This window comes from Myotis daubentonii, chromosome 7 (genome assembly GCF_963259705.1).
Source record: "Myotis daubentonii chromosome 7, mMyoDau2.1, whole genome shotgun sequence".
Taxonomy (NCBI): Eukaryota; Metazoa; Chordata; class Mammalia; order Chiroptera; family Vespertilionidae; genus Myotis; species Myotis daubentonii.
In genome coordinates this window covers 11,002,496-11,124,391 of record NC_081846.1, presented here as the reverse complement: position 1 = coordinate 11,124,391, position 121,896 = coordinate 11,002,496, and the positions used below count along the sequence as shown (strand labels likewise).

At 36.0% G+C, this 121,896-nt stretch overlaps 1 protein-coding gene across 7 annotated transcripts; it reads right to left on the bottom strand.

Moving 5' to 3' along the window:
* Positions 1 to 539: 539 nt before the first annotated feature.
* Positions 540 to 110,971, bottom strand: NBEAL1 (neurobeachin like 1). Of its 7 annotated transcripts, XM_059702874.1 has the most exons (56): positions 110,834 to 110,849; positions 92,202 to 92,293; positions 90,757 to 90,866; positions 87,634 to 87,795; positions 86,170 to 86,251; positions 85,465 to 85,592; positions 83,381 to 83,463; positions 82,947 to 83,032; positions 80,140 to 80,446; positions 79,868 to 79,974; positions 78,826 to 78,912; positions 76,761 to 76,844; positions 74,283 to 74,381; positions 73,615 to 74,195; positions 72,572 to 72,704; positions 71,263 to 71,382; positions 70,007 to 70,310; positions 66,913 to 66,998; positions 65,600 to 65,689; positions 63,959 to 64,127; positions 63,400 to 63,533; positions 62,811 to 62,970; positions 62,601 to 62,703; positions 61,508 to 61,664; positions 59,574 to 59,732; positions 57,991 to 58,150; positions 55,238 to 55,326; positions 52,398 to 52,973; positions 51,868 to 52,043; positions 50,499 to 50,652; positions 50,075 to 50,203; positions 47,734 to 48,039; positions 47,495 to 47,644; positions 44,943 to 45,100; positions 42,995 to 43,119; positions 41,936 to 42,062; positions 40,099 to 40,247; positions 39,364 to 39,497; positions 38,291 to 38,392; positions 36,669 to 36,764; positions 35,660 to 35,784; positions 32,104 to 32,244; positions 28,791 to 28,921; positions 26,033 to 26,142; positions 24,769 to 24,886; positions 23,130 to 23,227; positions 20,238 to 20,354; positions 19,248 to 19,337; positions 17,955 to 18,064; positions 16,538 to 16,710; positions 15,444 to 15,538; positions 13,658 to 13,774; positions 11,456 to 11,617; positions 10,436 to 10,584; positions 9,094 to 9,229; positions 540 to 8,542 (listed from the first exon to the last, which is right to left on the bottom strand). In XM_059702874.1, the coding sequence occupies exons 4-56, from the start codon at positions 87,705 to 87,707 to the stop codon at positions 8,441 to 8,443; spliced, it is 7,938 nt and encodes a 2,645-aa protein (XP_059558857.1). In that variant the 5' UTR covers positions 87,708 to 87,795; positions 90,757 to 90,866; positions 92,202 to 92,293; positions 110,834 to 110,849; the 3' UTR covers positions 540 to 8,440. The 7 variants fall into 7 exon arrangements, with proteins under 7 accessions (XP_059558857.1, XP_059558851.1, XP_059558853.1 ...); XM_059702868.1 differs by lacking the exon at positions 90,757 to 90,866 and having other exon boundaries at positions 110,834 to 110,971; XM_059702870.1 differs by lacking the exon at positions 90,757 to 90,866 and having other exon boundaries at positions 39,364 to 39,491; positions 110,834 to 110,971.
* Between the last annotated feature and the right edge of the window lie 10,925 nt (positions 110,972 to 121,896).

The following is a 121,896-nucleotide window of genomic DNA, read 5'->3' as shown; positions in this document are numbered from 1 at the left end:
GAACCAAACTGGCCATGGCCAACATGGTCACATTTAAATGCAATGATGTACCTTAAAGGGAGACAAGGCAAGGTATCTAATGTTATAATCAATACCACCTACCAATTAAATACTTTATAACAGAGGTAATTAGATTTAGGATATAAGCTATTCACTTCAATTGCCTCTCTTATTAAAAGATTACCCCATTTCCAGGAAAGTATAGGTTTCACTTTTGTAAGAGATAATCTAACCACTGAGTTTTTTAAAAATATATATTTCTATTGATTTCAGGGAGGAAGGGAGAGGGAGAGAGAGATAGAAACATCAATGAAGAGAGAGAACCATTGATTGGCTGCCTCCTGCACACCCTCCACTGGGGATCCAGCCCACAACCAAGATACATGCCCTTGACCAGAATAGAACTTGGGACCCCTCAGTCCACAGGCTGACACTCCATCCACGGAGCCAAACCGGTCAGGGCTGTATTCAATTCCTTCCCTACTCAAATAACTTAACCAAGGTTAAGATCAGACTATGAATTGAGAATTACAAATCAATCAAAGAAAGTAACATCGTCTTTTAATTTGATTCAAATCCATTTTCACGTACAAAGCTAACTATATACAAAATAAATGTACATTCTTAAAAACTTTTAGAATACAAATTTCCAAAGGACTACAAAAAAGTGCAAAATTTTCAATTATCTTCAATCATGCTATACAGAAACAAATAAAACATTAGCTCATATACACACTGAAAAATTTTAAAACAGCATTGATATAACAAAACAAAACATACATCTTATATATTTAAATTTAAAAGGATGAGGAAGGGAAGAATGTATTGCACCAAATTAACAGTAACTTCATTATAATGAGACTATTAATCAAAATTATTTACACATCTTTATTATGTTTAAAACTTTCTCAACTTTAAAACCTTTTTTTGGCATACAAATATTCATTGAGTCACAGTTTGCACAGTCAATAATTAGATATAAATAAGGCTTAATATTCTTTTCCATGGTCCATTCCAGTAGAAAAAATGAGAAGGAACTTTTATGCTAACTATATAACTTTTTGAATTAAATATTTAAATAGCAGCACAAATTCCAAGTTTTTTTAAAATGTAATTTCAGATTTTCAGTTATCCTCCTCTGAAATGACGGTGTGCATGATGTATATACACACACATATTCAAGTCACTGTCACCATGTATGAAAACACTGAAATGCTTCCATTTAATCTGGGTCCCAAAAAACTGACATGAAAGACAAATAGTTTTCTGTCTTAATGGATGCACTTCTACAACAATTTTCCTCCAAGTCTTGAAAAGCAAACAGTTGGGGGAAGAAAAGCCACACCTGTTGGGAGTTCTGAAGAGAACAGACCAACCCTATAATTTACTAACAATTTTTCTTATGTAAAGCTAACTATAAAACAAACAGTAGCCACACAAAATTTTGGTTATGGTATATATGAATCACAGAAAGCAGTAATAAAGCAGAATAAGAAAAGAAGTCTAAAATAGAAAAGATTTTAAACAGTAAGATCTATAATATGCCAGAAATTTTTGGAAAAGTATAGAAACTATTATAATTAAATAATTTAAAAGTTATCCAAGAAAAGCAATCAAAATCCCAAAGGAAGAAATAGTGAATTCTCTGTAATCCCTAAATAAGAAACTAAGAGGTTAAAATTCTTTTCAGTTAAGTCTGAAACTGGTATTTCCTTACCAGAACCAGTTTCTAAAGTGTTCATTAATATAATTTTAACAATCTGAAGAGCAAAATAATGTCTATCTCAGATAAATTTTTCCCTTCAAAATGCAAAATATCTGTTGAATTTGTAGGTGAGCCCACTAAGTCTTCAAACACATTGCTAATAGAATATTGCAAAATATTTCCAAGAGAAGGAACATCAAAAATAGCATTTTAACAATAATTAATATACTGGCTACCAGAGAACCTCTAGTTTTAATACAAATTAAATTGAAATATGTTATTACCAAAATAAAATTTTAAAAGGTTCAATTTGATTAAGACTTTTTAAAAAAAGTTAGATTTTAATCAAAATATAATTTTATTTTCCAATTTCACCTAACTCCTAACCTCTTCTATTCTCAAATTACAACATGACATTGAAAAATATTACTAATAGTTAATCACTTTCTATACTCAAAAATAGTTATAAATAAAAATAATGCGACAGCTATATTTTAAGTGAAAATACACACACACACACACACACACACACACATAAAACTTCACTAACAGTCAAAGGTGAAAAATGAGAAATGGGTAATTCTTTCAGTGACAAATTTTTGGTTATTATCATAATGATAATATTTGCAAAATAAGTTTTCAAGGAAACATATTAAAACTATACCATGGAAAACAAATTAGTGACTTTCTACTTGTTCTATTCCTTTGTACTTTCAGTTCATAAGATTATAGACATTAAGACAAAAGTAAATACAGTTATATCTCTTTTTTCAATAAAACCATTAATTTCATAGATCAAAATCCTGCAATGTATTTAGAAATCACCCACATATGACAAATGTGAGATAATCCAAGATGTGTCTTGAAGAATTACTATAACGTACCAGAAAAATATTTGATAACGTAGCCACTTTTATACAAGGTTCTTTAATTGAAGAAAATAACTTAAATCCCATAATCAAGCATGGCTTTATATTATTAATGTAGAAAATTGAATCATTTCCACTATAGGTCAAAATATCTTAAATGTTAATGCTTTATTTTCTGTAATACTAGGACTTTTATATGAAAAATTAAAAATTACTTCCATATAGAAGCTATACTTGCCAAAGTCATCAGATGTGGAAGGACTTTATCAATGCTTTTTAATTAGGAAAATTCTATTGATTACTAGAGCTTCAAGGTTATAGAGGTCTAATTCTATTTTGTCACTCACGCTTTTTATTAAAACTTTGAAATGTTACCTAATTCAAATATGCAAGTATTCACTGACAGCCACTAGGAATACTTTTGAGGGCAACTATTAGTTACAAGCTTCAAATATGAAAGATATGAAGAGGGCTTATAATAATAATGCAACTAAAAAGGAAATTTAGTTGTTTCTATAGCACGCAATACAAAGAACCCATTCCAAGCAAATTCTAGATAAAATGTCTCATTTAAGGATAATGAGTAAAACTATTCTCAAATAAGCCTGTGAATATTAGATCTGATTTATAAAAATGAATTTCTATAGAATAAAGTATTTTAAGATTTAATATAATCCTGAGACATTATTTTATATCAAGATCAAGTAAAGTCATTCAGAAAGTCCAGAGTAGTGCCAAGATTTCTGTACATTTATAAAACCTCAATAAGTCTGATTTGCAATCTCAATTAAGAAACAGTGGCCTAATCAGGCCAGTGTGGCTAAGTGGTTGAGCGTTGACCCATGAACCAAGAGGTCACAGGCTGGACTCTGGGTCAGGGCACATGGCCAGGTTGTGGCTTGATCCCTAGTAGTGGGTGTGCAGAAGACAGCCAATCGATGTTTTTTTCTCTATCCCTTTTACTCCCTCTCTAAAAATCAATACAAACATATTTAAAAAAAAAAAAAAAAAAAAAAAAAAGCTTAGTTGATTGGAATGTCATCCTGTACACCAAAAGGTTGCAGGTTCTATTTCCAGTCAGGGCACATATCTAGGTTGTAAGTTTGATCCCCAGCTAAGGCATGTACAGGAAGCAACCGATCAATGTTTTTCTCTCTAAAAATCAATAAAAGTATATCCTTGGGTGAGAACTAAAGAAAAAGAGCCCTAACAGGTGTTTCTCAGTGGTTAGAGGATTGGCCCGTGCACCAGAGGGTCCCAGGTCTGGTTCCCAGGTATAATTTCCTGGGTTGCAGGTTTGATTCCCTTGCAGGAGGCAACCAATTGATGTGCCTCTCATCTCTCTCTCTCTCTCTCTCTCTCTCTCTCTCTCTCTCTCTCTTTCCACTCCCCTCCACTCTCTCTGAAAATCAATGGAAAAAATATCCTTGGTGAGGATTAACAAGAAAAAGAGAAAAGACACAGTGGCCTAGAAAATGCTAGATTCAAATTAAAGAAGAAGGTTGTGGCCAACATTTTAATCATTGAAATGATGACTGATAACAATAAACTGCCACTGCCTAATGTCATCAGAAAAAGTACCACCAGGACTCTGATGAAGGAAAACTCTCTAAAACACTGTTATACATGTGGTCAAGTTTAAAACAAATCAAATGTTGAATATATATGATAAATGAATTAGGCAAAAGAATAACGAGAATTGGTATTGGTTGAGAGAGTGATAAAAATGCTTAAGACTGGTCACTTACTTGGAATGAACAGTTTCAGTTGATGACAGAAAAAGTAATTAGGACAAGCTATGTGTCTGGCCGATAAAAGAAAACAGATTAGATTCAGAAGAGAAAAAGAATCTATTTCATTTCTTATGTCAAAAACTCTATCCTAAAGACAGGTTTAAGAACTTATTTATGGAAGACAAGTTTAATGATGTATTTGAAGAGATCAACCTTCACCCCATTCATACTATTACATAAGATAGTATTTAATTTTTATATAATATATCCCATAAACGTACATCTTTCCTTGGAAAGGTGATATAGATAATGCTACTCATTTTTAAAATATATAAAAGGAGTTTACCTCTTTAAATTCAATTAAAAGATTTCCATTAGTGATTTCTTCAGTGGTAACAATATAAAATATACTTAAGGGCAAATAAATAAAAATCTGGCATTCAAGTTAAAATTTTCTTTGCCTATCTTACTCAAGTAGTATCTAAAAAAAAATCTTAGGTTAAGATTCAACTTTCAATTCTAAATTCTAATTAAGTATGAGGACACACTTATTCCTGCAGAAGCATAAAACTGATTTTTAGTAACAGCTCTTTAAGAATATTTATATGCTTTACATAGGGGGGAAAAAACTTTACTAATGATCCTTCCTAATGACAAGTGAATGATTGGCATTTTATCTCTTAGAAAAGCATGTATCCTACAAAAAAGCACTGTGACCTCAAGAAAATTGAGCTTCAAATGCTTACAATATTTTTAATTATTTCTTAGAGAAGAGAGAGCGAGAGCGAGAGCGAGAGAGAGAGAGAGATAGATAGATAGAGAGAGAGAGAGAGAGAGAAATTTGGTGTTCCATTTATTTATGCACTCATTGGTTGATTCTCGTATGTGCCCTCATCAGGCATCAAACCCACAACCTTGGCATACCAGGACAACACTCTAACGAACTAAACAACCAGCCATGGTCCACACTTAAAATATTTTAAACCAACTGGCCAAGCTTCATTTTCATATACTTTCCTAATTTTCATGTAATGGTCTATTTTATCCTCTCTCCTCTAATTTTAACTAAGCAAATGACAAAATACTAACTGGGACTAGTTGAAAAGGGGCGTATTATTTTATCTTCTCACCTCCAATTTTAAGAAAATGACAGTACAAATTGAGGAGAATTGGAAAAAGGCTTATAAAGCTTTTTTATTCTCTAAGTGAGCACAGGTATTGTTTTATACCCAACTTCACTTTCTAAAAGTAAAATCATCATCTTACTATAAATCTCTCATCAATAGATGCTGAGAATTTTATTTCCATCATTACCATTGTCAAGTGTCAAGAAACAAAAGCAAATGAAAACTTCTGTAGACTTTATAACAGCCAAGTTAAAATATATTCATTAACTGAAATGTCCACCTGTTAGTCCATTCTAATGGTATTGTAAATATCTCCCACTATACAATATAGAAATAATTTATATAGATAGCATCTAAATACACCAGAATCTCCCAAAGTATGTCTTTCCAGTGATTATCTAGTGATTTTTATTTTTAAAATATATTTTTATTGATTTCAGAGAGGAAGGCAGAGGGAGAGATAAACATCAATGATGAGAATCATTGATTGGCCGCCTCCTGCAAGCCCCCTACTGGGGATTGAGCCCAAAACCTGGGCATGTGCCCTTGACCAGAATTGAACCTGGGACCCTTCAGTCCTCAGACCAATGCTCTATCCTCTGAGCCAAACCAGCTAGTGTTATCTAGTGATTTTTAATTCACTGGACTGAACTGTTTAAAGGAGAAATATATTATTCAACTAATGGTTCTACTATATTTGCTTATTTTAATAGATTCACTTTAAGTTCTGTTCCTCCAGACTGTTGCTAGTATTCTCAAAGATTTACTTCAAAATTCTACATTTTGGGTTTTTACTTTTTGGACAGAGTAATATAAAGTATAATTCCACTGCTCTGCACATTTGTCAGTGTAGATAGGATATCTATTTTACTGTGAACAAAGTTGCCTACTTGTGCTATAAAATGAGTACTCCTTGTTCAGTTCCTCCATCTAAAAAGCAGCAAAGTAAAAAAACATAAATTTAGGAATTTTCCCTTGGTAATCTAAATTAAACTTTTTGTAACTTATAAGCATCTAAAGTAATTTTCAAAACCACTTTCAAGACCTTAAAAGTAAAGAAGACATCCTTATACCAAAATATTTGGATAAGTAAGTAGAACAACAATTTTAAAGTGTTAATTTCGAAAGTTTTTTTACAGATCAGCATTTAAAGTACCAAAAAGCAATCACGTTAGTTCTGCTAACCTGAAAACGCATAAAAATGTAAGATAAAAATTAAAATAGATTCTAAGTATCAAAAAAAATCGTAATTCTCTATTGACTTATTTTGAGACATTTTCACCAAAATTCCTCAAAAAGGAAACCTTTACATTCATGTGTTCTATTTTACAGTTGCTGCACCAATTTATTTCAGTGTTATTTACCTAAAACAGAACTTTTTTTTACTGAATAAAACAGGAATTAAAATAGGAAGAAATTATCCGAGTACACAACCTTTTATTAGTCGAGACTAAGATCAAATCTATTCAAAAAGCTTCCCTACACAGAATCCTTTGCTTCTTACAAATTTTTACGCACTCAAAGAGTTATAAAGAAAAGGGTAGTAGATACTGTGGGCACCAGGAGAGAAGAATTGCTAAGGGAAAACTTTTTAAAGATTCAAATGAGATGACAATTGGATATAAGGAAATTATGATTTGTGGAATGAAAAAGAACATTCTTATTTTAAGAAGCTATTAGTGTAGAAATTATTTGTTTTTTCTCCTGACCACAGACCTCTTTAAGAGAGCATGCAACCATTCATTCCTGAAAAAAATACAATTAACACAAAAAATTTTCGTACAATCTCATTCATAAGTGCCCCCAAACCCATAGAATCTCAAATTAAGGACACTCAGAGTTGTAAAAGCTCTCTGATCTAACTCAAGAGATGACCTTATAAAAACACTAGGTTTAACATTCTTTTTGAATTCCAAAATAAATCTATCAACCGTTTACTATAAAATCTTAAATAAAGCATAATGTAACATTTAGCTATGCATAACAAAAATAATTGTAATTCTAAAAGTCACACACCACATGAAATAGAAATGTATATCTTGAAAAATTACTATTATCTAAATGACTAGTTTAAGTTATACATGTCTTTTTCATTCATTCATCTATCATGTGGAAGACCTACTGAGAAACGTAATATATTTGGTTATTGCTAACTCTTCTAATTATCAGAGGAAAAAGGAGTATTCACTTAGTAAAGAAAAAGTCAAGAAATTTTGAACTTTGAAGATATAAATTGTGCTGCAAATGTTTCTACAGTAAGGATCCAACTGTCAAAATCACGATCAGCATTTTGTATCTCTAGTTTCTCTTATTCCTACTCAACCTTTATTATTTAATAATAATAATAATAATATTATTTAAGAAGAATAATAAAATATTACTAGTAATGTGCTTAGTAGTAGTGGAATGAACCAATGTACCAGTTTCAATAGACCTATCTTCAACTTATCAGGAAAATCTGGAATTTATACTGAGTTTTGAAAATACAAGTATGAAACAAATACCTTTAAAATATTACTTCCAATCAGGAGATCCAAGTAAATTGACTTTTTAAAAAATATGGTGGACAGTAAATAGGAAAATTATTAAAGAATATATTAAAAGCCATTTCTTTCAACCGTCTTATTTGTACTTTTATTAGATATACCTTAAATATTGCTGTTTAGAATAAGCATATTAAATATAACTTCTTAACATTTTAGAAGTTTGTTTTTCCAAATGGACTAATGATCATTAGAATGGACCATTAAATATAATAAAGTAAATTTTCTAAAATCTACCATAGTGCAGGCCAAGAATGAAAAAGAATAATGTTAACCAGAAATTTTTAACGTGAATAATAATACAACAGACATCTTTATACACATACCATACCAAATTTTGGTAATCCCTAAGTGATTTTCAGGGTAAAACCCTGAAACATTTCCGATAGTTGGTAGATGTGGTTAAAGTGACAAAGCAGTATATCGAGTTCCAGTTACCCATGAGAGAAGATGGAAATAACAATCAGTTGGAATCTTGAGTATTATATTCAGTTTCTCCAGATGAAATCTGGCTGAGTCGCTTGCTAGATCCCCACAGTTTTCGAGAAAGCTGACCTGAACGCATCTGTTTAAAATAATCCAGAGAAATAAAGAATAACCATTATTAAGGAAGGAAAGACAGGGAATAAAATAACTTTCTTATTCATACAGAGTGACAGATAAAAATTGCCAAATGTGTGCTTCCAATCATATCATAATATAAGCAAAACTCGTGAATACTACTAATTTTAACCCCTTTTTTATTGCCCTTTGAAAAATCACATTTTTAAAATTTGTTTATCTATATATACTAGTATATATGTGTATGTGTGTGTGTGTGTGTGTGATTTGAGAGAGGAAGGGAAAAGGAGAGAGAGAGAGAGAGGAACATCAATAATGACAGAGAATCATTGATCAGCTGCCTCCTGCATGCCCCCAACTAAGAATCGAGCCCACAACTGAGCACGTGTCCTTGACCGAAATCGAACCTGGGACACTTCAGTCCGCCGGCTGACGTTCTATGCACTGAGCCAAACCAGTTAGGGCTATAACAGATATTTCTGATTCAGTTGGAATGAAGAACCACCAAAGAAATCCCCCACATTACAAAAAATGAAATTCTTGACTAGGTTTTACCTCAGCTGGCTTGCCAACACCCACTATAATCAATTTGCCATCTTCTAATCCTACCAGAATATGGCTGTATTCTTTGGTTACAGAAACACAATGGATAGGCATTCTCATGGATAATGGGGTGACACTCGGATTTAAACTAGAAGAGAAATAAAACACACACACATAATTACATGGAAATATAAATAGATCCTTAGAATTTTATTCCTAGAAGTTAACTTAATGATAATCTAGTTCTGTATTTTAATTTTACAGATGTGGGATTTAGGTTCAGAAAGTCTGAGTGCCTCACACAAGGGTCCACATTTATAGCATAACTTAAAATATTTAAGAAATCTTTTATTTTCAACATGTTTTTCTTCTAATCATATATATGAGCTCTTATTAAATGACGTTTTTCTTGCTGATTAACAAGTTAAAGTTGAATAAGAAGGGTAAAAAAAAAAAGCTCAAAAAATATATGTGGGGGGAGAAGGTCAATAAAATTGGTCTATTTACTTTATCTTAAAAGATATAATATGTAAAACATATACATATAGTATGATAAAATAATACATATGTAAAATTTCATATGAAACATAATACACCATTAGGAAAAATACCCACAACTTTTATAATTAGAGAATAAAGAACTTTATGATGTTATGAATATGTTCTATACTAATATGCTAAAATAGCCCATTGATTTTTCTAACTTGGGATTTTCTTAAAATGCCCTGAAAGTAAGGTTGTAAAACAAAATGTTGGAACAATATTATTGGAATGCTCTACCACGGAAGAAAAATAAAAATGAGAAGGGAAATACGAAAACAGAAAGAGATGTTGGTTATAGAAGTAATTCTGATTGAATGCAGTAAGATAGAACATCTTGGATCATGAAATAATTTAGATAAAAAGGTTTTTGGAAAGGCCAAAACAGTTTGAGGAATATAAATAAGCCACAATAAGCTGTTTTAACTAATAAGATTCTCCACCAATTTCATCCACACACACACTTAATCATAAAGACACATCAGCCTTTAAAATACTTTAGCTTTACCACAATTTAAAAAATATTTTTTAAAACCCTAATTTTAGTTTGCAAAAATTCAAACTGTAATTGGACAAATTTCTAAATCTATAATCCAGGGTTGGCACTTCCTGGCTATTAAAATCTTTTTTTAAAAAATTGTGGTAAAATTTTTACATTTAAAAAAATGCACATCTGTAATTTACTAATCCAGGAATAAATTAGCTTCCCCATTTTTTCATAGTTACTAAAAAAAAGACATGTTCATAATAAATTATAAACCAAAATATTAGAAACCTTAGAGTGATTTTCACTTCAATAATTCTTATTATTTACCTGTGGAGATCTCTTATGGACAGGAACCCTTGTAAACTACCCATGACGATGTGTTCTCCAATTATGCATATATCTGATACTTGTTCCTTCAGGACTTGAGACCCTAGACACTTTCCATTTACAGAAAACAGATGCAATGCATTCTTATCCTGCAAAGATTAGATGAAGAAAATCTAATTATCTCAATTTAAAACTGAGGGGTTTTTTTTGTTTTAAATATATTTTATTGATTTTTTACAGAGAGGAAGGGAGAGAGATAGAGAGTTAGAAACATCGATGAGAGAGAAACATCAATCAGCTGCCTCCTGCACATCTCCTACTGGGGATATGCTCGCAACCCAGGTACATGCCCTTGACCGGAATCGAACCTGGGACCTTTCAGTCCGCAGGCCGACGGTCTATCCACTGAGCCAAACCAGTTCCGGCTAAAACTGAGTTTTAATACTGTTAATTAAAACTATATAACAGAACGATTATTAGGTTTAAAATATTGGAATAAATACATGGTTATATTTAAAGAGAAAGTGTGTAAACAATATTATTCAAGTGATTTCAAATCAGACTGCCAAGTAAATAAATACTAAATAAGAACTCTTACTCCTTCAAAAGAATTAAAACCTCATCCAGTAAAAAACACACAAAAAAACCCCTCTACATTCTTAAAACAAAACAAATAGATTCTCTTAATTTTTTAAAAGCTTTATAATAGAAAGGAAAGTAAACATATAAAATTCATGGTTTGTATATTTATACCCTGCCTTGGCAAAAAGAAATTATTACATAAACAAATTATTTTTGAAATAATATATTATGTAGACCAATAGAAATCCCTAAAACAAAATACAAACATGAGGCCAAGATTGTGATAGGGTAAGGTAATTGTAAGGAATGAACAAACTGAATGATGAAAGGAAAACACATTCTTTTTAAAATATGTTTTCTTTCCTTCCTCAAAATGTTTTATATATACAATGTGGGAAGGAAAAAAAACAAGCCCTATTGCATGAAACTGGTAGATACCTTGAGGGTGGTCTTTTCTTCAGTGCTGGAGTAGATGACAATATGTCCTTCCCAAGATATGGCCAAATTGGGAATGGTCAGGAGCAGAGAACTCTCACAAGGTGGTCGTAAAGTCCTCAAGTACTGACCTTTCTGAATTGTATGTATAAGCACAGTGCCATCCTACACACAGAACATTTTAGAAAATGAAAAACAAAAAGAAAAAAGACACCAAAATTGAAAAAAGAAAAGAAAAAAGAAAGTGGACTGGATAAGGAAATAGGGAAAGGAACTGAGAAAGTGATTATTCCTCTACTTAGTACTTAATTGAGGGAAAATTCCAATCCTGAAATTTCAAATAGTCTTTTATTTCATAAAATGCCCTATTATTATTAAACAATAAGACCAGTAAATTCCCAAAATAAAATTGTCTCTTTAAGTTTGTCCTTTTTGCAGTTTTCTACTTTTGCAAAGTCCTACACATAATAAAAAAGTTCTATACTTTTATCAATTCCCCTACAAAAAATTTAAATATAAATATTGCTCTACCCCTGGACAGGCTGCTCAGTTGTTTGGAACATCATCCTGTATACCAAAAGGGTGAGGTTCAATTCCTGGACAGGGCACATACCCAGATAATAGGTTCAATCTCCTGTGAGGATGTATATGGGAGGCAACAGATCAATGTTTCTCTCTCACATCGACGACTCTCTCTCTCTCTCTCTCTCCCCCTTCCTCTCTAAAATCAATTAAAAAAACATATCCATGGACAAGAAGTAAACAAATATTATATACTAGAGGCCCGGTGCACAAAAATTTGTGCACTCGGGGAGGAGGGGGGGTCCCTCAGCCCGGCCTGTGCCCTCTCGCAGTCTGGGACCCCTCGGGAGATAACGACCTGCTGGCTTAGGCCTGCTCCCAGGTGGCAAGAGGGCAGGCCCAATCCCTAGGTGCAGCCCCTGGTCGGGCTCAGAGCAGGGCCAACTGGGGAGTTGGGGCGCCGCCCCTGTCATGCACAGAGCAGGGCGGATCGGGAGGTTGTGATGCCACCCTCAGTCACGCTCAGGGTAGGGCCAATTGGGGGGTTGGGGCACTGCCCCCTGTCACACTCAAGGCAGGGTCGATGGGGAGGTTGCGGCGCCACCCCCTGTCACGCACAGAGAAGGGCCCATCAGGGTGTTGGGGCGCCGCCCTCTATCACCCACAGAGCAGGGCTGATCAGGGGGTTGGGGCGCCGCCACTCTCACACTCAAGGCAGGGCCGATGGGGAGGTTATGGCTCTACCCTGTCACATACAGAGCAGGGCCCATGGGGGGGGGGGTTTGGGGTGCCGTACCCTGTCACACACAGAGCAGGTCCGATCAGGGGGTTGGGGCGCCTTCCCCTGTCACAAACAGAGCAGGGCAGATAGGGAGGTTGTGGCCCCGCCCCCTGTCACACACAGAGCCTCAGGGCGATCAGGGGGTTTGGGTGCTGCCCCCCGTCACACTGATCCCGGTGCCGGGAGACCTCTCAGCTCTGCTGATCCTGGTGCTGGGAGGCATATTACCCTTTTACTATATAGGATAGAGGCCTGGTGCACAGGTGGGGGCCGGCTGGTTTGACCTGAAGGGTGTCCTGGATCAGGGTGGGGGTCCCCAATGGGGTGCCTAGCCAGCCTGGGTGAGGGGATGATGGCTGTTTGCAGCTGGTCACACCCCCTTCAGGGTGGGGGTGCCCACTGGGGTGCCTGGCCAGTCTGGGTGAGGGGCTGAGGGCTGTTTTCAGGCTGGTGGGTGACTGAAGCTCCCAACTGCTCCTTTTTTTTTTTTTTTTTTTTTTATTCTGGGCCAGTTTTAGCTCTGAGGCTGCTGAAAGCAGGTATCTGGTTTGTTTGGGTTCTATAATCGAAACACTGTATCAACACCAGCTCTGAGATCCCGGCAGGCTGAAAGCAGGTTTCTGGGGTTTTGTTTAGCTTCTATATTTGTAACAATGTTTCAAACTGCAAGCTCAGAGGCCGGCAAGGCAGGCGGGGAACGTTGATTTCCTCCGTCACTGAAGCAAGCAAGCCTCATGTTAGCTTCAAGCTGCCTGGCTGCTGGCCGCCATCTTGGCTGGCAGTTAATTTGCATATCTCACTGATTAGCCAATGGGAAGGGTAGCGGATGTATGTGAATTATCATGTTTCTCTTTTATTAGATAGGATAGAAAAATTAGCATTTCTTAAAGGTGGAATCTTACCCTTGATCCTGACACTGCCATGTCAAGCTCAGTGCTGATGCCGACACTCAATACCTCATCAGTGTGTCCATAAAGAATCTGAAAGGGTTTAGATGCTAAACCCACAGGAACACCTCCCTAATATTAAAACAGAAAAGCAAAGGTAATTGCCTTGTAGACTATTTCCTATTAAAAGATTTTATGTTGTATTTAAATTGTCTAATTACAAACTAACATTGCAACTAGTTCTTACCACTGATTCTGTTCACAGTACTCATTCTTGTTTCTCCTTGGGTTCTAAAATTACTCTCAATATTTGGTAACTCAAAAATTGAAATCTGAATAGTTTCAAAGTTGATTATTTTGGATTAATTTCAACAGGTATATTGTTTTCCCTTTTCTATAAATTTATTCTCCCTTCACTTCAAAGAAATGTTTTCTATTATATTTCTCAACACTTTCTCTTTTTCATTTATTTGAGTACCTATTTCAGGAACATCAATTATCTTTACGTTGACTTCGCTGATTTCTATAGTAATCACACTTTATCTAATAGCTTTAATTATTTTGTTTTTTACATTAATTCTATCTTCCATGCTAATATTATTTTTAGTCACATCAAATCTGATCCTTACTATTTCTGCTTTGGATTTAATATATTTGTAATGGCACTGGCTTTGATCTCAGTTTGATTTTTCTGCAATTTCCCTTTTTATCTTAAAATGCTATTTTGTAATTTAATTTCTGAGGTTTCATTTTATTGAATCAATATTCTTTTTTTATTGTTGACACTATTACAGATGTCCCCCATTTTTCCCCCTTTGTGACCTCTACCCAGACCTCGCCCTACCCTCCCTCAGGTCCTCACCACATTGTGTGTGTGTCCATGGGCTATGCATATATGTTCTTTGGCTATTCTCTTCACATTCTTTCATCCAGTCTATCCCACCCACCCACCCTCTCACATCTGTCAGTCTGTACCATGTATCCATGTCTCTGGCTCTGTTTTGTTCATCAGTTTATTTTGTTCATTAGAATCCACATGTGACATCATATGGTATTTGTCTTTCTCTGAGTGACTTATTTTGCTTAATAATCTCCAGGCCAATCCATGCTGTTGCAAAAGGTTAAGAGTTCCTTCCTTTTGACAGCCATGTAGTATTCCATTGTATAAATGTACCACAGCTTTTTTATCCACTCATCTATTAATGGACACTTGGGCTGTTTCCAGATCTTGGCTATTGTGAATAATGCTGCTATGCACATAGAGGTGCATATATTCTTTCTCATTGGTATTTTGGAATTCTTAGGATATATTCCAAAAGTGGGATCACTGGGTCAAAAGGCAGTTCAATTTTTAATTTTTAAAGGAAACTCCATACTGTTTTCCCCCCAACAGTGCACTAGGGTTCCCTTTTCTCCATATCCTCGCCAGCACCTGTTTGTTGATTTATTAATGGTAGGTAGCCATTTTTGCAGGTGTTGAGGTTATGTCTCATTGTGGTTTTAGTTTGCATCTCTCTTATGATTAGTGACTCAGAGCATTTTTTCATATGTCTATTGGCCATCTGTATGTCCTCTTTGGGAGTATTTGGGAAATAATAGGGGATAACAGGTAAAGAATCAGACAATAAATCCAAGAGAAAATGTGGTGATTTAGGACAAGACAGAATGAGGGTAAAAGAATACAAAGGGGCTCAAATAATCCTTCAATGCCAGAGAACAATTCACTATTCTATTAGAACATTTCAACAGCATTCCCAGGGTGAATCTCTGACCTAAAGAGAGTATTCAAATGTGTAACTACCTGTTGTGTTATTTGCCATATCATACATGTAGTATCTCTGGAGCCAGAAATCAAATGTATTCCACAGTAATCTGTAGCTAAACAAGTCACAATATCTGCAAGAAAAAATAAAAATAAAAAAATTAAATTAAATTGCTTGGTTTTGCTGGAATGAAACAGGCAATTTTAGTTTATGCGCAAACTATTACTAAATAAGTTGTTCTAATGGAGAAATATAAAACTGGCATTGGAAAAGCATTGGGAAAGAGTGACACAGAAAGGCAGCAGTATGAAAAGCACATTCGAGAGCTTTCTTTGGGGCCACCCTTCTTTGAGGGTGAAGTGTAGACATAGGGCAGGGAAATGCCTGTCAGAATCAGGGCAGCAGTTCTGGTAGCTTGAAATGAAGCCCCAGTAAATTTTAATGTTTCTCTGCTCTCTCATTCCCACTAACCTTCTATTCTCATTTGGAACTGTAATCCTATACAATATGTGGCCTTAACCAACATAGTACATATTATACTATAGGTTCTCAATATAAAATACATTCTTTCCTAAATTGTAAAAATCTGAGCTCAGTGACATCTTAGAGGTCACTGGTACAGAATTATTAGCAGACTCTATTCCCCTTCCTATTAGGTTTATTAGGGAAAAATCTACTCATTTTATTCTTATATTGAACACTAAGACACTAAGAAGTACCAGGTTAAAGAACATTCAACAATTTTACCTCTTTCATGTTTTATTATTAACAAAGTAATAGGGCAGTTGATGTACTGTTCAACTATGACAGATTTTTTTCTTACCAAATTTATCTTAAACTTCTTATTTCTATCAACAAATTTTAAAGAAAAGACTTTAGCCTAACATATTTAAGATACTATAAAGCTGTATTTAATTTATATGGTGGTAATATATTTATACCCAAAATATATTAGACACTCTTAAAGCATACAATATTCATAACACTGCTCTATCAAAAAATACACTCAGCTTCAGAGGTAAAATGTAATGTTTTTTTCTAAGAAGTATGTACTACTTTATTTTTTTACTTTTATAGTTAGAAAAAAATAGAGACATTTCTGTGTTTGGGGGAGAAAAACGTTAATGCTTACCCATATGTCTGATATTGTGTGAAATAATTTTGCCTTTTGTAAGTGACATCACTTGAATGCTATTATCCCAGTGTCCAGCACTGAAAAGCAACTTCGCATCATGTGACACTATAAATAGCTTAGAAGTGATCTCCAGCCCCGGAGCAAAAGGACCATTCAGACTACGCTGAGTTCTGTAAACACAATTAAATATTAGACTTTTCCTTTAAAGATCACTTAGACTTAACTATTTTTTTAACATCTCTTAAAAAGAAATAAAAAAATGTCTGTTCAACCTTCAATTTGAAATGTCTATTAATAAATGATTAAGACTTTCAGAAAATACATTAATCTTACTTTATTTATACTTTTCATAAAATAAAATTTTATATAACAAATCCTCAAGGGTTAAGCATAAAGAAACTGAGATTGGTAAAGGTGTCAAAAAAGATTTAAATCTTGCTTTTCAAAGCCAATTAATAAGATGTCAGAATAGTAGCCTCAAAGTACAGGTTTGATAAAAGTAGGTTTACAGTTATAATACATAAATAATATAATAACTAAAAAATAATAATACAAGAATAAACGCTGCCTGTGTTTCATGTACTCACAACAGTAAACCTACTTTGTCCACCCCTGTATAAAGAATAAGATCAGGAAAGTCATAAATAAACTGAAACTAGGATCTACCAACACAGGGAGATAAATGTGTATCCAACAATACCCATGAAGATCATTTTCTATCCCAACCAAAGAAAGCATATAGTTTTTATCTGCTTCCCACTGAAATGCCTGTGCCCTTAGCCAATCTAAATTCTGCAGAAAGACACAAAAAAAGTGATTATATTTTATGTGTGTTATGGATAATGAGGGCCAATTCTGACCCTTCATTCAGCTCCAAACCTTTATTATTCAGTATTAATTTACTGAAGGTATACTTTGCACAAAGCAAAACAGTACTAAGTTCTAAGTGGGATAAGAAGGAAAAGACATTGACCCTAACAAACATATAGCTAAAACAACTCAAAAGTAAGGGAGAATTCAACTGAACTTAGAATGTAACCTTTGGATATTTTAAAAGACAACTAAGGTAAATAATAAAGTCTTATTACACAAAACATATTGAGATAAAATTGAACAATAAAAATAATTACAATTAAGCCTAAAAACTAATCCCAATAATTTGTGCTTCCATAATGGTATGATAGAAATTATTTTTTCTTTAAGCTGGTGTAAAGTCAGGGGAAGGGAAGAAGGAAAGATAGAAAGGAGGGAAGGAAGAGAGGAAGAAATAAATGGTAGAGGAGGGAAGGAGAGAGGAAAGAAAATCTGGATGTATACATTATTACTTTAAAAATAAAACCAATCAATCAATCTAGTTGTTTTTCTAGACAATAAGGTATTATATCTGATTTACTTTAAATGTTCATTTACTTACTTTGGATTTGTCACAGTTTGATCCTTGAAAAATGTAAAGTAATTAGAAATGTTCCTGTCATAAGGCAGCCATCCATGGGTTCCAATAACATAATTCATGCTCACTGTTATCTAGAAAAAGAACATATGAAGATGAAAATTAAATGAAAGATTAAAGAAAGCAATTAAGAATAACCAAATGCTCACATGATATAATCAGAAATAGAACTTATGATGAATTGTTAAGATCTCACAGTCAAAGTGAATATTTTCTTTTAAAAATGAAAAGCTTTTTTTGCCATAGCTGGTTTGGCTCAGTGGATAGAGCATCGGCCTGTGGACTGAAGAGTCCCAGGTTCGATTCCACTCAAGGGCACATGCCCGGGTTGCGGGCTCGGGCCCCAGTTGGGGGCGTGCAGGAGGCAGCCAATCAATGATTCTCTCTCATCATTGATGTTTCTCTCTCTCTCTCCCTCTCTGAAATCAATAACAATATATTTAAAAAAAAAGAAAAGTTTTCCCCCCCTATGATTATAAAAGTAGGAGATTGCCAAAAAGGAAAATCAAATACCTTTAAAAAAATACAGGTATTAAATCTGAAAAATCATAAGAATTCTACCACTCAAAAAGTACTATTATTATTTTTGTATCTTTTACAAACTTTTTTTTTCTGAGTAAATATATAATATGCATAATTAGAAAAACAGGTCTAATTTTGGAATCTCTACTATTCACTCTGCTGTACTCCATTTTTATAATTCCTAAGTGACAAAACTGGAGTAAGCCAGACCTAGATTTGGTTCACATGCCAGGGTCCCAGATCCCTTACTTGCTAACTCTGTGACTTTGAGCAAGTTACTTCTGAGTTTTAATTTCTCATCTGTAGAAGAAAAGTAATAATACTGCTCATCCTACAGGATATTTAGGTAGACTAGTTGACAAAATTCATTTAAAGCACTCACTAGCATGTGCTGCAAGTAAACTGTAATCAATTCTGTATTACTTCTCATTTTCATAATTACTGCTGAATGATAAATTTTAATACCTAAGATGCTATACCCTATTTTTCTTTTACAAAATTTTCTCATATTTTCACATATTTATTATTCCAGATAAACTTTAAAATTATAGAAACTACTTAAAATAAAAGCTATATAAAAAATGAAAAATACATTTTTATACTTGGTCAAATTCTATAAAAATTTTCTCTTATTTTTTTTAAAAGGCTTTAAAATTTTTTTATTTTCTCATTTTTTTGGTAAATTGTAATGGATATATATATATATGACAATGTGCAAAAGGTATATCAACTTACCAGTAACTCAGGACTGCCTTGAGACATAAAAGAACGAGACTGATTTTTGGGGACAATGGCCTTTATTAGTGGAATACCATCACTAATTCCCTAAAAAATATAGGAGAGAGGTTTAGTGGCTGATTCTGTTTATCTTTATTAGGCACAAACTATTGAAAACTGTTTCTGTAAATAAGAATGAACCCTGTGATACAGTATTTTACTCTATTAAAACATATTTAATTTAAAATGTAGGAAAGATATTATATACCATGTTTGAATGGCATACTTGTAACTTCTGAAAACTATCACCTTCTTGTATTCCACTACTCTGCTGTTCCTTTAAATGTAAATTTCAAAGAACATAGCCAGAGTCTATTATGTGGCCCTTTAAGAAAGTTTACCAACCTCTGCTGTACTGCATGAGAGTTACTGCTTTTCTATATACATGTCTTAAACGATTCTTACTAACTTTTTTGCCAAAAGAGTTACTATTATCTGTCCTATCCAAATTCATTTCATAACCATGTTCTGAATTATTCAAAGTAATTTAGTATGTATATTTAAACATTTAAATTTGAAGGAAATCTTTCAATTACATCATTAACTATCTTGTTTTACCCGACTACTCCTGATATTAGCAATTAAAAATCTGACTTATTAAGCCATATTTTATACATGAGCAGACATTATAATTAAGAGTTATTTTACACTCCCTCTATCATCATCTCAATTGTCAGAAAGAGCAATTTAAATAAAAGTATTTATTCTTCCTTGCCAGGAAAATGTGAACTAGAAGAAACAAGCCAAGAGGAACAGTTCAGACTACCATTCAGTAGCAAGCAAAGCTTTCAGTAAGATTGTTTTAAAATTCCAAGAACAGGTAATTCAGAATTATTTACTACTTTGGATTAAATATTATAATCCACTCCCTACATTGAAGAGTAAAAGGAACACTGAGGTGTATAGAATTCACAGAGAAAACTCTGACATTACCAAGTTGGATATTACCTCTATAAAAAATGACTTGAGTTCAGGAAGGTGCTGAAATAGGTTTAGGGTTGAAGTCTCGGTTTTGGTCTGCCTCTGCATTGCTTCTTCGGCTGATAATCTAGGAGGGTGTGGTTCCTTTAAAATAATTTTAAGGAAAAATAATTTTATAACTATATTAAAACATCTCTCACTGTATTCTTGCAGACAGACTGGGCTCAAGCTACAATAGATTTCATACCATGCACTATTGCCAATTCCAGGTCATTGCTCAGACTGCTCCCTCAGTAGAGTTCTTAACCATCTTCGTTTCTAAAAAACTCTGCTTCTACTTTAAAGTGTTTCTTATAGGTATCTTCCTAGATATCTAAGTCAGAATTAATGATTCTCATGCTATTTTCCTGAGCACAATACTTTATTTGGTATTTTATTTAGCACTTATTTCTATGTTGGATTACATATAATTGTTTTTGATCTCTGTCTTCCTAAATTTTGGTAAAATTAAATGCATTATTCAAAAATAAAAAATTATAATATGGGTGAATCTTTAATTCCTGAAATAAGATAAAAATGTCAATACTATCAGAATAAATTTATAGATATTACTGCATTTCTTTTCAAATAAAATATTCTTTCTTAAGGTTAATGTAAGAGACACAGAACAGTATCTTTATAAATAAAAGAAAATGACAAATCAAGTTAACATTCCAAAGACACAGTTAAAATGCAGAATAGAATTTTATCTGAAAGGGATTCTTCTATCTCCATCACAAAATATTAGGTCATAGGTAATAGATGTGACAGCTATAAGTACTTCAATACTTAACTCTCAATTATCCATGTAATTATTATTCACTTTATTTTTTTTTTAAAAAAAGGCTGATTTTTGTGTCATTTTTGTAAGGTAATAAAGACAAATTAGCACTACTCTTATTAGAAAAAAAATTAATGGTTCAATACATTAAAGAATCTATTTCAAATCCCAATGAAGTGTTCTGTTTTATTGTTACTTTTGCCTTCTGTTCCAATTAGCAGGTAAGGAATAAAGCACTGACTTTAAATGACTATTGTACAAAAATCAATGTTGGCAGCTTTAAATAACTGTTGTTAAGGAATAATAGCCATTATAAAATTTAGTCTGATAACTGAAAAAACAAAAGTACATCTATCAGCCAGAGTTTAGACTATTATTGCTGTAATAACTGGAGACTTCAATTCAATGAACATTTACTGCACACATACCATATACCAGAAAGATACAGAATAATGAAGAGAGGGTTGCTGCTTTTATATGTTTACAATATAGTGAGGCAAAATATATATATATACAACTAAGGCAGAAAGTGTCAAAATTAGGATATTAAAATAACAGCCCAAAGAACATAAAAACGTGATTTTGTTCAACAAGGGAGCTTCCAGCTATAAATTCAGGATATGCCATGGTAGAGTCACATTCTAGTTGTGTAAATTTGGAAAAACTAGTATCTGATTTCTCTAAGGTGTTGTAAGCTAGGTATTATTTTATCTGAGACTTGGCTTCACCGTCAGAAAAATGAGGATAATTAGATATTTATTGTGAAAGTTGGGTAAACCACATAGCACTGTGCTTGCATTAAAAAAAAGAAAAGACATAATCAATAGTATATTATTGTACCCTGGCCCGTGTGGCTCAGTTGGTTGGAGCATCGTCCTGTACACCAAAAGGTGGTAGGTTTGATTCCAGGTCAGGGCACATACCCAGGACTCAATTCCTGGTCAGGGTGCATATGGGAGGGAACGGATCAATGTTTCTCTTTCACATTAATGTTTCTCTCTCTCTCCCTCTTCCTCTAAAATTAAATTTAAAAAATTAAGTGTATTATTGTGTATTCCTCATTTCTAAATTCATATATTAACAAAGAACAAAACATCTTTGAAAACTAACACTGGATTAACTTCTATGAATCCAAAGCTGTATGCAACCAGAAAGACAATTTAACTTCAGATACTAGTATGGGGAAAGAGATATAGTAATATTTATAATGTAATTCTATATGTTTTATATTCTATAATTTGAGTTTCAGGACTGGGTTTGGGCTCGGGTTGGTAAGTGCCCCTTTTGGGCAGATGTCAGCTATTAAAAAATTCTTACACAGGGGACTCTTTCTCCCTCCCCACGTGGCAGTCTGTGCTGTGAAATTCTTTCCCTTTCCCCACATGGGAGTATGTACTTGTTCTTTAATAAATCTCCACCTTTGCTATACCAAAAAAAAAAAAGTCTTACACATAGAACGAGTCCCAATATAAGGACTGTTTTAATGACATAACCTAACTGGTATTCAATTAAAATAAAGGAGGGCCCTAGCTGATTTGGCTCAGTGGATAGAGTGTTGGTCTGCGGACTGAAGGGTCGCGGGTTTGATTCCAGTCAAGGGCATATGCCTGGGTTGCGGGCTTGATCCCCAGTAGGGGTTGTGTAGGAGGCAGCTGATCAATGATTCTCTCTCATCACTGATGTTTCTATTTCTTTCTCCTTCTCCCTTCCTCTCTGAAATCAATAAAAATATATTTTAAAAAAGTAAAATAAAATAAAGGAGAGAGTAATATCCCATCTGACAGGGAGCCTTCAACCTCATCATTTTCTTTCTCAGAAATAACAAAATAAAGTGATTGGCTTTCTGAATAAACATAAGCCCTCTGAAGATTTAAGAGTAATTGACTGTATATGTGGATTGACTTCAATATTTTGTTATTTCAAAATTGAAACAATCATTTAAATCTATTTTTTATTAAGGGACAGTATATTTTTCTCTAATTCTAAATAATTTTGATATAGGGTTTTAAATCATCAAAATCCTTGAAAATGCTGGTAGAAATACTCCTTAGCAACTAAATTCTAGACTTTTTATATAATCAATAACTTTTATGACTTACTTTTAACAGTTGACTAGGTGTTTGCCCAAAATTATTAATCATCCCTTCTAAGGCTTTTCTTTCCTTCTCATCTGTTAAGGCATCTAAATCCACAGCTCCTAAAACCAGGAAAAGTAATCAACTCTCTACTGAGTGAAAATAAATTGGTAAGCCACACAACTGAATAATATATCAGAGAATGATTAGCAAATTATCATCAAATATCAAAATTAAATATGTAAAAGAATACATTTTATCCACTGTTTAGAACTAAAATATTTTAAACAAATTTAAGATATCCATAAAAGTTTCTCTAAGAAAAATGCAAACTATACTCATAATATACCGAATTGTTTTCCTCATCATAGTCAAGATGAAACAAATGTAATAATCACACAAAAATATTGGTATAGCCCTATATGGCCTGCATTGCTCAGTGGTTAGAGCATCTGCCTGCGCACCGAAGGGTCTTGGGTTCGATTCCTGGTCAAAGGCATGCTGGGTTGCAAGCTTGACCCATGGCCTCAGTCAGAGTGCGTGTGGGAGGCAAACAATCGATGTGTTGCTCGCACTGATGTTTCTCTCTCTCCCTCCCTTCTACTCTCTAAAAAAAATGGGGGGAAAATAGCCTTGAGGGTTAACAAAAATGCTGCTATAAATTACTGCTTATCTAGTAAATGCTGGGGAAGGTGACATTATGGTTAACTGATTATTCCCAGCCATACCTAATATGAATTGTTAATGGCTAGTAATTGGCCAAACTAGGTCGGTCTGATTTCTATGCTCCTAACTATCATGCTATACTGCCTCCCTACAAATTTTTATAGAAGGAAAACATGCTTGTCTAGTTATAGGAAGTCATGTGGGCTCTGCTATAATTCATATAACTTCATACTATTCACAATCTTTAGAACTATTAGTTCTACTGAATGATTAGGAAAGGACTGCTTAGTATGCATACATACAAGTCCTTTGGTTGATCTCTTGATCCTGAGCTAATAAACATTAGAATGTCATCATTATCATTTAAAGAATTATTATTTATAATTCTAAAGGTCTTTTTTTTCAAAGTCTGCTAAAAACTTAATACTAAATATTTAATGTAAGACCTGACTAAATAGGAAATATCTGCCAGAGATCAAAAACTTTTATGCTGCAGAAACCAGTTTGGCTCAGTGGATAGAGCGTCGGCCTGTGGACTGAAAGGTCCCAGGTTTGATTCTGGTCAAGGGCATGTACCTGGGTTGCGGGCACATCCCCAGTAGGAGATGTGCAGGAGGCAGCTGATCGATGTTTCTCTCTCACCGATGTTTCTAACTCTCTATCTCTCTCCCTTCCTCTCTGTAAAAAATCAATAAAATATATTAAAAAAAAAAAAGAGAGAAAACCTTATTAAAAAAAAACACAAAAAAAACAAAAAACAAACAAACAAACAAAAATTTTATGCCACCAATAACTGACACATAATTTGATTTGCATATATACTTTTAATTACTATTTTTTACAAAAGAATATTTCTTATCTTTCAAATAGTTTTAAAATTATTTTTTAAAATGTAGTTTTATCATGTTAAATGGTTATGTCCAAAATATGTTATAAGCACATATTAAATTACACTTTCTAGCAATATAATACAAGAGAAAAAGTGCACAGGTTTTACCTTCATAACTACAGTAATAGAAAACATTGAGCGCCTCCACTGCAGCTGGCCCCCTCTGTTTATAGCCAAAAATCAGATCTATCCATTCATGAAGATGAGCAGAAACATATTCAGACTCCTAGGAAAAGAACAAAGAAGTAATTAATATAAAATACCTTCCAAGTACAATGTAAAGATGGGTCCTTTAAAAAAGTAAGAGTAAATTAAGCATTTCCACACAAAATCTTACCACTGTAAATAAAATTATCTCAAAATCAAGTTAAATAATTATTCATCATCTATTATATATATGGACTATATCCTGTACAACATAGACAATGTATTTATTACTATTTACTACATATGCATCTCTTAACTAATGGTGAAAAAATAATACATCTAATAGCCCAAATATTAATGACAAAAAATTAATGATGGCTCTGGAATGCATCTTTATTATAAAGTTTCCATTGAAATAGTTGTCTAAAATTCAATTCAAGGAAATAATAAAACTACAATGGGGAAGATGAAAGATTCTGCAAATCACTCCCTCCATCCCATTCCACTAAGAGGAGGACTGGGTGGCAGGCAGAGGCTTGAAGGATCTCCTGGAGCCTCCGAGATGGCTTAAAAGACAGTAAGGAAATTGTTATTGCAGACAGGAGAAAAAGGACTCAATGTTTTAGTTACATGAAAAACATAAAGGGTAAATAATCAACTCCTGGATCTGGATATGAAGATTTCCAGGCAGAATATTTAAAAAAAATTTTTTTTATATTTTATTGGTCTTTTACAGAGAGGAAGGGAGAGGGATAGAGTTAGAAACATTGATCAGCTGCCTCCTGCACACTCCCCACTGGGGATGTGCCCACAACCAAGGTACATGCCCTTGACTGGAATCGAACATGGGACCCTTCAGTCCGCAGGTCGACACTCTATCTACTGAGCCAAACCAGTTAGTGTTCCAGGCAGAATATTTTAAAGTGATGATTGGTTTCTTTTTAGCTGCCTGTGATAAAGTGTGGGAAGAATAAGATGACTTGGTGTTGGGAAAGGGGGGGGGGAGGGGAAGGACTGTTCAGGTTTTAGCATAATTTTAAAAATATATAAAGCCAGGTCTTGCTGGGTTCTCAGAATAAATTATTATATTATGTAAACATCATATATCCTAGATTACAAATTAATGTAGAAAAATAATAGTCAGATACACTTAATTCCATCCTCTGGAAAACACATACATCTTTATCTTATTAATCTCTCTAATAACTAAACACAAGAATCTTACCAGAGCTTTCCTATGTTTATAGATGAAATCTTCAGCTGACTTAGCCCATTTGGGGAGAATGACATCATTTACTAGTTCTTTGGAAACTTGTAGACGACCCAGGTTAAATTCTAAGACATATAAAATAAAAATGTATCAAGTCATTTTATATTTAAGTAAATCAAGTAGAACAAATATGAGGGAACATTTCTTAGCAAAACTGAAGGTTTTTTCCTTCTTTCATTAAAAGTAAAAGGTGAGAATCAAGTTCCCTTCTTAATCTAAATTTACGGAATAGGTAAAAATAATTCTTATCTATTAAAATGTGTTTATCAGTTAATTAAAAAGGTATATAAAAATAAAATCACTTCAAATTAGTTAATACAAGGTAAATCAGATTAATAATTGATTTTTAAAAATAATACATTTTATTGATTTTTTATAGAAAGGGAGAGGGATAGAGAGTTAGAAACATCGGTGAGAGAGAAACATCGATCAGCTGCCTCCTGCACACCCCCTACTGGGGATGTGCCTGCAACCAAGGTATATGCCCTTGACCGGAATCGAACCTGGGACCCTTCAGTCTACAGGCCGACGCTCTATCCACTGAGCCAAACCGGTTAAGGCAATTTTTTATTGAAGGAAACTTATAGCTATGAACAAAAACTTAATCTGAACAAAAATGCAAGATTAAGTGTTCTTAAATTTAAAAATAATATAGTCACTCTAATGGTTAATTTACAAAACATAACTCCTTAGAGCTTTTTTAACTCATACATTAAACTCACTTTAAGATTTATACTTGCCTTATGGAGGAAAAATATTTATATACCAATATTCTAAGTAGATACTGACATCATAAAGATTTGCTCATATAGTTAGAACCCAAAAATGAGATTTTCTCATTTATACAGTATGGGAAGGGAACAATGTTAACACAAAAGACTTTCATAAAAGAAGTTGCCTTAAAATATCAGTGTGTCTCAAAGTATAAGAGAGGTTTAATGTCATAGAATGACAGGACACACAGGGTCTATAGCTTTGTCAACCCAACCACTGTATAGCAGATAGTGTCGGCCACCTGACAGCCATTCCTCATTTTGTAGCAGAACCTGGATTTTATTCAAGTTGTCCATCCCTGTCCTATAATTCATGCCTGCTGCAGGTGACTGGTATAGGGGTTGGTATATGACCCAGCTCTGAAGAATGAGGGGAAGTTATAAGAGGGTTTCTCGCTCTTAAGAAATGACACAATTAACAATCTCACTTCTAAGACACCATTATGTCTGCCTATGATACCTATATCTGCTTTAGTCATTTGTAACCATGAGAGGAACTAGCCAAGGACAAAGCCAAAACACAGAATAGCAGAGTGAAATACAGAAAGAACTTTGCTTGGATGATATTGTTAAGCCACTTGAAACTACCATATCTAAGGGTTTTTATGAGGGAAAACACTAAAATGTTCTGAATCACACAATTATGAGTTGTTTTTTACCAATATTTGTTTTACTAATGTAATGCTAATATAAACTAATGGTTGTTGGCATTCTAACTAATATACTTTGCTTTCTCCCAACTAGCTCATTTCAAACAAAGAGGCAATGTATAGTTAGAAATGGCTCTGGTGAATGTTAGAAATTGTCAAACTAAGAAAACTTTAAATTCTGCATTCAGATTTAATCTGCTCATCCCACCTATCCCAGATACTCTGCTTTAGGAGACTCCAGTCCTATGACTGACTAAGAATTTATAGGATCAGACTCACTCAATAGATTCACTTGATTTTCTTAAAGTGACCAATTCTAATTGCTTTACTGAGAATCAGATGCCCTGCCTCCAAACACCTGTTGCAATGTGCATGACCAAGGACATGAGGCCCTGAGTATGTTCTCCCTGGCCTGACAGATAATTCCACTGTGCAAGCAAAGGGTCAAACATTAACATTGCATGCTAGGAAAAAGAAGTTGGTGATGGTTCTTTGACACTGTGAAATTTCCTGAAAGAACAACAGTAGTAACAATCTTGCTCATTTCCTTATTTGTGCTTAAACTAAATCTAAAACTACCTCATAGAATAAATATTTGGATATTTTAAACGACTGTATTTAGCCCCGTGATTCTCTCCTTCAAAAACATACTGATTTTTCAAATATTGTGACAACTAATGCCATCATTCTTTTCAGTTTGCCTCCTGTCTTCTGCTCTAAATCAGGAATCAGAAAACCTTTTAAATTAAGGGTCAAATAATAAATGTTTTTGGCTTTGTGATCCCTATGGCCTCTGTTGCAACTACTCAAATCTGCTCTTTTACTGTGAAAGCAGCCACAGTCTGTATATATAAATGAATTGGCTGGCTGTATTCCAACAAAATTTTATTTATAAACACATACATTTGCCCATGGATTTGGCCTATGGGCTATAGTTTGCTGATCCCTGGTCTAAATCCTCATTTTATCTAACTCAAACATGTTTAACCAAATTGCTGTATGGCTGAAATAGCATATGATCATTTTTGCTTCTCTAATAAACACTGTACTCTGACAAAAATCTCTTATTAATTCAAATTTTACTCATTTATCTTACTTTACTGTAGCCCTTCCCTGGAAGGTAAGCCAAGTACCCTGGCATCAGTAAGCCCTGTCACTGAATAATACACAGGCAGAATGCATCTTAACTAATCAATAGAACATCACAAAGATATTCTGAAAAATATTTTTCAGGATCCTCCATTGGGACCTAAAATATTATAGTCAAATTTTTAATCTCCTATTTCTTACGATTTTGATTTTCCAAGAACTCTGGGAAATAGAAGAATTCAGGAATCAGTTCCTTCACATCATTTGGATTGTCCATGAGAGCCTGCCAGGTAGCAGGGATGGAATGGAACTGTCGATCTGCACAATCAAACCTGCACGCGGAGAGTGAAAGAGAAAGGTCAATGCTGAATGAGAACAACAGGCATGAAACAAACCTTTAATCTCCCTTTAAACGTTTCCTAATGATTAGCTTCTCTTTTCTTAACATTTCTCCGTTAAGTCTAAAAACACAATTTGCTCTCCTTTTTATGACTGTCATACTCTGTTGTCAGGAACTAAATACTACCATAGTCATCACTAGTATCATCTTAGTTAAAACAGATGAAAACCCAATCACAATGGGAAATTTTTAAAATTAGATTAAATATAAACCTAAGACACCTTAAAAATGGCACTTTTTTAAAATTACAGTTTACATTCAATACAACTTTGTACCAGTTTCATGTATACAGCTTAGTGGTCAGACAATCATATATTGAAAATGCTCCCTGTTATCCCAGCACCTGGCTGGCACCATACATAGTCACCACAAGCATCACTGACTATATTTGCTGTGCTTCATGTCCCCATGTCTATTATATAACTACCCATTTGTACTTCTTAATCCCTTTGAAAAAGGCATAATTTTTGCTGAGTAAAACCTATTACAGAAAGTGAATAAATGTTATTTGGATATTTTTAAGTTACAGTTTAAATATCAAAGTATTATAGTATTAATATATGTGGTTAATAGATCTATCAGAATGCTGCTGACTTAGCCCTTGATACATAAATAGCTTTACAAGCTCTTCTACTAAAAACCAGAGGGTGAGTTAGGAAAACAGCTCTTATATATACTATTATCTAATATTAACATTATTTTTAAGTTCCATCATGGCTCTATGGTAGTTGAAAGAAACCCAAGTGGCCATGCTACTATTATGCTTTCTCTAATTACAAAAAGTGTAACCTCCTTCTGTTTCATCAACTTTAATATTGTTTTCCTGGATTTATTAAATAATGACTTAATAAGTGACACTGATGACTAATTTGACTCTTTTTATGCTTAACAATCTTGGATTGAGGCTAAGCTAAACTTAGCAGAACTCTGAATTTAATTACTGGATCATTAATAAGTCTAATGATGGTATATCCAAACTCAAGGAGAGGTACAGTTTTAATGGTAGAATCTTTTTGTTTGTGTGGGAGAGAACAGCTTTATTGAGATGTAATTAACATATAATGCACTCTTCTTAAGTAGAAAATTCAATGGTTTATGGTTTTTAGTATATTCACAGAGTTGTGCGTCCACCACCACAATCACTCCAAAAAGAAACCTGTATCTACTAGCAGTCACTCTTCAATCACTCTACATCTACCCACTAATCTACTCTCTGTCTCTATGAATTTGCCTATTTTAGACATCTCATATAAACCATACAAGATGTGCCTGTGTCTGGCTTATTTCATTTAGCATACTGTTTTCATGGTTCAACCATGTCATAGTACGCATCAAGCTTTCATTCCTTTTATTCACTCATGGCCAAATAATATTCCATTTATGGATATACCACATTTTATATATTCCTTTACCAGTTGATCGACATTTGGATGTTTCCATTTTGGGCTATTATAAGTAATGTTGCTATGTACATTTGTCTACAAGTTTTTGCATAAACATATGTTTTCAATTATCTTGAGATAATTAGGAGTAGAACTGCTAGGTCATATAGCAATTCTATGTTTAACCCTTTAAAGACCGTTTTCCACAGGTACCGCATAATTTTACATTCCCACCAGTAGTACATAAGAGTTCCAATTTCTCAGCATGCTAATTGACACTAGGTATTCTCTGTCTTGATTACAGCCATCCTTGTGATATCTCAATTTGGTTTTGATTTAAATTTCCCTGATGACTGATGATGTTTCATCATGATGATGTATCTTTTCATGTTTATTATTCATTTGCATATCTTCCTTGGAAAAATGTCTATTCAGATCATTTGTGTCCAGTAGTTAATTGGGTTGTCTTTTTATTATTGTGTTGTATGGGTTTTCTATACTAGTATATTCTAGTTACAAGTTCCTTATCAGATATACAGTTTGCAAATATTTTCTCCCACTAAATGGCCTATCTTTTCACTTTCTTAATGGTGTCCTTTGAAGCAAAAACAGAATCTATTTTCGAAGCTTTGTAAAAAATCATTTATTCATAAAATTAAAAGCTAAAAAAAAATAACAGTTTACTGGATGGGAAATTACTTGCTTATCATTATAAATGTAACATTTGGAGGTTTGTAGTGATCTTGAGAACAGAGTTCTCATCCTAAAAACTAAGGCTTAATGTACTAAAATTGGAAATAAGGGACTAGGGTTAATTTTGAGAAATAAAAGTTACATGTAAAGACAGTAGAATAGGCAATGGTTACATAGTTCTTAATTGGGTAGGAAAGGCCAACGGTAATGTTTAAGAATAGGCGACATGGAATCAGGAGAGATGTGAATCAGGAGAGAACTAACTGGGGGATACACTGAGGAACTGAAGACTCATGAAGAAGTTTGTTTCTTCAGGATCATTAGGAAAATGTGTAACATAGATACATTTTAAAACTAACGGGTAATATAAGACAATGGCATTCAGACCCGTTTGAGCTGCTACTGATAATGTAGGAGCGCTTTAGTCCTCCTTCTTTTTATTTCTCTTGATTAATTAATAATTTTAGGAGGACTATGTGGGCATTGGTTAGGTTTTAATCTCTGGTAGATGATTTGGATCTAGCTCTAAATCAGTTCTAACTCTAAATCTTTAGTAAATCTATGGTAAGAATCACAAAGGTGCCCTGGGTAATAGTAAAAAAAAAGAAATTCTCCTTAAAAGTCATTTGCGTAAGTCACCTGGAGCTACCCATTCTCAAACTACTTTGGCTATTTACCTAGAGCAGGTGTGGGCAAACTTTTTGACTCGAGGGCCACAATGGGTTCTTAAACTGGACCGGAGGGCCGGAACAAAAGCATGGATGGAGTGTTTGTGTGAACTAATATAAATTCAAAGTAAACATCATTACATAAAAGGGTACGGTCTTTTTTTTCAATAGTTTTATTCATTTCAAACGGGCCGAATCCGGCCCGCGGGCCGTAGTTTGTCCACGGCTGATCTAGAAGTTACATTAATCAAAACCTAATAGAGGAGAATGAAAAAGACATGGCCCTATTATACAGTACGTGACAGGAAGGCAAAGAGCTTTTAACAATAACGTGTAGTCTTAAGGAAATAGTGTATTTACCCAAAACATACCTTCCACTTTGAAGCTGGATGTGGAGGGTAGTGAATGGTTCTGTACGAATAAGATAGTGCATAACCCCGGCAGAATTTGAATAGTGAGTACCATAATGAAATTTATCAATAGTTCCCATAGGATCCTCAAAATTTTCATATCTAAAAAAAAAAGAAACTAAAGTTTTGTGGCCACAACAATAAAATTAAATTAGGACATAAGGTTGTATTGCATTGTTGAAAACAGTTTTTAAGAAATTCTTATTAATGTTTCATGATGTATGTACTCATATCATCACACCATTTAAGAAACAGAAAAAAAATTTATTCAGTAATACTTTCTTCTGAACAATGAAATATCACTAATACTGGATTCTGGAACAGTTCTGTATTATGCAATAATACATGTTCACTGTAGTTAAATGAGAAAACACAGAGATTAAAAAAAAAACCCCAAGCTTAAAGTCAGCTATTATATGAACATTTTTGTGAGTATCAGTCAATCCTTAATGTATAAGTTAATACACAACTATACATTAACATAAAAGTCCTATACATAATATATTGTTTATAACTTATCATTTAACAGTTTTCTATTAACATCTTTCCAAATGACTAAATAGTCTATCTTTCATAGGTACGTGGTATTTATAAGAGGTACATGTATAGATATATGATAATTTATAACTATTTCTTACTTTTAGATATTTAGGTTGTTTGTTTGTTTGTTTGCTATTGTAAGCAATGTGATAATTAGACATTCTATTGTGGCCAAGGTAATAGAAGAAACATATGGAAAATCAGTCAAGAATTATAAAAATGAATGCCTAAAAGTCTAAAAGAAAAAAATGAAGGAAATAGTGGATGGTAGGAAGGCCTCAACCAGATCATTATAGAAGGACATATAGTGATTCTGCAAGCACTATCACTGATACTTATAGGTGTAATTGTTTTTGAATAGTTTGAATGGTGATATCTGAATAGTGGATATAAAATTTAAATATGAGTGAACAGTTTTTTTTTGAAGCAACAGACACAAATTTTTCAACCAAAATACTAATAAGTTCCTCAAGCTGAAGCCAATTTCTTTTATATTGAAATCATTATTATTCAGGGGAATAAAAAAAAAAGTTTTCAGGTCAAAGTCATTTGTAACTATGCAAAAAAATATACTATTGAAATTTAAAATAACTTGTACCTTCAATTATCAATAAGTTATTTATATGCTAAGTATTTCCTGTGGCATAGTGTTAAAAATAAACCTTGTATTTTATTATTGTCAGAAAAAAATGTTTGACTAATAGCAGTAAATCAAATCAAATATTAAACACGACAAAAAGCCTTAAGATTTGCAAATAAAATGAATAAAGAAAGAAATCTGTACCCAAATAAATCTACAAGTAAGTTTGTTGGCATTAGAAGTCATAACTGACAAGTCATCCACAAGTTCACATGGAGAAAAAGGGAATGAAAATAATTACTTTTACTTGTCTGCAGGTGGCTTTGAAAAAAAAAACCTGACACATTTATAGGGTAGATCATCTACATAATCTATATAAACAAAAGCCTAAGCGACCGTACGGCAGAATGACTGGTTGCTCTGATATGCACTGACCACCAGGGGCAGATGCTCAATGCAGGAGCTTCCCCCTGGTGGTCAGTGCATCCCACAGGGGAGCAGCCGCTCAGCCAGAAGCTGGGCTCATGGCTGGCAAGCGCAGTGGCAGTGGCAGGAGCCTCTCCGCCGCAGCACTAAGGAGCAGTGAGCCGAGCGGTAAGGAGCGAGGGATCCCGGATTGCAAGCTGGCAGTTGGACATCTACTGAGCAGTCCCGGACTGCAAGAAAGCACAGCCCAGGCTGAGGGATTCCCACACCCCGCAACCCGAGTGCATGAATTTTGTGCACCACGTCTCTAGTCCTATCTAATAAAAGAGAAACATGGTAATTAGCGTACGACCGCTACCCTTCCCATTGGCTAATCAGGACAATATGCAAATTAACTGCCAGCCAAGATGGCAGCCAGCAGCCAGGCAGCTTGAAACTAACATGAGGCTTGCTTGCTTCAGTGACGGAGGACTCCAACGTTCCCCGCCTGCAGCTGCCGGCCTCTGAGCTGCAACTCTAAGCAACTATGTTACAAATATAGAAGCTAAACAAAACCCCAGAAACCTGCTTTAGTCCCCGGGCTTTAGCCAGCAGGATCGCAACATTGTTTCAAATACAGAAGGTAAACAAAGGCCAGAAACCTGCTTTCAACAGCGGAGGCCTAAGAGCTGGAGCCTCAGAGCTAAAGCTGGCCCAGAATAAAAAGAAAAAAGAAAAAAAGGAGCAGTTGGGAGCTTCAGTCACCCGCCAGCCTGAAAACAGCCCTCAGCCCCTCACCCAGACTGGCCAGGCACCCCAGTGGGCACCCCCACCCTGAAGGGGGTGTGACCAGCTGCAAACAGCCATCATCCCCTCATCCAGGCTGGCCAGGCACCCCAGTGGGGACCCCCACCCTGATCCAGGACACCCTTCAGGGCAAACCAGCTGGCCCCCACCCGTGCACCAGGCCTCTATCTGTGTAGTAAAAGGGTAATATGCCTCCCAGCACTGGGATCAGCGTGACAGGGGGCAGCGCCCAAACCCTCTATCACCCTGAGGCTCTGGTGTGGCAGGGGGCGGGGCCACAACCTCCCTATCCACCCTGCTCTGTTCGTGACAGGGGGCAGCACCCCAACCTCCTGATTGGCCCTGCTCTGTGCGTGACAGGGGGTGGCGCCGCAACCTGCCCATCAACCCTGCCTTAAGTGTGACAGGGGGCAGTGCCCCAACCTCCCAATCAGCCCTACCCTGAGCGTGACTGAGGGTGGCATCGCAACCTCCCAATCCACCCTGCTCTGTGCATGACAGGGGCGGCGCCCCAACTCCCCAATCAGCCCTGCTCTGAGCCCGACCAGGGGCTGCACCTAGGGATTGGGCCTGCCCTCTGCCACCCAGGAGCAGGCCTAAGCCAGCAGGTCGTTATCTCCCGAGGGGTCCCAGACTGCGAGAGGGCACAGGCCGGGCTGAGGGGCCCCACCCTCCCCCCGCCGAGTGCACAAATTTTTGTGCACCGGGCCTCTAGTAAATATATAAAATTATAAAATATTTTCTAACTAAAATGGCACTTTTAAAATGTCCACACATTTCACTGTTCTTCACTCACAATATTTGTGAATAACAGGTTAGCATTAATTTTATATCTACTAAAATATTACCTTAGATGGATATTTTGACATATTAGATTAGCAAGTTAAGTCTACAATACCTGGGAAGAAAAATTTCAAGCACTTATTACCCTTCTGTACATACTTATTACAAGGTGAAAAGAAATTACAAGTAATATTAATTTAAATCTGGCAAAGGGAAATAGCCTATAGTTAAGATACTTAAAGGACAATTGATACATTTTCAAGAAAACTTATTGAAGGAATTATCAGACTGACTAGCAAAAGTAGTTGTGCATTTAAATAGAGTAACACTTGGTTGGCCATAGAAATAAACACAAATTCAAACAACCCATGGGTATCTTTCAAAATGATAAAAGGCACTTACTTTTCTCGCATGACTTTGGCATTTTTATCATTAACAACCCCAATTGGTTTGGAAAGATCTCGAAATACAGATGGGTTATTAAAGTCCAACTCTTCTGAAGTATAATCTTGTAAAATCCAGGGGAACTAAGAAACACAATTTACAATTTAGACATCCCTTCCTAGAGAAGCTACTATCCCCATATCTAACATCAAATGCTTATCTAACAGCAAAAAAGAATAGTCTTTAAAAATACTTTACCTATTGCAAATGTTTATTCATCTTTATTTCAATAACCAGAAGTATTATTTCCTTTAAGTCCACTGGGATATTTTCAATGAAGCAAAAGAAAAAAAGGCCTCTATATTTCAATTATTTGTTACTAGAGGCCTGGTGCATGAAATTCGTGTGGAGCGGGGTGGGGGTGGGGGGGTGGTGTTCCTCAGCCCAGCCTGCACCTTCTCCAATCTGGTACATCCCTCTCACAATCCAGGACTGCTGGCTCCCAACCGCTCGCCTGCCTGCCTGCCTGCCTGCCTGCCTGATTGCCCCTAACCGCTCCCCTGCCAGCCTGATCAATGCCTAACTGCTCCCCTGCTGGCCTGATTGCCTCTAACTGCCCTCCTCTGCCAGCCCGGTCGTCCCTAACTGCCCTCCCCTGGAGGCCTGGTTACCCCTAAATGCCCTCCCCTGCAGGCCTTATTGCCCCCAACTGCCCTCCTTTTCAGGCCTGGTCCCTCCCAACTGCCCTCCCCTGCGGCCATCTTGTGGTGGCCATCTTGTGCTGGAGTGATGGTCAATTTGCATATTACCTCTTTAATAGATAGGATGGTTATGTAATTCTTAAAATAGTAGGTTAGAAAATTTACAGAAAGGCAAAACATTTTAATTTTTTTAAAAAATTGCCAGAGCTCCAGTGGCGCAATCGGTTAGCGCGCGGTACTTATAAAAAATAACAAATAACTGTCATACGCATGTATTTTGTATACTATAAAACTGAAAGGCAATTCTATATTTATATAAAACTTACCACGGGATACTGTGCAAGGTCATTATAGGTTCGCCCTGCCATTGTATTTATTTGAATGAGGTAGTCAAAATTTGATATCTCTCTATTCACCCATTTCTAGACAGCACAAAAAAAAGACAAAATTAATCCATGTGTCTTAGAAATTAGTAACTATTACTGATTACTAACAATCTTTTTTTTCTCATCTTTATCATATTTCTGATAACAGGAATGGGGCTTCAAAAAAGGCTAAATAGATACATAAAATCAGTATTTTTTTCTAAATTCACTTCCTTTTTAAAAGTGGCCTCTAGAAAAGGAACAGAAACTTTCACATAAATTTTATATTTCAATCTAAAAAGTCTTCATACAAATTCTGTATTTCAATTAAATATTTTATTGGTTATCTTTAAATTTTAAAATTTTGTTATAAATGAAATTTTCATATGTGCATATTTTTAAAAATTACCTTAATGTACTAGAATGATCTACAAATTTTATATGAGCACTACATTAACCTCAGAAAACTGTCTTTATAGAGCAATGGTAGAAGGATTTTGCTACACACTGGATACAAAATTTTCTGAAGAAAGACAATCATATTTTTTTTCTTTTACCACCTTATTGCACCTAGCCTGCTACAATTACTCTACACAGTGTGGGTATGCTAGAGAATTTTGCTGACAGACTAACATTCAAGGTAAATATGTAACTTATGGGAAAAGGTGAGAAATTAATCTATGTATACAGATTTTATTAAAAGCCCAACTATAATTGTTTTTAAGTGCCAATTTGAGAAATTAGTAATTCAATTAATAAAGTTTATTCCACAGAAAACAGAGACTGTCTTTTATTACATAAAGCTTATTCCATAAGCAACAAAAAAGAAATGGCTGAAGGCTTTTTGAACAACACTTAAGATTATGATTAAAGTACAATATAGAAAATATGGTCAATAATACTGTAAAAATTATATATGGTGTCAGGTGAGTACTAGAATTATTAGGGGGATCATTTCCTAAATTATATGTTTGTTTAACCACTATGCTGTACACCTGAACCCAATATAAAGTAATACTAAATACCAAATGTAATTGAAAAATAAAATAAACTATTAATGCACATGTGGATGAAGGAGAGAGCCAGGGTCAGAGACCCTAATTAGGAAACTACTAACAGTTTTGGACTGCAAAAAACAATGGCCTTTCCTTGGATTTTGGCAGTACAAATTAAAGAGGTGTTAGGATATAGGTGAGGGTAAAATACACAAAAGCATTAGCTTTGGCTGTCAAAAGAATGACGCTTTTTTTTTTAAACCTTTTTTCCATGATGCCTTTTATATTTCCCCATTTTTTACCTCATACATGGATTACTTTTATTATTAAGGAAAAAAACTTATTTTTTAAAAAGAGAAAATTAGTAAAAGAAAAAAAGAATTCGTAAGATATGCTTATAAACTGAGTAATATGAGAGCTGCAAGACAGGGCACTGTATGTGTGAGGGAAACAAAGATTCAAAGATAATTCAAAAGATCAACCTGAATGAAAGAACAGCAGTTATAATAATCAAAATAAAATAATCAGAAGAAGAAAGTTTTACTTTTATGCAAAACTCTGAGATGTAAAATGAACACCATTTCCTACCTGTGTCAATCCTGATGCTTTGAATAACTCCTGTGGTGATCTAGTTCCATAACTATTTGGAGAATGAAATGACAATAGTCTGCTATATACTTTGTTTCTGACCTATTAAAAAAACAGCATTTTATAGCTTAAAAATTGATCAAGACAAACCAGGATTATTAAAGCTTTTGTAACAGCTTTATTGAGATAATTCCTATACCATAAAATTCACCATTTAAGTATACTAGTCAGTGGGCTTATTTGTACATTGAGTTGTGCATCCATCAGCAGTATCAAACTTTGAAATATTTTCATCATCCCCAAAAGAAACTTTACTCACTAGCTATTGCTCCCCAAGACAGACTTGAACATGAAACAATTTTATTAGGAGAGACATCTGTGAGAGAGAATGGAGAGAGAGCTTAACAAGGTGGGGACAGATGTCAGAATGTGATGTCAAGTCTGACTCCAAGATAATGGCAGAGGGAAGAAAGGATGGGGCAAGTAATATGTCAAAGTTTACACAGCTAATGGTGGAGCAGATACTTAGACCCAGGGAACCTGGCTTCAGTGGTAATCTATTAATTATTTACACTGCTTAAGAATTTACTCTTCTCCAGACGAAATACATGCCCCATTATTGTTTAGTTTGAACCCAACCTAATTGCATAAATCCAATCATGTTATTTATATTCCATATTATTTCACAATTGGATACCATGAGTTACGTATTGGCTAACACTCAACATTCCACTACTTACCCATATATAAAACCTGAAAACAAGCACTCTATACGCTCAAACATAATCTCAACAAAAATTCACATACTACCTAGCCTCCAAAGTACAGGGTGGGGCAAAAGTAGGCTTACATATGTGAGTATGCAAAACATAGTGTTTATTCTTGTATTATTATTTATTATTTTCCACATGGACAACTGTAAACTTACTTTTGCCCAACCCTGTACATACTTTTTCATCTAACATTCTGACTTGATGAAAGAATAGATTCCAAAGTTTCAGTATAGCCCACTAATTGGAAAATTATTTCAAGCTAATACTTTGGGGCTCCCAAAAAGGTAGCATCTTACATACCTCTTTTTTGAAGTTAAGAAAGTAGTTGGATTGGTCAACATGAAAAATCTCAATGGCTGACCTCCTTAAGTTGTAACGCCGCAGGTGAATCTCTCGAACTTGAGAATGAGGCCACTTGAAATCAAAGCCTACTCCTTAAAACAGAAGGAATCTTGTGACTAAGTACCATAAAAAGTTACTCATGCTATGCAGAAAATACCTCCTAGTTCCCCAAAAAAGTAGCACTTAGGAAAAATAAATTCAATTTCTATATCAAAACACCATTTGTTAATTTATTGGATATTTAAATTGTTTCTCTTAAAACTATTTTAAAATGCTATAGCTATTGTACTTCCTTCCTATTAGAATACAAAATAATTCTGAATATTATATCTCAGAAACATTTTTTTCTCTTTATGTTGACATTTTAGATTTAAATATCCTTTTATTTTTAGATAAAGGATTAGGTGAGAAGCCTACAGGAATGAGTGGACATACAAATAAAATTAATACTGTATTTTATAACTTAAGTTTATAGCAATCCCCTCAACCAAACCTTTTGAGAACACTGATAAAACAAAAGCATTCCCTTCAATACATCATTGAATATAAATTTAATCCCATATGACTCTCCAATTCTCCTTTTCATGATAGATTATAATTCCAGTCCCATTTGATTGCTCTTTTCACGTTAATGATTGATAAACTGGATACTTAATATTGAACAACAGAAATTATTCCTCCAGAACTCCTCACCATCTTCTTTTTCAATGCTGCCATCATAGAAGTAAATGTGTTGAGTAGTGATTTCTAATCTGCCAGGAATTATGTCAATTATTGTAATGAGTTCACAGTCTACTGAGAAGACCAACTTTTCTTTTTGATCCTGTTCTTTATTCTCATCACTGTAAAAACAAAAATCAATCAAAACTCACTTCACTCTAAGTAAGATATGGAGATTAGCAGTACATAGTATTATCTTGTTTCTTGTCAGGTGATACTATGATAATGATGATGCTCTAAGTTTGATTTACTCATAGAAAGTCTCATTTCACAGTTTAAGAATCTATCATAATTAGCACTTCTAATAATAATTTATGAAACCACTAATGTTGTAATCCTTTATTCACAATATATTCTGTGGGCCAATTCATGTCTCCCAAATATAACTAAAATGACATGACCAGTGTTGCTGCATGTTTAAACTGACTTCTGCCAATAGTATTAAAGATTCACTGAATTTTGTTTTAATAGGTCATATACAATTAAAATGTAAAACATATTTTTTTGAAACTGGTAATGAGAATATTGGACAATATTTAAATAATTTAAATATGAAGCATATTTTTGTAGATAATTAAAAAACTATTGGATATTAATTTTATAAGACATAGATTTATATTTGAATATGATTTTTTATTTACACAAAATACATTAAGAATTTATGCATTTCATATAAGTTCACAAATTTATTTGTCATTAGTATTTCTTTTTAATAATTTTAATATCTGTAGTATTATCTCCTCTTTCATTGTTGATGCTGATAATTTATGTTGTTTTTCTTTCTTTCCTAACCAGTCTGGCTAGAGGTTTATTATTTCGTTATCTGTGTTTTAATAAAAAGCTTTAGCCCTAACTGATTTGGCTCAGTGGATAGAGCGTTGGCCCATGGACCGAAGGGTCTCAGGTTGGATTCTTATCAAGGGCATATACCTTGGTTGCACGCTGATGCCCGCCCCGGTTTGGGGTGCAATCCCTGGCTCAGGTTGGGGTGTGTGCAGGTGGCAACCAATCAGTAATATGTCTCTCACATTGATGTTTCTCTCTATTTTCCCCTCTTCCTTCCACTATCTCTAAAAATCAATGGAAAAATATGCTCAGGTGAGGATTAACAACAAACGATGATGACAACAACAAAAATAACCAACTTTGGTTTTCTTTTATCTTTTTGATTTTTCTTTTCCATGAATTTCTGCTTTTATCCTTTTTTAAAATATTTTTTTTATTGATTTCCAAGAGGAAGAGAGAGGGAGAGGGAGGAAAGGGGGAAGAGAGAGAGAGAGAGAGAGAGAGAGAGAGAGACATCATTCATGATGAGAGAGAATCATTGATCGCCTGCCTTCTGCACAGCCCACACTGGGGATCGAACCCACAACCTGGGCATATGCCCTGACCGGGAATCGAACTATGATCTTGTTCATAGGTCAATGCTCAACCACTGAGCCACGCCGGCTGGCATCTGCTTTTATCTTTATAATTTCTTCCTTTTGCTTAAGAGTTATATTTCATGCTGTACCCTTCCATCTAAACACAGCTTTAGCTATAAACCATAAATTGGATATTATATTTTCATTATCATTTGAATCAAATACTTTCTAATTTCAAGGTCCAGCTTCAAGTTATCCCAGTTCTAAGAAGCCTTCCTCAATAATCTCAGTTAACACTGACACACTCCTAACAGCTGATATAGCGTTAACTGTTGGACCCCGGAAATGTATAGTATTAAAATTTCAAGCAAGTTATCTTCCACATTTTTATAATCCCATTTCTCAGAACAAAACAATTTTAAATTATTTCAAATACATATACATACATATTTACTCTGGCTGTTATTTCCTCTTCAGAAAGATCTAACTTATCTTCCTCCATATCACTAACTTTTACTTGTTTCACTACTTCCAAAAGCAATGAATCACTGGAAGGCTGTGAGGGCTGGACACCTGTTTAAAAACAAAATATCTATTAAACACAATGTAAAAAAAATCATATTGTAGCTCTTTTGTAACTTCTGACTATTAATTATATGATAATGTGCATTACAAGTAAAGAAGGTACTTAGTTCTCTTGATTAATTTTATGGCATCAACTCTACTGACCAATATATTAAGGCAACTTTTAAAAAATTTAAAAATTGGTACTAATTTCATCTATAACTTAGTCATTGAACACAAAAGAACACAATGGACACAATGGAACACAGGTAGTTATGTATACACACAACTGGCCAATGACTCTTAATCTATATTTTGGAGTATTTCACAGACCTCTCTTCAAAAGGGAGAAATGCCACGTCAGAAGGTTAGAAAAGAATGGTTTCCTAAAGAATTATAGAACCTTTAAAGCAAGCATGTCAAACTTGCAGCCCGTGAGCCACGACTTTGACATGCTTGCTTTAAGTCTGCTTCAAATTACTGCAAGGCTATGAATTTTTAAGAAAAAGACATTGGCCCACCTAAGACTCTAAGTATCTAGAATTCTGTAATAATTCACGTTATAAAATAAAGGCCTAGCATTGCCAAGAATTCTAGATATATTTAACATTGGCATGTGTCTTGGTAAGCAAAACTAAGGAGAAAGGACTACTGTTTCAATGTACCACAATGGATATTAGAGATAACACATTTCACATGAATGACAGTATAATTTTATGGTTTTAAATTATGTTTTTGTTTGAAAAATTACAATCAATTTAAATAGAAAGTCGTGTTAGATTTAGGCCAACGGTAACAGAATTCAATATATATAACCACTTAAATGTCAATTCTAAAACATCATCCTTCTTTCATGAGTAAACAATTAATAAAAACAATAACAAACCCCATCAACACCCTTACTATCTTCAACAAATAAATAAATAACCACTGGAACTCACCTAGATTATCTCTCAAAGCACTAGCTTCATCGTGGGTTTTGAAATTATAATTTGGCACCAACTTAAGTCTCATACGGGAATAATTTTCTACATTAGCTAGTTTCCAGTGAATTGGATTTTGTTTCCTATGAATATTCGTAAGTAAATACATAAAGTTACAAAGACTGAAATAGAATAAGAAAGTATCAGGTACTTTACATGTGCTTAACACCATTTTATAAAAACATTCAAATTCATTAACTTATTTGATCCAAAAACAACCCTGAGAGAAAACCAATGCATGCGTAACTACAGTTTACATATGAGGTATCTAAGGCAAGCTAACTTTTTTGTGTGTGTGCCTAAAATGCCATGTGGTTTATAGGTAGCAGAAATAATATCTGAACATAAATCTTCATATGTATAACTTGATATGTTTTAATTCTTTCATGGTTATATGGAAGTTTTTAATTAGCTATACAAATTTATTCCAAATAAAGTTTTCAAAATAAAATAATTTTATTAAAAATAAAGTAATATAATTGCAAATGGATCAAAGATCTAAATATGAGTTAAAACTCTTAGAAAAAAAGATGGGATAAATCTTCATGACCTTAGAGTTGGAAATGGTTTCTTAGCTATGACATCAAAAACACAAGCAACAAAAGAAACAGACAAATTGGACTTCAAAATTCAAAACATTGTGCACTGAAGGCCACTATCAAGAAAGTGAAAAGATAGCCTACATATTTACAAATTATCCTATCTAATAGATAAACATGCTAATTGACTGTACCTTCGCTATACCTCCCATTGGCTAATTAGCATGATATGCAAATTAACCGCCAACAAAGATGGCGGCTAATTTGCATACTGCAGGCAGGGTGGGACAGCGCAGCCGCCAGTGCGAGAGCTGCCATCCAGGCCCCCGTGTGTGACCCCGGAAGCCGCTTGCCTGCCGCCCGTCGGGCCGCAGGCTGGCCCCAGAAGCCGCCCAGAAGCCGGTGATCTGAGAAAGATAGGGATCCCCTGGCCAGGCCTGACACCTCTGGCGGAGGCGTCAGGCCTGGGCAAGGGGCCGATCCGGTGATTGGAGGGTGATGGGGGTCAACGCCTCTAGGCAGTCTTTTCAATAAACAGTGTTGGGAAAACTGGCAGATACATGCAAAAAAATGAAATTGAACCACTTTCTTACACAATATATAAAAATAAATTAAAAGTGTATTAAAGGCTTAAATATAAGACCTAAACTCATAAAACTCCTAGAAAAAACATAGGCAGTAAACTCTTTGACCAATGCTCTTAGCACTACCTTTTTGGATAAGTCTCCTCGGCAAGGGAAACAAAGCAAAAATAAAAAATGGGACTATATCAAACTAAAGTTTTGTACAACTTAAGAAACCATCAACAAAACAGAACAACCACTTAATGAATGGCAGAAGAAAGTTGCAAATGATATACCCGATAAGTGATTAATATCCAAAATGTATAAGGAACTCAGATGCTTTTTTAACTTGGATTTTAAAATGCCTACACTTGTGCAGCTGTGACTTGTGACTGCAACCTCTGGCAGCAATTTGTTTCCTCCATTGTTTGTTTTCCAAAGGTCATCACTGGTAACAGCTGAGTGTGTTTCTTTCTGGTCTTAAACTGCATTTTACATATCTTGATGTTATCCCATATATTTTGAATCTTTATTTTTCCATTTAATGTCATTGAATTAACATTTTACAGGTCTTTAAACACTATAAGCCCAATTCCAATCATTCATCATATTCCAAAGAAAGGACGTATGATAACGTCACAATTAATAAAAAAATAAATAAACGCATACCCTGTTCTCCCATCTCTCACGTTCTTTTATAAATTGAACGTTTTTTTAATTGGATTGGAGAGGCTGTTGGCTTAAAAAGTTCTAGACCAGAGTTCTAAAGAAAAAGGTTATTGAATAGGTGGTATACATTCATACCTTTCAGCCCAAGGTCCCCTTTCACATGTAAGATAGATCTGTATTGTCTTCCAGCGTCTCAGAGTGGCTAACTGTTGAGTGTTAAGTTGTTTAAGCATATTATTATACCTCAAGTTCTCTTGGCGTGCTTTTCGATTAAATGGCTCCACAAAAAATTCCTGAAAGAGCAATAAGTAATACCACTGAATCATATATTTACAGGTATATTTGAAATTTTAATGCCATAGCTTTAAAAATTTGACCCAATAAAATCACATAGCAAAAGACAGGAGCTCGTAATCAACAGGATTTTCTTATTCTTTTGGAATAATTTACTTTAATGAAGCATGATATGATTCTAGCCATAATCCATTTTGGGTGTTTTTAAACTTGAGAAAATAACCAACAAGGAACCTATGTTATGAAATGAACATGTATTTTTATTTGGTCTTCTTTAATTTGTTTCATCTTCATTTTGTAGTTTTTAGCATATCGATTATGCATATTTTGTTAAACTGATACCTAAGTATTTCATTTTTTTTAGAGATACTCTAAATAGTATTTTTTTTATCCTCACCCAAGGAGTGAGGGCATTTTTCCCCACTGATTTTTAGAGAGTGGAAGGTAGAGGAGAGAGAGAGAGAGAGAAGAGAAACATTGCTGTGAAAAAGACAAATCATTTGGTTGCTTCCCACATGTGCCCTGACTGGGGATGGGATAGAACCTGCAACCCAGGTATGTACCCTTGACCAGAATATCGAACCTCAACCCTTCGGTACGTGGGCCAACGTTCCAACCACTGAGCAACGCTGGCCAGGGCTACAAGTATTTTTTTAAATTTCAGTTTTCAGTTGTTTATTGCTTAACATACAAAAATATGATTGAATTTGGTGTATTGATATTGTGTTCTGCAATCTTGCTGAAGTCATTAATTATAAGAAATTTTCAGTAGATTCCTTAGAATTTTCTACATAGAAAATCATGTTATCTGCAAATAGTTGTATTTCTTCTTTCCCAATGTAAATGTCTTTTATTTCTTTTTCTGTTCTTACTGCATTTGCTAGGATTATGAAGCAACAGTGATTAGGAACAGTGAAAGGAGACATTCCTGCCTAGTTCTCTATCTTCTTTATCCTACAGGAAAGCACTGTTAGTTGTTCACCCTTAAATACAAAATTAGCTATAGGATTTCTGTAGAAATTTAGTTACTTCCCTTCTGTTTCCAGCTTGCTGAAAGCTTTGATCACAAATGGATGTTAAATTTTGTCAAATACTTTTCCACATCTGTTATTTGATCATGTATTTTTTTCTTGATAAGTATGCTAGTGTGGTCCATTATATTGATTATCAAATGTTGAACCAGCCTTGCATTCCCAAGATAAACTCTACCTGGTTGTGATATATTATTTTTTCATACATTCCTGTATTTGGTTTGCACCAATGTTCCTGAGCGACAATGGTCTGTAGTTTTCTTGTACTATTTTGTATGATTTGAACAGAAGGGTAATATTGCCCTCGTATGAGTTGGGAATTGATCCCACTTTTAAAAAATATATATTTATTTTATTGATTTTTTACAGAGAGGAAGAGAGAGGATAGTTAGAAACATCAATCAGCTGCTTCCTGCACACCTCCTACTGAGGATGTGCCCACAACCAAGGTATATGCCCTTGACCGGAATCGAACCTGGGACGTTTCAGTTCGCAGGCCAACGCTCTATCCACTGAGCCAAACCGGTTAGAGCTGGTCCTACTTTTCTATTTTTGAAGCGACTGTGAGGAACTGGTGTAATTTCTCCATTATGTTTGGTAAAATTTGCCAGTGAAACAACCTACTTCTGAAGTTTGCCCTTTTGGAAGTTGTTTGTTTGTTTATTTGTTTTTACCAATAAATTCAATTATCTTTAACATGCGGAAGACTATCCAGGTTATCTACTTATTACTGTGTTAGCTTTGGAAATTTGTATTTATCAAGAAATTGATTCACTTCATTTGTCATGTCATTTATGTTCATAGACTGGTTTGTAGTAATCTTTTATCATCATATTGATATTTGTGAAGTCAGTGATAATACCTCCCCTTTTATTTGGGTATTGGCTATTTTTCATTTTTCTTTTTTTGCTTTGGAAATCTGGCTAGAAATTTATCAATTTTATTGATATTTTGAATAACTAGATTTTGGTTTCATTGATTTCCTCTACGTTTTCCTACTTCCAATTTCATTGACTTAGAGACTAATTTAATTAGATTACTTTTCTTTTTCTAGTTTAAGGTGGAAACTTAAATTATTAATTTAAGGCCCTTCTTCTTTTCTAATATAAATATTTCATGCTATAAATTCCCCTCTAAGCACTGATTTATATCCAGACTCCTTAGAGAAACCTACTATCAGCTTAATAGACTTTTTACATAATCACTACTAAATTTTTGTTACTGATCAATGTTTTCCTTCCGATTCTGGAATAACTGTAGACAATTAGACATACTATTTGTTTTCAAAGTTCAGGCTTGTTATTACTTGAAATCAACATTAAAAAAAAAACACTAGCTACTAAAACACTTAACAATTTTTACCTGAAACTTGAGCTTGCTTTCTCCTCCTTCCCGGTCTCTTTTATGCATATTCACCATTAAGGCTTCATAACAATCCTTCCAATAAAGCGCCATGTTCTCATGACCATCATAAAATGTATGGGTTTCATACTGCTTCATATAAGGTATAATCTTATAAAAATATATACAAAATTTAATATATACTTTCATAAAAATAATAATTTAGCAGAAAAATTTCACTCAAAAAAGGTAAAACTTACATATTTTTCAATGTAAACTTGCCATTCACTTGAACTGCAATATTCTTGAAAATCTTCAAAAAATGAGGAACTACCATTGGTGAAAGGTAAGGAAGGCAGGTGCAAGTTCATGAAGAGAAGCTCATAAATTTTGGAAACCAGGGTACGGACGAGGGGAATCAGAAATGAGTAGATTTCCGTTTGTTCCTTGATTGACTGACTTAGAACATGTTCTAGCTTCCCTAAAATATAGCATGCTTCATCCTGACTTTCAATCACTTTGGTCTGCAGAAGGGTGTTTAGCTTAGCTGATGCCACTGCACAAACCTAAAGAAAATAGGTAAGACAGAGTAGAAAAAAGCCAACATTTAGTGAGAGCAAAAGTTCTTTCACTCTTGAAGTTTTTTTTTTAAGAAATTATAAATGTATCTATCACATGTTTAATTTGGAATATGCAATAAAGTTGTGGTGGATAATTAATCCAACATCCATTCCACTCCTCTTATAGTCTGCAAGGATAGGGGAATGATTCCATCTCTAGTTCCAATAATAGGTCCTAAAGGTTAAAAGCCAAACTTCCAACCCCTTGCCACAGTGACTCGTTCAATCAACTCATGTCATTGTCTTTGTCACAGGGATTCATTCAGGAATTCATTCAGCCTTATCAGTGCAAGTTCAGAACTTTTTTACGTAACTGTTAAAAAATGTGAAGGGTCTCAGAATTTATCTCACCTTCAAGCTAATAAGTTAGTCTACCATAGTTTCATAGATACTGGCAGAAGACATTAGACTCCTGGGTCAGAAACAAAGATCTGTAGCATTAGCAAAAGCCTTCTTTTGCATGTTACTTGGTTCCCCCAACTGCAATTCCCTTGGTGAGGGATGAATAGGACTAGATGATGCCTGCACACACAATGGTTGCATTATAAGAGAGGAACCCCGAGCACAGGGAACCCAAATATTTTACGTGTGGTAGTAACTGTGCCTAAACTCTGCCTGGCAGGGAGACATTATCTTTATTATGCTGGACAGTAAACAAACCTGCCTTTTGCTCTGGAGGGAAGACATGCTCTCTGCCTTCCAAAGCTGTTCCCTATACATGCATCCTCAGAAAGACCATTCATAACAAAGGCATCCAGGGTCTCTACAAGATATGCAGAAACACAGAGACCCATGAAGAACTGTCTACCAACAATGACTGCAGGAAGAAGCAATCACTTTCTCTGAATATGAATAAGGAAGCACGTAGCCCCAGGAGCTGTTGGCAACCATTCTGCAACAGTAAGAGCAGCCAAACTTAGGACCAACGGACATGTGATGGAGAGCAGTGCTGCAAGAACAGCAAATAAATGGAACTGGAGCCTTGACTGAATCATGCCTTGAACTCATATGAACGATGGAATTTTCAATTACATGAGCCAATAAATCTTAAGAAGTCAGTTGGACTTGATGTTTCTGCTATTTGCAATCAAAAGCACTCTGATACATAAAGGACAGGTACACAAGGAGACCAAGTCCTTGATCAGAAATCTAAGTATCCTGCCCTGGCCAGGTAGAGCTCAGTTGATAAGAGCATTATCCTGATACACCAAGGTTGCTGGTACAATCCCTGGTCAGGGCACATACAAGAATCAACCAATGAATTAATAAGCGAAACAGCAAATTTATGTCTCTCTGTCTCTCTCTCTCAAAAATGCTAATACTTGGTAGATATTCAGTAGGTGTATGATGAATGAAAAAGTATTAAATAGAAAGTAAACTGGACTAGTGGATTAGTAGAGTACCAGAATATGATTTTGAAATGAACGACTTAAAAAAATAATTTGCCTAGCCCATTCGGTGTGGCTCAGTGGTTGAGCATCGACTTATGAACCAGGAAGTCATGGATTGATTCCTGGTCAGGGCACATGTCCAGGTTGTAAGTTCAGTCTGTTTCTAACTCTCTCTCCCTCTCCCTTCCTCTCTGAAATCAATAAAAAATATATTTTAAAAGTAAATAATTTGCCTAAACTGCACATATATAAATAGTCTATGCAAGCAGTATAGCTTCTAGCTTCATTAAATATAGATATGAGCAATGCCTTCTAATATAAGCTATATATATAGATAGATAGATAGATAGATAGATAGATAGATAGATAGATATATACACACTTTAAAGGGAAATTTTAAAAATATACTGAGTCATAAAAATCAGGAAAAAATAATTAGCTGACTCACAAAACTGAAACAAGAATTAAATCATAAATATTTTGGAACTAATTTAAAAAATTAAAACACTGGAAACATATCATCTAGTTATCACACTAATAATTCCTAAACTACTTGCAAATATAGAAAATGTGTAAAAGAATTGACAAACCTGCAAATTACCCCTTCCAATAAATCCTAGAAGCAACTGGATTTGAATTTGAGAGAGTTTTCCCCATAATGGACTTTCAGAATACCACACTGACAGACAGTCGAAGAGCAGCATCGTATCCTCTAAAAGCTATTGCAGAGGAAGAATTGAAAAAGAAAAACATTCAGTTCTTTAATCTACTGATGATGAGTTTTCCCCAACACTAATACCAATTATAAATATTTCAAAACTACTTCAATGTACAGTTAGTAAAGGCCAAAAGACTTATCCTAGTAACAAGCTAACAAAATCTGTGACTATCACATCTTATCCATGTTTATTGCATCTGATTAAATATTAATACTCTGAAAAGAGGGGATACAAAATTTGTTTAAATAAAGTCCTTAAAAAAGAGTCTTTCATTGCCAAAGAAATATTACTATACCTTCTCAGTCCACGTGTTTGAATTAACTAGTCCCTCTGACTGCAGAAAGTCCTGTATGATCAGCATGAGTCGGAAGGCATTTTCAGCAGTAACTGGATTAGTTTTTGCTTCTCTGTTTTCTGTGACTGCCCATTCTAACATCTTCTGCAGCAAACTAAGTGTAAAACAGCCCTCTTAAAACCATTTTAAACTTAGAAAAATAGTAGGATATTTTAAAAAACAGTTATTATTTACTAAGACTATACCTCCAAAGATACACTACCACTGGCAGGTATCACAGAACACTTGGATAGAATTTAATAATAATAAAGCAACTTTTTAATCTCTGGAGTATCTTTTCAAAAAAAATGATTTTAGAGAGAGAGGGAGGAGGAGAAAAACATCATTGGAAGCCTCCTGCACGTACCCCAACTGGGGATCAAACCCACAACTTGGGCACGTGCCCTGACTGAAAATCAAAACCACGACCCTTTGGTACACAGGTCGACACTCTAACCAACTGAGCTACACCAGCCAGGGCTGGAGAATCTATTTTTAACACACCTAATACTAAATGGCAAAGTAAAAGTTACCTGTTGACTATTAAAAAGCTATGAAGCCCTGACTGGTTTGGCTCAGTGGATAAAGCATCAGCCCGTGAACTCAAGGGTCCCAGGTTCGAATCCGGTCAAGGGCATGTACCTTGGTTGCGGGCACATCCCCAGTGGGGGGTGTGCAGGAGGCAGTTGATCGATGTTCCTCTCTCATCGATGTTTCTAACTCTCTATCCCTCTCCCTTCCTCTCTGTAAAAAATCGATAAAATATATTTTTTAAAAAAAGCTATGAAAATAATTGACATTCAAGTCTCCATGAAATATTTAAAAGTTTCTGTAAAGCTGAAATTGTTAGGTTAGAAAAGGAAGCCTTATTATGACTTATAGTGGGTCAAGCTCTGTGGAAAAAGAAAGAAGTAACTCTCTTCTAGTGTACTACTAGTGTTCTATCTATCATATATAGGGAACTCAATGCTTTAGAGAAGTAATTTTCATGAAAACACTACTGTTTTCCCTTAGCATGGAAACCTTCAAACATGGACAAGACCGTAGAACACAAGCACCCAGTGCTTTGTACTGCAGAAAACAATTTAAACAACAGGAAATATATAATGACTTAAAATCCAAATTAATTTAAGATTTAAATCTCTTCACACTGGAGCTAGTTTTGATTTCTCTTTAGATCCCAATAGAAGGGCAACAGCCAAAAAAGGGGCTGAAAACAAAGGTTCTCCTTTTTTCTACATCCACTGAATACTGGATAAATGTTCAATAAAATATTTTAGACTCTGGTCCACTTCAAGACGAGAGGGGAAGTCAAAAACGGAATGCTTACATTAGTTTTATTTCATCTGATGGTCGAAGTAGCTCACTGGATATTACTGATTTAGTTAGTGCCGAAAACACTTGTCCCCGTTCAATCCAAGTATCATCATCAGACTTTTCTAGTCCTTTACACATTACATAGATCAAAATATTTGTCAGTAATTGAAGAAGCTCTTCCTCACATCTCTATAAAAAATATAAAGTAATATTAGATTAAAGGTTAATAATAATCTAATATTAGTGTTAAAAGTACAGAAGAACCATCACATATACTGACTGTAATCCTTTAACATATTATTAAAGTGCCTGGATGAACCTGGAACCTTACTAGTAGGTCCTAGAAAGATACAAGGATAAGTAAGACACTGGCTTTGTTCTCAAGACAATTTAATGACTTACAGGCTTCTAATATCTGAGATCATGAAACTTAGAACCTGAATATAAAATGGAACTGTTAACAATTATACATTTCTAAGGATTAGAAGTATATAATAGACATATAAAAATAAAAACAGCATTTGGACAAATAAGGTATTTTACCTCTTGGCTTTCAAGTAAAGAGAAGTCATCACAAAAGCCCGTATCATTTGTGATGCTGCTTTCTTTGTCAGATTGCACAGAAAATGATTTAGTAGACTCTATTGGGGATGGCGTGCTAGGCAAGCTATCTGGCATTTGACTGCCACTATCACTCAGTTCACATGAGTCAATTCCACTAAGATCTAAACTCAAATGTGAAGGGTTACTGTGCCAGAATTCTTCCTGATTCTCTGATTTGAAAGACAATTCTCCCACAGAGCTATCTTCTTGAAATAATGGTGTGTTTGAATCTAAAGAGTGTCTATCATCCAAACTCCATTGATCAGAAGACACATTAGCTGAGGCAAAAGAGTTGATTTTTTCATCGTCTGTCTTTTCATCAAAGTTCCTCTTGATATCTTCAGCTGATATATTTTTATCATTGTCTTTCATTGAAACAGCCCTATTGTGCTTATGAAAAGTATTTCCATTTTCAAAATTTGCTTTAACAAAAAGCCTAACTAAAGTGTCTTGCCAACCGACTTGTTGAGAAATTTGATGTGCTGCATCTGGCTGGGACTGTAAAATCTGTAAAATCTGCAAAGAGATTAAGAACACAAAATTTGTCAAAAAGTATACAGTCCTTTACATCAAAAACAATTTCTTTTCAGTTATTTTAATGACAAAGTAACTTAATGAGAAATTTTCAAAAAATTATGTCTGTAACTGGGTTAGAAACTATTTGGAAGGCAGACATTATATTTGAAACTAATCCACATATTTCATTACAGAGTAAAGATGTACTCAAATATTTATTGAAAGATAAAGAAAGATAAACAATCCTCCACATGTCAACACACTCATGTTATTCATTTAATTTGGTCAGAGAGAAAATATAAAGGTATAATTAAAATTTAATAAAGTTATATCCTCCTAACTAAATACTTACCATGAGCCTATTACATTTGTTTAGCAAATACTGAACATCTACTATGTGGCAGACACAGTTCGGTACTAGGGTTAGGGGAGTAAATAGGACAAACAAGACACTTAGACAGAACCTAAGGGCCTCAAGAATAATGTTTTCCCATCTCAATTTTTTTTCCAGGCAAAGTTGATGGTTGTTTTGGCAAAAACATTTTTTTCATTCACTCTATATTGTGCAAACAAAACAAAACTAAATTTTAATTCCAGAAAAACTAATTCCAATAAAATGGAAGCTGCTGTTTAACTAGAATGAGAAATTGAAATTAAAGAGATGTGGCAATGTGTATGATTTCCACTTTCTAACTGATTTCACTTTTTGGGAAAATTAAAAACAAGTCTCAAACACTGTCAAACTCAGGTAAGATCCTTAAGACATTTTTAACACAAAGCCAATAAACTTCTATGTAGATGAAAGGAAATTTGGCTCCTAGTGTTTAGAGTATCTCTTTTATCAGAATTTCTAACTCTGACAGGTTTCACATCAGGAGATGAATAATTTTGATAGGAACTTCAATATTAATAGTTCTAATGTACATTGATGCTGATATAGAAAGCAGTAAGGCACAATGAAATGCGGAGTTTCTTTCTTCACTAATGCTATCAATCAGTGTGCTACCATTATTCTAAAGGTGCAGTATACCAATTCTTTTTTCTTCCAGATTAAGCTTTCCTTGGATAAAAACTAGATCACTCATTTATGGAATACAATGAACAACATAAAGCGATGAACAAAAACAGATCCAGAGACAGAGAAGCATCGATTAGACTTTGAAACCTCAGAGGGAAGGTAGGGGAGGGTGGGGGTAAGGGGAGAGATTAACCAAAGGACTTGTATGCATGCATATAAGCCTAACCAATGGACACAGATACCAGGGGGGTGAGGGCATGAGTGGGGGGGGGAGGCTAGGGGGGAAATGGGGGGACAAGGACACATATATAATACCTTAATAAAGAAAAAAAAATAAAACTACTACTAAAAAATCTCACACACACACACACACACACACAAACTAGATTGCATGGACAGCTGTTTCTAATCGCTCACTAAAAGGATAGGGTCCATTTACAAGACCTGTTTCAAGAACAATATGGCAAAATCCATCAAAATGTAAACTATAAATATCCTATGACACAGCAATTCCATTTCATGGATTATGTACTGCAGATATATCACCACAAATAAAGATATGCAAAAAATGTTCTTTCTAGAAGTTTATTAACACGGAAAAAAAGAGGAATCAACCTAAATGCCCATCAACAAAGAACCAAGTAATACTTAATAGAACAGCGAAAACTGAAAAACTAAGTAGCCATTCAAGAGAAAGATATATATTTTGATTTACTGTGACCTAATCAGGAAAAGAAAAGCAAGGATGCAAATTAAATGCTAGACAGGTCAGTGGTTCCCAGTGGAGTAGAGAGGAGGAATCGTAAAGAATCTCAAGGGATAACTAATTGTTGACTTAGTTAAAGGTTAAATGGGTGCACTGAAGGCAAATCATTGTTGGAATAGTCATGAACAGATTATAGAAAATTCTTTCCACAAAGTTCTAAGTTTCAGAAACTCAAAAATATAGTAAACGTATTAGAAATGGTCATAATCATTCAAAGTCCTTAATAAAGAAACTACTCTTTGGCTGTAAATTTTTGACTCTGAAAGGGCATATTTCCAGGAGCCCATGTAATAAGCTCAAAAGAACAAATTCATATGCTAAATGCTTGTACATGAAGTTAACTCACATCAAAAAAGGAAACCATAAAATGTCATTTATAAAATAACAGATATTAAAACTTACATCTGGTGCATAACACTCAATCTAAAAGTTATTCAAATGACACTGCTATTTTTAAAGTCTATCTTAAAGTTTACTAACCTTTCTGCAGATGACCACCCTGACATTTATGTATGTTCTGTGAGATATATATACCACAGATAACAGATCTTTGAAATTAATAGCAGGATCTGTGGTGGGAAAAAAAGAAAAAGTTAAAATTAAATTCCAGAGATAACCAAAGAAAGAACTGTAGGTGTTATATAAATGTTGAATTAATTGCTTCATTTTCATTTTATTTTTTGCTGTCAACAACAAATGCCTTTTTATTTTTTTTCCAACTTTATTAAGATATCATTGACATAACATAGTATAAATTTAAGGTATATAATGATTTGATGATATGTGTATATATTGTAAAATGATTATCACAATAAGGTTAACATATTCATCAACTCAGTTACCTTTTTTCCTGTGTATGGTGAAAATATTCAAGATCTGCTCTTAGTAACTTTCAAGTACACAATATTAACTATAGTTACCATGCTGTACATTAGATGCCCAGGACTTACTCATCTTGTAACTAAAAGTTTATACACTTTGACCACTTTCACCCATATCTCCCCCCTACACCTCCCTCAGCCCTGGTAACCGCCATCTACTCTGTTTCTATGATCTAATTTTTTTGGATTTCACACATGAGATCAGACAGTATTTGTCCCCTGATTTATTTTACTTAGCAGAATACTCTCCAGATTCTTCCTTCCTTTTCATGGCTAATATTTACTGTGTATATTTATATATAACATGTCTTCTCTACCAATTCATCTGTCAATGAACACTTAAGATATTTCCATGTCTTGGCTATTATGAATAATGATGCAATTAACATGGGGGTAAAGATTTCTTAGAGATAGTAATTTCATGTCTTTTTGATATATACCCAGAAGTGGGATTGCTAGGTCATAGAGTAGTTCTATTTTTAATTTTCTGAAGAACCTACATACCATTTACTACAATAGCTGTACCAATTTACATTAGCACCAATAGGTCACAAGGTTCTCTTTTCTCCACATCTTCACCAGCACTCCTCTTTTGTCTTTTTGATAATTGCTATCTTAACAAGTGTGAAGTGGTATCTGTGGCCTGATTTGCATTTCCCTGATATTTAAGGATGTTGAGCACCTTTTCATGTTCCTGTTGGCCATTTGTACATCTTCTTTGGAAAAATAGCTATTCAGGTCCTTATGTTAATTTTTTAATTGGACTTTTTTGCTGTTGAGTTGTACAGTTTCCTTATATATTTTGAATATTAACCCTTCATCAGATTTTAACTTGCAAATATTTTCTCCCCCTCTGTGGGTTACCTTTTAATTTTGATGGTTTCTTTTGCTGTGCAGAAGCCTGTGTTGTAGTCTCACTTGTTTTGACATTTTTTGCTGGAGCTTTTGGTATCATACTCAAAATACCACTGTCAAGACCTATGATAAGAAGCTTTTCTGTATGTTTTCTTTTAGCAGTTTTATGGCTCAGGTCTTACACTGAAATATTTAATCCACTTGGGCTAAATTTTGTGAATGGTATAAGATGAGGGTCCATTTTCATTCTTTTGCATGTGGATATTCAGTTTTGCTGACAACATTTATTGATGAAACTACCTTTTCCCCACTGAGTATTATTAGACACCTTGTCAAATATTAGTTGATCATATATACATAGGTTTATTGATTATGTTCTTTGGTCTATGTGTCTGTTTTTATACCTGTAACATACGGTTTTGACTATTACAGATATGTTTAAATTTTACAAAGACAAGAGGTTTAGAATGTTTGACATCTTCCCGAGTAAACTGTAAATAATAATTATTTTCTTTTGTTTGCCTGAACATACTGTCCATACTACTTGGGTCTTATACTATTACTTATATTTTTAAGTACATGTTTTGTCTTATCAGCAAGATGGTAAACCACTCAAGACAAAGACCTTATCTTACCTTTTGAACCCCCAGTATCTGATAATTTTATAGTTTTTAGTATGTACTAAAAAAAAAAAATAGTTTATAAAAAAGGATTATCTGACGTTTTAATTTTGCCTTTAACAATTTAAGCTCCCAAAAGAAAAAAGATAAAGTATTTTGTATATATTTTCTCTAGTGTCCATTTCTTATTATAGAGACTCAATTATTTACTAATCAATCAACATTAAGTAAAGGCCTACCAAGTAAGGCACTGTGTTAGACCAAGGAAGAAAATAAGAAACAAAGGCACATAAGAAACAGTACCCAAGGAAAGCCTTGCTGAATCAAATAACAGGTCATTTAAGCCCAGCCAGTATGGCTCAGTGGTTGAACGTCGACCTATGAACTGTAACGTCATGGATCAATTCCTGGTCAGGGCACATGCCTGGGTTGTGGGCTCGATACCTCCCAGTAAGGGGTGTGCAGGAGGCAGCCAATCGATTATCTCATTGATGCTTCTATCTCTCTCTCCCTTACCCCCGCCACTCTGAAATCAATAATAACATATTAAAAAACAACAACAGGTAATTTAAAAAGCTGAGGAAGGAGGGAGAAAAACCTCGAGGGGGGCAGGGATGAGAACCATCAAATAGAATTATGCTACTATGAAGAACATTCCTTAAAAATAATCAGGATTGCCCTAGCTGGGTGGCTCAGTTGGTTGGAGCATTGTCTTGTACACCAAAAGGTTTTGGGTTTGATCTTGGTCAGAGTACGTACAGAAGGCAACCAACCCCTTCCTCTCTCTTTCAAAAAATCAATGAAAACATATCCGCTGATGAGGATTAAAAAATATATATTTAAAAAATATCATCAGTACCATTACCCTTAGTCATACCTGTATTTATGATTTGATTGATGAGGTTTTTAATGAGAGAAGTACTAACAGGTGTTTCATTTAGAAGGAGTCCCAATCCTGAATAGCCAACTTCTCTGAGTCGAATACGTTGTTTACTTCGTTCATATACATTTGTACATTTCAACATTTGTTCCATAACCTGGTCACAATTTTAATAGAGTCTTCTTAATATAGAGAACTAAGAACAGTGTGTCATAGGTTAATATTGAATAAAATATTGGTGTAATATGTTTTTTGAAACATAATCGTATTTCTTAAGTATACCCCCCCAAAAAAAAAAACCCAGCACTAATAGGGAGGAGTGCTCTATATCTTATTATCATTCAAAAATAATTGAAAAATAAATTGGACTAAGACACATCTGTGTTAGAATAATTAATATGTTTAAAATTCTAGTTTACATGTACTTCTTAGCAGATGAAAGGAATAATATACATTTTCTTTTAATGGCTAAGGCATATATGGAAACAAACCCTGTAGCTTATAAGAGGAATAATAGTGTGTTCTCAAAGAGAACAAAGATCTTCTAGATTAGTCTAGTAATCCATTTATGTAGCAGTTATCAAAATAATTTTTAATAACAAAGAAATAGCTTGCAAAGCAACCTATCAATATGCTAAAATAGGTACTAAATCAGGAACCCCATACTTCTTAGAGTGAGATCAACATTTTTCAAAAAGAGAAACTGAAACCATATATGGAAAGGGTAATCTTGAAAATAATATCATGAAGAATCCTTCCTAAGCCATTTTTTAAAGAAATAACATTTAATCTCATCTCCACAAAGGAACACTTGTATGGGCAGATGCCTTAAAGAGTGACTTCACGGGTCACCACAACCAAAACGCAAGAGACCACTTCTTAGTGTACCTTTGTTTTCTAAAGTTTAGGGATTTCAACATAGGCAATCCAAATATGACCCATAAGTAGACTTTATAATGTAACGCTAATGCTCTAAGAGGAAACAACTGTTGTAAGGCAATTAAACATAATGAACAGGAGAATAAATCATGAAAAAAACAAAAGGATGTATTCAGCAACAGAAATATGACTGCCTCGGCTTTTAGTTAATAAAAAAGGTGTAGTGGGTGGCTTCAGCCAAAGTTCAGAGTTTGGAATAGTCTAGAGTGTTTAATAAAAATAGGTTCTATATTCTTTGACAAGACAAATTACAATTTTTTCTGCCTGAGTTTCTTCATCTGAAATGTGGGGATGAAAATAATACACACTTCATGAAGTTGTTGCAAGTGCCTGACAAATAGTGCTTATATAAGGTTAATTATGATCTGCCATGTAGACCCACCACAAGTGAAAATAGAGATGAGAGATTTTATATTGAGGATGGTATAACAAAGTACATTTTCCACTGAAATTGTTGATAAGATTACAATATAGTTTTTTTAATATGCAAACAAAAACAAGGAAAATATATATCAAAACAAATGTGACATTTATAATTAGAAGTAGATATAAAAAAGATTTACATTCATAAAATGTATATATTCCAAGTAAATTCATATACCATTACTGTCCCAAAATATAAAGACATCTGAAAAATGTACCTTAAAAATGATTTCTCTTAGTCTGTCAGAGTACTTCTGATTTAAGAGCAAGGCATAAAGTATGTCAGCATTTCCTGGTTCAAACAGCAGTAAGAAAAGCTGACCTCTAGTTGGGCTGGTACGCAGGAGACTAAAGAGTATATCCAAAATTCCAAAGAGCTTTTAAAATCAAACAACACAAATCAAATGACCACACTCAGATATGGAAGCCAAACAAAACCATAAACCACAAACAGTAATTTAACTAAATCCTACATACCCTAATATTCTAGCTTAACTAAACTGTCTGATGTCTTCTGAACCCTGCCTTTCACTCCATTATGCTTTTTGATTTATTCCACTTCCTTTTGTATATCTTCTCACTACCACATTTACCTGCTGAACTATACCTATTCCGCTTTATCCATATGAAAGCAATCTCTTCCATAAAGCCTTTCCTGGTCTCCTCACTATGTAATACTCTCGTATGAAAACCTCATAGGACTTTGTTTCTCTCTTATAGATGTTATCATGCTCTTTTTTTGTTTGTTTCATAATTATTTATAAACTTTTCTTACCCCTGCCTCCATTAGGCTAAAAGTAAAAATGATAATTGGTTTGTCAGTATAAACCTAGAATGGCTGGTATTGTTCTATACAGAGTTAAGTTTTCAAAAAATAATTCTTTGAATTGGCCAAGAAAATGTCATTGGCAATGAATCATAGCAGGTGACAATAGAGCTAACATTTAATAAGATGGCTATTCATTATTCTAAATGATAAGAAGCATTTGAAGTAGTCCGACCTTATAGGGAAACTGCCAAAGTTCACTTATCTATATAATACCAATTGTAACGGCATATGACCATTGGGTAAACAATGAGTATTTCATGATACAGGGAAAAATATTTAAGTCAACATAAATTAAAGCGCCTCAAATTTGATGTTGAGAGTGGGATATAGAAAGAGCACAGAAACAGCAGTAAAGACACTTGGTTCTTCTAGTCCCAGGTATATCAGCAGTGTGACAAATTTTTAAGTCTCCAAATCTTTCTGAACATATATTTTCAAATGTACAAGTGGGAAGAGGAATTCCTGATCTGTATATTTTATACAAGTGGTTCTCAGATTCTACCATGTACCACAATCACCTGGAGAGTTTGATTCAGTAGTATCTTTTAATTTATAAAAAGTTCCCAGGTAAAGCTAACTAAACATTGAGAACCACTGTATTAAAAAGTAGTTCTGAGCTATAAATAAATAATGTATATAAAGACAGAAATACATTTACAATTTACTTTATGCAAAATTTTTATGAATCTATGTTAAAATTCATGTTAAAAATCTGCCCAGTAACTCTGATGATAGGTAAATGTACATTATGTGACCTATGAAAATAGGCTCAGAATTGCCAGACAAAGCAACTATTTTCACATCCTACTTTCTAGTTCATTAAAATATTTTAGTACACTGACATCTAGTTTATTAAACTTTCAGTTAGGAGATAAATTTTACTTATTTAACTGTATAATATTATATGTGACACTATAAACATTTTACTGTTAGAATGTTTATTATCTACACTAATAAAAGAGAAAGATGCAAACTGACTATACTTTCACGATGCCCACCAGCCAATCAGGAGTGAGTATGCAAATTAACTCAACAAAGATGTTAGGTTAATTTGAATACGCAGGCGCTGAACAGCTGGGCAGGACACTTGCATCCCACAGGCATTCCGCACGCCCCAGCCACTCCTGGCTTCTGGGCAGCGTGGGAAGGCAGAAAGGCAGCTCTGGACCAGAGCGAAGGCAGTGTCCGCAGCTAGGGGAAGGAAGGCCCATTCTTGCAAGAATCTTCGTGCATCGGGCCTCTAGTACATATATAAGTTTAAAAGATGATGATACAGAAACTTAAATGTTAAAAGGAAAAATCAGATCATCTTGGGCACAATACCTGTTCTTCTTCATTAATAGCAGCTATGTAACCCATAATACTTTGTATCTCTTCATGAGTCCCACCTTTGCACAGAAAATATTTAATTAGTCCATACAAAGAAGTCCTTATTGCCCGAATATCATCTAGAGACAGCTCACTATATTTACAATCACTTCTGAAAGAGAAAGTAAAAGTGCAAGAATTGAAATTTAAAATTCTTATATTTGTGTATCCTATATAATAAAAGGCTAATATACAAATCTACCGAATGGAGGAATGACTGGTCGCTATAATGCGCACTGACCATCAAGAGGAAGATGCTCAATCCAGGAGCTGCCCCCTGGTGGTCAGTGCACTCCCACAGGGGGAGCACCACTCAGCCAGAAGCTGGGCTCACAGCTGGCAAGCACAGCGGAGGTGGCAGGAGCCTCTCCCACCTCCACAGCAGTTGGACATCCCCCGAGGGCTCCCGGACTGTGAGAGGGCACAGGCCAGGCTGAGAGACCCCCCCCGACCCCCAAATACTAACTGAGCGCACAAATTTTGTGCACTGGGCCTCTAGTTTTTACATAAAAAATTAATTTAAAAAAGATGTTTCCATGTTATGATTAGTACTCATAACATAATGTTATTAACCAATGTTACTCCAATAAATTTAATTTTTAAAAAAGGAATCTACAGTATCTTTGGCTTCTTTTTCTAAACAGGAAACCTTCTGAAGTTAAGAGTTTCAATGACAAAGACATTAATGTATATATTATGCAACACTCACTATGTAGCAGACACAATTCCAAGTGCTTCATACATTATTAATTCATTTAATTTAATCCTCAAAACAACCATAAGATATCTCAGTTTTATTATATCCTTTTCACAGAACAGAAAACTTAAGCACAAAAAAGTTGAGTAATTTGCCTGCGGTTAGTCAATTGAGGAAACACAAGATTCAAACCCAAAGTATATGATTCATTGTTTTTCATCTTGACCTCCACACTATCCTGCCTCTCTGAAGTTAAAGGATATTAGAATTGCTGGAAAATAAACAATCTAGATATTCCAATCAAGTAGCAGGCAGAAAATATTAAACTGAGATGGCATAAGGACATCATACCCATAATAAATCCTGAGGGTATCTAGGAGAAACTGCACACCATACTTCTTTCTGAAAACTCTCCTGCTGTCTTTGATGATGGTGGAAAGGTACTGTATATGACCTAAAACAGAAAGTTCACTCTTAAATGATATACCTATCATTAAGTCATATATGTAGTTATAGATTTCCAAAACAACTATAAAACTATATCTAACAGCCTGCTCTCACCGATTCTAAAGGGAAAATCTCCACGGTTCCAAATATGAAAGTCGAAAAGTAAATACTGATACATTTGTTGCAAGAGCTGCATATTTTTCTCTAATGATACTTGTTCAATTAGTAATTGAATTGCCATCAATACATTAACATCCATCAAGATGCTTGGCATCTGAAATCCAAACAGAAAAGGTTTCTGTAAAGTTCAGTTTAAATAATCATTATTATTAAGCTATAATTTCAAATAATTTATTCAGAACATCTACTAAATATAAAAATGTTGGTTAGAAAAACATAAACAACTTAAGACAATTTTTCTGAAGTACTGCTAGAACATATTTTCCTACTGTTATGAATTAATCAAATATCCCAAATAACAAAGCTAACAAACAAGGTCCTAGTATGTAAGATAAGTAATTCTTGTATAAGGTGATTTAATGATTCTTAAAATCTACTTGTGAAATAAATTATATGCACTAACATAACAAGCTGTAATAGTGTAATTTAAAAAAAAATATTTACTTATTAGGAAGAAAAACCTCCAACACTAACTGCTATTTACAATCATCAGCCACATCTACATAATGTTAGACTAGCTCACCTTCTGAAGTAAGGCACCAAGAGTGGCAACTCCATGGGAGTGAATAAGATTGTCCTGGTTAATAGGATGTCTTTGAATCAAGTGTTTCACAATCAAGATAAATGTTGCAACTAAACTTCTCTCTAGTCTTGACTCTGGAATTGTGAACATGTCATTAATTATCATAATTACTCTAATCACTTTATATCATATTTTCTATATCATAATGACTATTGTAACATAGAAAAATCCATTTAAGAAATTTGCCTTCTACGGTCACTTATAGAACACAAATATCAGAGAAAGAAGCAATTGCATATGCACATGTCAATATTTTCTCTACCATAAATTTAACAATGTTGTCATATTTCCACTAAAAGTACAAACTTGGGATAAGAGTAAAACCAACATCTTAAGTCTTCTGACTAAAGTATTATAAACTTTCTGAACATTAGTAAAATTAGGGATGGGTTGCCTCAGCTACAAATGGTTAAGTTTCTTCCTAACAGACATCTTAATCTATTTTCAATTAATTCTCCAATTTTTCAATGACTATTTTGTATTAATTTCATCTTAATACCTGATGTCTTTGGGGAGGTCGGTATCACCCAATCTCCTTCTACAGGTGTTATCAATTCAGAAACTGTTATTTCATTTATTCCTTCAGGAATCTGTTCTTCACTGAAGTGGCTAATTTGTTCCAACAGAGGAAAGAGTACATTTAATCCACCTATGCAGTTTACGATGTCCTGAAAAAAAAAATTATAGTATTTTAATCTTTAAAACAAGGGCAATTTTGTCATTTGATAACTAGACAGTATGTATGAGGTTATAATTTACTAAATCTTTAGGCAATGTATGGAACAGTCTAAGCTACAGGAACCCTTGTATGGGCATATGCTTTAAAGAGCAGCCTTAGAAGTCACCATAATCAATACTCAACAGAGACTAAGCTAGGTCATTTTTACTGCACCTTCATTTTCCAAAGTTCAGGAATTCCAAACAGGCAATCTAAACATGACATGAGTTGACTTTATAATCTAACACTAAGGATGTAAGAGGAAACTGTCTAAAGGCAATCAGGCATAATGAACAGGGGACTAAATCATGGGGGGAAAAAAGAATATATTTGACAGGAGAAATATGACTGACTCCTCTATTTTTACTTAATAAAAAAGGTGGAGTAGGTGGCTTCAACCAAAGTTCAAAGTGACTATTTTGAATAGCTTAACAAAATATATTCAAAATCTTCTGACATGTTACTAATTTCTCTGCCTCAGTTTCGTTGTCTCTAAAATTAGGATGATATTAATTCCAACTTTGTAAAGTTGTTACAGGGATTAAGTAAGCTCGGTGCCTCACATATAGTGAGTCTACATAACATTAGCTGTTATGAACGGCTAAAATGTTCTAAACTGCCATGCAGACCCAGCTAAACTTTGTATACAACCTCTCCATATTTACAAGCCTTGTAAAACCAATCTTATAAGTGACAGCCAAAGTTAACTTACAAATTGGTAAGTGTATCATAAATCTTACTATGCTGATATCTGTTCTTAAAATCAAAGAGAAAAAAGATTTATAGCCCAGTTGGTGTGGCTCAGTGGTTGAGTGTTGACCTATGAACCAGGAGGTCATGGTTTGATTCCTGGTCAGGGCACACGCCCGGGTTGCGGGTTTGATCCCCAGTAGGGTAGTGGAGGCAGCCAATCAATGGTACTCTCATCACTGATGTTTTTATCTCTCTCTCCTTCTCCCTTCCTCTCTGAAATAAATAAATAAATAAACACATAAATAAATATTTATTTATTTATACCACAGAAATAACATGAGGATTAATACTAACTGATAGATTTATTTTTAGACAGGAGAAATTATCCTAATGATTTGTTCCACTGCAAGAATAAGCATATTCAATTGGTGTTGAAGTGACCAGAAGGGTTGAAATCTGCCACATAGTTTTAGGTATTAAATACCTTAACAAGTGGAGCAATTAATTAATAAGATAGTATATTTTTATCATGAAAATTGTTAAGCTGACAGCATAGTTTAAAACCTAAATTTCAAGCAAATCAGTCATTCAACTACTTATTTGTTCATCCTGTAAACATTTTAACGGTGACTTATTATTCAAATAAATCTGGTGGTGCTTAAAACATAAACCCTTCTAAAGAATCAGTAAACTTACAAAAAAGTTGCCTACAATTTATCATTAACTTACCTTAATGTCCCAGTTTACTACTTTGTTTCCTGTTAACCTTCCATGCAAACAATTAGTAGATAAATCAAGACAGATTGAATTTTTGCAGGCCTAAGAATGAATAAATAAATAAATAAATAAATAAATAAATAAATAAATAAATAAATAACATGGCAAACAGCTAAGCACAATGAAGACAAAACATAACTTTAACTATAGATGGAACATTTCACCATAACTTTAAAAGGTATATAGCATAGTCCTAAGATGCCTACAATATTAAGTTTAGTATTATTAGTCTCTGATTGTTTCTTAAAAGAATCAGGGACTAGATTCTAAAGTACTCATCAAATGCAGGTCACTGCTGCTGGTCATCTGACAGATGAGCTAAGGCTAGAACTTACCACTCACCAACCACATAGTTTTACATTTCTTTCTCTTTTAAACCAATATATGCAAGAAGACTTTTTTGCCTTTTTAAAAACATTGATAATTGGGAAATTTAGGTGAAGAGTATATAAGACTTCACCTTACAAATTCTCTCAAATTCTTTCAAATTCTCTCTAGGTTTGAAATTAATCAAAATAAAAAGTTAGGGGGAAATTCCAACTGATAAGTAAATTTTATTAGGCTAGATATAACAAATGAGTATTCAAAGTAATAAATTATGGTCAGAAGACTAAACTAAACTAGAAGACTAAACTAGGAAAAAGTTCTATAATGTATAATCTCACACAGCAAAAGCATTTTCTTGGTCAATGTAACATTGAATATAATGAGGGCAACTGATTGTTTTTGCAACTTCTCCCTTTTCTTTCTCCCAGCTCTACCTTTGATCTCTTTCACTTGGTCCTTGCTGACCTTTTGTCCAAGGGAAAAATGACTAAGAATGGTATGCTTATAGGAGGTTGCTTTTTTTCTCCATGCTAAATAAACATTCCTTTTTTGTTTTTGTTTTCTAACATCATATTTTAAAAATTAACAAAGCAAATGCTGAGCAATTCTGTTTTCTTGCTCCTTCCAAAAAAGTAGGGGGGAAAAAAATTTAAACAGTTTCATTTACTGAAGTTGATTCATTTGTACAAATTCCCATTATAGCTATTCCTATTCATATTACTGGGATGACTAATGATCACATTTAAACTGTAGATGAGAGGTGCACCTTTATTTTTAATGCTGCTCATCTTCCTTTGAAAATTAATAATTTTTAATGGCAATTCAAGCCCCTTCTCAATTACCCACTGAAATGACAAAAGAAATACAAAAAGAAATTCTAGTTCATAGATAGCATAGTTAGTTACAACTAGATAAACAATCCATGAATTTACTCTGACCTTTGCAGTATAATGAAGGAGGACATTACCAGGCAGGTCCGCCATGTCAGACTCTTGAAATTTCCAAGGGCTTAAACAGTTTGGACCTAAAAATTATTTATACACACAAACACACACACATATCATTGAATAGATTTGGCCTCTTCAGTTCTGTGTAATCAGAACAAAATTTTAAATTGAGCTGTTTCTAGCTACTCATATAACACAGTTAAAACACACTAGCCAAAATGTACTTTATTTTTATATCACTTTTAATACATCTGAATAGATATCATAGAAAAGGAGTAACAAATGAGCAGGACAAAACTCTTTACTAATAAAAAATCAAATCAAAGAAATACAATTAAAACTGGTTCCATTTTACATTAAAAAATGGAGGAAACAGTATTGAGGCTGTGATGAATTTGGTATACTCATGCATTACTGGTAAGGACTGCATATCCCTTTTGGAAGCTGATTGGGTGATATGCATTGAGAGCCATAATAATATGCACACTCTGAACATTTATCCTGCAATTTTATAAGTATATGTCAAAATAAGAAAAAACAGTAAGTACAACAGTTCATCATCTACACTAATGATAGCCTAGGGCTGTCACGACCTAACGACCAGAGGGATGACCGGTCACCAGGAAGTGCGTGGAGCACCTCTCCGTCCCTCCCCTGAGGCCCACAGGCTGGTGGCGGGGCGGGAGGGGCGGCAGTGGGGAGGGGGGGCGAGGCAGGCACGGCAAGGTCGTTAGTCTCTGGCCTGGTGCTGGTCCGGAGGCCTAAGGACCTCACCGCTGCAGCAGCGGCTATGGATCAGGCCCAGAGAGAGAGAGGCAGGACCTGATTAGCAGCTGCTGTGGAGGCTTCGGATCAGGCCCCAAGATTAACCCAGAGAGACAGCTGTCACAAGGGCCATTCTGGATTTCCCAGAAGAGCCAATGGCTGCCTAGGAGGCGGAGCTTTTGATGCTGACTGGCATAGAAACTGACCAATCAGAATCAAATTTGGGTGAACTGTGAGGAGCCAATGGCTGCCTAGGAGGCAGAGCTTTTGATACTGATTGGCATAGAAACTGACCAATCAGAACCTAATCTGGGTGAACTGCAAAGGCAGAACCTAAGGTGAGGGCTGAGGAGGGGTTTTAAGGGCAATAGCTGTTTGGTGTAAGGTATAAGAAAGTGGCTCAATTTTTTAATAACCGGTTTGGCGGTATAATGCATATGGCTGGCTATCAGTCCAGATATAGGGATTATGTATTTCTGTCTGCAAAGAGCATCTCCTCCTGCTGAAAAAGACTTTCCCCCCTCATTTAAGCAATCCTATCCTATATAATCTATACTAAAAAAAGGGTGATATGCTAATTAGACTGGGTCAACCGGCCATCTTCCAGACAAAGCCATTGTGGTGGGGGCCAAGGCAGAGGTAGTTAGGGGTGATCAGGCCGGCAGGGGAGGGCAGTTGGGGGCGAGATCAGGCCGGCAGGGGAGAGCAGCTGGGGGTGATCAGGCCAGCAGGAGAGCAGTTAGGGGTGATCAGGCAGGCAGGCAGAGGTGGTTAGGGGAGATCAGAGAGGCAGGCAGAGGGGTTAGGGGCAATCAGGCAGGCAGGCAGAATGGTTAGGGGTGATCAGGCATGCAGGCAGGTGAGCTGTTAGGAGCCAGCGGTCCCAGAGAGGGTGTAGGCTGGGCTGAGGGAACCCCGCCCCCCCATGCACAAATTTCATGCACCAGGCCTATAATATTGAAGATTTACGTTTATATCAATATTAAAAATTATAAACAGCCTAAGTAAATCATGCATTATGAATCCAATATAATATGCAACAATTAAGAACAATCATTATGAACACTATATTACAAATAATTATTATTTACAAGAGCAGAATTATAAGTAGGAAAAATTGTAAGAATAAAATCAAAACTATAGAGCTGTGATAATTGTACTAAATGACTTATTATTAATTTGGAATTTATATGGATTATAATGTTCAACTTCAAATACTTTGGTGAGTTTTAAAGTAATAAAAACTTTGAAAGTTTGGACATTTTCATTCATCTCAAATCTCCCACGTAATCTATAAAAGAAATTTTGACACTAATAAGTTATTCTGCAGAGTTAATATACATGGCTACTTAAGGCTTAACTCCTGAACAATCTACTAAAATACAGTTATAATTTTGAAAATAACTATAATGCAATTATTAAAATAAGAATGCTATGTAATATACTTGAAAGTTAAGAAAGATCTTAAATGTTATTATTATTATTAAATACATTTCTTTATTGATTTCAGAGAGGAAGGGAGAAGGAGAGATAGAAACATCAATGATGAGAGAAAATCATTGATTGGCTGTCTCCTGCACACATCCCCTATCGGGGATCGAGCCTGCAACCCAGGCATGTGCCCTTGGCCGGAATCAAACCTGGGACCCTTCAGTCTGCAGGCTGATGCTCTATCCACTGAGCCAAGCCAGATAGGGCTTAAATATTATTAACACATATGAAAAATTATAATTCTGAGAGTGGATGGAGGTGTTAACTACCACAGCAATCATTGTACAATATATATGTGTATTAACTCATCACATTGTATACCTTAAATGTACGTATGTTATATGTCAATAACATCTCAATAATGCCAAGGGGGGGGGGGGAGTATGGTGTGTGGGAGGTTTTTTTTCCCCTTCCCTTTAAGCTTTAATTAAAACAAATATACCTTTCAGATTTAGGCAACAGAAAAAAACTAAGTTTAATTAAACCAGTGGTTCTCAACCTTCCTAATGCTGCGACCCTTTAATACAGTTCCTCATGGTGACTGTATGGTGACCCCCAACCATAAAATTATTTTTGTTGCTACTTCATAACTGTAATTTTGCTACTGTTATGAATCGTAATGTAAATATCTGATATGCAGGATGTATTTTCATTGTTACAAATTGAACATAATTAAAGCATAGTGATTAATCACAAAAAAATATGTAATTATATGTGTTTTCCGATGGTCTTAGGCGACCCCTGTGAAAGGGTCGTTCGATCACCAAAGGGGTCGCGACCCACAGGTTGAGAGCCGCTAATTAAACAGTATGAATGTTAATATACGCACCTGCTAAATATAATGCCTTCACCTGAGGAGGCTGTATTGCTTCATAGAAGATGATAACAGATCCTAGCTGACCCTCCAGAGATGTGGGACATCCCCATTCACTGTCCTGGGTTCCCGCAGATATCAATTTGGTCATCAATTTTGACTTTTCAATTGTTCCTCCCCAGGAGGCTGATGACAGAATTCCACCAAATGATGTCCGATGAGGGGTAATGGGAGAAGAAAAAGGTGGATCTGGGATTTGGGATGGTGGAGGAGTAGTGGTTCTTTGCCCAGCTGAACCAATGCAGCAAGAAATAAAAGGCTAAAAATTAGGAAACAAAACAAATTACACTCTTTTAATTAAATTTCTATCCTCATATTTAAAATGAAACAGTACATAAAATTAAGCAAATAAATACATCTGCCGGATCATGAATGTGTACGCATGTGTACACATAAGAAAACATTACAGATGTTACCTTAGACCTATTTGATTTGGATGCATTACTTTTATAATCTCACTTAATATCCTTTTGCAAATTTTTAATTTTTAATGAGTGTATACGGGACAAAATTTTTAACAACTTTACTATATTATGAAATACAGAAAACTCCTTTTCCCCCTTCAAATTTATAAACAGAGAATTATACATCAGTAAAATAATGCCAATTACAGGTTACCCTGAAATGGTCATTGAGATAAACAGCAACAAGAAATTACTAGAATCCTAGGACTCGGGAAGCAATCTAATCCATACCATTACCTTCAGAAAAGGCCCTTTCAAAATTATCCAAATACTTTCAAAGAACTTTTGCACTAATGTTCTTTAAGAGTCACCCTAGAAAATAAATTCCAACTATAATGTGAAGATGTAAAGTTTCTTCATTATTGTTTCAAATTCACAGGAAAATGAAACAAGTTCATCATAACAGTTTGTATTTCGTATAGTTGGAGAGCTTTATTAAAGGATCCTTTGCTCTGCTCTCTTCATTTTCTTTGGTTTTCCTTTGGCTGTTGTGTGTTGTTTTTGTTTTTCTAAGTTTTTAATGACATTTATTTCTTCCTTGAATTGTTTTTATTACATGTTGTCTGACTTCATCTAATGATGACAGGCTAACTGAATTAAATATTAACCTACTATATCTTGGTATACAGGAAACATTAAAATTCATGGGCACATATTTAGAATAAAGAGAACCTTCCACATTAAACTGAAAATTTTCAAGAATTTTCAATCAATTGATCCTATAAAGAGTAGGTGAGATGTGCTTACTTCATTCATAGCAGGAAATCTGAGAGGGGCAGAGACCTTCTGCTGGCCATTATCGTAGATATAGACAAGGCTCTGACCAAAGGGCCTTTTTCCAGGCATGTGAACAATGGTTATGTTGTGCTGGTAAAGTAAAACATATATTTAAAGGTGAAAATCACATTAAGTTTTTCGAATGACAATGTTTTCAGAGTATTTAGTACTCTCTAACTAGTTTGTGTGAAGAGCAGAACATTAATTTTAAGCATGACTAAATGCTGATTAAAATGATGATCTTGCCCGGCTGTTGTGGCTCAGTGGTTGAGCTTCGATCTATGAACCAGGAGGTCAGTTTGATTCCCTGTCAAGGCACATGCCCAGGTTGTGGGCTTGATCCCCAGTAGTGGGTATGCAAGAGGCAGCTGGTCAATGATTCTCTCTCATCACTGAGGTTTCTATCTCTCTCTCCCTCTCTCTTCCTCTCTAAAATCAATAAAAATGTTTTTTAAAAAATGATCTTAACTTTCCTGAAGTACTATGAAAGCACTTACATCTATTCTAGAAAATCTATACACAACTGTTACATAGTATCTTTTCTGCATTTTCCAAGTCTATGAGTATTCTTTAGAATCAATTTTTTCTAATGAGAAGCATTTTATATTTTAAGAGCAGCAACAGAAATGTAGTTTTTAACAATTTATGTTGTCATTTTAAATTGGAATTCAAAAATCAAATTTAGGTCTAGAACACGTCAAAGAAGTGACATTGCATTTTATTTTTTTAGCAGAAAAATGATTACTGCTAAATTTACAATAATAATAAAGAGTATTAACTTCTTATAGATGAACTTCACCATGAATAGAAAGTGAAAATTAACCGATTCTCAAAAAGGAGATGACACCTTAGTTGATGTCGCTCAGTGGTTAGAGCAATGGCCCGCACATCAAAGGATCTTGTCCGGTCAAGGGCATGTACCTGGGTTGCAGGTTCAATCCCTGGCCCCGGTTAGGACACATGCAGGAGGCAAATGATCAATGTGTCTCTCTCACATCATCAATGTTTCTCTCTCTCTCTCTCGCTCTCTCCCTTCCACCCTCCCTTCAGAAAATCAATAGAAAAAATGTCATTGGGAGAGGATTAACAAAAAAAAGCAGATGACAACACCTGATGTACATGCACCAAATGTGTGCTTTTTAAAAGAAAAAAAATCAAGAAGTGAAATGTATGGGGACAACTAGAAGGGGTCAATGGGGGAAAAGGGGAACATATGTAATACTTTCAACAATAAAGATTTAAAAAAAAAAAAGTTAAATGTGATGCCCTAAAGCCTTACCCAGAGAGAATCACAGAAACTGTGATCAGGAAGCATAACGGTCGCATATTCTCTTTTTGTGCACACAGCCACAACCAACATACCTGAATGGGTAATAAAGGCTTCAAAACCCATGCCACTTCCTGTAAAAAAGCTAACAAAAACATATATTATCAGAACTTTTAAAATCAGTTTCCAGTTTTATCATCACTGAGGCACAAAACACCACATCATCATGATGAATATCTTTATCACACAAGTCATGGCTTATATTCTATTATCACATGTCAGTTCAACCTTGCTTCAACAATGTTTTTTAAGTCTTTTGGGGGGCATAAGAGTTGAGTAAATTATAAAAGGTAGTCTTATAGGAGGAATCCCATGAGTAAACAATAGTAAAGCTGTAAGCTTTCAAATCTTAAAAATTTTCCCAAATAAGATCCAGAAAGCATAAATAAGGTCTTAAAAATCAAAGGCATATAAAAATTATTGCTGAAGTAACTAATTTTGGATGTACATAATAGTACATAAAGGTTTCCTGGTCCTTCATATAATTACATAGCACCTTCAATGGGACAGAGAGATTACCATTCAATTCCAAACTTATTACTCCTTTTTTCTCCATTTTTTACAATATTTTTAAGATGGAACTTGTTTCCAAACTAACCTCAGAACTTAACTAGAAAAATATTTAAGATATACAATTAATATTATGAAAGCAACAAAGCACCTATAATTAAACTGTATACACCCTAAGGATGAAGAAGCTTCAGGTAACTTGTATATTTAAAACTAGATGCTTGAGCTGCATTTCTGCTTTTGAGCTCCAACACACACACACAAACACACACACACACACACACACACACACACACACACACACACACACACACACACCCCTGCTGTGGGGGAAAGGACTGACATTTTCATTCAAGTTACCTGAGAAATAACATTTTATAAAAATTAAAAATATATTAAAAATTGGTGCTTGAAAAAGCTTTTTAAGAATCACAGCATGTATCCTATGACAGCATTCACTTATATTCCATAACTTGTACCAGTACCTGTACAACTGTTTCCTTTTTCCTCCTTTGTTAGCATTGCCAAGAGTCAACTGATCCTGATCTAAGCAAAACCAAGCATTGAAAGAAAAGGCAGACCCTGGCCATTTCTGTATGGAAGGCACAGAAATTCCTGCCATACTATGTGACAAATTGAAATACTGCAGTGCACTCTCTAGACTTTGTTTTCGGGCCATTGTCAGGATTGCTCGAGTCACAGGAATAGTATAAGGGTGTATATACTCAGATTCATCCACTCTCAGCAATCTTAGTAGTCGACGGATTTCTTCTGAGCTCACTGACTGACTCCCCAAGGAACCATGGAGAGCAATCAGGTTCTCAGCACAAGTTCGATGAAGGGAAGAATGGGAATCAAGGGTTTCAATGATTCTAATTCCCATGTTTGAATTGACACAAGTAGTTCGACTCTGCCTATTAATACAACAAATTCTTTTCAGCCAGTCAGAGATGAAGATCTGCAGGTCTTGGGATTCTAGCTCAGGAAGCCACTGGATAAGAAGCAAGAGAGGCTGGACATTACTAATGCCCAAAATCCCAACTGAAGTGTGGTCACCCTCTACAGCCTGTAAATCAACAGAAGAGATAAAAGGTTAGTTACTGTCTTTGATATGGAAATAACAGAATTTTTTTAAATAGAGCTAAAAACTCACCATATTCATAAGTTCTTTAAGTAGTTCCAGTGATGGCTGACCCAGGGACTTTAATACTTCAAACATATGTGCATAACCAATTCTTTCTTTAAATACTTCCTAGGGGAGAGAAAATAAATACATCAAAGCATATTTTCAAAGGTCAAATTTGCTGGAGTATTTTTTAAAATGTTGAATAATATCCATTTAAGCTAACAAATTTAATATTTAAAAAATTATGAGTTTAACATTTCTGTTTTCTCAAATCACATGTCTTCATCTTAAAATAAACTCCATATACCTTCTGGAATACAATGTTACAATAATCTACCAAAATGTAAAATAAATAAAATTAGCAAATAGTTGTGTATCATAAAATGATTGTATTTTACAAGTTAGGTTACATGACACTTTACTTTCTTCACTTGATTTATAATTACGGCAGTATTACATTAAGTCAAAACGAAAATGGAGAAAAAAATGAGAATTTGGTAGTAACAGGAGTCACATAGCAGCCTCAAAGGACAAAAGAGTCCTGACAATTTTGAGTAGTGGACAAAACAAAACAAAACAAAAAACTGGGTAGTTTTCTTTTGACACTTTGTTAACTAAAGCATGGGTGGAGAACGTCTGGCCTGCGGGCCATATAAGGCCCACGGAATCATTTGGTCTGGCTCTGTTAAGGCATTAGGGATAAGTTAATTAAATGTCTGACCATATATAGCAGGCTAATTTTTAAGTTGATACTTTTGTAAGGTCCTGGAATGATGTTTTAAATATCCAAATAGCCCTTGGCAGAAAAAAGGTTCCCCACCCCTGATCTAAAGGGTCTGAATTAAGTGGAACATTGAGTTCATTCTAGTAAGGTCTAAACCACATTTATGAACTAGTGAGACACAAAAAAACCTAGCAACACTAAACTGGTCCAGTAAAGTAGGCAGAAATATATATACTCATTATAATATCAAAAGATTTAAACTAAATGAGTAAAACTGGGGAGGAGAATCAAGGGTAGAAAATATTCCCAAAGGTATTTTTTAAATACAAGCAATCCATTATACTCATACAACAAAATACTTAGAACTTGAAATGATCTTTTTCCTCACATAAACTGTCATAAATGAAGATTAGATTCCCAAGCCAGCCTGTAACAGTTGTAAAAGCATATTCAGCAGAAATCTAACCAAGATTCATATATAGCAAGAATATAGGGCAAAAGTTAGTCACCTAACAAAAAACAACAAAGAGTGGAATATAACTGAAGGCATGGCTCAGGGAAAAAGGAGTAATTCATTCCTTTCTGGTATTAGAAAGGTAATTGAGGCATAAAGCATATTAGAACTGATGGATAAAAAAGTAAATCCTATATAATATCCTATATAATAAAAGGGAAAATATGCAAATTGACCCTAACGGTGGAACAACTGGGAATGACTGGTTGCTATGATGCGCACTGACCACCACGGGATAGATGCTCAATTCAGCAGCTGCCCCATGGTGGTCAGTGCACATCCATCGGGAGAACGCCGCTCAGCCTGAAGCCGGCTCATGGCTGGCCAGGGCAGCAGCGATGGCGGGAGCCTCTCCTGCCTCCATGGCAGCACAAAGGATATCCAACTAATGGCTTAGGCCCGCTCCCCACAGGTGGACATCCCCCAAGGGCTCCCGGGCTGCCAGGGGAATGTCTGACTGCCAGCTTAGGCCCAATCCTCCAGGAAGCGGGCCTAAACCGTCAGTCAAACATCCCCCGAGGGGTCCCGGACTGCGAGAGGGCGCAGGCCAGGTTGAGGGACCCCCCTGAGTGCATGAATTTTCGTGCACCGGGCCTCTAGTGGTAATAACAACTTACCATGTGCCTAACACTATGCTTACCCCTTTATATAGATGATCTCACTATCTTTAAAACTACTCAATGAGGAAACTACTAGCACAAAATGAGTATAGACGGACAGCAGGACAGATTCAATGGTAGGGAAACAAATGAGAAGAAGAAGAAAATACTAAGTGACCACAACCAAAAAGCAAAGTTTTCATTGCCATGTGGAAAAACAAGTCCAGAATTGATAGGGATATTGACGTGTGAAAAATGTCCATGTTCTCATCAGTCAGAAATGACCAAATAGTGAAAGTGTGATTATTTTATTAATTAAAAAAAACTATAAGATTTAATTCTTTAAATGCACTACATAAAATCACTTAAAAAAATCATTTCACAATTTCAAAACCAGTGCTCTCTACCCATGTGTTGACTGACACTGTAAATCCTTACTAGCTTGCAGTTTAGTCATCAATGTCTTAATCCCAAAGCAGTGATCACAGGCATCTGTCTTGAAAATTATCAGAAAAAAAAACTCCTACACTAAGATGAGATATTTTGTGAACTATTTCATTTCAGGCATGAAACTTTATGCATTACACTTTCCTATGTGACTTTGGGGATTATATATTGAAAACTCATAAATCTAAGATAACATTTTGCAGCTTAGGGATATGTTTTACCTTAGCAGCTGGAGATTTGCTCATTACTGCTGTCAAAGCCTGAATGGTTGATACAGCCAAACAATCCAACTGTCCCTGAAATGCCTACCAGAGGGGGAAAAAGCAAGAAATTAATAAATGTAGTCAAGATTTATATTCAGTTAGGAAACCTTTGTTCTGAAAACCTGAAAAAAATAATTACTTAACATGCAATACATTCCTCTTTCAATAAAATTGATTTCTGAAACAACATAGAACCTGCAAGAAAAATTACCTACTTGAGAGAAAATAAGCCACGTGTCAAGGATAGGGTTACATTCACTCATTACATTAAAATGTGTTTTTTGGGGGGGAGGGGATCAACAACACAAAACACCAAGCTTAATACATGCTTTTTATTTAAAAATGGACAATCTCAAGAGGAAGGGAGGGAGGTCTATCATTAGAAATTCTATTATGTTTTAATCTTCCCAAAAAATACACATGAACTTCCTACACTTAAATTTCATTAGCTTGTATAATGAGATGTCTGAAATAGTCTTGTCTACTTAGTTTCCAAATCCTGAAATGATATGTGCAAGCACCAATCAATCATACGTGCAAACAATAAAGTGTATCTATTTTTACATAAAATACAGAATTTGAAGCAGAACAGAAAATGAAGTATATATCTATAAGCATCGTCATGTTTTGAGAAGGTAACCTTTAATGCAAAAGTTGTTTTGCCTATTTCGGTTTAAACTTCATCATAAAAAAGAGATGTGTTAAATTTCAGATCAGTGGATTTATAGTAAAAAAAACACCACCACCACCAAAAACAAATATAAATTCAACAATATTTTTTTAAAAACCTGAACATTAATCATTCACCACAAAAGCATAATGTAAGGACTAGAAAGCTGTAAAATCTAAGAGTCCTCAAAATTTGTTTTTGGGAATATATTATTATGACTTGAAGCTAGTCACTCCACAAAGAGAATTTTCCTCTCCCTCCCACTAAAAAAAGATTTAAGTACAAGGGGACTGATTGATCTTTGTTGTTTAAAGCCAAGCTCTAACACTTTCAGGAAAGTTATTTAAGCTATCTTGATGTTCTTTGTTTATTAAACATTATATATTTAACAAACATAATATGCATTAAACATTCTGCATACAGAATTTCATACAAAAAAGATCTTTCCTAGACTTTGTCTAAGAGGACTAGGCATCACAGTACCTAAAATTAGAAATACTAGAATTAATACTATTTTATTAATCTATAAGATGGCCTTAAGAGGGACTAATTCAGAGAAATCTAAAACAATACTCTGTAATTGATATTGCACATCCAGAACAGAAAATGAGAGATTATCATGTCCTTCTCTATATCACAGCTCTATAAACCTGAACATTAAGATAATGACATCATGTAAGCTCATTCACAAACATTTTTGGGCAAAAGAAAATGACAAAGCAACTTTGTAGGTGGTCTAACCAAACTAAATTACCTAATGTATTATAAAAGCAACGTAGCTATTATATTTCCACCTTATACAGAGTTGAATATTTAGAAAAGAAAAAAGTTAAGCCTTATTCTAAATTTAGACTCAAAGAGTTCGGCATCTTCTTCCCTTCCTCCAAGATTCAGGCTGTCCATTGAATTATAATAATTATTTGTCAACAAGAAGCAAAGAATCAAGATATTAAAACTGATCATACATTTTCACAAACAAAGCCCTAAAGTCCCAATACACCACCATGTTTAGAAAAGGAAGCCCCCAAAATAAGAAGTCACCACCAGGTGGACAGCATTGATAGTGGGATTCCATTCCTGTACTCTGTATCTCCTCATACTAAAAAGAACACACACATACACAGGTGGAATGATATTGATCATTTATATCAACTACCAAGATGTTAATAGACTTATCTTTCGATTAAAAAATTAGAAATAAAAATTACTTTAAAGAATTTTCAAAAATAATTTAGATTAGAATTAGATAATGTTTGTGTATTTTAAGACAAAAGAAAGAAAAGTACAGGAATAGTTGCTCCCATTGATTGATTTTGGACTTCAGTTGAAACAAGATGCAGGCTTTGTAGATACCTGGTCCTCATTTATTTCTGTCAGTAATTTGTTGGCCAGGTCTTTCTCGTTCTTGTCTGCCACCTTATTGTTAGCATTTAAAAACAGCTGTTAAAAACAGAGACAAGAATAATGGAGAAAGAACATTGGATTGTTAACCCATAAGCAGAAATGAAGCTTAAATGGATTTCCACGTATCTTGAAAATAAATCCAAGAATCCACTTGTGAAGTATACCACTTTTAAAATGACAATCAACTATTCATTTTTGATAACAACCATTAGTTCACATACTATAATTATTATTTATCTCTCTTTTGGAACGCAAAGTTACTAAAATAAGAAATAGCAATAATTAAATTAGTTAATATCCCTAAATTCTTAAAGAATCAGCAGAGAATGTCTCACAGAAAAGACATGTGCTATTGAGACAGACTAAATTCCACTTCTGGATATATACCCAAAAGAATTAAAAGCACGGTCTCAAAGAGATATCTGTATACTCATACTCATAGCAATATTATCCATGACAGCCAAAAGGTAAAATCAAAGCAATGAATGAAAAATACAAAATATGGAGTACCACACACACACACACACAAATATATTTGGCCTTAAAAAGGAAGATATCATACAACATGGATGACTCTTGAGAACATTATACTATATGAAATAAGCAAGTCAAAACAAACAAATAAACAACAACAACAAAAAAACCACTGTATGATTCCTGTTACATGAGGTACTTAAGGGTAGTCAAAATCAGAGACAGAAAGTAGAGTGGTGGTTACTGAGTGGAAGGGAAAATGTGAAGTTGTTTAACAGGTATAAACTTTCATTTTTACCAGATGAAAAGAAACATGGGGAATGGATGGTAGTGATTGTTGCACAGCTATGTGAGTGTGAATGTACTTAATGATGTGAACTGTACACTTAAAAACGGTTAAAATTACATTTTCATGTGTATTTTACTACAATAAATAAATGGAAATGATATGCGCAAATTTGAATCAAAACATAAAATGACTTCTTAAAAATCAAGAATAGTAATAATAGAAAAATACCTTGCAATTCTGTAGCAGTCGTATGAGATGTTCAAAGCAGTTACTGTTAAGAAAAATGGCTTGAAGAACAGGCCTATCTGTGCAATCTAACATGGCTGTAATGGTATCTAGGGGAATAAAAACAAAATCATCCATTTATGAAGTAGAAAATTTGGGATCATAAAACATTTAATCTAGCCATACTTTAAATTTAGGCTTTTCAGATGACAAACAGAGGTAAATTAATTAGGAAATGATAGGAATGGGTATAATAAACTCTTTGTGATACTTACTCAACATTTTTATCTGTAGAGCTATAAACCGGCTTTCCCACTCTCTGGACCTCCTTTGATTAGGTAAAGCTGAATGATCTGAATTCAGCAATTTGAAATAGTTCTCCAAAAGAGTGCTGGTTTCCACTTGACGCTGGTCAGAGCTGCTCGTGAGAAGGATATGCACCACTTCTGTAAGGCACTTCAGAGTCAGTTCTACCTTCCTACCCACCTCTTCAGGATTTCCGTCCTCCCAAGAATCACAATCTGCCAAAACTCTCATAAGAACTTCCATGGTGGCTGGAGAAATTGCTTGCAAAGCATTCTTCTGAAACATGAGAGACAACAAAAATGAAACCCAAAAGACTAAATTTCTGTGTTTGCAAAAAAAAGGAATTTAACAGGTCTTCAGACAACTTTTTATTTTAGTATATCAAATATAAAACATTTTTAATCAGATACTTTGACAGACACTACCAGTGATTTACATGTCTTCATTTCCTAACAGAATTCTTACTCAGATAGCAATCTCCCCACATAGAAAACTCACCACCTTCCCTTGTAGTTTGGAACAGCCACGTGACACAGTTTTGGTCAATGATATGTCAGTAGACTATATCACTTTACAAATAAAAAGAAAGGACCCTTTGCTCTTGGAATAAAGATTACATTTCCTAAACTCCCCTGCTGCTAAGGAAGCCAGTTTTATCAAATTTTTTATCTGAATGTATTTGCCCTCTTTGCAGTTATCTGATGGAGTTTAGCAAATGAGATTAAAATAAACAACATCGTGTCAGCTTTTCAGAATCGCATTTAAGAAAAGCTGGCACATGCCATTTGTCTTCATCCCCCTCCTTCCAGACCAGCGGTTCTCAACCTGTGGGTCGCGACCCCTTTGGTGGTCGACCGACCCTTTCACAGGAGTCGCCTAAGACCATCCTGCATATCAGATATTTACATTACGATTCATAACAGCAGCAACATTACAGTTATGAAGTAGCAACGAAAATAATTTAATGGTTGGGTCACAACATGAGGAACTGTATTTAAAGGGCCAGAGGTTGAGAACCACTGTTCTAGAGCTATCTTGTAGCGTAAGAAATAGTAAGAAAAAATAAACTGACTTTCAGAAGGAACCTGAGTACCTGAAGATCCTAGAGCCACCAGATTAACTCTGGACTGCTTACTGCTGTTTTATTTGTTTTAATGAAAGAAAAGGTAAACTTCTAACTTAAGCTGTTAGAATTTAGTATCTGGCTCCAAAGCCCTTGCTCTTAATATAACACAGAATAGAACAAATATACCAATAGTAAGGCATAATGCTTGGGAAGGGAGAAGAGTCATCAGAATTCAATATTTCTGTTCTTTATGACAAGGCCATTCTTATGCCTTTAGATATTCGATTCATCTAAATACCCTTATACTGATGCTATAGTCAATAAATAACCTTCTGGCTTCAATATAGCAGTTATTACAGCTATAATCTGATTATAACGATTTTGAGTATTTTCAGAATATAAAATAATAAATTGGCCTTTTAGTATCTACTTGATTTCCATGTTAGTTTTAATACTGGAGGTTTCTCGGGGCTTGGTTACCCCCTGGACACTAACAATAAGTCTCTGTGTTCAAAAAGGAAATGGGATCAAACCAGCTTCTTCCATTAGTCAAAAACAATGTCAATTCCACTTTTATTCACATATACTTATTAATTCTTCTTAGTAGTGGAGATACTAAAGCAAAAAAAATGATATCAGCTAACAAAGGTAGGTGATAAAGAAAACAAATTGAAAAACACAATTTTGATCACCATTCTTCTCATTACAAAGAGACTCCCCCTCTTCTACTAGAGTGAAGAGAAGGCAAAGTAGTCCACTAGGAAACCCTAGTAATATTATTAGTAATACTTGTGATTTTGTCACCAACAGAAATCTAACACATTTTCATATATCATAGTTGTTGCAGTGTTTTAAAAACATCACTTATCCTCATCTCTTCTCTGAAATTACATTAATTATACTAGACTTGCTGGTATATCTTTTTATTTAATGTGTTATAAAGCACGTATTACTATGTTACAAATTTGTTTTATTAACATTTTAGTAACTGTATTTCAGTAGAATGAGTTTCCTTTGTGATCTTATGTATTTTATTATAGGCATTTGAAAACATTCTGATAAAGGGCTTTACCAGAATGCCAAAGGGGTCCGTGATACAAAAAGTGTTAGAAACCTCTCATCTAAACTGTGTGGTTAAAGAAAACATGTGGAATGTTCTTTCTGAACTATAATCCTGTCTTCAACTGGTAATCATACTCAAAAGTTTACCAGACAGCTTTGAAGATGTTCAACTTAAAAACAAAGAAATTAACATTACAAAATAAACCTTCTTTTTTCTTAAGGCTTTGTTTAAACTTTCTTTATATGCATTTACTAATTATAAGACAACAGAAGAGTGACTAAATTCACGTCTTAGAAAATCAAATTGCTAGAGCTTGATTTCATCAAGTGGACTAATAGGGCTGCCTATCCTCCATACTCTAAAGAAAGAACTAGCAGCTGAAAAGTCACCACAAGTAAGAACTTATAATACCAAAAACTGTTAAATCTGGTTATGCATTAATTTAATTCTAGTGATAATATTATTACTTAGGTTTCTGAGAAGTTAACAAAAGAAGCAGATTAGTTTTTAAAAAGATATAAACTTAGAAAAATATTTGTAAGGTTCATGAAATTATAATAAGACAAAGAATACATTAAATAATCCATGGAAAGCTTTTTGCACTGTTAACCACTGTTTCATATGTTAACATTCAACACTTTCCTCACCTGCCCACCAGCTATAATGGCTCCAAAGAGATGCAATAAGCAACACTTAAGGCTTTCCTTGAGATGTTCACTTTCTTGAAAACACTCTGTGAATATAATACACAAACAAATAAGATTTTTCTTTTATAATATGACTTATGTCTTGGGAATGTCTGACAATGAAACATCAAGAACTATTTGTGAAAGGCTAATATCTATAAAATGCAAGGTTGATATGCATTTTTTCACAGGAAAGGAAAAGAGAAACAATCTTTCAGGTAGTATGTTAGATACTTTTTGCCATCTTATTTAATTCTCATAATATTCCATATGAGGATGATATTATGCCCCCATTTACGAATGAGCAAATGGAAAGTCAGAATTTAATATCTTCCCTAAAGTCACAGGGCTACTAACACCAAATCAAAGTAAGAGAAATTAGAGCAGTTACTTACGGTAAAAGAAGGGGACGAACTCCACAGTGAGAGAAGCTGGCTTATATTTCTGTCTGCTCTTTTCCACTGTACTAAGGATTCGTCTATCATTAAAAAGAAGTTAATACCAAATTATATCATGGACAAGTAGAGATGGCACGATTACAAAAATAGCTATAAAATAAATTTAATATTTTACTTTTAATTTGTGTACTGAATAATACATCTCCAGGACTGACATAATCTTAAAGAGGAAATCTAGTCAATCACTTAAATGCTCACCAATGAAAGGATTTCCTCTCTTGAAGTGAGCAAAAATTAAAAAATGCTTAATGGTTAAACATAGCTACCAGGTTAAGTCTCCAAACTAGAAATGAAAAAAGGAACTAGCTATTTAAAATTTCCAATCTGTAAAAGAACTGTTCAGCAGTACTGCTAATTTGGTACCTAAGATAGTTTATTATGACAGGGCCATTAAAATTCATCAGAAATCAGGCTACTCTATGACACTTTTTGAAATTTTATTTGGACACAAAAAGTCCACACTACTGGCTTCTTCCATTTTAAGAATATAGCTCCAGTATGGGTTGGGATCAGTGTTTTTTTTTTAAATGACAATTCCAGTAGTTTTGATAGCTGAAATATTTCCACAGACTTCTGTGAGGCCAACGCAAATAGAATGTACTTTTACCAACTCTTTTCTTTGAGCTCTATACTGGTAATTACACTATTGTCACTAAACTCCAAACCCATCATCCTATATTCTATCTGCTTTGTGATTCTGGGACAGGCACTCTGCAAACTATATTTCACTTTTCCAAGAAACCCCACTGTTGAGTTCCCCAACAGTGAGTACTAAATGGAGCCCAAAGGTTAAAGAGCAAAAAGGGGATTCATTCCTTATTCCTTACCAGCCAATAGTTCTTAACTGCAACATTTGCAGCTGGTTCCTATCTTCCACTTATTTTTGGCAATCTCAGAACTAGCCTCTTTATGGCTGCTCAGCAGTACCCACACTGGCTAAGCAATGCTCTTTCCTCAGAGGTCCAAGCCGCACTTCAGAAGCTCTCCAAACCTCTAGTTTCTGATAACTCCAATCTTTTCCCTTTGTTCCTTCAGGCCCAGGGAAGTAGTTGCTTCCTGAAGTCACTGTGTTTGTATTATCAGTGCCCCCCTATGCTTTTTGAGTTCTCTAATATCTATTAAACAATTTCCTTGATTTATATAGGGTGGAGCAAAGTAGATTTACAGTTGTTCCTGTAGAAAATATAATAGCAATACATGAATAAACTGTGTTTCACTTACAACTGTAAACCTACTTTTGCCCATCCTATATTCTTTTTTTAATATATTTTTATTGATTTCAGAGAGGAAGGGAGAGGGAGAGAGAGATAGAAACATCAATGATGAGAGAGAATCATTGATTGGCTGCCTCCTGCATGCTCCCTACTGGGCATCAAGCCCACAACCCAGGCATGGGCCCTTGACCAGATTCGAACCTGGGACCCTTCAGTTCCACTGAGCCAAACCGGCTAGGGCTGTTCTCTCTTTTTAAATACTAGTATGGTTTGTTTTCCTGACTAGACCGTGACTGACACAAGCTCCATTTAATAAAAATAAATGGACAAAATGTTGTGGGGTTTGCTATTTTTTTTGTTTCTGCTTTTTAATTTAACTTTATTGTTGAAAGTATTACAGATGTCCCCTTTGTTCTTTTTCCCATTGACCCCTTCTACCCCGCACCAACCCCTTAGACAAAATGTTAAAAATCATTTTCAAATTATGAAATATGCTTTAAAAACAGAGACCTTTCCTTAAAAAATATGTAATCTCTACTTAATGCTACTGTGCTCTGAAATTTCCCTATCTGATTATAAGCACTCAATTGCATCACAAAATGAAAGTTCAGGGTAAACTGATTATCTGGAAGTGGCATTTATCATGAATTCATTACCACCAATATAGTCTCTACTTCAGAGACAGAAATGGGGGTCATCTTATACACATCTTACCAATTGCTTTGATAGAGAATAAAATCTGCTTTGAAGAATTGCACATATTATGACATTCAGGTTCAAATGAAAATTACAACTTATAAGACATACCCTGAAATTCTATGTCTCCAATTCCGATATGGATCATATAAACTTTCACAAAATGCCAATGCATGGATTACAAATTCTTCAATAGATGTCTGATCTGCCAATTCCTTCTCTTTTTTTTTGCTTTTTAACTGAGAATAAAGTTAATCATAAAATTATATTTAGTTAAAAATATTAAACTGTATAACATCCTTACCTGTAACATTAAAGGACTACGTTTCATTCATTATCTAATAATAAATTATTTTTATTCAAATAAGTCTAAGTTCCATTTGAATTTAAAAAATATAGTCAATTAATCAGATGAACTGAATGCAACCTCTCAAGCTTTATTTCCTAGGAAGGTTTTCCAATGAATAACCAAACATCTTTTCAAAAAAACCTATGTGCTCAATAAGAGATGTTTGATGAATAAATAATACATAAAATGACAAGTTTTTTGGATTTTTAAATGTGGCTAGTTTTTTAAATAACTAGCCATTTATAAAATAATTTGCTTATTTAAATTTAAATATATTAATAATTGCATCTCTACTTTTAGATATGTATAAGATGCCTGAAATATATTGTATCAATGGTAATTTTAATTCTCTTCTCAATTATTATGTACTCTGAAAACATTTAACTTTAGTAACTATACTACAGAAAAAGTAAAACTTAGTTACTCTCAGTAAAACCACAAAAAGGAACATATTAATTCACACCTACTTGCTGGATATAAAGTGTTGTCATAGTGATGACATGATTTATGTAAGAACAAGTCCCAATTTCTTCCACATTAGATAGATTTCTGTGAGAAGAAAATAATAAACATATATTTATTATGTATGAATAGTGAGAAAAATGTATGCTTATTTATTCCAGGGATGTAAGGCTGGTACAATATCCATAAATCAATAAATGTGATACAGCACATTAACAGATTGTAAGACAAAAATCACGTGATCTTATCAATTGATGCAGGAAAAGCATTCGACAAATCCAATACCCTTTTTTGATAGAAACTCTCAGCAAAGTGGGAATAGAGGGATCATACCTCAACATAATAAAAGCCTTATATGACAAACCTACAGCCAACTCATACTCACTGGGCAAAAACTAAAACCATTTCCCTTAAGACCAGGAACAAGACAAGTATGCCCACTCTCACCACTCCTGTTTGACACAGTACTGGAAGTACTAGCCAGAGTTATCAAATAAGAAGAAATAAAAGGCATCCAAATTGGAAAGGAGGAAGTAAAACTATCATTATTCACAGAAGACATGATATTGTACATATAAAACCCTAAAGACTCTATTAAAAAACCACTAAATTTAATAAATGAATTCAGAAACATAGCAGGATATAAATGTCCCCCAACTAGGAAGAGAAACGCAACCCCCGGTTCATAGGTCAACCCTCAACCACTGAGACACAGCGTGCCTGAGCTCTTCTGTATCAGAATTTCTGTAAGTAAGGCTCACATTCTATATTTCTATTAAGCTTCCCAGTTGATACTTAGACATACCACATACCACAGACCTAATTATCTATAACCCTAGAAAATATAAGCTATAGAATAACTATACTTTCTTGGTACATTTATAAAACAAAACATTAGAAAAATACATTTCAAAAATAATTCACAATACTAAAAATGTATATATGTCTATAGGTGAGAACCACTTAGAAAATACCAGTGCAACTAACTCTTGGTTAGGAAAAACTGTCATTGTCTTTACTCTAAGGCAGCGGTTCTCAACCTGTGGGTCGCGACCCCTTTGGGGGTCGAATGACCCTTTCACAGGGGTCGCCTAAGACCATCAGAAAACACATATATAATTACATATTGTTTTTGTGATTAATCACTATGCTTTAATTATGTTCAATTTGTAACAATGAAATTGGGGGTCACCACAACATTAGGAACTGTATTAAAGGATCGTGGCATTGAAAAGGTTGAGAACCACTGCTCTAAAGCAATTTTTTTAAATCTTGGCTGAATCTTTGTATAACTAGGTATAGTTACTAAAAAGGCTTTTCAATATAATAACAAACCACAAGCCTATTGCAAAAGGTGCACTCATTCTTTAATGCTCCATATGATAAAACACCATTGATAATCAATAAATGCATTACCATTTTGGTAATATTTACTTAAAACAAATAACTAGTTTATTTGCACTAGATACCTGCAAAGAATAATGAAGAATTTGACAAGCAAAACTGATAAGGCTTGCTGTTGTTCCTCCAACCCATCTTCCATTTTCTGAACACAGTGTAGTAGCTGGATCCTCAGAACCTGCAGAATATTGTCAGGAAGCAGAGATATTCCTGGAGGCACATCATCTACCCTACAATATTAGGAGAACAAAAGAAGAAGGGTGGGGAGAGGTCAATGGAGGAAAGGAGGCTCATGTAATACTTTAAACGAGGAGGAGGAGGAGGAGTTTAAATACAGGAAGAAAATGTTCTGTACTTTAGAGGAATTGCTTTTTCAGCTCAAATCCTAAAGAAGCTCTTTTATTCCAGACACTCCATGCCTTCTTCTCTGCAGGGCACCGCCAGATGATTAGTGATACTGGAGAAGATTATTAGAGAGGAATGGTTAGCCTTACTTCAGAGGAGGCTTACCGAAAGGACAGAGAAAAAGACTTTTTATATTTTCAATTGTGCTATTTTTAAAGAAAATATTTAGAATATAAATTAGTTCACTTTCTACTTAGAAATACTGTGTGTATACTATTTCTAAAAGAAATAACTAGCAAACAGGAATGTAGTACTTATACCTAGTTTAATATTTGTCAAGTGCTCTACTAAATAAATAATATTCACCTATCTATGCGATCAGATGAAGGAGAGAAGATAACCAGCAAAAGGAAAGCAGACGGAATAAAGAGGTGAATGTAGACCCCAAGCATGAACATCGATAGAAGATTTTTTAAAGTAATATTTCAATTTTTTTGACAACTGGTTTCTGTGTAAGAAAACTATATGGTTCTTTAAGGACAAATCCAACACCAGATGTAACTGGCTCCTCTGTGTATCTCTTAAATAAAAATGCCCTAGATTCACAGTCAGAAGACCTGCTTACTAAGTTCCACCTCTGTAACATGAAGCACTTCATTTAATCTCTAAAGTTCCCTAATCTATAAAATTGTAGTATCCTCTGCCTCACTCCACAGGGCTCTTAAACCAGAAAGTTAATGTGCATTTTCAGCTTTAAAATATGAAAATAACTCTAAAAATGTAATATATTTTAAAAGTACTATCACTAAAGCCTAAGAATCTTTTTGTAAGCCACTGTATACTAATTTCCTTAACTCTATTAAGAAAAATGCCCAAATCACAAAGAAGTACCCTAAAAAACTTCTAATAACAATTATACTTTATAACTGTCTCTCTTCTGAATGCTTAATATAAAGTATTACTACTATTTTTACGCTGAGTTAAAAAAAGGTTAATTAATTCACTGTGGCCAGAAAATGTAAAGCACATTACTAGTAGACACTTAGTAATAATACTAAGTATTATTAGTCTCTTTCTGAACCACATTACAACGTAAAGTGTTTTATAAAATAAACACCTGACTTTAATTAAATTACACAGAAAATAAATCACAGGTCACATTGCCAAGACTGTCAAATTCTACAACCATCTTACAAAAATACATGTTTCATTTTAGTCTAGGCATTACTTCACTTGTAGCTGTGGATTCTGTCATTCTCTCTTACTTATAGACTAGAGGCCTGGTGCATGAATTCATGCACAGGTGGGGTCTGACCAGCCCACCCTGATAGGGGCCAATCAGCCCAGGCCAGTTAGGGAGAGGGGATGTGGGAGGTTGGCCAGCCGGCCCTACTCCCTGGTCAAACTCCTGGTCGAGGGGACAATTTGAATATTAGCCTTTTATTATATAGGATGGTACCAGAGAAACTCTCATTTGTATTTATACTTTTTTCTTGCTGAAAAGCTAAAAAAAAGAGGTGATTAGAAAAACGAGAATAACTTCAAAATAATAAATATTTAAAGATAACTGATTTTCAAGATTAAGCTCACCTATTCTTTCTCACTTTTCCAAAAACATAAGCAAACACCACATTTTCTAATATTCAATCCTAGTTACTTAAAGAAGTAGTCCCTTTTGTTCTTAGTTGTCCCATTCTCTATTTGCACGTATTTACTAAACAGGAAAAGAATAAGCTTCTAAAAGAGAAATCTATGTTTGATTTTTTTTAACTAACTCATTATAAAATTGGGGCTTGGTTAGAACATGATGTATAAACAAAGTTGAAATTTTTAGCCATATTCTAATATGATGAGGATTTAAGAATTGAGAAGCATTTTCCCACCTCTAGGACTTTATTACCCAAATTCTAGATTCCTTTTTCCTGAAATTTCCCAAATCAGTTCCAGAAATCTGTTCTACTCCTGTATTTGGCTACTGAATGTTTATTGTAAAGAGGTGCTAATTACTGTCTCTATCACAGGAAGAAATCCAGCTTACATGTCAAGGCTTTAAATTCCAGTAAAAGCAATCCTTGCCTTGTGGTATGAATTAACTTGTAAATTCTATAGATCAGTTTACTTTAAATGATTATCTGTGAGTTTCCACTTTATGGTTGACTAGACTAATTTCATACATCTTGTACATAGCATTCACTTGAAAAATTGAAAGTTTTCTACTAGTAAAATCTAATTTATCGTTCAGTTTTCTGATGAAGCTATAAAATACAATTTTAAGTAAGCCAACAAAATTATAAATAAAGCAATGTTCTTGGCATTCTTCCACTTACTTTAATACAGTAGTGGTACTATAAATGTACATAATGTTTTTAGAAATAATGTCCCCAAAAAGGAGACACTTATAATGTAAGGACAGTAACAAGTGCCCCTTAGAAAATCCCAAGCATTCAAAAGTCCAAATCTTAATTCCATAAAATCCTTAGGTTCAAGATATAAAGTGAGCTATAAATTATTTTAAAAGCACTTCTAAGCACAAACTACAAGAATACTCTTTGAAGGAATCAATATACAACCTTATTTTGAGTTAAAATTTTAATACTTTTCAACCTTTATAAACCTGTTATAAATAATCTAATGAGGAAGAATTCTGAAACTGTATTTATAAACATTGCAGCACTATGGCTTTCGAAGCACAACCACATCTTCTCTTAAATTCAATGCACTGAAAACAAAAACAAAACAACCATTTTTCCCTTAAAAAAAAAAAAAAAGTTCAATGCATTGGTCCAAAGCTCTACTGATTTTTTTTCTCTGAATTATTACAATCACCTCTTAACTGGGCTTCTTACCTTCAGTCTTAACCCTTTTCCAATCCAACCTCCAAATTCCACCAAAGCGACTTTAAAAACACTTCATCATGATGTTCTTATGCAGAAAATTCTTTAGTAGAGATTTGTATCTTCCATAACAAAAAATCAAAGTCCATTAACAATGCATGCTGGAACTTCATGATCTGGTTCCCATTTGATTCTCCATATTCAACTCATCTGTGCCTACCCTCTTACTGCCTACCTCCACCCCCAAACTGCAAATGCTTTCCTCCTTGAAGATTTTTAATTCTCTAGATATTCTTTCTCATCATCAAACACCATCCGTTTTTCCCCTCCCCTCTCAACACATCTCCATAAATGAAGTTTCTCTTGTAATTAAAGTGTCTCCTCATTTCTCCAGCTTTCTTAACCCAGTCAGCCAACCTAACCTCTGCTACCTGACTTATACTAGGGTCTTCAAGATGACTTGAGATACAACTTTATCTGGGAAGTGAGCTTGAAACTGTGAGAGTTAGGAAGGGGTGGCAGGAAGAGGAATGGGAGAATATTTGTACTTTCACTTATATCTCCATAGATTTGAATTTTCCCCCCATTTCCAAATCTAGCTTTTTAAAATACAAATACTTCACACCTACCAAGATGTTTTTCTAAGGCCCTACTCTAAGGTCAGAGATAGAAAAGTAAGTTTCAATTCAAATGCCTGTGGTAGAATAAAGAAATTTTATACAAAAGAAATGACGCAGGGTAGGCCCTTCGCAGGTTTTGAGAAAAGCTAGGCTGGCCACATCTAAAAGACCCTCTTTCCCAACTTTCTGGGAGGGGAAGAAGCTGGTGACTGAGTTCAATCACATGATCAATGAAGTAAAAGACCCAATAAAACTCTGACACCCAAAGCCCAAAGAGTTTCTTTATTTGAACACACTGATGTTCAGGGCGGGCAACATGAAGTCCTGCATCCAAGACCCTTCCAGGCCATGTTCTACATGTATCATTTATGATTAAAACATAATCAGTAAGTATAGTGTTTTCAGTGCATTCTGTGAGTCATTCTAGCAAATTATTGAACCTGAGGGAGTTGTGAGAATCCCCAAATTTATAGCTGGTTGGTGGGATGTGTGGCTCCCAAGACTTACAAACTGTTTAAGTTTAGGCAGTCTTATGGAGGACTTTCCCCTTAAATTGTGGGATCTAATGCTCAGTGTAGTTTCAGAACTGAAGCAAATTGCAGGACAAACAGTTGCCAGGGACTGACCAAAGAAAAGAACCTTCTAGAAGCAAGTCTAGTATCAGCAAAAAGGGCTGCTGTGATCAATGAGCAATGTCTGCCATGAGAGCAGGGTTATACAGGAAGGAGTATCATGTGTGTCACATAATTGCCTTCCTTGTATATGTCATCAATGAAGTCTTTGTGCCAAAAATTAAGAAACTCACCCCAGGGTAAGATATTAAGTGTTTCTACATACCTGGTAGGCAGCTTTTCAAAGTCAACATCTAAGAATTGTTCATAGCTAGAAACAAAATTTTCCAACCATAGCTTCAGGTAATCTGGATCTTTCTGAAATAAGAAAACCGTTAGAGTATTAAGTATATCTGTCAAAAAATAAAAAAAGATTTTACTCCTATTATGCATATGTAAATTGATAAATCTAAAGAAAAAAATAAAATAAAATCTCTAAGTGACATTCAGGAAGACATATGTTCTAACTATAGTGAACCCCCAAATGGCTTTTTGTGTCACACAGAGTTACAGTCTTAATAATAGCCTCTAAGATTCTAAACCAGTGGTTCTCAACCTTCTGGCCCTTTAAATACAGTTCCTCATGTTGTGACCCAACCATAAAATTATATTCGTTGTTACTTCATAACTGTAATGTTGCTACTGTGATGAATCATAATGTAAATACCTGATATGCAGGATGGTCTTAGGCGACCCCTGTGAAAGGGTCGGTCGACCGCCAAAGGGGTCGTGACCCACAGGTTGAGAACCGCTGTTAAACAATTTGTCCTCCCCTATCTCTGTGACCTTATCCATTATTACCTTGTACTACACTGGTTTGCTGGCTGTTACTGGGACATGTGAGACATGCTCCAACCTTAAGACCTTTGTAATAGCTGTTTTCTATACCCAGAACATTCTTCCCTCAAATAGGTAAATGGCTAATTCCCTCATCTTAAATTCACTCTTTAAATGACATATTCTCAATGAAGCCTAATTTTATCACCCTTTCTTAAAACTGCAAACCTTCTTAGTCACCTTTACTTTTACCTATTCTGTTGCCCTACCTCATGGTTCTTTCTCGCCTTCTAAAATACTGTATAACTGACTTATTTATTAATTTGTCATTCCCTATAAAATGTAGGTTTCACAAGTGCAGGGCCTATCTAAGGGGCTACCATGAGTGACCTGTTTTTGTTTACTAATGGACATCAAGTGCCTAAAATAGTGCCTAGCACTGAACAGGTGCTCAATAAATATTTGTTCAATGAATTGAGAAATATAAAATATATAAATAAATCAAATAAAAAATGTACCATTAACCTAAACATAAAATGAAAACTAAAATCTTCTAAAAGAAAATATAAGAGTATACCATTGCAACCTTGTGATAAAAATTTCTTAGCTAGTACACAAAAATCACAAACCAAAAAAGAAAAGAAAAGATTATGTGGTTTTAATAAAAATTAAAAACTCATTGAAAGACATCATTAAGAAAATAAAAAGGCAATACATCAGCTGAAAATATTCTCAGTACATATATCTGACAAAGAACTTCTATCAAGAAGTTCTATCAACCAATACCTCAATTTAAAAATGGGTAAAAGACTCAAAAACTTTACAAAAGGGCATACACAAATGGCTAAATAGCACATGAAAGCATGTTTGACATCATTAGTTATTCAGGGAAATGCAAATTAAAATCAAATGAAATTCCATTACACAACCATTAAAATAGTTAAAATTAAAGAGACTAACCATAACAAGTATAAGTGACTTCTAAGACATACAGATGGTTAAAAGACATAAGTGAAAATGTACAGCTACCGGAACTCACATTTCTGGTGAGAGTATAAAATAGTATAATCACTTGGAAAACAATTTGGCATTTCTTCTAAAGTTAAACATACATTTACCACATGGTCTATCCATTTCTCCTGAGATTAGTGAAAACATATCCACAAAAAACCTTATACAAAAATGGTCATAGAATGTTAGACTCAAAAGCATTAAAATCCTAGAAGAAAACATAGGCAGTAAAATCTCAGGCATTTCCCATAGCAATATTCTCTGATATATCACCTTGGGCAAGGAACACAAAAGAAAAAAATAAACAAATAGTACTACATCAAACTAAAAATGTTTGCACAACAAAGGAAACCATCAACAAAATGAAAAGACAACCCGCCAGAGCCAGTGTGGTTCAGTTGGTTGAGCATCACTCCAGGCACAGAAAGGTTTCAGGTTTAATTCCTGTTCAGGGCATATATCTAGGTCGCAGGTTTTAGTCCCTGGGCAAGGTGCATATAAGAGGCAACCAATCAATGTTTCTGTCTTTGACTCTCTGTCTGTGCGTCTCTCACTCTGTCTCTCAGATCTCCTTTCCTCTAAAATCAATGAACATGTCCTCGGGTGAGGATTAAAAAAAGAAAACCCACTGAATGGGAAAATATATTCACCAATGATACATCTGATAAGGGGTTAATATCCAAAATGTATAAGAACTTATATAACTGAATACCAAAAACCAACAACAATCCAATTAAAAAAATGGGCAAAGAACCTGAATAGACACTTCTCCAAAGAGGACATACTGATGGTCAATAGACATGAAAAGATGCTGAATGTGACTAATCATCAGAGAAATGCAAATTAAAACCACAATGAGATATCACCTCATGCCTGTCACAATGGCTATCATCAACAAACAAGTGTTGGAAAGGATGTGGTGAAAAGAAAACCCTCATGCACTGTTGGTGGGAATGCAGACTGATACAACCACTATGGAAAACAATATGGAGTTATCTCAAAAAATTAAAAATGGAACTGCATTATGATCCAGTGATTTTACTTCTGGGAGTGTATCCAAAGAAACAAAAACACTGATTAGAAAGAATATATAGACCCCTATCTATGTTCATTGCAGTGTTATTTACAATAGCCAAGATTTGGAAGCAGCCCAAGTGTTCACCAGTAAATGAGTGGATAAAAAAGCTATAGTACATTTATACAATAGAATACTACTCAGCCATAAAAAGTAAATCTTACCCTTTGCAAGAGGAGAGCATTATGCTAAGTAAAATAAGCCAGTCAAAGAAAGACAAGTACCATATGATTTCACTCATGAGTAGAATCAAATAAACAAAATTAACAAAATGGAAACAGACTCATAGATAGAGAACAGACTGACAGCTGTCAGAGGAGAGGGGAGTTGTAGGACTCGGTGAAATAGGTGAAGGGATTAAGGGAAAAAAACCAACTTCATATTCCCAGACAACAGTATGATGATTACAAGAGGGAAAGAAGGTTGGGGTAAGGTAGAAGATGGTACAGGAAGGATACATGGTGATGAAAAGAGACTTGACTTGGGGCATTGAACACACAAATACAATATACAGATTATGTATTATAGAATTATACACGTGAAACCTATATAATTTTATTAACCAATGTCACCCCAATAAATTCAATAAGAAAAATTTTCATAGAATTATTTTTAACAGCCTAAAGCTGTAAACAAACCAAAATTCCATCAACAGGTTAACTGATAAAAAATTGTGCTACATTCACACAGTGGAATGCTATTCCCTAATAATGAATGAACAATTGATATAACAACAAACAATAATTTTAAAAACATGTTCAGCAAAAGATGATAGGCATTAAAGCATACACACTGTGTATTTCATTTATACAAAATTCTAGAGCAGGGTGACAGAAATTAGATCATTGGCTGTCTCTCAGAAGAACACAAAGGGAACTTTCCTGGGTGATAGAAATTTTCTGTTTTTTTATTAGAATAGCAGTTACATTAACGTGTGTTTTATCAAACTCATCAGATTTGACTTATAATCTGTGTATTTGTGCTCTGTAAGTTACACCTCAAAGCTGATTTGGGGGAAAAAATGATTTATTGAATGTATTTTAAAATTACAATTGCATCATTAAAAATGATGTTCAGCCCTGCCTTTATGGCTCAATGGTTGAGTGTCAACTCATGAACCAAGAGGTTGCTATTTCTATTTTCGATCAGGGCACATGCCTGGGTTGTAGGCTCAGTCCCCAGTGGAGGGACATGCAGGAGGCAGCCAATCAATGTTTCTCTCTCACTGAAGTTTCTATCTCTCTATCCCTTTCCCTTATTCTCTCTAAAATCAATAAAAACATATAATTTTTGTAAAATGATGTTTAAATTTGTTCCCTTCACATCCTTGACATTTAATCAATTTCAACATGATATTCATGAGTCTTTGTTATTTTATCATTAGTTATTTCCCTAAAATAAAAGTATTACGCTACAAATCAGAATTCCTAAAAGAATGTTCTCAAAATATGCAGACTGCTGACCTTTTGTGTATTTGTTTTTCTATTAATATACTGTTCCAAAATCAGATCATAAATTGCCACTGTCTTCATCATCACTGAGAAGATGGAAATATTTCAGGGAGAAAAACCTATCTCTTGGGCAATTTTCTCAAGGATTTCATTATTTGCCTTTTCATTTCCAACTACCATGCCATTCATTCATTCGAGTATTCATTCATTCATCAATTCAGGATAGATCTCCAGAAATACAAGTAACTGGAGCTTCCTTATCATTTTTTCTTTTTAATAAAGCAGAGGATTCTCTCTGTAAAAGTTAGAAACAAAACAGTCTCATAATGCCATAAAGAATTAATGCATTTTTCCTTATAGTTTATCTAGGAACTCCACAGAATCTGATTTAAAGTCTAAAGGTCAGAGCGACCAAGTGTTTGGCACATGCACAGTTCTCCTAGGAAGCTGAACAAGGATAAGAAATGATACTTAAATGTTTCATTTAGTAAGAAGTAAAGCAGTTAGCTTTTTAGCATCTGCCATATGCCTAGTATTAAAGCAAACATTAAAGAGTTTAGCATATAAAATCATCCAATGTATTTCTTATAACTATCTGAGGTTTCATTTCCCCCATTTTGGAGGTCAGAAAAAGGGAAGTTCTAAGGATATGTCACTTGTCTGTGATCACATAGCTAATAATCAATAGTTCTGAATTTAAAATGCAAGGATATACGAATCCAATTGTGCTCTTCCCACTATACTACACTGTCTTTGAACCATGAGCAGGAATAAAATGGAGTTTAGTGGACAAAAAGAGGTAAGCGTTTAAACAGAATTAATAAACTCAAGACCTTAATAATTTAACACATAAGTCAGCCCCATTCCACACAGCCTGAGTAAAGCCTTTGAGGATCTATACTTTACTGCCAGAGGCCATAAAAAGAAAGATACACACACACACCCAGAAACAACATTAATTAAATCTCAAGCTTAGTCACTTTCATGGCTAAGAGAGTTTGGTATATTGAAATACTACAGAATGATCTATCTCCACATTGTACAATATTTATTCACACAGCACACAAATGTATTAAGAACTACAGGAGCCGAAACCGGTTTGGCTCAGTGGATAGAGCATCGGCCTGCAGACTGAAAGGTCCCAGGTTCGATTCCAGTCAGAGGCATGTACCTGGGTTGCGGGCAATCCCCAGTGGGGGATGTGCAGGAGGTGGCTGATCGATGTCTCTCTCTCATCGATGTTTCTCTCTATCTCTCTCCCTTCCTCTCTAAAAAATCAATAAAATATATTTTAAAAAAAACAACAACAACAACAAAAAAGAACTACAGGAACACTGGGGCCAAATTATGTGGATCCTAATCCCTGCTCTGTCACTTTCTTAAACAAGTCATCCTATGATTGCACATCAATTTCTGCCTCTAGTCCAGTGGTTCTCAACCTGTGGGTCGCGACCCCTTTGGGGGTCGAACAACCCTTTCACAGGGGTCGCCTAAGACCATCGGAAAACACATATATAATTACATATTGTTTTTGTGATTAATCACTATGCTTTAATTATGTTCAATTTGTAACAATGAAATTGAGGGTCACCACAACATGAGGAACTGTATTAAAGGGTCGCGGCATTAGGATGGTTGAGAACCACTGCTCTAGTCTATAAGAATGAAGATAATGATAGAAAATTGCCCTTCTTTACAGAGCTATTGTGAAAATTAAGCAACCTAATATGTGTACAAGGCTTATTACATCACAATGCCTAACACACAGTATATGCTCAATAAATATTAATAATTATAAAAATAACATTTTTATAACCTGTGTGCCAAAATTAGGAAGCTCCCACAAAATAGAAAATATTTCATGATCCTGCTTGCCACATTACTTTGTATTCTTTTCCTTTCAAATCTTTTTTGCATTTACTATCTGTGTCACACTGATGTTTTCCATCTGTAAATTGAAAATAATATTTCCTATCTCACAGGGCTGTTGAGAGAACTAAATGAAATAATAAATGTAAGGTTTGACATTTAGCAAATGCTGAAAACATGTTGGCTACCACTACTAGAATATTGACTGTGCTATCGTATCAGTCATGGTCCAATGTAATAAAATAAGCAATTATAAAATAATTACAAAATCAACTATTGATTTTGCACTCAAATATTCATCCAATTATCTGCCACTGTTTAAGATAAATACACTCTTTCATTTGAATTGCTATGTAGCTTCCCACTGGTCTCTGTAGCTTCAATTTCTTCCACCTATATACAGATAATAATGGAATTTGTTAAATTAAAATCTAATTATCTCTTTTCTCCAGTTCAAATACCTCAAATGGTTCCCAATTACCATAAAATGAAATCTAAACACTTAGGGATGTGCTGTCCAATACAGTGGCCACTAGCCAAATGTGATTGAAATTACATTAAAGGAGGCTTTTATCTTCTCACTAGAGACCTGTGCCCTCTCGCAATCCGGGACCCCTCGGGGGATATCAGACTTCCCATTTCGGCCTGGTCCCCGCCGGCCAGGACAAAAGACCTCACTGGTGCACTAATCTGTGCACCGGTATAAGCCTAAGTGATGGGTGTGGACAACAGAAGGGGAGGGGGAGGGTAGGATTGGGGGGATGTGGGGACACTGGGGGGATAAGGACACATTTGTAATATCTTATTCAATAAAGGGAAAAAAAATCTGTGCACCGGGCCTCTAGTATGCATATAAGATCTTCAGTTAATCTCTTCCCACCCTCCCCCTCCCCTCTTCCCTCTGAGATTCATCAGTCTGTTCCATGTTTCCATGGCTATGCATTGAGCATCTGCTCCCTGGTGGTCAGTGCACATCATGGCTACTGGTCGAATGGTCGAACAGGCTTTTATATATAGAGATAACATCTATTCTCCTGCAGGGAGGCGTTAGCAGGTAATGAAATTAAGGAATCCACACAGTTTCACCTAGTTCTTATCCATAAAGTTACAGGTAAGAACAAGGAAAACACCTTACTTCCTCTTTCAATAATATTTGGGTTGCAGTATTCCTTCAAGTTTTAAAACTTGAAACTTTTAGATATACATATTTCAACCCTATGTTAGGCAGCTCCCAACTTATATATGAGTTGGATTTTAAAAGTTCATTGAAGCCAGTCATGCAGGGTGGGGCCCCAAAGTCTGAAGATAACCTAATAGGAAACTCCAGTCTTTTTCCCACTAAATTGAGGAGTAAGACAAGTTGGGAGTTTTTAAACCATATAATTAGACATGAGAAAACAACTGTTAGCAGAAGAGTTTTCACAGGGAACTTTCTATATGCAGGAAGCCAGATGAGGGAGCTGCTCAGTCACAAGACCGTACATAGTCTCCAATGCCCATCCTATCTAATAAAAGAGAAAAATGGTAATTGGCGTACGACGATACCCTTTTCATTGGCTAATCAGGGCTATATGCAAATTAACTGCCAACTATGATTGGCAGTTAACTGCCAACTATGATGGGCAGTTAACTGCCAACTAAGATTGGCAGTTAACTGCCAACAAGATGGCGGTTAATTTGCATATGTAGGCACAATGCAGGGAGGTGAAAGGGAAAGCAGGAAGAAGCCCCCTGCCACTGACAGTGATCAGAAAGCCAGGGGGGAGCTAAGAGCTGGGGGGCAGGGCAAAGGCGGCCCTGGGGCCGCCTTTGCCCTGCCCCCCAGCCATGATCGGAGAATCAGGCGCCTTTGCCGCCCTGGCCAGTGATAGCAGGAAGTAGGGGTGGAGCCAGCGATGGGAGCTGGGCACAGTCGAAGCTGGCAGTCCCGGGAGCTAGGGGTCCCTTGCCTGGGCCTAAAGCGGAGCCCACGATCGCGGGGCCGCTGCAGCTGCGGGTCCCGCTGCCCGGGCCGGACGCTTAGGCCAGAGGTGTTAGGCCTGGGCAGGGGCGGAGCCTGCAACCTCGGGGAGCTGGGGGTCCCCTGCCCATGCCTGACACCTCTGCTGGAGGCCTCAGGCCTGGTCAAGGGGCCGATCCGGTGATTGGTGATCGGAGGGTGATGAGGGTCAACTCCTCTGGCCGAGGCATCAGGACTGGGCGGGGGGCGGAGCCGGGGATTGGGGGGATATGATGGTCCCCTTGCCCAGGCCTGAAGCCTGGGTCAGAGGCGTCAGGCTTGGGCGGGGGGTGGAGCAAGCGATCAGAGGGAGATGGGGGTCCCCTGCCCAGGCATGATTCCTGGGCCAGAGGCCTCAGGCCTGAGCGGGGGCCAGAGCCAGTGATCAGGGGGAGATGGGGGTCCCCTGTCCAAGCCTGACACCTCTGGCCGAGGCATCAGGCCTGGGCAAGGGGCCGATCCTGCGATTGGAGGGTGATGGGGGTCAACGCCTGAGGGCTCCCAGTATGTGAGAGGGGGCAGGCTGGGCTGAGGGACACTCCCCTCCTCACACACACCCAGTGCACGAATTTCGTGCACCCGGCCCCTAGTTTTAGATATAATTAAAAAATAACGTTAGAAAAAGACTCTCCTAGAGTATGGAGCCAAAAGCAATAGAGAACAGCAGCCTGTGCAGCTACTCCCAAGGAACAGAACCAGAGTCAAATAAATAATGGAACATTCCTTCTCTTAGGGTAGGGAGCACCAGGCAACACTTGCCCAGTTTTTGGAATTGCCATGGACCAATGCCTCTTAAGCACCTTTCTTCTCTTTTTCAGAAGTCTTTATTATGTCATTCCTATCTCAGTTTCAGCACTATATGGGGCCAGATAATCAAGTGCCTTCTGAGATCAAAGATTTCAGTATGACTAGAAATCATGATTGGATGAGACTTTTGGAGTTCTTAAGATAGACATGAAGTAGACACTGCATATGGGAGGGATACAAATAATTGTAACCAAGAAATATGACTGTAGTAGACTGGATGCTTGGTCCCCATTTTTCACTCCTTTGTAGTAAATTTGCCATGTAATTTTGCAATGGAAAAAGTAAGCTGTACAAAAAGCAAAGTTGTAGCAGTATATCAGATACTGATTGAGGCTTATGTTTCTGAAACTAGGTGCAACAACACTGGGGTCATTAGAAACATTTCCCAAGTCCAAAAATTCCATATAAGAATTTTTAAAGTCTACATTAACACTTCTATTAATTTTTAAATTAATTTAAACATATTAGAGCTGACTACCTTGTAACTAGTACTATTTATTACTCAATTCCAGTGATCACATATGTTTTGGTACCAAGGGATCATCTGTGATTTCAATTTGTAGAGCAGTCTTTTTCAAATTACAGATGGACTCTTGGCAATCTGAAAATTTTCAGATGCTGTTGACTAGTACCATGCAAAGGGTGATACATAGACCAATAAAGGTACTTATCCAGATAAATACAAAAATGAAGAGTAAACACTTAATAGCAATTTGGAAATAATTTAAAGTCTTGAATTTAAAAATAAAATGAGAACTTGTATTTTTAACATCTTTTTTCCCCACTCTTTCTAGAACTACTTTGCTAATAATCGTTTTAAAAATTTATCTTTATTGCCCTGGCCTGTTTGGCTCAATGGATAGAGAGTCAGCCTGCAGACTGAAGGGTCCCAGGTTCAATTCTAGTCAAGGGCCCACGCCGGGGTTGCAGGCTCGATCCCCAGTAGGAGGCATGCAGGAGGCAGATAATCAATGATTCTCTCTCATCATTGATGTTTCTCTCTCTCCCTTCCTCTCTAAAAATCAACTTAAAAAATTATTTTTATTGGTTGAAAGTATTACAGATGTCCCTCTTTCCCACCCCCATTGACTCCCTCCACCTGGCCTCTACCCGCCCGCCCCCCAACCCCCGTCCCGGCCTTCACCACACTATTGCCTATGTCCATGGGTTATGCATATGTGCAATAATCTATTAACTGTCAAATCCAATACATGCTCCATAATGTTTTTCTTCACTGCTTTGTTTACTTTTACACTACTGACTACTCCCTTCTTTATAACATCTCTATACTTTCTGAAGCAACCACTCACTCCTGTTTCTCCTCCCATTCAAACTCCTTACAAATTCTTCTTCCTCTATCCACTTCTTTTTTTTTAAAATATATTTTATTGATTTTTTACAGAGATGAAGGGAGAGGGATACAGAGTTTGAAACATCGATGAGAGAGAAACATCGATCAGCTGCCTCCTGCACGCTCCCCATTGGGGATGTGCCTGCAACCAAGGTACATGCCCTTGACCGGAATCGAACCTGGGACCCCCCACTCCCCAGGCCAGTGCTCTATCCACTGAGCCAAACCAGCCAGGGCCTCTATCCACTTCTTAAATGATAACATTCCCCAGGATTCCCTGACTTTGAACCTCTTCTCTCATATAATTCTTCAATAATTGCCAATATGATTAATACTCAAATATTTACTTCCAGCACATACTACCCTTCTGGACTCCAGACTTACGAGTGTATCTCTACCTAGATGTCCCACTGCGAACTCACATGTTTACCTGAAAACCTAGTGAACCTGTGCTAGCTAATTTGGTGAATGGGATGACCAAGTACTAGTCATTATTTTAAATTGTTTCTTTTCCCTCATGTTACACATCTACACATTTAAATACTATCAATTCTATCTTCCACCAGGAAAATACTAAATTGATATTCAAAAGGAAAGAATAAGAAATTTTCAAGCATCTTAACTTTTTATAGTTCATAAGCTCAATTCAAACCACAAAGGTAATATTCCTAAAAGCTATTTCCATGTCTATAGATATCAAATATTCATTTCTTGCTTTTACATCTAATGTCCTGAAATAAAGATGCAATTGGTAGCCACTACTATTGAGCTGCTAATGATTTTGTTTTGTTTTGCTTAGATCTAACATTACTTTCCTTATAGACAAAGTAATGATTAAGCCACAAAAAATTAAGAGCCATTAATACACTCTACATACACTAAAACTTACTAAATGAGGTTAAATTATAAGGGTTGATGTATACTGTGTATCTTATGAAAAACTTTGCTTAGGATTATAACCAAAATTGAAAAAATAAATTATAATTTTCTCAGAATATTCATTCATTCCATTTTTTCCCAAATATATGTATATAAAGAGGTGCTTGCTCTTTTATTTGAATGAAACACCTCTATAACCTATTTTCTTTATGAAACAAAACTTTTATTCTGAAAAGGAACTTCACTCTGAGCTCATTTCAAAACTATCCATCTCAGTCATATTCCAGATTTAGCAGGACAAAGGGCAACAGCAGGAAATGGAGCATCATCAAGATCCAAAACAAACTTGGTTTAGAGTTAAAAAAATAAATAAATCCACAAATCATTAGGATAATTAAGCACTATGCTTAAAAGCAAGAAGATAAATTAAAAGTTAACACTCATGAGCACAGCTTCATCCCTACTGATAAAAAGACAACAAAATACTGCCCTCTATTATTATACAATACAAAGGCAAAATGGAAGTAATATTAATATACTCTCATGCCCATATATGTATTTTTAAAATAGTAATAAAAGATTACATTTTAAAAGATTACATCTTTATATTTCTTCCCCTTATGGTGCATCTAAATATAATCAACTCATTTTTTTCTCAACAATTTTGAGAAATATGCAAAATAGTTGTTTTTTTCCATTTGACAGATGAGAAATCTGAAAATATAAATAAATTAGGTAACTTGTTTTTAGGTCCTTAAGATCAGAAGCAGATGTGGACTAATCTTGGCTCTGATTCTGTAGCTTCACAAAATTTTTCTGTGTAAATTGAATTACCAAAAATTAAATAAACCTGCTAATGACAAAAATAACCACAAATTTCATCCCACATTGCCACATTTCAAAATGTCATGCTTTTGAGTCACTTTGTATCTCTTTACTGAGTTAATGCATTTGATACTTTCCACCAGACAGAACAAAAATAACTTAATCTTATCAAAGAATTTGATAAGCCTCTCAAGGCTCAGTTTCTCTTCTGCATATTATGGTGACCAACTGCAGCACTCCCAAAAGACTAAGTGTTGAACAAAAATATACCCTTATTCCTATCTAACAAGGACTCTATGTTACATATGTCTTATTCTATGCAATACATAAATGCCAAAAGTTGTCAGATAATGTAGAGACCAAATGGTTGCCAGCACTATCTCTGTTACCACAAGCACATTAAATGAAGCAATGTCAGAAGATACAAGAAATAAAAACAAGGTGCCTAATGCAGATATTTTAAGCTAAAATCTTTAGATATTAAGAAGTAAATCAATTTGCATTCTACACTCAAGAAAAATATGTTCAGACAAGAAGTAGTGGTTAACTATTGAACTAAAATCCAGATACAACATTAAACCTGTTCTAATTAATGTTTAACTTGTAAGAGCTATATGAAAACCACTGTTAATAGAATCCTTGACCCTGGGTGGGGATGACCATTTAGAAGCAATTTCAATTAGTCTCATACACTGTTGAAATAATCTGTATAGAGTAGGAATGTTGGGTGATCATAAATTATCCTGCCTGTATTATGCAATGATAATTACTTGCAGTTAACCTACTAGAAAATGAATGTTTCTAACAATGCAATTAAATCTTATTTAAAGCAGGAGAAAGTGAAAAGTTAGGCTAGCTTGTTTAAAAAATAAACTGCAAAGTTTTTTTACCCAAATTCTTTTCAAATGTTGAGTTTAATATACGAGCATCTATCTGCTAAAAACCAAAACCAGTAACTTATTTTAGTTCTATTTAAAGGACTTCAATCGTAATATACAGGCTTGCAAATGAACCCAGACTAATAGATAGACCTTTATATATTCTCGTAATATTCCTTTGACTGAACAATATTACCCAAGAGTTATTTCTAATATAGTTCTACTTAAACACCTACTAAACTTTTAAAACATCACATTACATATAAACGCTGGGATGGTAACTTAATATTGATCTATTGCTAATACCCTGTAGAACACCTGTGTTAAGATTAGCCCTGTAGCAAATAAGAGGGATGTCTCTTAATCTAAATGCCCTGAAGCAGACCTTCAATAGTCTTCAAAGTCATCTTCTTTAGTCAGCAGTGTATACATTGTTTGGTATAAATAGCATACCAACTAGAGCAGCAAAATAGCAGACGATGTTTAAATTTTAATCATTAAAGATGAACTTGATACTCAAGAAAAATAATTGGTCACCTTGGAAGGATGCTAACATATCAAGTCATTCTAAAAACAGAGAAATATCAAACATTCATTCTGCCTGACTTCCCTTTAAAGATCTGTCATCAAACATATTTGACAATGTCATATCTGATAAGGGCCTAATCTCCAAAATTTATAGGGAACTCATACAACTTAACAAAAAGAAGATAAACAATCCAATCAAAAAATGGGCAAAGGACCTAAATAGACACCTTTCAAAAGAGGACATTCAGAAAGCCAAGAGACATATGAAAACATGCTCAAAGTCACTAATCATCCAAGAGATGCAAATCAAAACAACAATGAGGTACCAGCTCACACTTGTCAGAATGGTTATCATCAACAAATCAACAAACGACAAGTGATGGAGAGGATGTGGAGAAAAAGCAACACTTGTGCACTGCTGGTGGGAATGCAGACTGGTGCAGCCACTATGGAAGACAGTATGGAGCTTCCTCAAAAAACTACAAATGGAACTCCCATTTGACCCTGTGATCCCACTTCTAGGAATATATCCCAAGAAACCAGAAACACCAATCGGAAAGGATATGTGCACCCATATGTTCATAGCAGCACAATTCACCATAGCTAAGATCTGGAAACAGCCTAAGTGCCCATCATCAGTAGATGAATGGATTAGAAAACTGTGGTACATCTACACGATGGAATACTATGCTGCTGTAAAAAAGAAGGAACTCTTACCATTTGCAACGTCATGGATGGAACTGGAGAGCATTATGCTAAGTGAAATAAGCCATTCAATGAAAGAAAAATACCACATGATCTCACTCATTCATGGATAACAGAGACCATTATAAACTTTTGAACAATAATAGATACAGAGGCAGAGCTGCCTCAAACTGATTGTCAAACTGCAGCGGGAAGGCCAGGGAGGGTTGGGGGCCAGGAGGGAGGGAGGTAAGAGATCAACCAAAGGACTTGTATTTGTACATATAAGCATAACCAATGGATATAAGACACTGGGGGGTAGGGGAGGTGAGGGGATTGTCAAGGGTGGGGGGGGAAAAAAGGACACATATGTAATACCCTTTGTAATACTTTAAGCAATAAAACAATTTAAAAAAATTAAAAAAAATAACTGATGAGGGGACATTTCTCAATATATGTGCTACTAATAAATACAGAAATGACAGATTAGATGTCACAGCTTTGCAAATCCTAACAAAATAATTAGTGCATGTAGGCAAAACCCACTGATAACCAAGATGGTCATAAATTAATTTAGCCTCCCCCCACCAAATAGAATGTGAATCAATCAAGCCTCTAGATATCCCAGTTTGCAGACACTAGTAGAGAGGAACAATAATTTAAATCAAGGGAATTTGACCAGAAAACCCAGACTGAGAAAAGCACTAATGTTAAAACCTGGTTTCTTCAACATATAGAAGGAATAAAAATATGAAGTATAGTGAGGGGCAATGTATAGATTAAAAACTGAACGGATATTTTCAACAAAGTACGTGTATACTTTGTATAAATATTGGGTCAAACAAACAGGAAAAAATAAATAAAAACATTTATGATACTACTACGAAAGTTTGAACACTGACCAAATATTTGATTTAAAGAATTATTATATTGTGATTATGTTTTTAAGAGTTCTTATTTTATAAACTAGTGTCCTGGTGCACGGATTTGTGCACATCGAAAGGAAAATAATTAGAAGGTGGCCGGCAGGGCAGGTCTGGGCAAGACATGCTGGACACGCCCTGGTGTCAACCTCCTGTTGTCCCTCCCAGGCAGGCTGCACCTGGGGTGACACCGTGGCTCTAAGGGCTCTGTGGAGTGGGCCGGGTTTCTCTGGCAGGCCTGGCTTGTGGGGATAGGGCTGAAACCGGCTCTCTGACATCCCTCGAGGGGTCCCGGATTGCAAGAGGGAGGTTCTCGGGTGACACACCCCGGAATCGGGCTCCCTCCGCTCTGGTTCCTCGGTGCGTCACCTGAGAACCACCACTGCCAAGTCACCGCAGCTGGGCAGCTCCTGTGTTGAGCGTCTGCCCCCCTGGTAGTCAGTGTGTGTCATACCTACTGGCGGGTCGGACGGTTGGACAGTCACTTGGCCTTTTATATATATATATAAATAGATAGATTTTTAAAATCTTTATGGCTAAGATTGTATGTTATCTGGAATTTGCTTCAAAATAATTCAGGGGTAGAGATGGTGTAGTGAGTGTAAGGTTATAGATGAAACATCATTGAAAATCCTATATAATAAAGAGCTAATATGCCAATTAGACCGAACAGCAGAACTACCGTCTGGACGACATTCCAGACGACCTTCTGGATGAAGCCGGGGCTGTGAGGGCAAGCTGGGGCTGCGAGAGCCGGCCGAGGCTGTGAGGGCCGAGCCCCTTGCACAAATTTCGTGTATTGGGCCTCCAGTAAATTGTAATTACTGAAGCAGGGTGAGAGATATAAAAGGGTTCACTACAGTATCGTCTCTATTTCTAACTGCCTGAAATTTTCCATAATAAAAGATTAAAAACGAAAAATTGGACTAAAAAGTTCTGTATGATAACCCATAGAATAAGGACAAAAGAAGTCTATGTCCCTCAGAGGTCAAAACAAATGAACTAAAATCTTAATGGTGAGTTAGACAAGCATTCTCCTTGTACACACACTATTACTAATTGACAAAAGAGAAAACTGAGACCCAAAGAAATAAGTCTTGTTCAAGTTCACAAAACAAAACACCAGCAGAACCAAAACTAGACTCCACAATTGCAAGCCCAGAAATAGCTCCATGTTGGATCTCAGTTAAAAGAAGATGCAAGCAGTCCTGAAATAGTCCGAAAACCCATCAAAGATTTAAAAAGGTCTTAGTAGGTGAAAAAAAAGTCAGCTGGCTTGAAGGGCTATATGCTAGCAGGGGTGGGCAAACTTTTTGACTCGAGGGCCACAATGGGTTCTTAAACTGGACCGGAGGGCCGGAACAAAAGCATGGATGGAGTGTTTGTGTGAACTAATATAAAATCAAAGTAAACATCATTACATAAAAGGGTACGGTCTTTTTTTTTTTTTTTAGTTTTATTCATTTCAAACGGGCCGTAGTTTGCCCACGGCTGTGCTAGCGGGAGAGCAATAAAGCTAGAGAGAAAGTATAGAGAACTGTATATATGGTAATCATCCTCACCACGGAGCAGAAGTGTTAAATTTATGAAGTATATTTGAAAGCTACTTGAAGTCAAGGTGTTTGTGGGAAAGAATGTTGTTGTCTAGCTTACAAGTAGCTTACTCATGAGCTAGTGAAACATAAAACCATTGTATTAAATAACAATTTTTAAAAACACTTGAAAAGATTTTTAAATCTTAAGTGCACAAGTGATTTAAATCTTAAACAGAAAAATGGGACTTATATTCCTGTCCAAGAATAGCTTCAAAATTTGACTGACAGGGCTTCACTATTTACTTAGATTTTAATGAACAGAAGGGTTCATCTTTATATTAAGCGTCATTAAGAACAAAATTCTGTGTATGCCAACGAACTATACTATTTTTTCAATTAGCAGTGTCACATAAATAAAACATGAACTCAACCTAGAAACAACATAACTACTTAATAAGACAATATAACCCCATTTACCTTTTGTCATCCAGAAAACAGTAAAGCCTAATAAGTTTGAGGTATTTTTAAACAAAATCATTTTCAAACTACTAGGCATTCATACTAAAACGCATTTTAATTTTTGGCTAATGTGTTACTGACTACTTTCAAAAGTGTCTGGTGATTTGGATTCTTTTTTATTGGAAGAGGGGTCTATTTTTAAAAAGACATCTCTGGCATTAAATTACACAAGACTAAAAGCTATTTTAAAAATCCATATTAGCCGAAACTGGTCTGGCTCAGTGGATAGAGCGTCAGCCTGCGGACTGAAGGGTCCCGGGTTCTATTCCGGTCAAGGGCATGTACCTGGGTTGTGGGCACATCCTCAGTGGGAGGTGTGCAGGAGGCGGCTGATCGATGTTTCTCTCTCATCGATGTTTCTAACTCTCTCTATCTCTCTTCCTTCCTCTCTGTAAAAAATCAATAAAATATATTTTAAAAAATCCATATTAAACATTTCAAAGGATATGTCCTTCTATAATTGCAAGAAATATCAAACCAGTCCTATCTGGTTTGACTCAGTGGATAGAGTGTCGGCCTATGGACTGAAGGGTCCTGGGTTCGATTCTGGTCAAGGGTACGTGCCCAGGTTGTGAGCTCAATCCCCAGGCTGTGGGGCGTGTAGGAGGCAGCTGATCAATGATTCTCTCTTATCACTGATGTTTCAACCTCTCTCTCCCTCTCCCTTCCTCTCTAAAATCAATAAAAATATATTTAAAAAATACATATACCAAGCCAGAAAGTCAAAGAAAATTCCAGTGTGACCTCTAAAATTTAATATTACAGATAACTGAGATTATTTATTCAAGAATAACTTGTTCATTCAAGAGCTGAAAGTATAAAAAAGAAGCCGGAAGGGGTAACAGAAACGGAAGCTGAGACTTGAAAACAGAGACCTAAAGTAACTAACGTAGATTAAAGCCGTTCCTCTGACCCTTCGAGTATCTTCAAGGTGGTACTGCAGCTCCTCGCTTGAAGCAGATGCTTAAAGCGGTACCCTTTTTCCTCCCAATAACCCTAAAGTCAAAGCTCACGTGTAAAAAAAATCCACATAAAGGCAGAGAGAGAAAAGAAAATTCTGTGTGAATGACAAAACCAAAAATAGGAAGGGGTCATCATGGGTAAGACCATGGGCGTGAATCAGGCGGTGCTGAGTGTCAAGCTCAGTTCTGCACCTCATCAGCCCCCCTAACTTCAGCACCAGCTCCTTCCTGTCGGTAAAAGGGGGTAATGACGACACCCATCGCACCGGATGGCTGTGAGGGGGAGATGAGAGGTGCTCATCAGGTGCGAGTATCTCGGCCATCGCAGTGACCGCCTCCAATCAAAGACCTTCCCATGTCATCAGTCACCTGGTTAATGCGACGTGAAAGGTTAACCAGGAGAAAAATGTCCAAGGCTCTTCTCCTGAAACCCTCTCTCCTCCCACTTGTCGGAGAAAGAGGAAAGGGAACAAACAAAAAAGGAAAAGACTTCATTTCTCTCTTAAGGTCGTCATGTTACTTATACAATTTGGGGATCACTGGAGACAAATATCAAATAAAAACCACACCCCAGAGCTTGGAACAGTGTGCCAATGCTGTGCATGTGTTCGAACCTGCAGAAATGGCAAGCAGCAAAGCCGTCTTTTTAAATTGCGGGTCGTAAGGACCAACAAACAGGTTATTATCCATGAAATGAAGTGCTAAGAGGGCCAGTCACAAAATCTGATAACCACGTATTTTAAAACGTACAAATAAAAAAAATAAAAAAGAAAGAAAGCGGTTACCTTGGTACAATAAAGCATCCAAAGTTCAAAGAGCCTCTCTCTGGATGCCATTCTGGCTGTCACTCTGGCACTTTTAATGTGTCCTCCAAAAACATAAAAATTGATGTTCAAGACCACAGCGTGCTCATTTTATTTTCCAAGTTTTTCAGCTGTTACAGTAAAGCTCAAAGCGGCAGGGAAAGCAAAAACGGCGCGACACCCCTGGGCTGTCTTCTGGTCACTGGCACTCCGCCTCAGCAGCCACCCAGCTTCTCCTCCTCGGCGGTCGCTGTCCCGCCACAAACCTGCGGGAGAGAGAAGCGTGCAAATACCTGCTGGCAGGAGCAGCGCAAACACCAGATGTCCCAGGACGCGAGAGGCATCTGCCTCACGCCCCACGAACAGCAGCCTCAGCCTTTCTTTACAGTCAATTTCGCGGAAACTTGCGTTGCAGGGAGACATGACAGCTAACAGTATTATCTCCCAGGAATACCGAGTCAGAAGCCGCCCGGGCAGACTCGGGGAGACGCGTGCTCGGGACGAAAAACTCGCCCAGTCACAATGCACAGCGCACGACGTCGCCGCTCCTATTTTCTATGTAAATAAAGAAAAAGCGACCGTACTCCTGACGTACAGAACCGCTCAGCATTCCCGAGTCTGCTTCTTTTTAAACTTGGAAATGTTTGTCGCGGGCGGCGGGGCGGGGCGGGGGGGGCATCCCTGTCTGTCGTCTGTCTGTCTGTTGCTGGAACCGTCCTCCGAGCGTGAACAGCTACCTGCCCACCTGCCCCCGCCGCTCCCGTCCCGGAAGAAAGGGCACGCGCGACCGGCGAGGAACACACCCCGGGAAAGCCTCCAAGTGCTCTCGGAGCGCTTTGCGTTTCCTCCTCGCATCCCAGGCAACCGGACGGGAGGCAAACTCGGGGGCCGGGCCGCCAAGAAAAGCTTTGGAAACGGGGCCAGGAGAGCTCGGCGGCTCCCACCCGCGGCCCACGCCCGGCCGACCGCGCCGGGACACACCCGGGTGCACCTCGCCCCCTCACAGCCGCCCCTCGGACCACAGCGCGCCCCCACCAAGCGCCCGGGCCCTCACGTTTCTGCCACGCAGCCCCCTCGCCCCGGCGACCCGCTCCTCCTCACCGCGCTCGCGCTGGGGACGGCGCCGCCGCCTCGGGCCCTCGTCTAACTTTGCCTCGCCCCCTGACCAACCCGAAGCCCCGTGTCACCCCGCAGCTGGGAGGCGGGCGGGAGAGGGAGGCGGGGCGGCGACGGCGTGAGGCGGGGCGCGAGGGCTGGGAGGGGCCAGGGGCGGGGCTGTCCTCTCGGCTAATCATTCCAGCCTCTGAAAATTTCCCCGGCCCCAGGGCAGTCGCTGTTCATTGGTCGCTCATGCTGGGGAGGGGCGGGGTGAAGGGAAGCCCCGCCCCGAATGCCGGCGCAGTCGCACTCCCGCCGTCTCCTGAAAACCCGGCGGCGGGCGCCGCTCCAGTCGGTCCTTTCGCAGGCCTGGACCTGCAGGGGGGCGCCTACGTGCTGACGTCGGCGCCCGGCACTGCTGGGGTCCGGCTGACGTAGCATTGGCCTGATGGCGTCATTTCCGGGAATCATCGGAGGGCAGCGGGCAATACGGTGACAGCTAATGTGTATTTTGTTTGGATTTCTTGTTGTAAAAGGGGAATTGGCCCTCGTCGTCTATAGTAATGTCAAAAAACAGACCACGGTCCCTACACGCCACAAAAATCCGTTTCCTTCAACGTGCTTTTATGCCTCGTACTTTCCCCGTCGCTGAGCGTCCGGTCCTAAAAATCTCCTTTTACCACTACCCAAAGTTTCAAAACGGTTTTTACTCTGTCAGAAAAAGAAGAGACAAACGGCTGCATTTACAGGATACAACTTTCAGGGGTGTGTGTGTGTGTGTGTGTGTGTGTGTGTTTAAAGGGGGCAGGGGATAGTTCTTAAGATCGATCGCCGTTGGTACGCCTAAGCATTTTTCAAACGTTTTATTATGGAAAGTGTCAAGCATATACAAAAGTAAACTAATATAATGAAACCCCATGTGCATACCATTACCAATCTTTAAAAATTATCAACTAATGTCCCATCTTGTTTCATATATACCAGCAGTCAGCAAACTGTAAAAGCCAGAGAGTAAATATTTTAGGTTTTGTTGACAACAAAAATCAAAATAAGGATAATTCATGACACATGAAAAATTGGTGAAATTCAAGTTTCAGTGTTGTGAAGATGGTTGGGATACAGCCATGCCCATTCCTTTACTATTAATAGCTACTTTCCCTCCAAGATGACTGAGTTGGGAGTAAATAGAGTAGTTGTTTGCAAATTATGCCTTTTCAGCATCTCTCCTTGGCTGGCTAACAGGCATGTGCGGCTCAGAAGGACGGTGAGGAATTCCTCTTGCTATTATAGTCATTAGCAGTTCCATTCTTCCAGCTGGTCAGTCCAAGAACCTCGGGGGTATCCTTGCCACCTGTCGCATATACAGTATGTCACATTCAATCTAATCCTTTCAGCTACATCTTCAAAATATATCCAGAACTTAACCATTATCTACTCCACCACCACTACCACCCTGATGTGAGTTACCATTAAATCTTTTCTGGTTTGCCCGGCAGTGTGGCTCTCGGTTGGTTGAGTGTCAGCCCATGCACCAGAAGGTCACCGGTGTGATTTCCAGTCGGGGCGCATGCCCAGGTTGCGGATTCCACCCCCCACGAGGGGGTGTGCAGGAGGTACCCGTTCATCTCTCTCATTGATGTTTCTATATTTCACTTCCTCGCTCTGAAATCAATAAAAACATTATTTTAAAGCAAAAAAACAAAAACAAATAAAACACTTGAAAATAATCTTTTCTGGTTTATTGCAAAGCCAATTTTTCTCCCTGCCTCTACTTATGCACTCTCCCCACCCGTGGATGATTTTCAAAATTGCAACAAAAGTGATCTTTTTAACACAGAAATAAGATGCCATTCCTCTTACTAAAACCTCTCCGATGGCTTCCCATCCTACCTTAAATGGCCAGGAAGGACCTGTATTTTCCTCCCACACTTTCCTAATTTCTCTAATATCCTGCGCTTTCCTTATTTCACTCCAGACACAAGTCTTCCTTGCTGCTCCTCAAATTCACAAAGCACACTGCCGTCTCAGGGATTTTACATAAACTGTCACCGGACCGGAAATGCTCTTTCCCCTGATGTCCACACACAATCTTCAGGTCTCCACTCCAGAATCCCCGTCCATTCCTGCAGTGTGTATGTTTGTGTTTCATATGTTCAACATGTTTCATATGTTGACATCCAAACCCCAATGTGGTGGGGTTAGGAGGTGGGGGCTTTGGGGAGCTACTTAGGTCATGAGAGAGTGCCCTCATGAATGGGATTAGTGCTTTTATAAAATCTCACAGAGCTCCCAGCCCTCTCTTTCCTGTGAGAAGGTAAGCAGAAGTATGGGAGTTGGGAGAGGGCATTCTTCCAACAACACTAATCTTGGACTTTCAGCCTTCAGAACTGAGAAAATTAATTTATGTTTAGAAATGACCCAGTCTGGTATTTTTTACAGCAGCCTAAAAGACTAACGCATCCATGAAGCAGTCCCTGACCCTCTGTTAGAAAATAGTATCTCCTTTTCCCTCTTACTTTATTTTTCATTATAGCACTTACCAGCTGACATATTTATTTGCCTATTATGAGTTTCCCTCTAATAAAATGTAAGAACTATGAAAACAGAGACTTTATTCAATGCTATATCCTCAGGTCCTTGAATAGTGTCTTATGCACAATAGGAGTACAGTAAGTGTTTGAAGACAGTATAATCAAAGAAATAAATGATCTCTTTCACTATATATCTATACTATTTCACCTCCAGTTTTGCTCCCACTACAAACTGTTAGTTTACAGCATGTTGGACTCATCATAATAGCACTATAAATTACAAATGTAATCAATTTGTAAATTATAGCAAAAAATGTGTTGTCCATAAGCAAAGATGATAACGTTGTATGCACTGCTTCTCAATGTTTGCCTCACAAACTTTCAAGGAATCTTGGTAAAATGCTGATTCTGATTCAGTAGGTCAGAGGTCTATCCAGCTCCCAGCTAATGCCAATGCTGCTGATCCACAGTCCACACTTTGAGTATTAACAGTCCCACTGTTGATACAGATGGAATTTGCTTTGGAGTAGTACTGATAAATTTGCATCCATCTATTCTCCTCTTCCTCACCTTCCCCTTGTGACTAACGAAACAGATAGTGAAGAGATGTAATCTGTGACACAAAACCAAATGAATTCTACATGTAGGCACTGAGTCTTCAAACATGACATCATTGCAGTTACATCTAGAAAGAAATAGATACATCATGTGACACATGGATGTTCCTGTTGGGACACAAAGAGTGGCAGTATTTTGTTTTAATGTTCACATCATAGGATCAGGCCTCAGCTTTGCCACCAGTAAGGAGACGCCCGGGCTCTGACTTACCCTAGTAAACTCACCAAGATCTAATGCATGTAACCTGTGGGGCAGGTTCATCCTTTCTGTTCCACAGGAGGTCCCTAGCTATGTACTAAAGAGGAGAAAGTCAGGGAATTTACCTATATTGTCTCTGTTGATGATCTTTCCCACCTAATCATTCTAATATTGGGGTAGGCAGGTAACCATTAAACTTTTGTGAACAAGGATTATCCCATTCTAAGATCTCCTTTCCATTTTCCCTCAGATGAAAGACACACTTAGCATCTGAATTGCAGTGAAGGATTATGCAGTTCTTGTGCTGAAGGTTTCAACTCAACCAAAGATTATAGAGAGTCACAGGGGAGGTTAGGAGCTATGTCTTTGTTTAGGTCATTTCTTTTCTTACACCAAAAGAAAACAAGTGCAATATTTCACTGCATAGGTTTTAATAAGAAGTGTCTACTGGACAATCCCCAGTTCCCTTAGCTCTCCCAGTTCTCATCAGTGTCTCTCCAGTGAAGCTACAATCACTTTTACTCCTAACATTCCTAAAGAGAACCTGCAACTAGGTCTGTGCCCTGACTGGGAATCAAACCTGCAACAGGACAGCTCTCCAACCGAGCCACCTGGCCAGGGCTTGTCATCTTTCTTAAAAAATAAACATTTTCAATATTTGGCCAAAAGAAGGCCATGTAGGTTCTTGGCTAGCAGGACGGTTGTTGCACACTTGGACTGTCACCTTCTCCAGGCTGGTAGTTGCTATCTTTTTTCCAACTTATTTTTATATTAAAAATTTAAAAATGCATGCTCGAACTGAGGCAGGATAGTAAAAAGCTATGAAAATTCCTTGGCAAGTGGAATGGGGAGACAGCTGAACACACTGGCTGAGCAATTTACAGCCAGACAGAGAAGACCACCAGGGCAGAAAGCCGCTGGTGCCCAGCATTGGGCAAAACTGGCATATCCTCCCTTGGCAAATCACTGACCATGTGGTTTAGATCCCCGTGACCTTTCATATCACAAGTCATGGAGTGCAGACACCCTTCCACCCAACGTCCCCCTTGCCCCCCCCACACACACCTTTCCTCCCTGGAGATAATATCTAGGCCTCAGTTGTATTTCGGCTCCAGGCCCAGCAAAACAAGGTAGGCAATGCTAGGACCAACTGTGAGGACTAGTGACCCCCTGCCCTGATGCCGACCAATCAGTGGAGCCATGACCTGAAAGGATACCTGGAAAAGCTGACGGATATTCTACTGAGATCCTGCCCTAAGTCCTCCCCTAAATTCCCAGCCTTTAAAACCCTCAAGATGAAGGACCCTGCTCCTACTCTCCCACCCTCCCGGGAGCACAACAGCACCTTTCTCTTTTCCCTCTTCTTCCCCCACAGGTGTGCATCTCCTAAGCTCTAAGGCAGCAGTTGCCAGCCTTTCGGACCTCACAGGCCACCAGTGGTCCACGGACCACAGGTTAGCAACTGCTGCTCTAAGGGACCCCACCAGACTTGCAACCAGGGGAGCTATGGGCAGTAGCCGCTCATCCCATGCTAACCCCTGAATCTGTTCCCAAGGCCCCCTTTTTCTGACTCTCCAGTGAGCTGACAGCAGCCCCACCTCGGCTCACTTCTTTCCTATAAGCTTTCTAGAGAGCCAAAGCAGCCCCGCCTAGGCTGTCTCCTGCTGCTTCTTCTATCCTAGGCCCTTCCTTGTTCCACTGTCCCAGCTTGAATAAACATACTCAAAATCACCTGGACTCTTTCCTGCATGAGGTCAGGAACGCACACACTACAGGCCAGCCAGAGGCAGACCCAATCTGGCCTGGCCCCTTTCAGGTTGCAATTGTCCTGACTGCTGGCTCAATGATTTGTATTTCATTCTGTATAAAATTAGAGTTTTTAAGTAGAGACATGACAAGATTAAAACTATATTTGTTGTTCTAGACCTTGTGATGTATTTCCCAAGGCGACATGTAATCATACACTCCTCTCACCATACAAAATGTAGTACTTAAAATTCAGTCGAAACATGAAAGAAAACCACTTTGCTTTCGTGTATAATGAACTTTCTATCATGGCTGGGAAGTTAATTGAAAGTTAAGACTTCCACAATCTACAGTCGAGAAAACTCTTTAATCAAGAAGAAAAAGGAAATTATAGGAAATTTTTTATTTAAAAATTAGCATTTTTCTCTTTTTAAGTTCTTATTTCCTGAGAAGAAAAGAAAATTTTGAGACTGGGAGAGATTTCTTGTCCTCAGAAAGCAGTTTTCTTGAAATTCAATTATTCTCATTCAAATTCATGTTAATCAATATCTGGATTTCTTTACTTGTCATGTAACAAGGAATATTTCTTTCTTAGAGCAATACAATGTTGTAAGAATTAAAAAGAAAAAAAAACAATTACTGCTACATAAAATTCTTGATCATTTTAAACTACCTTTTCTTCCTTTATATTTTTTAATTAGAAGTGGGTGAAGCTCTAGCTTCTGTGCTTACTGATAGAGTTAAAATCTATGGAACTGTAAACTCTAGTGTAATTAAAAATTAAAATGATCTCAGTGTTTCCATGGAAATAAAGACCTCATGAATAAAGAATTACTATTATGCAACTGATATAGAAGTCTGTTACTGTGAAAGCCACACATTGTTTTACAGCTACTAAAAGCTAATGTTTTTGTTTTGTTCTTGCCTATTTCCCTTGGCTAAATTCTTCTTGAAGGTCTAAATATACCCATGTTTTTTTATTACTAAAAACATTACAATATATTTTCAAATGTTAATCAAACTTGAAAAGGTGGAAAGATCTTAAGAGAGTGTATTTACATAAGAATTTCAAGATCTAAAAAAAGAATTTCAAGATCTAATTGGCTTTAAGCAATTCATGAACAGGATCTCAACTAGAAGGATGCTCTAGTCATCTTTTAAAAGCCAAAATTTGTATTGCCAACCAACCATATTTTAGGTAAAAGCAAAATAAGTGAAAAGTTAAATAGCTTATTAAAAGCTGAATAATGTAAAAAAATGGTTTTTAAAAATTGATAGTTTAAGGCAGTTAGTTAAGCGCCCTGGCTGGTGGGGCTCAGTTGGTTGAGTGTTGTCCCGTGCACCAAATTGTTGTCAGTTTGAGTCCCGGTCAACCCCAGTAGGGGGCATGCAGGAGGCAGTAATTATAAATACTTCAAGTATGGAAAGTGGTGTCTCTCATAGGAAACAAAGTGATTTTTCTCTTTTAGACCTACAATACCGTCGTCTTATGAGGTATTTTGGAGGAAAGGAGAGAAGAACAGAAGGATAAACAGAAAAGAGAAAAATGAAGGAACATAAGAGAAAGTGGAAAAGAAGAATAAAGGACTTTATATTCAAATCTGATTTTAAGGGATCTAAAAGATTTCACTTTTAAATTTTCACAATTTTCTCTTGCCTTTGCCAAGGAATCTTTTAAGGAGGCAATTTCATAATTCCTTGAATATATTTTGAAAGTTTCTTCTTGCTTTAAAATGTGGGCAGGCCCTACCTCAATTGGTTAGAGCATTGCCCTGATATACCAAGGTTGTGGGTTCAATCTCCAGTCAGAGAACATACAAGAAGCAACCAATGAATGCATAAATGAGAGGAACAAAAAATTAATATGTTTTTTCCCTCTGTCTCTCCCCCTCTTGCCCCTTGCTCTAAAATCAATAAATTAAAAAATGTGTAGACAATTGTATGTTTGGGATACTGCTCCCTTTGTGCTTCAAAGTGACTCCCAAAGGAATGAGTTTGTTCATATAAAAAGTTCCTCAAAGTAACCACTGTAATTCCAAATAATGCTTATATCATTTAGAAACTTTAAGATTTGTTTTGATTCTAATATAAATACATATAAGATGCAGGAGTTCAACCCAGTTGGGTACAAAACTAGACTAAAAATAAACCTATGAGTCTGGCAATAGTCAGTCAAATCTTGTGCGCCTTTGTATCTTGGGGACCTCCCCCTCCAAAAGAGAACTAGATCTTCAAGGATAAAATAACACAACAGTGAGTAAAATTTGATTAGATTTTCATAAATGACGAGGCATTTTTCCAAAGGATGCCAGTCTGAAGAGAAGTCTTCTGAGTAAACTAGCTTACACCCATCTTAATACCTCTGGACTTCTTCTTACAGATTAACAATGAAGAAATGACAAGGACAAACACACAAAAGTATTGTCAGCAATAATGCAGATTTCTACCAAAAATACGTTTTTCAAACTTGATCTGGATTTTTTAAAAAAGCCTCTTATTCCTAGATACCACTCTCAAACTAAACAAATTAAACAGCATTTGGAGTGGTTGATGAAGAAAAATAAGAAATCAAAGCTGAAACTCAATATGAACTTACCTTACCATCGTCATTGGAGAGACCCTGTGCAGGAGACTCAAAGGGCCTCAGAAAGCACGCTATTTCCAAGTTGACCAGATTTTTATAGGACCTCCAAGATCATCAAATGCTGGCTCCTTTAAAATACCTCCAAAATAACCTGTTGACAGAGCAGAACTGAGTTTTTTGCTTACTGCAGTAAGGGGGGATATCTTAATAGTCTTTGTAGTGTCTTATGGGAGAAGTCAGAGGTACAATATTTATGAGTTTTGGGGATCTAGTTTGAGTTTCAAAGCAGGGGATCTGGTTGGGATTGGGACAGTTTTTACATAAGAGTATTTTATATAAAATAGTGTTTACACCTAGTTTTTGACTGGACAGAGGGAGGTGAGAGTTTGGAAGTGATTCTTTCACAATCTTCTGCCTTCTCACAGTAATCTGCTGTTCCCTCCACAACCTGCATTGCTCACCAGCCTGGAACTTCTTTAATATACGATGCTTTACCTTTCAGTAAATAGTACTTATCACACCATTTCACAATTGGCTAATTATGTATATGTCTGCCAATACACAGTGAGTCCTCATGGGGTTAGGATGAGGTTTTGTTAATATATCTCACAGTCCGCAGGTAATAGTGTCTGGTTCTCAATGAATAGTTAAGTCACTGTTGATTGTAGCTGGAGTAAAACAAACATGCTGACTAATCTGAATTTCAATTTATGAACATAAACCTCAAATGAACCCTTAATCAAGTAGACCCATTAATAATACAGGGATGGGCAAAAGTAGGTTCATAGTTGTAATACAAATAAATAATACAATAATAAATAATACAAGAAGAAAATGTGTTTCATCTACTCACAACAGTAAACCTACTTTTGCCAACCACTTGATTATACTTCCTTAGTCTAATTACTCTCCTACTAGCTTTTGTCAACTCCCGCCACACCCACCTTCACACTTACCAAAGGACCTTGCTTATTTCACTGAGAAAACTGAAGCAATCAAAAGATAATTTCCACAAACTCTCATTTGTTCCCACCTACTAGCATCTTTACCCATGTAGGCTGCCTTGTCATCTGTTCATAGATGAGGTATCCATACGTCTATCTAAAGTCAGGCCCTTTCCTTGGGTGCTAGATTCCATCCCCTTTCTCTTACCCAAAGACATTTCTTCAGCAATTCTCTTTCCTTGACTTTCCCAACTCTCTTCGGGTTGTTTTCCAATTATTTTCTATAAGGACACACCAAAATCTTAAATGCAGATGGTCATTCATTCAAAAATATTTCCCATGCATCTACCACTGTGATACATCTATGAATAAAAAGAAAGACAAAGGTCCCTGCCCCATGCAGTTTAGAATCTAGTAGGTGGAGACAGATTAATTACAAAATTTATTATATATATATATATATATTGATTTCAGACAGGAAGGGAGAGGGAGAGAGAGATAGAAACATCAATGATGAGAGAGAATCACTGATCAGCTGCCTCCCGCACGCCCCACACTGGGGATGGAGCCCACAACCCGGGCATGTGCCCCCGACAGGAATCGAATCCAGGACCCTTTAGTCCACAGGCCTGGTGGGCTGGTGGGAATGGGCATCCTTCTCGTCCCTCGTGAGCCTCAAGAGTTGTTCCCTCACTGAGTCAAACCAGCCAGGGCACTAAGTTTATTCTTGAGGGAACAACTCTTGGGGCTCACAAGGGACCAGAAGGATGCCCATTTCCACCAGCCTGAGTAAAGGGACCAGAAAACCGCATTAACTCAAAAGCACAGTGTAGAATACTCCAAAGGGTTTTGCTTTAACAGTGGGACAAAATGAACACTAGATTAAATGCTGCTCTGGTCCCACTTAACAAGGCTTGAAAGCAAGCCTTTCCAGGAACAAACTGTTTTCAAGACACCTGTGTCCTAGACAAGACTCAATAATATTTATATAAATACAAAAATATCCAGTATCTAACAAGGTAAAAATTATATCAAGCGTGCAATCAAAAGTTACAAGGAATTCAAAGCAGGAAAACATACAAATATAATGAGCAGAAAAATCAATCAATTGAAATTGTCTCAAAAAAAGTTGACAGAATTAGTAGAAAAGGACATTAAAATAATTTTTTTAAAAATATTTTATTGATTTTTTTACAGAGAGGAAGGGAGAGGGATAGAGAGTTAGAAACATTGATGAGAGAGAAACATCGATCAGCTGCCTCCTGCACACCTCCTACTGGGGATGTGCCCGCAACCAAGGTACATGCCCTTGACCGGAATCGAACC

Excerpts from the sequence above, each read along its gene's own strand:
- NBEAL1 (XM_059702868.1), bottom strand. The coding sequence starts at position 110,884 with ATGGCATCCAGAGAGAGGCTCTTTGAACTTTGGATGCTTTATTGTACC. Across the intron at positions 40,248-41,935 it reads ATAACAGCCAGAGTAAATAT|TGATGAGAATAAAGAACAGG; the intron begins GTATGTATATGT and ends TTGTTTTTACAG. Across the intron at positions 26,143-28,790 it reads GTTCTTGGAAAATCAAAATC|AATTTAACCTGGGTCGTCTA; the intron begins GTAAGAAATAGG and ends TATATGTCTTAG.